We start from the raw sequence: 144,179 nt of genomic DNA on the forward strand, positions 1-144,179 counted from the left end.
GATTGAGATGGGTACAGTAAGTTAGATTGACTATATAGAAAATTAAGAATGCAGAGTTATTGTTTAATTTTAGGGGGTTAGCATTGATTTAAAAGGGACTGAAGAAATGATATCATCAATTTAGTATGTATGGTTTGTTGGTCATGCCTAGCAGGCAGATTGTGGAGTATTTGTTTACAGACTTTCTTATACTTTTTCCAATTATTATAGTCTAGGAAAAGATATTTTTCCTAACTGCAGTGTAGTCAGTCAACCAAGAGATATTTTTTATTGTGGAGTTATGTCGTCTTTAGTTAATCACAAGTTTCACACAAGGGGTTAATTTTATACTCTTTAGTGTCCATTTATGTCATTATTTGAAGCCAACTTTAATGTACTGAGTTCTTTGATTTAATCTCTTGATATCTTATTACCTTCCTTTCATTCCTATTTGTTTATGGAGAAGTTTGTAAGTGCATATTTAATAATGAATTTGTGATACTTTCTATGGATTGAGGAGACTGAGTCTCAAATCCTAATATTTACCCTACTCCCTTTCAAATGAGAAAGTGGTACATGAGGAATAACAGCCAAATGCATAATAAGGCACTACTTTATTAATAGTTTGGCAAGCTCCTTACAAATCCTTAAAGAAGTTCTTCCCCAAATAACTGAGTTGAAGCTATAGTATAAGCAAAAGTTAGCTTAATTCTTCTGCTTGCTCCACTTCACCTCTTTGAGATTGCTGGGCCATCTCTTTCCACCTAACTGCATGGCAGTTAGAGGCAAGCATAGAGGGCTTTACTTGAAAAAGTTGTTTCATCCAGTGGACTTTCAGTATGAAATAAATAACATGAAAGACCCAAATCCAGACTGTTCAGAGGGTCCAGAACCTCTTATCACATCAATCATGTGGTCACCAGACAGCAGAAGCAGTGATATTGATTCAGGAAGCAAAAACAGAGAAGAACAAAACTTGGTACAGGGAATGTCCTGAGCTCAGGCTAAATGATTGCAATACATTGTGATAAATGTTAAAATAGACAAGTTACCTGATGGACTGGTGACACAAAGGTAGAAGTGGTTCTTTGTGTGAATCAAGAAAGGTTTCACAGAGAAAGATACATTAGGGACAAGTAGATGTTTGTCGGGTGGTAAAAAGGAGAAAATTCCGGAAATAGCGAATTTGGTAAACTATTGTAAGTTTTGGGAAAAATAAACAGTTTGGTATGACTGAAGAAATTTGAGAAGTCAATAGTGGAAACCAGGACGGTAAGCTGATATGAGAGGGACTGAAATTTTATGCTAAAGAACTCAGGTTTTATTTTCTGACAGCTTACCTGTTCTGCTTCCCTCTTTTACCTATAAGGAATTCTGTGATTATATTGGACCAACCAGATAATTCATGATAATCCTCCCATATCAAGGTCAGCTGATTAGCTATCTTTACTTCTCCTCTCAATGCAATGTAAAATAGTCATAGGTTGTAAAGACTGGTGTGGGCATTTTGGAGGGCCATCATTCTGCCTACCATGTCTAATTTTGTATACATCGATTGAACAGATTACTTTCTCATATGACATTCCTATCACACTGTCCTATAATGACAATGACAATAACAGGTCATAGGTTTACCTTGTAAGAGATCAAAAATATAATAAAAAGTTATTAAGAGTAAAAATGCATATGCCATATTGGCAGATAGCTCATCTTTCTTGAGAAAGCGACTCAGCAAAGCAATAGCAGGATTCATTTAGATAACATTTTATTTGCTAGGGACAGATTTGACAGACTGTGTTTCAATAGCTGGAGAAATTAAAATCATAACATTTAGTGCATTGAAATAGTTTTACAGGTAGGTGCAGAACAATGACATATTTTTGAAATCTAGTCACTGATTCTTCATTTTAATGAGAAGATCTGAAAATAGATAGAAGCCATACATTTAAGCAGTTATGCTTTAATAGATAGCAGGAACCTGTCAGAAAATAGATCCACTGTAAAAACTTCTATAGTTCTTAGTGATTTCTTTGTTATAAATAACATTTTAAGTGTGTACTTTTCTGAACAGAAAAAAATTGCAATTCACTTTATGAATACTTTCATATTTACAATGCCCTTTTAAAAATAGTATGTTAAAAGGGAATATTACAATGTGAACTACAATATTTCTAAAGTTAAAAAAATAAAGACCTCATAATGAGATATGATATTTTGCACTACACTGAAAGGTTATAGAATAGAATACTTTAGCTTTATTTACAGGCATGAACAACATTTACAGGCATGAACAATATTATATTTTGACACATTTATGTATTACTGATTAAGCATTTGCAGTCACAATCTGTGAAAGAAGTATAGCAATAGCATATATCTTATTCTAATGTTAACCTAAAAACAGAGCAGAAATGTGTTTTTTTTTTTCTTTTGTGAAGTTGTGTGATTTTTAGATTATCAGAAAAGAAAATGGATAAAACCAATATAGGTCCAGGTTATTTTAGCAGAATTTTACGTTCAGAACAATTCACAAAATAGTAAGATGTATTCATTCAATTCTTTATTTTATCTCTGTAGTTTTTCATCTAGTTTACAAAAAAATACAAGTTTACTCAAAATACAATCTATTGTTATAACAGCCATTCCCATTCTACTGTTTTATATTCTGCTCCTTCATTCTCTTATGTTCCATTTTCTGTAACGGAGCTCATTACCAAGGTGATAGGGGACTAGTTTCAAAGGCAACATGAGTCACAAAATATCAAGCCAGTGGTTTCCTTCAGGACATTCATATATTTTTGTGTGAGAAAGAAAATCTTTCCTTGAGTATAGTGATATCACATCTGAAAAACCAATTACTTTCCAAATGTCTGCAATACTATTCTTGACATAACTAAGTCATATAGGGAAGCATACTACAGCTATACAGTACATAATTTCACCTCTTAGTATATAAAGTTCTTACACTGTAAACAGAAAACTGATTTAAACTATGATTACCTAGTAATAATAATTGAATAATTTGAGTAAGTTTTACACATTGGCCATCCACAGCTTGGCTTTTTTATTTTTGTGCAGCAGTAATTATCCGTGGTTCCCTTTGTTTATCTTAAACATCCAAAACAGCAAGGCACATTTTTGAACAACCTATAATATTCTTCTTGGATCTGAAAAATAAATAAAAGAAAAGGGAAGAGAGAGATATTAAACATACTTGCAACAATCACATCAAATTATTTTCAAATAACATTAAATTGTTATATTTGTTTTTTAAAATTATTCATGCCTTCTGATTGTGAGAAAAAACTCAAGTGAATATAAGCTATATTTATATTCCTAATAACAAGTTTTTAAAAGCATATTTTCCTAAGAACAGCTAGGTGTTCTGATTTTTTTGATATTAAAATGTACTGCATTTTGGCAATAAAGGTTCAAGTCATCAATATGAGAATTTTTATCAATTTGGTAAATGATGTTAAATGAAGATACTATAGAATTGACCAAAATCATGAATTGCTTACCTTTCTAGATAAAACACATAGGAATAAGAAAATGAACATCCCTTGGAAGGCATTGCTGATGGTGAAGAGGTAAGCTGTCACCACTGATGCGTGTACGACATGGAGAACCCCAAAGATCCAGGTGGTACCAAGAAGGAACAGAAGAGCAAGGGCGCCTCTCGCACAAGACCTACAGCATATATAAAATATTCCAGGCAAGAAAGTTATGGATACTCAACACATCCCCAAATTTCTCAAATTATGTGGGAAATGAGCTTTTTGGTGTAAACAAGAAATCTTTTGCAAAGAACAATAACAATATTGAAACTGACAAACTCTGCACAGTTCCATGGGACCACCTTTAGGGATTGCTACTGCACTGTGGCAGGGATGAGCTGCCAAAATCAAGGTTGCATTATTAAAATATGATATTTTCAAGGAATTTTCTTAATATTAACATATTTTTATCTGCAGTATGTATGCTTTGATTTCAAGTGTAATGTTGCAAGAATTCCCAGAGGTAAGACACATATCTGTTAGGAAATATTTTCTTTAAGAAACCTTGAAAAGTATACCAAGCAAACTGGTCAGTGCATATGACTGACATCAAAGGAAGCTTCTGTTTTTTCCTTTTCAGGTTTAGTAGAGGAGAAAGTGTAAGATATAAAACTAGATTTTTTTTTTTTGCTTTTGCAATGCAGCCAGAATGCTGATTTAAAAAACAAACAAACAAAAAAAAAACATGCACACACTCACTCTTACCTATTTTCAGCTTATTTGCTGTGATTTTTGGTAAAACTATTCAATCCTGCTCACTGAGGACACCGCCTTATGAATGAGGCAACTACTAATTATTTTCTCATTCATTTTCAGCCTTCTTTAATGCAGAAGATGTTTTAGCAGTATACTTTAGAAAATGAGTCACTTTTCACTTTATTAAACCAGTACACTACATGAAACTACAAAAGGTGGGGGGTAAAAGAAAGTAATTGATCAAACATTTGCTAAATCTTAACTATAAATCTCGTGGAAGTTATTGAAACTACAGGCATGTTCACAAGCAACTCAACATCAGTTTTGTCTAAGGTCCCCTACTGAACACTTCAGATTTTCCTAAACAAATTATTTACAAGAACTCAATAAATCAGTTTTTAAAAACAGAGCATCAAAGGAAAAATCATGGCAATAAGCAAACTAGGAATCACAAGAAAACATAGTAATGAAGCTTTGAGAAATGTTTGCAAAAGAAAATCACGAAGGCTCACCTTTGCTTAAAATGGTTATCAGCTTTTATTTCAAAGAGGGGTATGCTTAAAAAGATTGTTCTAGGAGAGATCAAAGATGGCAGAGGAGTGAGTGGAAGCTACACTAACCTCCTCCCAGGACCAGTCTGGATTTACAACTTAATTTTGGAGAAATCATCTGGAATAACCAACTGAACACTAGCTGGAGAAAAGTCTTATAACCACGGAGAGACAGAAAAGGCCGCTACATCACAATGTGACCGGTAGGGAGTGCGGAGATGTGAAAGGGCTGGCTGGGCTCACACAGGTGGCAGCTGAAGGGACTGAGAAACAGCTCAGCAGCCGGGGGTTCTCCCTGAGAAGGGCAGGGTCTAAACCCACAGCTGGGCTTCCCAGCCTACAGCAACAGAGTGGAAAGTAAAATAGTATCCAGCTGCGAAAAGCAAAAAGCCACAGGGTTTCTTGCCAGCCAGAGAGAAACAGCTGGAGAAAAAGAGCTCTTAAGCGGATCACATACGAAAATGTTTTGGCCCCCATTTACCCTGGGCACAAGCAGAGGGAAGACAGAGAGGACTGGAGACACTTGGGGAGAGTTTGGCGCGGTGGCATTGAGGGGAGAACTGGGGGAGCAGCGGACCTGGTCCCAGTGCTGACTCATCCCCACACTGCAGGCAGGCCACTCCCTTCCAAGTGGCGTCAGCCTGAGGGGAAGCAAAAGCCCTGCCTACAGGAATTAAGCTGCCACACCCACGGTCCTTAAGCCTGATGGCTAATCACAGATTGAATAGATTAACAACTAAAGAAGTCAGACAAAGGCAGTAGATCCCTGGAAGTCTCCAACAGGCTGGCTGGGCCCAGACTGGTACAGGATCTGACGCCACCAGGGGCAGATCCAGGAAGTGCAGATCATTCTAAGAAGCACCAACAAACAACAGGAGTCACAAAAATGGGGAGACAGGGAAACAACCCCCCATCGAAAGGAAAGGCAGAATCCCCAGAAAGAGTGATAAATGAAATAGAGGGGAGCCAACTATCAGATATGGAATTTAAAACATGGATTATGGAGAAGCTCAATGACCTCAGCAGAAACTACAAAGAACTCCAGGGAAACTACAAGGAACTTTCTGAGAATTACACTAGCATGAAGAAGGACATAGAAGTTATCAATAAGAGCCAGGAGGAAATGAAGAATATGATCTCTGAATTGAAGAACACAGTAGAAGGAATTAGAAGCAGGCTAGAGGAAGCAGAAGATAGGATCAGCGAGCTGGAAGACAACTTAGACAAAAACTCCCAGACATTGCAACAAAATGAAAAAAGACTAAACAAGACTGAAGAGGTTCTAAGACAGCTGCAGGACAACATGAAACCTAATAATATCCGTATCATAGGAATTCCAGAAGGAAAAGAAGAGGAGCAAGGGATAGAAAACCTCTTTGAAAAACTAATGACAGAAAACTTCCCTAACATGAGGAGAAAAAGAGTCACACAAGTCCAGGAGGCATAGAGGGTCCCAATGAAGATGAACCTCAACAGGCCCACTTCAAGACACATCATAATTAAAATGACAACACTGAAAGACAAAGGGGGTAAGAAGGGGAAGGGTCTAGTCAAAGAACATGTATAAATGACCCACGGACATGGACAACTGAGTGGGTACTGAATGTGGGAGAAGGGGGGGATAGGGTGCAGGGAAGCAAGAAGGGGAAGAAAGTGGGACAACTGTAATGGAAAAAAAAATTTTTGTGGGGGAAAAATGAAAATATAAAGAATGGAAATGCCAGTTCAGTGAATATTTGAAGGACAAGGATTTTCCTTCACACTGTATATTTCCCCCCATATCTGATCACTCTGAGTTTGGCATTCTAAAGAAGTAATTAATGACATAAGTTTCTTTGCATAAAACTAATAAGACCAGTTGTTAATAGAGGTTTTTTTTGACCAAGATGTTGACTGGAATGTCGTGCCTAAAGGAGACATGCTTGGGCTCTGGTTGTTACCAAAAAGCTCTGAGGAACTGGGAATGACTTTCGAAGGTAATAAAAGCCCACGAGATAAAAGGCCTGGTACCGTGGTTGGATGTGCGGTCCACAGCAATCTTTCTAGGGAAAGAATGAAGGTCGTTTTCCTGAAAGATGGCTAGAAGGAACCTTAAGGCACAATGGAAAACCAGAAGGACTTGGAAAAGACAGGTGTGTACAGGCAAGGTTGAATGGCAGGTATGTGGTTCAGCTTCTGTGCGCTGAAGGGCAGACTGAAGGTCACCCTAAATGTTCCTTGCGTAAGTTCCAGCAAAGCAGAACTAAAGATCATAAGTGATCATTTTCCGCTCTTGTTGTGGTTATTTAAACGAACAGAATAAATTAAAAATGGACTTAATGCAGTCCCTTTAATGACAAGGAGGGTAATCTTAGGGAGAAAAATCGTTATTCAAAGAAAATCACAATGGTCAGCGGTAGACTATAAAGTAGTGCAGCTTACCATCTTTAAAGTGTATTTTCATTTAATAGATTGTTCTACTTACTTATTGAGCAGTGGTGATTGTAGGCTTATTAAACATATTAAATGCTATTTAACAATAACTATTTTAAACGTGGAGGAAGAAGGTATAAAAATCATTTAAAATTGTCCTTCCAAAACTTACTTGTACTTTGTTACTAAAGCTTTTAATTTCTAAAGAGAATAGATTTAAGGAACATTTACCTTATGTTTTCATAGCAACTAACTTCTGGTTTCAACCCTGCAGTGTGACGAAAAACTTTGTATATGATAAATCCAAAAGCCAAGAGATTAACCTGAGAAAAATAAATTCATTTCAAACAAGAGATAATTCTTACAGTAAATTATATACATGTAAAGGAAATAAACAAATAGTAAAGATTTCAAATTAACAGAAACCAGAAAATTATGGCATTTTTATGTGTATTACAAAGTACAAACACTCTGGTACATTTAGGAAAACAAATCTGTTGTTTATCTTTATAATACTGCTCAAAGTTGTAAGTACACACGGTAATTAGTACAATTTGGCAGATTGTATGAAGCAATCTGGTTCAAGAAAATTCTTTAGTGTTAATGATGACATCTATAGATTGATGAGTATTATCTGCTGCCAATACTATGATCAGTATATATATGAAAATAAATTTTGGTTTTAAAACTTTATGAACACTTGAGAAATCAAATTTGTGTTCATTAAATGTGTTTTGTTTCTTTAAGGAAAAGTGTTAGTGATAATTCTGTCAATCCTTTAAAAGTTTAAGTTGAAAAAGAGAAGTTAAAAGGAAATTAGGAAAACCTCAATAAACACCCTCAATTTCTATTGCTAGAAAATTTTTGAATGTACTTTCTTTTATACAGTTCATCTAAATCTCTCTCCTAATATTTATGCTGAGATTTCCTTTTCCTAGATTTAACTACAGAAACTTTAAAATATTAATCAATTTAATAAATGTTTGTTTGAAGGTATATGTACATTTTATTGATAAACATTTATCATCATAATATCTATATTTTCTAATAATGGCTAGAAAGAATACACAGAATTTGCACCTTTTTTTTAGTTCTCACCTGACGACATGCTTATTGGTTTTAGAGGAGAAGGGAATGAGAGAGAGAGAGAGAAACCTTGGAGTGAGAGAAAAACATCTTACAATCCCTGACAGAACCTGCAACCTAGGTATGTGTCCTCACTGGGAACCAAATCGTGACCTTTTGGTTTATGGGATTACACTCCAACCAACTGAGCAACACTGGTCAGGGCAGAATTTACACCTATTTTAAGGTGATTGTACTATGAAAATAATTTGTATATTAATACTTTATTGAATATATTTTATTAATCCAAACAGATATTCAAAAGCCATTTTGTAATAATAGCAAAGTGCAATATTTTTATTTTCTGCTAATTCTTACAGTAGTATTTCAAAAGCTCATATGGTAAATTCTGTTCTTTCATCTATGTTTTAAGGAGTTTTATATAGCTTCTCAAAATAAAATTTAATAATTATTACTATTATAAAAGTCAGCATAAAATAATGATTCATATAGTTTTTTGCTGTTACTTTTCCATGGAGAGGCTCCTGAGAGAAAAATCTTAGAAAAATAAGGGTTTAGTCCCTTATTCTTGCTTCTAAATGTTTATTACTTCTAATTGTGATTAATTTATTCTAATTATATTAATGTTTCCATACAAAGAAAACCTTTAGCAATTACAGAGAGGAGATAAAGTATACTGAAATTGATGAAGTTAACAGTTTCACCTTATTATATGCTCAAATAACTAACTGAAATGACAATTTAGTATTTAGTTTTATAAATAGTCTTTACTACTTATGGAAAAGGATGCATAGTATTTTATAAGTTTCTATAGCTATTGCTTCTTTAAATAGACAACAGTTAATTTAGTTTTATAAACATGTCCATTATTTAAATAATACAAATGTTAAAAATTGGTTACTATAAATAATATACTCAAAACATTATTGATTTGAAAAATCTTCAAATAATTTTTTAAAGATTTTATTATTTTTACATTTAGAGAGAGGTAAAGGGAGGGAAAAAGAGAGGGAGAGAGTCATTGATGTGGCACTCCCCCAGCCCTGGACCTGGCCCGCAACCCAGGCGTGTGCCCTGACCGGGAATTGAACCAATGACCTTCAAAGTTCATAAGCTGGTGCTCAATCCACTGAGCCATACCAGTGAGAGCTCAAGTAAGTTTTATAAGATGTTTATATTAAACTTGTTATCTGAACAAAGGAAGAGTTACAAGATAAAACAACATGAAATGATAAATTGTTCTCTAATGTATCATTTATTTACATGAGTACTATATAATACTTACTAAATAAAGTTTCTCAAAATTCTGTTTTTGACAAAATATATTTGAAAAGTAGTTTCTCACACTGCTTTTGTTTCTCAGAAATGCATATACATTGTGGACATGCTCTTCTACATCATATGATAAAACAGTGAAGGGTAGAAATGGGACATACCCTATGGGTTATCTTGTTCTGAAAAGCACTTTTTTTTTTTTTGTACAAAAAGAAAACTGTTTGCATACTTATAAAAACCAGGTGCTGCTGGACAGCTAGGAAACTGATTCCTATTCTGTAAACTCATTTTTCCAATTGTAAGAGAAAATAGATTAAACATTTTTATCAATAAATATTATGGTTTTATGTAATAAAAATAATCACACATTGATTGTGCTATCTGCAATCATTGATAATAATACAAATATATGGAACTTTTTATTTGCATTTATAAAAGGTCTATTAAGTGTCTTGTACAGTGGTGAAGCTGGCACATATTAATGAATATAACAGACATTGTCCTTTGTTCTCATAAACTTATTAAGAAAACGAATAGTAAAAAGTAATCATATAAATACTTATATAGCTACAAACTATGATAAATGGTAGTAAGTCACAAATTTAGAGTGTCAGGAGAGACAAGATTGTGGTTTATTAGAACGAAGTTTTGGAAGTACTTCTTTTAAGATTTATCATTTAAACCAATACCTGATAAATTATAATGCATTAGCAGATCAACAATGAAGGGAGAAAGGCAATCTATCAAGGAAAATGGTATAGAAAAAGTCATGAGGGTATAGTAAACACAGGGAAGAGTAGCATGATATGAGGTAGGTGAGGTAGACAGAGATAGTTAGTTTTATCTTAAATGCAAAATTTTAAATTTATTCTTTTACTCAGCAATCAAAGGAAAAGTACTATAGGTCTTCCCTCAAGGAACTTACAGTACAATGGAGAAGATGCCCAGCCCACAGGAAAGTAAAATACTATTCAATAAGGGCCATGCAGTTAATTGCATAATAAAGTAAAATAACAGAGGTGAAAACAGCCTAATGTATGATTTCTAAGCCAATCTTAAATGACCAGAATCGAAGAATGGCAACCCAGGGAAATAAACGACTACTCTGGATCTTGGTCATTGGACCTACCTATGTACACGGATTTCTCAGGTGATCAGATCCTGGAACTCAAAATGCTATTTTTGGTGGTATATGACCTTTCCACTTGGAAATCTAATAGGCATCCTGAATTAAAAAATGTCAAAATCCAAATTACTATTCTTCCCTCAAAGAACCTATTTTTGCTGCAATCTTGCCCACCTGAAAAAAAAAGTTTTTTCATCCTTCTTACCTATCAGGCATATTTAACAGCAAACATTTCACCTCTCCCTTCAAAATATATTCAGAATATCTCTATCACTCATGGCCTTCACAGCTCCTTTTCTGGAAGCCATCATGCCTCCCCGGGCTATTAGAAGAGCCTCTTAGTCAGTCTCCCTTTTTCCAGCTTGCCTTCCTGCAATCCATTCTCATTACAGAAGTCAGATGGATATCTTGCAAATGTAAGTCAGACCCTTTCCCTGTTCAGAACCCTCCAGTGGCTTCCTATCTCAGAGTTAGACCTGAAGGTCTCACAATGGCCTCTATGGTCTGCAATGATAGTCTTCCCTCACATCCGACTCCTCTGGTCACTTCACTGTGCTCACCTTGGACACCCTGCCCTCCCTCCAGCACACCGAGCGTGCCTTGAGGGTGGCTGTACTCACCGGCCCTCAGATATACCCGTAGCTCATTCCCTTACCACCTCTGCTTAAGTGCTGCTTGTCCACATAGTGCCTCCCCACCCCAAAACACAGCCTCCTCCTTGGCTATAATCTCCAGAAGTCCCTATTGTATTCATAGTTGAACCGAATCTGTCTCTCCTATTGTAACAGTCTTGACACCCATCACAGTAGTCCTGAATAATGTCTTCCTTATGATTTTAACAAATGTCAAAGTAATTTTTTCTTTAACAAAACCCAGAGCCAGATTTAACATCAGGTTATACTATTCAGTAAACTCGGGGTAACTGAATAAATCTACACTTATTCTTTTTACACTGCCTGCAATCTCTCCTTATTCATAAATATGTAAGGTAGTTTAAATCCCTTTTCTAATAGAGTAAAAAAAACTGTAAGTAAAGAATTAATATCACCTAAATGTACATGATCTTATTTACTTAGAGGTGAAATTAAGTTGAAACTGCATTTTACATGATATGGAAAAGTATCTTTTGGAAGTGAGTGTTTTATGAAATAAGTATGAATGGTCTGAGATGAAATAAAAACAAAAACTGAAAACAAAATTATATAGAATTGAAAGTATTTCTGGTAATAAGAAACAGTTCATAATTATTTTAGAAGTAATGTCTGAAGCTAGAGAAATATCTGCATTTTAGGTTATGTAGTTGGAAATATACAATTAGCACTCTGCTTACAAGCAATGGTTACATCATTGATAGATCAATGATAACTGACTTGAATGTGTAATTTTTTTAAATATTAGAAAATCATTAACATTAACCTTAAGAAAACGGTGCCTTTAAAATTACTCATACTTTTACTCATTAGTGTTTACCTACATGTGTTGATTTTGTTAGTTATGATTCCTTTGTTATTTATCTCTAGCTTTTAGTGCCACAACAGCACAGGAGCTAATTAATGACTTGTAAATGAACAAAGTCATTCATAATCATTTTTGTGTCAATTTTTAAGAAACAGTTTTAACTTGTTAACTAGGAGTCTATAATACTTTTCTAGGAATAAACAAGACAAGGACATTAGATGACAAGAAGTCTGAATTCGTTGCTGCACTTCAGAATACAAAAGAGAATAAAAATAACTGGAGAAAAAAGTAATTCAATGTCATGAAAACTTAACCCTTGAGAAAAGGTAATATTTTAAATTTAAAATCATTCCCCTTGCTTCATCTTAAGGGATATTTATCTATACAGAGATCTGTTCCTTAACTTCATTGACTTATGCAGTTACTTTAAAGTTTGGCACACATGTTCTGATGTTTGACAGAGTGCAATAAAATGTTTTAATGCCTTTTTTTAAAAAAACAAAAAATTAAATAGATGAGCTGGTGAGAAAGTGGGAGCTATTCTGAAAGATTTAGACTTACAGGTACATTCAAGCCAAGGGCTTCACATTCAGACTTCAAAATGAAGCACCCCAATCAGTCATTTTTCTTTTCTTAGTCTTTTCCTCAATAATTGATGAAATCATCTATATGCTGATGTCAGATCATGCCAGAAAAAATGAGAAAATTTCTCTTACAGCACTTTTAGACTTAGTCTTTAATTTTTTATATATAGCAAACTGAATCTGGTTCATTTAAGAATGTGTCATGATCACAACTACTGTGTCCTTTCAACTAGTTTTATTGCCTTTAAATTAACTGGCCTAGGACAAATCTACTTCTGCAAAGGACAAAAAGTGAGTTTTTTCTGGACTACTGAGAGGCCATAAAAACCATCACCTCATTCTCAACCTCTTGACCTCTGCAGAGATAACTGAGTAGTTTTCAACTTAAGCTTTAAAATAAAATAAAATAATTTTTAATTAAAAAAATTGTCCACTAGCTAGATTGGAATCAAGTTGTTGGAATTTTGTCTTCTAATTATCTTTTTTTATTACTTTCCAATTAAAGTCATCCTAGTAAATGCTTAGTTACAATGCTAATCACAGAGTATTGAAGTATGTGCGAAGCAGAATAATGTCTCCTCTACAAAATTTGTTCATATTCTAATGTCTGGAACTCATGAATATGGCAAAAGGTATTTTGCAGATAAAATTAAGGTTGTGGACTTAAACGTAAAGAAGTTATTCTGATTATCCTGTTGGGCACAATGTAAAGCTGTGAGACCTTAAACAGAGGAAAGGAGAAGAGATTTAGTGAGACGTAGCATAAGAAAATGCAGGAGAGATGAGACAGAAGTGGAGGTCAGAGAAAATTGAAGACAAAATGGACCATGAGTCAGGAAATGTGGGAGACCTCTGCAAATTGAGACTGACCCCTCTTCCAATAGCCAGCAAGGAAATCAATTGCATAAAACTGAACTTGGCCAATGACCAGAATAAGCATGAAAATAAATTTTCCCTCAGATCTTCCAGAATGGCTGATGCCTTGATTTTGTTCAAATGAGACTGTAAGCAGAGGAACCAGCCCACACTTTATCCGGAATTTTGACTATAGAATTGTGGGCTAATAGATTTGTGTTGTTTAAGCCACCAAGTTTGTAGTAATTAGTGACAGTAATAGAAAACTAACACATAGTTAAAATATATGTGAAATACCTTACAATTATAGTGTTTCCTATTTTTAAATAAACATTTAATATCCAGTTTAAAATATCAATTTGTCAATAACTTATTAATGTTCTAGATATTTGGTGAGCAGTCAATTTTATAAAAACTTCTTTATTATTTGTAGATTATCCTTCTATGTTCTAGTAAATGATTTCCTTCCCAGGAAGTCGTAAATGCAGTTTGTACTATCAAGCGTCTGTCAATTTTCTTGTCTACAATACCTGCCTTTTTAGGCCCTTATCATAGGGTTGCCAGGTTAGTAAATAAAAATAAAGGATGCCCAGTCAGATTGAATTTCAGGTAAACAATAAATTATCTGAGGATGCTAGCTTCTTAGTGGAAAACCCCAAAGACATCACCCTCAGCCAGGTAGGCAGATCCATAACTATTTGAAAAGAGCTGTCAAAGGCAGAGGGGGTAAGTTTTCAGCTATGACAACTGTTGTGAAACATGTGTGTATGTGCTGAGCCTGATCGAATTAAAGTGTGTGTGTGTGTTGTATATATAAGAGAGAGAGAGAGAGAGAGAGAGAGAGAGAGAGAGAGAGAGAGAGAGAGAGAGATGAAATTGTATCTAAAAGGTTTGAGTAAAGAATACACCCAGGCTTGATAGAACTCCTTCACCTCAGTGTACACGGTGAAGCTGTGCCAGGAAGCAATGGTTGTGTGGGCACTTGCTAAAAGCTTTTGTTAATTAAGTAATAATTACAAATACATTTTTCCAAGCTTTGATGTGAAATTTTATTAGTATAAATTCAGTGAAAACTAATAGGAGTTATAATGTCAGTGTGTTTGTTGACCTCTTGTCAGAGTTGCAGAGTGGAATAAATTTTTTCCCTGCAGACTCTACATGAAAATGCTAAGAAATATTTCTCTCTTAACATCACAAACCCCATCTTCTTAACATTCCCTACACTCAGGATTTCAGAGCCTTGGAAATATCTACAGAGCTAAGAGATACTCCTCTGCTCAGGTTATTAACACCGGGCTCAGGAGAGAGTAGACCACAAAAAAAATGGGAGTGAAGTCTACAATTGTCTATAATTACATGAAAAAAATATAGTAAGAGTAATTTGAAACATTGAAACATCTGAAATTATCTGAAAATACAAATCTATCTAAGTAGCCTCTAAATATCGTAAGAGAATAGCATCCTTCATAGATTACTCTGGGATACTAACAGCGTTTATGATGCTTCATTAATATCTCAAGGTACACACTTTAGAAGACAATAGTGTTCTTCCACCAAGCATTGACTGGCTGGTGTACAACTGGATGGATGGTTGTTCTGGAATAAAGTAGTATTTTCTATGTGCCAGATTCTATTCTAAGTCTTCTGTATTTTAGTAATTCATTTAATCCTCACACCAACATTATGAAGTAATTCTTCTTCTTCTTAATATTATCATTATCATTATATTGATTTAACAGTTATAACAACAGAGGCATAGAGGGGTAAAATAACTTGCCCAAGGTGACATGGTTCGGGAGTAGCCAAGCCACGATTCATACTGAGTAGACAGGTTTTAGAGTTTATGTTCCTAAGAACTTTACAAAGCTACCAAACTAAAAATGAAGGACTAGTAAAGAGAAGTTAAATCGGCATCTAAAATTTGAATAATTTAATTGTTCATACATTTATTTATATTAACTGCTAACAGTTCCTTCATTTTAGAACTTGTTAAAAGTAAAAGAATAAAACATTAATGAGTAGTGGTATGGTTAGTTAATTGGTGTTAGTGTCCATTGAACTTTGGTACTAGTGATGAAGGCCTTGTTAATGCTGAAGAGGATTTAGTATGTTATGCCTGCGACCTCGATGGAAATACCTGCCCTCACTGATGTCTGTGTCAAAGGATTTAGGAAGGTGGTAATTCTTCCTGTGCTAGTAAACAACATTCTACCCCTTAGATTTTGAATATGGTTACTGGGTTCACATTAGTGATCTCCAAAGTGCACTGCCAAAATAATCTATCAGGGCACAGGAAGAACACACTAGAATTCCCACTGATATTTTTCTAAGGAAAACATTAAAGTTTACTACTTTAAATAAAGATGACAATGTACTTCTACTTTTAACATGTCAGAGTCACATATAAGTTACAAGCCCAGAAGACGACCCAAGATGCCTCCAAGTGCACTGTGGCTTAAATTAATACTGATAAAGAATATTCAAATGCAAAAATGACAGGACTGACTTTTTCCCTAGTCCTACAGTAAGTTATTTGCCAGCCAAGTTACAAGTACATGTAAGTCAGCCAGATTAAAACCCATGAAGATCTACCAGATTTAATAACATGTTATTTAAAAATTCAAATTATTGAGAGAACTATTTGAAGTATGCATTTAGATCCACACTTTTCAATCATACTTAAAGTCATGCATATCAAGTAAATGCATAATTTTTCTAAAGTCAATAAATAACACATGTTTCAAAGTCTTTTAACGTTTTCTACTTAATGGTAAGACTTTTAAAAAGTTATGTACTGTTGGAGGAAAGTTATGTTCTTCATAGTGAAGTAACTGAAATAATACATGGAAAATATTAGGGAACAAACTTAAATGCATTCTTTATAAATTTAAAGATAAAATTTATATTTAATACAACTTTATATTTATGGATTTAAATTTATAAAATTAAAATTAAATTTATATTTAAAATTACATTAAATTTATATTTACATAAATTTAAATATAAAATTTGTATGGCCAGCGAGAAGGTGGCTGGACGAGAAAGGCAAAGGGAGTGAAATGGGGACATCTATCATAATGTCAACAATGAAAATAAAGAAAAAAACTTTTTTCACTAATACTATTAGAAAGTGCAATTAGGAAACCTTATTAAAAATTTGAAGAAATGAGTGGCTCAGAGAAGTCAGTGTGGTATCTGCTACACAGTTATGCTAAAGTACAGATTTAATGTAATTTTGTGAAGTTTCAGCTCTGATAAAAATTAAGTATTAAAATAAATTGAACTTAGGGCTATTCTTGGTGTCGTTGTATTAAAAGAATAATCAATATTTGGTTAAAAAATAAAATACTAATACTTTAGTGAGGGCTATATGAAACATATATAAATATTGTCATTACATCTTTCCTTTTAGGTTATATTTTTGAGTGTTATAACACACATTATATACAGGGTAGGGCAAAAGTAAGTTTATAGTTATTCATATGGAAAATAATACAGTAATTAATAAATAATGCAAGAATAAAATCTGTGTTTCACATAAAACTGTAAACCTACTTTTGCCCCACCCTGTATAATGTATAATGTAATGTGTATACAATATTAGTAAACAAGTAAATGCATATTATTTTTCAGGATGAAATCATACATTTATTGAGGTACATAATTTTCACTGATGGGCTCTTTAGTCACAAAAATTTGGAGACCATTGTCTTCTATTTGAAAGTTTCAAAAAAACAACAAGTGCCTCTTCAAAATAAAGATAAAAATAGACTTTAGAAACATACTTCCTGGACTCAAATTCCAGCTCTGACACTTACTATTTGGGTGATTTATTTAATTCCTATATTTCACTCCCCTTATCAGTAAAATATGTATAATATAGTGCTTATCTTATAGGGCTATTGTGTATATTAAATTACATAATTGATGTAAACTACTTAAAATAGTGCTCAATATGGAAGTTCTCAACAAGCATTACTAATGATTATTATATGCATAGGAAAAATGTTCTTCCAAATTGTCTTGAATATTTGAAATGCAGAAATACACACACACACACACATATATATATATATATATATATATATAACATATTCAACAATTGGATAAACATTACTTTGTGTTATAATCTCATTGGACTTGTAAACAGTACTTTAAAATATCAGAACTTATATCTGTTAGTCTAGATTTTAGACAATATGTTCACAATAGAAAATAGATCTTTTTCCACTTTTCCACTTTCAGGACTTTCCTCTAAAATAATGTCAGCATAATAAATACTTAAATAGATGTAAATCAACAATAGGTGAAGCATTTATCATTCATGTAAACCATTTTTCATTGCTGTTGAAACCACTCTAGAGTAGAATTGAAATTTCCAGGTGAAAAAATATGGCTAACTTCAAATAATTTTATAGCAAAGAAGTAACTGTATATCAAAGGGAAATCCATAGAAAAAATTACCAGATACCAAATTATAAGAAACATTTTTAATGAATTCAATATATTACACTGGGATAGTTTATGGGAGAGGATAGCTATCTTTTCTTATATTACTTTCATATAGAATGGGGATCAGTAAACTTCTTCTCAAAAGGGCCAGACAGTAACGAGTTTAGGTTTTGAGAACCATATGGTCTCTATACTACACTCAACTCTGACATACCATTAAAGCAGCCTTAGACAATATGCAAACAAATAATGTGAGTGTATCGCAATAAAAATTTATTTACAAAAACAGGTTGTGGCCACTGCTAACTCCTGGTCTAAAACCCAAGATCCATAATAGTAAGGACTTTTTCTATTTTATTTACTGATGCATTCCCAAGACCTTGAAAGTATCTGTCATATAAAAAATGTTCAGTAAACATTTGTTGAATAAATAAAAGAATGAAAGATAGTATACCCAAATCCCAGGTATACTTAATGGCTTATGTAAAAGATCATTTAAACATTAATTTGATAAACATTAAAAAAACTTAAATATATATAATTTATTTTAGACAATATGTTCTCAATAAAAAGTAGATTTTTTCCACTTTCAGGACTTTCCTCTAAAATAATGTCAGCAAAATAAACACTTAAAATAGGAATATGCAGAGACAATTCTAACTTTCACATGTTTTTAAGTATGAAAGATAGTAATATTCCACCTCTCTTTCCAGACCCTATCCTATCCATGTATGGTGTAAGAATCACCTTACATTCAAATAATTTCATATTTTATATATATGTATGTGTATATATATGTATATATGTATATATACGTACGTGTGTGTGTGTGTGTGTGTGTGTGTATATATATATATATATATATATATATATATATGTATATATATCCTCACACCTTCTCACATCTTCTGAGGTAATAGCTAAATAATTACCCTATTTTATTATGGCTAAAATCCCAATCCAATATTTAACATAGGCATTTAAGATATTTACACTTCATGTTTTTAACACATTTCCATTAGGAATATTTTCATAGCTGATTTTTTTCAGTACTTAAAAGAATAATTTAAAGAATAAAATCAGTATCAAAAGGTGGAGAGAACTAGAAATATATAAAAATGAAGGATAAAATGACCTCTGTGGGTGTGAGTGAATGTCATGGGCTTATTTTTATCACTGCTTTTAACTCTAGATGATTGCAAGCCATACAAAGATAATAGAAAAGGAACAAAGGTGAAGGAGAAAAACTGTATGTGAAGAGTATTTAGAGCAATTGTTCAATTTAATATAATGAACACTGAGACATAAAATCTCTTTTGTTAACATATCAAGCCATGAAAAATGTTCCTTGTATATACATGCTGTATAAAATGAGGACAGAGGTTAGTAAGAATAAGCTAATTTTTAAGCAAACATATAAAAAACTTATTACTTGGTAACTAAAATATAAGTTGCATAAATAAATTTAAATTGTATCTAAGGTTATTACTGATTTAAAAGGTGAAAATACAAGAAGAGACATGACTGTTCCCTAAATTATTAAAAATTTTCTGGGTTTAACCTTAGAAAGATGCTTTTATTCTTTAATTTTCATTTCTTTAAAGAAAATAGCTGTGTATATAGAGTTGGCACCATTATCTTCACAAACATATTAGAAATCCAGTGCATAGAAAGAACCTGCGGTGGGTTTTTTTCCAATAGCACTGCTTTGAAAACCTCTGCCATTATTTGACCAGGACCTCATTTTATTCAGTTAAGTGTAAAATGCCAATTAGATTCCTAGTGAAAGCTTGCTATATATATATATATATATATATATATATAGAGAGAGAGAGAGAGAGAGAGAGAGAGAGAGAGAGAGAGAGAAAGAGAGAAAGAGAGATAAAACAATCATTTCTAAGGAGAAAAGAGAGAAAGTGGAAGTGATAGGCTATAATGAATGCTTGGCGTGTCACCTCTCCTGTGAAGTCTTCTGGTCTTCTGGAAATAATTTCATTTCCATATGAAAATTTCTTTCTTTAAATTTCCTTTTGGGGGAAGAAATTGACACTTTTGACTAACTGCTATGCTTGTCTCATTTATTTATTCATCCAACAATATTACTTTAGTGATTACTACCTGATAAACCTTAAGGATAATAGAGTGTGATAAATTTCATAAGGTTTTGCTCTCATAGCACTTACAGTCTCCTGGATAAGACAGATATGAATTGATTATTAATTAGTTATTCACACTGACACATGTCATTTTACGTTGGGGAAAGTATTTCAAAAGTAAATAATGGGCTTCTATGAAGGCACTTAACATAAAGATACAGAGCCCTGAGCCAAGCCAGGGAGGACTTCACTTAGGAAGTGCTGTTTGAATTGATATCTGAACCTCAAACAGGAGTTAACTGAATAAAGGGATGGCTAGAGGGAGGATACTGGGAGGGCTGCAGTGCAGAGGTGCGGAGGCGGGAAGGCACACAGAACCTCTCAGAAGCTGTGAAGCAGCCAATATGAATAAAATGCAAAAGTCCATGGGAGGGTCTCATGAGATGAGGCTGAGCAGCATGGAGGGGCCAGAACATGAGGGGCCTCCACAGTAGAGTGTCCACTTTATCCCTGTTGACCAGACTCAGAGTTTTTAAAATTTATTTACATCTTAAGATAAGCTCAGATAGGTTTGGTAAGCTCCATTTCCAGATTCTGCCACATCTCCTCGGTTACTGTGTGAGAGTCACATATGTAGCAACCATTCTAACTTTTACTTGTGTTGAAATATGAAGAACAATCAGCAATATCTCACCTCTCTTACCACAAGGAGGGACAACTTCCTCCTCATGTATCAAGGAGCGGTGTAAGGAAGAGTCCAAATAGTGGTCATGATCGGAAACATGATGCTCTTACTCCAAAGAATTTTTACTTTGTAGAAAAATTACTTTGAAAATAGATTTTCAAATAAAGATGTTTTATAAGTCCACCAATATAATGAAATCAATTTGATGTACTTTTATCACCTACTTGAACTCTCAAAAATTCCAAATTTTGATAACAAATAAACTAATATCACTCTTATCATAGGCTTTGTTAATGGTTTTAGACTTGACACACAGAGCAATGTAAGGTCAAGAAAGATGTAAACGGGTGAAGAAATGTTCAAATTTGCTTTTCTAAACTATTAACTCAAACTTACTAATATATTTCTTAGAGTTGCTTCAACATGGCACCTTGGTATACTTTTTGAGATCAAAGTTTCCCCATTTATCTCCCCATACTTACTGGCACAGCCTCATTTGGAACTTTAATACTTGATAAAGTTTTGACATATTCTGAAATATTAAAAATGTTGCACCTTTTTTTTCCATGTTTTTTTCCTTTTTATACCTGTACTTTTATTTTGATTTAATAGTACCTATATGAATATGTTAACATGAATTAAAGAAAATAATAAAGATTTTTCAAGGAATCCAAAAGAACACTTTTTTTTTTTTTCCTAAAGAAAATAAATCTGTTAATTAGAAGTATACGATTAAGGACAATTTAAATGGATAAAGCTTTTAACTCACCTTTTAGCTCTTTTTTCAATGATAAAAAATGAAAAAGGAACTTGAGCAATTATATGTCATATAGGACAAATGAAATTATTTAATGATAAATATCAATTAGAAGACAGTAAACATCCAATATAGGTATTATATATATATTGACCTATAGAGTTTGATGTAGTCAAGATTTTAATAGGGTGTTTTGGTTAGTTGTGGATATTTATGGCAAGTATTTAGATAAAGCATTACAAAATGGGGGAAGAAAATTTACAGTAAACACAATTTCCTTCATTTTCCACAAATGGAAAGTAATTTATTCTGATATATTCATCAAGTAAAATGAAGAATTAAAAATTTATAAGTAATTTTTAGAAGGTCTGAAGTTGCCAGGCCTCTTAAAATAACTCAGCCTGAACCCACTGTGGAATTCAGGAGATAGGAACGAGTTTTTCATGGATGTAACAAAAACCTACCCACTTCAATCTCTCGTGCATTGGAAGACAAAATGCTATGTGGTGGTGAAACAACACAGAACGTAAATTTGAAAAGCACTTAGTTTGCCTCCACCTGTTAATAGCTGGGTAATCCTGAGTAAGTTGCTTAAGCATGTTAAGTCTTAGTTTCTACTTACTTAAAATATAGACAAAATGGTGGCTTCTATTGAAACAAGTGTGAACTAAGCTTTAATGACTAAAGGTTGTGCCCTAATGTAAAACTACTTGAGCTTTCTTTGTGATCCGGTACTATCAAGAGGCATATACTTTTCATCAGAAGGAATTTTAAATGTTCCTTTCTTGTGAAGCCCTGAAACTAGACACAACAGCATTTTCATATGAGAAACAGAAATCAAGGCAGAACCACACAGACAGTCCATTCTCTCAAAATTAGTAACTTGTATTTTGCAGAGAATACAGAAGGAGATGGAGGGGTATAATAAATACTTACAGGAAAGATTAAATATTTTCACAGATGTAGAACAAGAGATTTGCAAATGTTAATAAATACCGACTCAAAGAAGGACTTACTCTTGCAGATAACCTTGGGCAAGGACACTTATGTTCAGAGGCTGATCAGAAGAATAAGAATGATCAGAACAGGTACTATGCTCTTGACCAAGTTTAATGATTTTAATAAATTTTCAATGAGTAGAAGCTTGAAGGTTTTATCTGTTAGCTAAAAAAGAGCACACATATTTGCTTAAGTGTAACCAGTCCTTTTCAAGGAATTGGTACAGTTCTCTAAAAAGCTCTAGATAGTAGAATCCCCCATGGTATAAATAAATATATGTCAAGATTATAGTCACTAGGTCTAGTGAAAATCTTGTAAAACATTATCTCTTACTAAATGCTATTACTACTGAAGTTTGTAAAGATTAACTGAGATGTTAAAGGGTTTTGTGAAGATTAGAAGACTACACGAAAGTACAGCGAAGAACAATTTTAATGACTATCTTTCTCTACCAACACCCATAGTTTCTCTTCCATCATGTAACATCCCTCACTCTAAAGCTACCTTTAAGAGAAAATACCAATGATAAACTTCACCGTGGCTGGTTATTTTTAATTAGGTTTGAGAAACCCAATGAATTTTTTCAGTTTTTTTAATCTCTAATTTCTTTGCAGTTATTTTATTTTTATGATTTTCTTTTAGTATGATTCCCAAGGAGATTATCTGTGTAAGTATTACCAGTAAGAATATAATTCCCATGTGTAGGAATACACTGAAAACTATAAATGCATTATTTATATAAAGTTGTTTTTAAAGTCCACTTTGTGTTTTGAAAGTTCCAGTTACCTATTCTTTCAAGAAGGTCAGAATAATATGGGGAAAGTAGCTAAATGTTAAAGGTACTGAAATGTTTATTAGTACATAATATGGGGAAAAAGTTAGAATATTAAAGTACCTTGAACCACAGAGGTTGATCTAACAAATATGATAACATTAAATTAAAAATGTAATTAAAATGTTGATGTTGTTATCTATAACATTTAAAATTTACAATGGGTCTGTTTCTAATAGAGCTTCAATAAGGTCATCTAAAAGATGCTGCCAAAACCATAATTTTAATTCTTTTAAAAATATTTATAACATGTAAAGCAAGCTGCAAAATGAACTTTTATATGAGACGTAATATCGAAGTCTAAACTAGTGGTTCCCAATGAGTAGAGAGGGGGATATTGTTCCCTGTAGAATATTTGCTTCTCTCTGGAGGCATTTTCGATTGTCATGCATAGGTGATCGTGGTGCTACCAGCCTCTGGTGAATAGAAGCCAGAGATGCTGCTGAACACTCTCTAATGCACAGAACAGCTACCACACAAAAATCTGGTTCATAGATGATTCATTGGTGAATGGTGCCACTGTTGCAGAACTCTGGTCTATCATAATTTTTCCTTTTGGTTTATATATTATAATTTAGCCATTTAGACACCCCAGTAGATAATAATATTTAGTGTTGGGAAAAATGTCAGATAAAGGACATTCTGATATATTGTTGGTGGAAGTATCAATAGAAGTAAATGTTTTGTAGGCAATTTGTAAACTTAAAAATCTGTCTCTACTTACATTTCTAATTTTAAGAAGCATTTCCTAACAGTTTCACATTATGGATATATGTAACTGTATTAGAACAAGAATTCTCTATTCAGTATTAGTTGCAATAAGATAATATTGAAAACAATTTAGATTTCATCAATAAGGAAGTGGTTAAATAAATTAGAGTATAGTCATAATTAACAATGATAAAAGCAATAGAATTGTGTATTCTAACAAGGAAGAATGAATATGAGATATTGCAGGTTATAAGTAATTCAGGTTGTTTGAATTTATAAACAAAATTCTTTCTTAAGTATGTGAATATGTGTGTGTGAAAGGATTAGAGCAACCACTATGGAGAAGAGTAGTTAGTCATGGAGAAGAATATGATTATGGGTGAACTGTTCACTTTTAAACTTTACATAACGTATAATATTTTCCTTTCTTTCAAGCTTAGAGAATTTGTGAAATTAAAACATGTAATAAGAATATATAACATAATACATATATAGAGATATGGCCCACCTTTTAAAAATTATGTGAGGAAATAACTTTGAGTAGGTTTTACCAGGTATTTCCTGGTGAAAGGGAACTAAGAGATTGGAGTCATGGAAAGAACAACTGGAGGAGGAAAGTACAAATGACTGAATGGAATTCTGGGCAAACCTCAAAAGAAGTGGGTAAGAGTAGCAATATAGAAATACTCACTTATAAGAGTTGTAACTTAAATTTAAATGAAAGCTCACTTTTTTTAAACAAAAATGTTTTATTTGGATATAGTTTATTAGTATTTGCTTCAATCAAGGAACCTCTATCCTTCCATACTGAATGTGTCTTTTGAAAACTTCAATTTCTACTTAAAAGTTAAATTATTTTCACAAGATCTTTTTTATATTTCTGTACTTGAACCTAATCGCTTGCACAGTTTTAGTTGAAAGAATTCAGATTAAAAATACTGAAGAAAGAAATACATTTTGGAAATTATCTTTAGTTTGCAGCTTGCTTTACAAAGATTTAGAAGCCTTTTTCTTATACAGTTCAATCTTTCAAAAGCATGGCTAGGCCTTTTCATGTATAGTTACAATCTGGACATTCTCAGTGTACTGATTCCTAGATGGGATCAGTGGGGTCACTGGTTCACACTTCAGAATTTTGAGATCCTTATTTTTAATGAGTCAACACCTGAGGAAGTACTTTCATTTGATCAACACAGGAAATGCCAGTACCCAAATTCCTAATCATTCACACTTATCAGAGTTAATTAAAAGCTTGACTATTCCTTTGAAACAACATAACCAAGGGTAGAAAAACTATCAATGCTGAGTGAATTCAGTTTTTACTCATATACATATTTGTAAAAGGCATTTTACATTATAATCCCAAATCAGACATGCCCAGGGCTCCATTCATAAAAATAAGCAAATGCCATTTACAGAACAAGTCCTTACTCTGTAGAAATTTAGTTACAAACCTGGAAAGGGTTTTAGTGAATTGTGTATTAATAAATAATGATTTTAGGCAGAAGAATTTTGCACAAGGTTGTAAGATTATCATTTGCAAAGGCCCAAGAAAATGTCCAAGGAACACCAAGTATTCTTATGAAAATAAAGTTCTTGGAGGAGTGATTTTGTGGAGATGAGCAGTGTGAAAAGAGGCTGGAAATAGTCAAGGCTCAGCTGGATTACTGAGAATTTTATATACCAGCCTATGGCATTTGGTGAATAAGCAAAGAAACTATCACCACTGGAATTAAGAAAACAGGGCATAGATTCAACTTCATGAATGTGAGTCCAGCTCAAGTATTTACTTAGCTGTTGGGTAAGATGCGTAATAACTCTATGCCTTGATTTCTCCAAATTCAAAATAAAATAAATTGCACATTACCACACACACACACACCTATTCTGAGTTGTCTGATTAGATGTGCCAACACATGGAGAATGTATAGATTAATGCCAGAAATATATTGATTTAAGATTAACATTCTTATTATTCTTATTAATAGTTCCCATCATCTGAGTTGAGTTTATTATGGATAGATTAAAATGAAGTGGGAGAGAATGGCAGCAAAAAGATAGATTAGAAGGTAATTGCAAAAGAGCAAGTTAAAATGTAAAGGTGGATTTTAGTTTAAGGCAGAGAATTTTAAGTTCAAACATAAACATTATCTGCAGACTTAGAACCTTGGGACAATGACTTAACATTTTGAATCAAATCCTATTTTTTGTTAACTATAAAATGGGGTAATAATGCTAGTGATTTAGGGAGATTCAATATTAAAGTACTAGCTGTGTGTTTCAAAAGCAGTTGCTGCTCAAGAAATCATAAATTAAAAAAAATACTATTATTAATACTATAATCTTAGTAAAGGATAACAATGGTTAGACTATGCAAGTAGAGAAAAAATGGGTACATTTATGGAGGCAAAAATTTGATAAATAATGACATCTAGATTAGGGAGTTTTGAATCTATAAAAAATTATTTTGAATACTTTTAATAACAGATGATAATAATTTTTAAATTTTTGGTACTGCCTTATTTACAAAGGCTACTGTTTTGTTTTGCCCCTTGTTTTCCTTTAAGAGGAAATCTAACAAGCCTAGAGGGAGCTTGGTAGACACTTAAAGTCCCATCTAGAATCCGCTGCATGTGACACAGAATCTGCTTCTTGCCTCGTCCACAAACAAGTTCCTCCATCTCAGTGAAGATTTGTTGAATGATTACCATTTCCCATATTGATCTCTCCTATATCTCATCAGTATCATTTATATTTTATTACATATTGTTCTTTATCTCGCTTTCTCCTCAATGTTATAGTGTATATAAGATAATTTATATACATTTTTGTTTATTTTTTGTTTTGTTTTGCCATCATATCTACACCTCCTAATTTACATGGCAAACTTAATGATAAAGCTTGGCATTCTTACCTACTAAAATGTCCCCAATCACAGAATGATGATTTCCAATTCAGTAAAACTGTGTGGATGATGTCGGGGCAGCATGGTTGGTTGTAGGATACTATTTCTCTATTGATAAAGCTCAACTTCTCTGCTTTTATTAATTTATTTTTGAGCCAGGGGAACCAGTGTTATTTATGATGGCAACATACAAGACTCCAAGCTTAGGTTCGTGGGTGAGATAAAGCCTAGGTCCAGGCCTTATGCTTCTGCTCAGGACTCCTGGAGGTGAACTTCTCCTGCAGTTTCTTCCACATGCTTTTATTCATTTCCTTGAACTCTCTCAGGGTATTTGGGTGTTCTCTCCCTCCCAAAAGGCCTGTACTACCTGCTGCTGAAGGTAAGCGCCCAAGTCTTAGTCCTGTTTGGTGTCGTCCATGGGCCATTCCTCACAGAGCTTAAGAAAACGTCGATAGCGGCTGGTGGCCATGTTGAGCCCCGCTTGTCCCCCTCAACTTCTCTGCTTTTGAGAGCTAGAAAGGTCTGATCTCCTCTTGGTGATGGAGGAAGCTTCATGGCATCGCTTTGGTTTAGTTTGGTTCTTCTTACTGCTGGTAATCTTGGCTTATGTGATGACTTACACTTAGTATAAGTGATTGTCTAGATGTTTGTAATATTTCTTTCCCATTTTGGCCCCTTCTAATCTTCAGAGAAGGGCAGCCATGTCAAGAGTTATCATCACCTCTATTCAACTGATTCTCTTAGTTGTACATAATTTCACTTGATCTGGCAACCTTCCCTCCACTTCTCTAAATTTTCTGTGCATACAGAATAGCTAATAGCTTTGTGTGTTCCCCCATCATTTTATTTCTAGGCAAGCTATGTAATAATCCTATCCTTCCTTGCTGTGAAGGGAAACTCCAGTAAGCAAGCAACTTGCAAGAAACTCCAAACAAATGTAGGTCTAATCTTTATATTCACATTTGGCTCAATGTCAAGCTCTCAAAAAAAACAGGCTCATCATGAAAATTCCACAGTCACACTAACATTCAATATGGGATCTGACTGATACTTTTACTGTTACTGTTTCTGATTCTATTTTCTACAAACATCTGGAGTGCTTCTCCACAATTTGTCTTTAGGAGAAAGGGGAGCACCTAACTCTTTTCTTACAAGCAGTGAAGAGTTTTGAATGGAGAGCGCTGTACTCCCCCAAAGGCCAAGAACTCCTAAGTCTGAGCCACTAGCTCCTGGGCTCCCCTTCCAGTTTCCTTACTGGGCTATAGGTGGTCCTACTGTTTCTTTGTAAGACTCATGTGAAGTGTTAGGCCCAACCTGTTGGTGGCTCTATTCCAAATATTTGGTACTCAATATTTCTTTTATCTAATCTTTGAACTAGATACTATTCTGGGACAATAAGAAATGTCTCACCTAACTTTGTGCTATAAAGCAGTATAATAAAAGTACTACTAGTAATAATAATAACAGTATGAAAAAGAAAAAAATGGAAATAAAAGAAACAAACATTAGCAAAGAAATCCAGGAATAGCTAAAGTAAATAAATTAACTTAAATTCAGTAATTATTTAAGGAATTTCTGCTGTTTTTAATGACTAAAAAATGATAAACAATTTTAGAATAAAACTGGGGTGCCTCATACATTTCTTAAGTAGCCCAACCTTATCTGATTAAAATGAATAATTATCACATTGAGACTGTATAAAAGATAAATGGGTTCATTAATTCCAGACTAGAACACTGTGACACTGTTCATTTAGGCTTCTAGGAAAGTTTGCAAGACTCATTTTTAGATATGCCCATCTAAAGCTTGTGGACCTCACTATAAAACAATGAAAAGTTACTTTTTCTCTTACATAAGCAAAATTAAAAAAAAATTTCCAAGAACACTTTCTCTTTTTTTACTTTACATAAATACACTCCTATTTTTCTGTTTTCACTATAATTTCTAGCCATCTACTTTTCATCTCAACTATAAGAATCACTGATCCACTGAACTTTCAGTTGTATGAAACGGTATCTGGGACAGTCCATTCTGTAGAAGGTGACTCAGTAAAATCAGAATATGTACAAAGTGTTTTCACACAAAACACTCATATCAGGTCAACATATGAAAATATGTGAACAGGATACTATTCAGTCTGTATTCTCATGTAGGTTGAAATTTTGGAACTATAACTAACTTTGAAATCATTTTAGCTCAAAGCTAGCCAGTGGTTTTTTTATGTTACTAGATTTGTTGTGCAAATTATAAATAACTTTATGTGGCAATGAAAAAATATAGTCTATGAGTGTAGTTTATTTCACCCACATCACTGAAAGTTAAACTTGATGAAAATTCTCTGCTTTGTATTTCAAGTCTTTCGCTATTAAGCAGCTTCCTCATAATCATAAAAAATAATTGGAAAGGAGCGAGAGAAAAAAAATAATTAAAAAGAAGATACCTAGGTTATGGTCAAAACATATGACAAAGTTGTCCAAAAATATTGTCATATCTCCTCACTGACAAGTCATTCCATTCTAGAGCCTTCTCAGACCTCCCAGATTCAATGACAGACTATAGTATTCAGAATGGCTTTGAAAACTTACAGCCCTTAAAATGCTCCTATGACATATAAAAGTCTTTATTTAGAATAGAACATATAACACCTGCCATATTTGTAGGTTTGAAACACTTCGAATAAGAATTAAAAGGTCCTCTTCCTAGCTGAAAAATGACTATCAGTATATGACTTGTCTGCTCATGAGATATGGTGAGTTCTTGTCTCAGATGCTGCAATATAGTGTAAAAGCACTTTCATGATAACAGGGCACACAAGATGGTGAAACTACAAAGATGACAGTCTAATCTTCAAAGATCACTGATCATCGATAAAATATTCAGTAACAAAAACATCTGAAAATGCCAGATTATCTAAGTTTGGAACACTCTAGGTATGGCAGTATGCTGAGATACTACTGATAAATAGAAATTTTTTTTTCTGCATGTTATGCAGAAATACATCCTCTCACAGGAGGGGTAAGAGAATTAAAATAGTGTTGAGTTTAAGATGTTTATATATTTTTTGCCCTTGCCAGTGTGGCTCAGTTGGTTGGGTGTCATCCCTCAAACTGAAAGGTCTTTAGTTCGATTCCCGGTCAGGACACGTGCCTGAGTTGTGGGTTTGCTCCCTAGTCAGGGTGGGTACAAGAGGCAACAGGTAGATGTTTTTCCCTCACATCAATGATTCTCTCCCCCTCTTTCTTCTTCCCTTTCCCTCTCTCTAGAATCAATAAAAGTTAAAAGATGTATAAATACTTTTCTCAATAGTGATAAGTATTTACATGTTAATAAATAATATACTGTAAAGTGCTCAAAATCATTTCTTCCCTCAGAATAATGCCTGATGGCTGAGAATGTTAAGCATCTTTTATCACTTTTTTTATTTCTAGCAACAATTTTAAATATACGTACAAGAATGATTAAACATGCTGGTCCTATAAAACTCCAAATAAAGTTGTTTTCTGTGCTAAGCCAACATCTGAAAAGTAAATAATAGATAAAAATCTATAAATGTGCTTGTATGTACTTTAATAAAACAAAACTTTTAGAGATATACAAAGCATATTCAAAATTACATTTCAAATAATTTAAGATCATCTTAACTTACACTTTGGTGGTGCCATAATATCTATATCCCAATGATGCAGAAAATCCAACCACCACAGCTGGGCTGAGATAGCCAAAGATATAAAAATTCTTGTGCAAAAACCCCTTGTTGTAGATGACTCCCACAACAATGAGATAGAGGTGGATGCCTTCAATGCACATCCATGCAAAGGCAGCTAAAAAGAAGTAATGCAGCAGACCGGCAATGATTGAACAGAAGAGCTAGAAATCACAGAAAGAAAGACACGTAAAAAATGTTTGCTTTAACATTACCATAACATAAAAATCTTGATTTTCCTATACATTATGCCACTTCATAAAATGCTTGATTACATTAAAATATTCCTGTCAAGTTTCAATTTTTTAAGATATACCATGTTCAGGTGATTTGAAAGAACTGTGCTTCATCAGTGTAAAACATTTACCAATCCTGTGACAGAACTAAGTTACTGTTCTTGTCCAGAGAGTTTTGTTTTAAACATTTATATTATAAGTAAAATGATGTTATGGATTTACAGATAAATCATAATATCTTAGTGAATATATTATGATTTAAGTTAATTTCTGTTTGGGAGATGCCTTACTCTGTTTTATTCATACCCAAGGAATAAAAATTATTGCTAATACTATGCTAAACAAAACCATAATGTCTTGATTAAGTGTCAAACATAAAACAGACATATGATGATATATTTTTAAAATATCTATTGAAGAATCACTTTATGTTATAAGATTACCAGGTAAATTTGAAATTATTTTACTTAAATATTATTTATTAGTATTTACTTTACACCTATAATTGGAGTTAGGTTTATAAGGAAAAACAGAAAAATAGTAGTTATACACTTCTGTATTGATAGAACTAACATGTTCTGTTACTGGAAAAATAACATAATGCATACTTACATACCTATTGCATTTATTAAACAGTATAATTCAAGCATAATAAGATTATAATAGATAAAATGTAGTGGCAAATACTGTATTATACTATATTAAGGTTGGGAACAAAGATCATTGGTGATTACAATTTGGGAACCAATTTAATGAGAACATGTGATTTGAAATATGGCCTGAAAATGGGAAAAATTTGCTAGATAAAATAGAATTTAAAATAAACACTTTATAAGGAATAGTTTTGTGGTGAGAATAATGACAGAATAAAACCAAAGGAGGAAATAGGCATTAAGGATACTGGGAGATATATAAAATTGAGAGGTGTTTTGAAAACCACTACAAACAAACAAACAAACAAAAAAGATATGTCTAATGTATACTATTTAAAATGAAGCTTTGTGACATCTATTTCAGAAGTAAACCTTGATAACTGATGGCTAATTTTAACACTTGAAAGAGTTATAATAACAATATAGCAGTGGAGGCAATTGAATATTTTGTGGCCATGACCATTCACTTCTGCAGTCTCCAATGCTAGAAGGGCAATTAGCCTTGGGTTCCAGCTGCTGCACTAGGAAAGCCATTGCTGTGTTTGTTCTCCCAGCTGTGCCAGCCAATGACCAATACAGCAGGCCAGCCTCCCACCCTCCCTCCTTCTCTCTCTCCCTCCCTCCCTCCCTCTTTCTTTCTTTCTCTTTCTTTCTCTCTTTCTTTCTTTCTTTCTTTCTTTCTTTCTTTCTTTCTTTCTTTCTTTCTTTCTTTCTTTCTTTCTTTCTTTCATTCTTTTAAATTTTATTTTTATTGTATTTTCCACATTAGCATTTATTCCCTTTATATTCCTTTCCACCACCACTCACCCCCCTCCTATTACCCTACGATCACCAAACTGCTGTCCATGTCCATGAGTCCTTTTTCTGTTTTGATCTATCCCTCCACCCCCAAACCTCTCCCCAATGCCACTGACCTGGAGAACATTGTGCTAAGTGAAATAAGCCAGTCAGAGAAAGACAAGTACCATATGATTTCACTCATATGTGGAATCTAATGAACAAACTGAACTAGCAAGCAAAATAGAGACAGACTCAGATAGAGAGTGGCTGACAGGCTTTCCAAGATGTTCCTGTTCTCTGAGACAGAGGATTCCTCTGTCATGTGACTGTGGCTTAAGATCTCACAGAACTCCTTGACCACTATGCTGAACTTTCTTTAGAATTGACCTGATAGGTAAAATGCTTCCACCCACCTGTCCTTTCTTTCTTCTCTCCTTCACTCGGGGTCAGACCTGCATCATGGTCTGATCACTCTACAAGTCTCTCTTCTCATTTTCTCTCATGTTTAAATCCCTTTAGTGTCTGCTTCTAGGAGAACCCAGGCTAAACACAATATGGAGAACTAGGTCCCTTGATCAATAATGCTAAAAAATTGGTAGTTAATAAAGTGTAGTTACTAGGTAGAGCCAATTTATCATGTTTTAACCTATGAACCCTAGTTGCTTTCATGTTCATTCTTTGCATTAAGAGAAGCTTTATTTCCACTTCTCTCCCCCCATCTTTTGTTTAATGCATATCGAAATAAAAACAAAACAGAAAGTTATTATTTGTTGTAAAGTTTTCATTTGTCCCAAAAGTTCATCATAATGGGGAACATTCTGATTAATGGAATTGATAAAGCACATTGCTTAGATATGTTATCACTATCAAAATAAGAAAAGGCATAGTATTTGCTCCATAAAACCCTTAATTATAATTCATGTTTCTATGGTATTTGTACTCATTAAAGTACAAATTTAGAAAATAAAAATAGAGAGTAAGGGAGGTCTACATACCTTGTTAGAATTTGTATTGATCCCAACAAGAAAAACAAGTTCGGCAAGGAATAGGTTACAGCAGAGGTTTTTGTGGATTGTTGTCCTGGTGCTTTGAATTTCACTGAAGAACCAGAAGGTAAAAATGCATATGGCCAGGCAAATCAGTGAAATGATTATTCCTAGTTGAGTGATTCTTGTAAGAATATTGTAATCTTTAATACCCTGTGGGAAAATAATAATAAAGCTGTTAAGAGAATAACTCAGTAACTTGTCAAAGGAACTACAACAGATAATGATCTTTCATTTTTGGTGAAACATTAATCACAATATTCATATAATGTAAAAATACAAATGTGCATTTAGATGATTTTTGAAAATGTTCAATATTCAGAGAAATGTGATATAAATCATGTAGCACTTTAATAGTTCTGGAATTAGTGATTTTTTCTAGGCATAGTATATATATTAGTATATAGTTTAACACTGTTATCATCATCAGTTTCATGATATTAGAATAGCAATTCATTATTGCAATGTGAAAATGGTTAATTAAAACAGATTTATCAGTGGTAAGATGAACTCTTCTTTCTATGCAGCAATTCATCTAAAATATATGAACAAATGTATTAGAAATGTTAAACATGTAGTATAGGTGAGAGATTTTTGAAATGAGAAAGGTAGGTTTTATTCATATGGTACTTGTCTTTATGATTGATATTATGGTTAGCCTGATTTATTTGTATATGTGAAAATAAACCTGTAATCTAATTAAGATTGTTATACAGAGATATAAAATAAGGTATTAAGTAATTAAAAGCAAGATATTACCGATGTACAACACATATTCTAAAGCTATTTACCTTAGAGTAAATAGCTTGTGAGGTTCTACATTATTAAAATATGATATTAGTTATGAATGTGCTAATGCTTATAGGCCAGGTATCAGATATTTTAACTAAGTTTTTATTGGTAAAAAACAAAACAAAAAAATTTGTATACATAGCCAGAAACCCTTCAAGTCCATTATGCATTAAAATATATAAGTAGTCTTTAAAAGCACCATTAAAAACACAAAGTCAATGGATTGATATTTAATACAATCTACCAAATATGACAGTCTAGATAAAGTCCTAGATTAAAAATAACCTAAAATCCAGCCTAGATTTTTCACAGAAGGCAGGTAAGAAAAACAAAGACTAAAAAAGATAGTGTTAAGAGTTTCATCAATTAATGAAATATGCTATTTATGTTAGGTAGCATCTAGAAATGAGCAGCCAGAGGGAAAGTAAAGGCAAGGCCTTCACCATAAGTTCATATATTAAGTTATAGCAAAGAATTTAATATGGGAAGCTAGAAGCAAAGGAAAACATGTCTCACCAATTCACCCAGTAGTTCTGAGCTCAGTTTGAAAAGATTGGCAGGTGTCCCAAGCATTATAAGCAAAAATAGTGCAGGAGAAAAGGGAGTCCTTGAGATTGTGCTGAGAAAGGGGAGGCTTCTATAACAATCTCACTGAGATTGCCAGGTGTCCTGAACATTAAAAGCAGGAATAGTATAGAAAAGGTTAGTCCTTGAGATTCTATGCTGGGACTGGGAGCTTCTGTAATAATTTCACTAAGACAAAGAATCTTTAATAACTGAGAAAGAAAGCCTTTGTAGCTGTACATTATTTACAAGGAGGAGAAGGAGGGGTACCTGGAAGCTAGCTAAGGTGTAAAAGCCCTAAACCCCAATAATCGGCATACTTAGATTAGCCTCGGCTCAAGTGTATAGAATAAATTTACTAACAAACTTACTAATAACTTTCTTTCCTCTATATGTGGGGCATTTAGACTTGCCAGGGGCCTGCTTGCAGCTTAAATAAACTTGTTTCATAAATAAACTTGCTATCACATTTCCACTATATGTGCTTGTCTCTTGCTTGAATTCTCTTGCAGCAAGACTAGAAACAAGGCGGGGGAGGAGGCCTCCTGACTCGGGTCTCTCTCTCCCCATCTGTAACACTTATACTCATAGAAAACATAAAAATTAATTGTTCTCTTGAATGACATAGAAAGAACACATGCAGATTTAGAAAGATGAAGTAGAATATTGCCTTACAATGGAAGTTCCAGAAGACATCAAAATGGCAAAGTGTGTTAGGTGGTTGCAGCTGCACGAGGTGTGGGTGTCGTTGGAGTCCATTAGCTCACAGCCCTCTGATGACCAGCTGCCGTTCATGGTGTCAGGGGAGTAGTGCCAAAATGCACATTGACTCCTGTACTTCTCTGTGGTCTGAAAAAGAGACATTTTACTGATGGAAAAGAGAGAAAGAGTTACACATATGGTATTACTCTGTCACATTTAGAATACCATTTTCCATATCAATATAATTAAAACCATGCCTAAAAAGTAAAGCATAAAATCAATGCTAACAAATGAACGCTGCTGTTATATGAAAGAGTAGAAAACATTGCAACAATGCTATATTTTACCAATGCCGTGCCACAAAGTTGTGAAAATTATTTGTCAAATAAGGTTCTGTATGTGTCAGCACAGTGATAACACTCATAATTACATGATATTTATTCAAGAAGTGTTTATACTGAGTATATACTAAATATTAGTTGTTGATCTGGGTACTAAAAAGACAGTACTAAACAAAAGAAACCAAGTGTTCATCCTGGCTGGTGTGGCTCAGTGGTTGAGCGTTGGCCTGCGAACCAAGTGGCGCTGGTTCGATTCCCAGTCAGGGCACATAACGAGGGTGCACGTCAGGTCCCCAGTTGGGGGCGCAAGTGAGAGGCAGCCACACAGTGATGTTTTTCTCCCTCTCTTTCTCCTTTCCACTCTCTCTAAAAATAAATAAATAAACAAATAAATAAAAGAAAAGAAACCAAGTGTTTGTATCTTTGACCTTACATTCTCATGTGGAGATGAGAAATTATTAAACAGGAAAAATAAAGCAGAGAAAGAAGACAGAAAGTAGTATGGAGTTTCATCTGAGGTGGCCTTTCCCAGGAGATTATATCTAAGTGAATATCTCAGTGAGGTGAGAACCTGAGCTCTGGAGACCTAGGCACGGACGGTCCCAGAGAGTTGGAATGGAGAATGGTGAAACTGAACAAGGATCTTCCAGAAACATGTAGAAACCCGTGCAGTTACAGCACAATGAATGAAGCAAAGAGGGGTGAAGACAAGAACAGACATAGACAGGTGCTGAGCACATAGACTACAAGATGGTTGTTCAAGAAATAGTAGTTCTCTTTATTATATATTTGTATTCAATAATCATAACATAATTCCTCATGCACTGTAAGTTTTAATAATAATTTATTCACAGAATGATGAATACCCTAATATTGTATCTTGTAGGAATGGAAACTGTTTATAATTATATATCATTTACAATTTACATGCTTTCTCATCTGCTTTGTTTAATTTTACTCTCAAAAGAGCCTTGTGAGGTAGGTATGTTAAGAGGCCCAAAGACGTCAAGATATATACAAGACTAAGCATTAGTAAGTGGAATAGCACAGACTCAAACACAAGACTTCAGACAACTATTTATTAACAAAAATATTACTTGAGTATCAAATATGCGATAGGCTTCTTGTGAGAAGCCAGAAAAATCTCAGTTAAAATGTTAAAGCATCTGCCCTCAGGGTGACAGAAACCCAGAGGAATTTCAACAAAACCTCACTATTGCTTTAATGAGTTATATGCTAAATCCAGCCCGTGGGTCAACCACAGTTGGAGCACTGCAGGAAACAGACTGAATTTGAGTGGAGCGAGTCTGGGAAGACAGTGATTGAGCTAGAATTGGGGAGATGACAAGAAGTGTTTTTCCAAAGAGATCAAGCTATGTAAAGAAAGTTGCCTCCATATCCAGTTCCATCCAAACATATAGGAAATTGATCGGTATCACGCGGTGGGAAAACAGATAAGCCAGAAAAAACAGAGGGACTCAAGAATTGGGGAAACCAGAGTCAGCCACAAGAGAGAATGCTATTCAAAAAAACGGGTTAATTGAGAGTTTGTCTGTACCCTGAGCTCCCCACTGTGCTCGTCACATTCTCTTCATTCTCCTACTCCTTGCAAAAAGCATCTGTCTTTAGGCAGGAGACTAACCAGATTCCGTCTGTGAAACTCAAAAGCCCAAGAGAATGACTAGTAGGCAGTGACGCTCAGGAAAGGGTAGAAACCTGCCTGATGATAATTCTCTAGTGAAGCACACCAACCTGAGCATGCAGTCCTCTCTCAAATGCTTCATTCTCAGATATGAATGGAGAGTCATGAATCAGCAGACCTCTGAGGACAAGCTCTAACATGAAAGACAGAGAACAAAGGAAACACACCAAACAAGGGAAATCAGGAGCATTACAATATAGGGAGCAGAAAAAGTTATTTTAAAAATAGAAATAATATCTGAGACAGAAAAGAGACACTGTATTCGTTAAATAAAAGCAGAGCAAAAACCATCAGATTTTCAGTGATAAGTACAGAAGTTGAAATAAAAATGTTAGCAGAAAAAAAAATGAAAAAATTTTTTTAAAGAAACAAACACCCAGTGGCTTGCCTGGGAAGTCTAAGACTCAAATAATAAGAGTAACAAAAGAAGAGAATGGAGACACTGGAGAAAAATAAATTACCAAAGATGTAATATTAGAAAATTCCCTGGAACTAACTCACATGTGCTCAATGCAATTCATGAAGAAAGACCCACACCCAGATTCATCTTAGATCAGAACTCTGATCTAAGTAAAATACTAATTCTGTTAAACTTCTCTAGGTTAACCTTAATAGCGAGAAGACAATGGAGCAAGGTCTAGAAAAATCTGAAGATTTTTTTAAAACAATTTATAATTATATATCATGAAATTTATCTAAGTGTAAGGATAATATACCTCAAAAAGTTGACCTTCTGTGCACCTTTTCTTAAGACCCACTGAAGAATATGCTTTAAATGTGGAAATAAACCAAGGAAGAGGAAACACTGGCTCAAGGAAACGTTGAATCTTTCACAGGAGACAGGCTAGTAGCATGTCCACACTGACGGTGAAAGGCATATCCAGGCCAAAGAGTAAACCATCCAGATAGGATCAAGTTTACAGAGGCCTGAAAAGGATGTCCCCAGGACATCAAGTTAGCTGATAGTTTATCTTATGTGTTTGAATGTTTTGTGAAGAGATACATAGCACTGTCAGAAAGTTGGGGTACAAATTAGTAATGGATAAACATAAATCTAAGCCAGCTTAATTAGAGGAATGTACTAACACCTAAAAAATGGTTCAGTCTCATAATTCGGTTGTTCATAATACAAACTAAATTTAATAATATGCATGTTGACAAGTGAGTTAACCTAAAATCTGATGTAAGCATGGGAATATGGATAGTTGTGGGAGTGTGTGTATGACTGGAAAAGATGTGTGCAGAAAAACTACATCCAAATTTCCCACAGATAGAAGTCAAGCTTAATATAAGAGATGATTTTGAGTTTGGGTGAAGGAGGTATGGAGTTAATGGGAGTATGGTCTTTTTTTTGTATATGAAGCCAGAAAATTGAGCCTGTTTGTTGGTGAAGACACTGGCACTGATGTGGAGACATCCAGGAAAGATTAGATAATAGATTAAGCATAATTTCTTGAGGGGTGGGTTTCAGAGGACAGCATTGGGCAGGAGAGTTCTATAGTTGCTGAAAGCATGGATTCTGGAGGAAAACTTTTTGATAATAAAACATTGTTCTACCAGTTGATTACCGAGTGACCATGGGCATGTTAATTAATCTCTGAGTCTCAATTTCCTTATCTGTAAAATGGGGATAGTAGTATATACCTCCTAGGGCTCTTGTGAACATTAAATAATTTATTTAAAAAGTAAATAACTTAGAATAAGGCCTGGTCCCATATAAACATTACCAAAGTACCGATTGTCATTATTCTTATTATTAACAATATTATTATGAGAACTATTAATATTCCTCTGAGGTAATGAGGAAATCTACACTAATTGGTGAAGTTGCAAATAAATTATCAGAGAATGAGAAAACTGAAGGTGTTATGTATGAGATAACTTCCATTACCTTAGAAAAAAAATAAGATCCAAGTTTTATTCTCAGAGAGAGGGTACCATGGACTAGGCAGATGTGTTGTCAGAGGAAAGTGATGAAATTTCATCATAATCATTACTTCAAATGGGAAAAAGATTTGACCAGAGAGCCAGATTAGGACAATAAAATTTTTCTACTGTTTATAATGAATAATTTTGGTTTAACTGTGTGACTTGTCTTTTTGCTGTGTCAAACAGATTAAAGTAAGTTGTCCTTGGCATCTCTTTACCTGACAAACATTTCACCAACAAAAATTGTAGGAACACCATCAGACTATGTAAAATAACAGTGTTTGGTTTCTAGTGTCAAATAAGTCAATTGCATTTAGCATCTGAAAATATCTAAGATTAGTTCCCATTCATACATTTCACACCTATTTCTATCAACATAATGCCTACTAATGTTTAGATCTGAGCTATTTTCTTGTACTTCCCTACATTCAGTTTCTCTCTACATTTATAGTGATACATCTGTATAGCGGGCAAGCATATATTTTATTTTAGTCTTCTCCATCCCCCATAAACATGTCAATGAAATTGTCCTTCAAGGCTCTCCAAATAGAGCATCATGTACCAGGGCTGAAATTCTACTTAAAGTCCAAGAAAACATACACTGTAAAAGAGCAGCAAACAATCTATGACTTTGAGTTTCCCCATTCATTTTTAGGTATATAAAAATTAAAATATTTGGTTATTTCTAATCACTATTTTATTATATTGTTTTAATTATATATGAGCTTGAAAAAAAAGATTTAGAATAACAATAAAAGAGTAAAATGGTCTCAGCTAATTTCTTTATGAAATACTATAACTTCTCCATGACTCTGTTTTAATCTGCACCAAATATGTACAAATATTATTTTAAATGACAATTACTAAACAAACACTGCCTTAATTACACAAGTAACATTTATCTCTTTGACACTGATACATTTTTATAACTCCATAAAAGTATAGACTTCCAAAATATACAATGTATATATTTTAAAATAAAAATAAAATATAGATTAATTTTAGAGAACCAATATATTAAATTCTTTAATATTTATTAGTTTAAACAACACTGAACATATAAAATATTTTATAGAAAATTACCTGTAGCCACTTTATTCTTTTCATTTGGAATGTTTTTTTTTTAAACTCAAGAACTCACATATAGTTAAATTGACACAACAAAGATGTCCATTTTTCTTAGTGTTTCACAAGCATAACCAATAGTCACCAAAAAAGCAACTTACCTTTATGTGACTTAATGTAAATGTTATTTTTTCAAGTTCATACAATGTGGGTGGATTGGAGCTAATTGAGACTGAAATTATTGAAGAGATGACTCTTTGCTCCTCTTCAGAATTATCATAACTTTGAGGTTCCAATAAAAAGTTGTCAGATGATGAAAACAAGGGACCAATACTCTTATAATATAAAAATGCAACTGCAACATTGCCTATAAATCAAATAAGTGTATTTGGTGAAATTATAAAACAAAAAAATATATTTAAGCTCTTAAAATAACCATAATTGAACAGACAAAATTTTTTACTCTAAGGGAGTCATACAAATACCTAGATGCTGAAATGTGAGTCATAATAAGCTCATGCCTGAAACATCAGACCATATTAAGACATATTCCCTTACCTCCATATCTCTGAAACTGATCATAGACTGTAACATCTCCTTTTCACAAACTATATTTAAGAGAAAAATAGTCTGAAGTAAATTTACATCTCAGTCCTGACTGAGAATGAAGGTGTAAAGTGTAGTCACTTGAAAGATAATTTTTGAGTTATTAATTTGTTGTGCATATATATTAGTTAAGAAGTTATTGGAAGAAAACTATCAAAGACTTATAGTATTAAAAAAGTTTAGAATTGAACAAGTTGTGAGATCCCATTGAGTTCAAACTCTCGTCCACTGAAATGTTTTCTATTTAATATTGATGACATATAGCTATGCAATCTTGAGGGAGGAAATGTATTGTTTTTAGAGGCAGATATTTATATGCACCCCTTGATGATTCCCAAATGCAGTGTATTCACATATAACCCAATACTAGGAATGTACCCTGATCAGTACAGACTATCATGTGACTATTTTTTCCCTTCACCTGGACACTACATTTATATTAATGGATCTCAAACTGCCTTGGTGTTTGTAGCAGCTCATTTTCACTGATAGTATGTGTATGAACAACTCAACATCTAGATCTGGTATCTTTCAAAATTCTTCTTCCAATTAGGTTGTATTCCTCCTCTATTTATTGTACAGAACTATGAAACACTAAATTAGGGCTTTACAGTTAGACCTTATTCTGGGAAGCAGAAATTCTGCTTTCAGTCATTGCTCTTACTTATGAGGCCAATGATAAAGTAACTAACTGCTTTGAACTTTAGCTTTCTCACTCAAAAAGGTGGTTAAATACACTAGCTATTTACTACTATAAGGTGGAGACCAAATGAATACATGAGTCTTTTGTAAACTTTAAGATACTATATTATTATGATTATTGTTATACTTATTAACTAGAGATATATGGTTGTGTTAGATCCTTGGACAACTTAGGAAGAACTTTATCATATTCATTTGCTCCCTCAAATTTGACACCAGCAAATAAACTGAAAAGCATAAATTAATCAAATTCATAAATATAAATGTTGATAATATCATAAAATCAAAAGACTGTGATATAGTGTTGGAACTCTTCACTTCACTATGTCACAGTAATAAATAATGCTTAGTGCATATGGTTATGTGAGCTATAAGTTGCTGAAGTGTATTGCTCTTCATATTTTTCTATCTTGAGTTGCAAAAGACATTGTTTAAGAACCTTGCTGAAATCCAGATACATTACACAGAGTACTTTCTTAAACTGCCAGCCTAAAAAACTTGTATCAAAAAAGGAAATAATGTCAGTAACACATGATTTGGCTAGTGAAATTATGATAACTCAAAGGAATGGTAACTAGCCCAGCCTTTTCTATGGACAGACCGGGGCCAGAAGCAAGACCTGGAAAGCTTTATGTCCAAGTGACTAGGACCAGTTGGTGAGGCAGTCCATATAACAGTGACTTCTCAGAGGCTGTAGTAGGAGATGATGCAAAATCCATTGAAGCACCAAAAATGTAAGATGGATTTTTATAATATATTAATCATCCCTACCATTTCTAAGAAAAAATATTTAACATCAATTTTTGATTTTGGCTAAAGGTGATCTATGCCATAGAGAATGGTCTAAAATCCATTTTTTAACCTCCTTTCTGAGCATTGTTTCAGTATTTGTCCATTCTCATAATTTTGAACCTCTTAATTCCCATAATTTCTTCTAATTCTAGGTCTGATCTAGATTTTAACTCTTATGAGATTTGTATCTTTATTTTATAAAAAGATAAAAATATCCTCCTCTGCCTCCTTATTTGTTTACTAATGATACTATGTAGCTTTTAACTAATGCATGTTTTTTTTTAAATAATAGACTTTGTCAATAAATGAATAATAACTTGTAAATATCATTGAATGGGTTTCATCAGATTATTAGGCTTGCCTTTATTTTTAAGATCCAACTTTGAGGAAAACAAATTTTCTCCCTTTGTTTTCTTGAGATCAGACATTATTACTATCCCTTGCAAAAGTCGGAGTTTAGATGCATGATCATTAAATGTAACAAAACTATCATACATTCAGATAGGATCGCATCAAGAAATTGCATGACAATTTCACCACCCGTCACTATTATAAGTACTCTTACTTAATTTCTAAACACTACTCAAATCTTTGAAAATATGACAGTTTAACAAATTTTTTGAATTTGCTCCTATATATGTGTGTTCTTAGTTAATTAGAATATGATGTAATAGGGTAAGAGCCATGAGTTTGATGATAGGAAGACTTAGTTATTTTTGCTTTGTTTTATGGCTATTTCTTACCTTTGAATAAAAATTAATGAGAAAAAAATGGAGAGGATGCTATTGACAGATTAGAAAAAACATTCCACATTAGTGCTGTGAAATTTATTTAAAAAAAGACATTCTTCTGAGAATGCATGCACACCATGCTTTTTAATTTTAAAGACAACATATCTTCTTATTAAATAATGATTATGAGAACATGTGTGTAATTATATATATTCTTTTGTATTTATGACCACCAATATATTTTTTTCTTTTTTTTAGAATCCAAATATTTAATTTAATTAATTTTTTAAGTGTTTTTTTTTTCCTATTATTGTGAACAGTGACCATATGGGAAGGAGGAGGAAAGCAAGGAGGGAAAGAAGGGGAAGGATCTAGTCAAGGAAAATGTATAAATGACCCATGGACATGGATGGACAACAGGGTGGGGACGGACTGTGGGAGCAGGGTGGGGGGTGGGCTCAGCAAGGCAGGGGAAGGCAATGGAGGAAAAATTAGGACAACTGTATATTCTTGAGAAATATTATAATCCTGTTTTTCCTAAGTAATATATTTTGAACTATATGAGGAAAACAACTACAATTATTCTACTATCAGCAGAGATTTGCACTAAGAGATCAGATAAATGGTTAAATTAAAATAGTTGCTAGCTTGCCTGTGTTTAGGTGACAAGGAAAAGCTGGCCAGAGCTGTTTTCTTTGTCAACACCTTCCCTTCTAGGAAGGGTTCTGTACTATCTGTTGATATGCATAGAGACAACCTTTTAAATTCTTTGTGCCTTTACTAGTGATATTATGCAGCTGTTAACTAATGAATGTATTTATTAATGCATTTTGTCAATAAATGAATAATAAATGAAGAAATTAAGTTGGATAATCATTAAGTTACCTGCTAGTCTAGCATTCTGAAGAAATGTTTCCATTTCCTAAGAAATCCTACTTTTAGCTGAAGACTATGAAATGACAAGTGGAAAAAAATGTCCAAGCCTAAATAATAACTTTCTGTCTTTTTGAACATTATCTCTGTCTTCCTTACAGAATCATAAAATCCAGTCTCATAACGAAAAATGTGAAGGATTACAGAATAACAAATATTAGAATCTGTATGCAAATTATAGCATCTATTGGCTGACTGCAAAGCAAGTAGTAAAACTACATTTTTTGGTATGTTTTCATTAGAATCTGAACCATATCAGAAATTTACAAAGGTTAGAGTTAAAGAGAGAAGGGTGTAGAGATTATCAACTAAAACACCCCAGGTATTTATAGCTTAGTAAAATCTCCAATACAGATATAGAAAATCTGTATATAAACATCAAATAATTTTCTATAAGAAATGACACATATTATATGTAAATATGATACAATCAAGTGCACAATAAATATTTATTGCAAATCATTGTCATTGTATATAAGATGGTCAAAGTCCTACCATCTGAATCATCTGCAGCATTTCTCTTTGGAAATATCTTTATATAATCTCCGTCCACATTCATATGGGGATGAATATGATTCATTTGATGTGAATCAAAAAAGAATGCTCTGAGAGCTGAAACAAAACCGTAAAAATCATAAATTCCCTGAAATTAGTTTAATCAATGTATTTATTCAGTTAGATACTATTTCATCCATCATTATTTTATTTCAACTTTTTATTTATGACAGGTAGAATGAACCCATTCTGAACATGTTTAGACATTATAATTTATATAATAAAGCCTGATTCATGTTGAATTATTTTTATTTTACTATAACACTTATTGTTTATATTTATCTTTATTAAAGATACAACATGTATGAACACAAGGAGGATATATATCATAATTAACAAAGCAAAGAGTAAGAACTATAACATCTTAGAGGATGGTATTTGTAATATGTTATATGGAGATGGACTGAATAAAATTCTTGTAGAATAATTTCCTTACCTGGTTTATTTTCACTTTTTTCATGCAGGAACATCATAGAATGTATGGTCCTATATATTAGTCACAATGCTTGCTATTTTAATTTTGAGTAAGTGGTGAACCCTGATGAGATAATGCTTTTTGTATATCTACTGTTTCCTAGCAGGATGTCACCCAGAAAATATAGTAGAGATGTATGCAATGATTATTCCAGAAAATGTACTTTTGTTTCTTCTGAACAACTTTATCAGCATTTTCAGTTTGATCCAGGATTCCTAATGTTTTAAGTATAAGATTGCATGAAGCAGGAAACATTCTAATCTACTATATTGATTGCTATATATTATCTAAAGGCAAAGGATTCCTAAAGAGAAATTGAAATATACTACATTCAGAAAATCTGTTGGTCGTTATTAGTCAAGGTAGAGCCTAACAAATCATGAAATGACTCAGAATGGAAAGGGAGTAATGTACTCTGAGCACTTAAATGCTCTACAATTCAGGAATAGGAAAAGGTGGAGACTCTAGAAACATGGCGATGCTTACGTATTCATCCTTTATTTATGTCACTCTTGTAATATGCATCATCATTCATTTCTACATTAATAAAACAACGGCCTTCTTAATCTAAAGTATTTTAAATACTCTTTCTCTTTTGAGAGTGGAGTATTAAGAAAATGTTATTGTTTTGAAATTGACCTCAGGTTCTTACCTACAGCACTTGAATTAGTATCAAACTGAGTGGTCTTTCGGAAGTTCTTAGAAATCCTTAAGGTAGTTTGTTCAGCAGCATGCATCAATTTTGTAAGATGAATTCTTCTATGAGTTAAAGGTAACTTGTTCCAGACTATAAATGTATCCTTTTGAACAAAATTATTCACAGTTTTTACAAATTTCTGTTGAAAAAAAGTGTATCATTTAAAAGTGTTGGAATCTTTCATTAATCACAGATGTATGGGAAATATTGAAGCTCAACAATATTGAGTTAAAGTTCAGCATACTTACAGTAAGAGTTGAATTAGAAAAGGTGTCCTTGTCTGAGTTAGTGCTATTCATGTAACCCAGTAATGGTGATGATTCTGCTAATATTTCTATATATGTAATTATAGCCATCGGGGAAAGATCTTTCACAGAATTCTTATAGACTTCTTGTAGTAAAGCCACAGGTTGGTCTATGTGTCTAATCTGAACAAAAATGAGTTCAGAAAAATAAAAGCAGTTTAGAGTACTATTGGATCTTTTCAAGAATAAAAGTTGTATTTCAAATTTATTCTGAGATTGGATTTTCTTGTCCTAAACATTAATAAGACTAAACCAAAACCATAACATGCATCACTAAAACCAAAAATTATTTACCAAAGCTTAGCAAATAATTTAAAAAGCATCTAAACTACTTCATAAAAGGAAAAGCACGTTTGAGTTGATCATTTTAAAAATTAGTTTTAAAATAATTATAACAAGTTGAATTAGCTTTTAATCAACTAGAGAAACTTCTTATAATGTGATAAAATGGCAATTGCTTTAGCTGATTGTTAGTCATGTTGAGATTCACACTTGCAATCACATGACAATAGTTTTATAAGTGTCCTACTTTTTATTTTCTTTTTAAAATATTTACTATAGAGAACAAAATCTAGATTTATTCAACTGTGGCTTCTTAAAATGTGGGATGGGCCTCAAAGTGTTTTTTTTGCTATTTTATTTATCTACTTTCTTTACATATTGGAAAGAATTTTCCAGTATGTTGAACAGTGATAAAAAGCATAAATTAAATACTTAAAAGTCTTCCTCAAAACTTTGGGGATTTTCAAATTGATCCTATTTGTGTCTCAGATAAAATACTTAGATCTTTAGATGTATATATGTAAATAGTTTCAACTCTTCATGATAATCAACTGCTTGTTACATTTTTTGAAATGTGACATTGAAAAAAATTTTAACTAAATCAAAATGTCAAAGTAAAATAAAATTTTAATTTAACTAGTCTACTTACTTTTGTTAAAGTTTTATCAATATTTGCAGCAATGCAGACATTATCTAAGTGGCAGTCTGCATTCACGTTTTCTGTAGAAGAAAATAGATCATATAGTAAGTTTTAAAAATATTTTTCCAAAGGTGATTATATTGATTCCAATGATTTTGCTTACATATTTAAACATCAAAGACACATTCCTAACATGAGTTTTATTTTTATTTGATATTTAAGTAAATGAATTTAACTTTTCATTGTTCATTATTTCAATGATTTTATTATGATAAAATTTATTAATTTTATATTAATTAAATAAACAATATTTTATAGAAGATAGAAGAAATATGGGTGTTAATGAGGTCTTCTATTAAGAAAATGATTTTTTTCTAATTTCATTTTATAGACAATAAAGGAATAATACTGGCACATTTCTTGGAGGTATAGCTCTTTGACACCTCAACACTGTGTAGTACATACTTTACATAGTTGTTGGATAACTTACCTTGGCAATAAGTGCCATCATTAGGTGTGAACTCTGCTTTTCCTGTGGATGTGTGATAACCTTCCCTGCAGGAGCAGTTATACCCACCATCCACGTTTAAACATACTGCATGATCACCACAGGCAATTGGTTCACTACACTCATCTATATCTGGAGATATTAGAAAAGGTAACTTTTTAATTTAGTACTCATATAGATGTTACATTGCTTATAATACTATTATGTACAGTTAATGATTTCATAACAAATTTTATAAGAATGCAAGAAAATCCCATCATTTGGAAAAATTACAGAGCTAATTTAGCTGCATATATTTGTTTGACCCTGATTTATCCAATCCATTTTGACAGTGGATTAAAAATGTTATCCATGAGAAAAACCCTTCAATTGTTTTCTGAATAGCATGATTCATCAGCTAAGTCATTAAAGTAATTTTTGTCATTGACTATGTAACATTTAGTCTTAATTTAATAAAAACCCAATTTATAACATGATTTGTTTTTGAGTATTAATCATAATTATACTAACTTGGTTTAGATAAATCTGGAGACTAAAAAAGAATAGCCCTCTTTCTTTCCAAAGCTTCATTTTTGCATATGTTAACCTAAAAATTAAGATGTAGCAGACTGTTTGATTCAACCCTCTTAAGATTTTACAACTTATTACTTTTGTTCAGATTATATTATATAATGATTCTTAAAACACACCCAGCATCGATAAATTAAAAAACTGTACAGAATTAAATTTTAGATTTTTCAGTAGCCATATATCAAAGCCACAATACAAATAATAGGTTTTAAGCTCACATAATTTATGTTCTTAATTCAAAATTTTACATACTACAGTGAAATATACCTTAAAGTAATAAATACAGTATAAATACTTTGCCATTAGGCAGAGTTCCAATAGGGAATGATTCCAAGTGCAGTTTGTTACCTTAAACTAATGCAAAGATTTTTTGTTTCCAGTTTAGCTCTGACAGCGTAGAGTTGCTCTATTCTAGATTATGAATAAATTTGTACTCTTAAGTATACAATTTCATTTTTAAAAACTAATAGAGTTGTACAATGTTGTTGGTCATAAAAAAGGAAAAAAATCAAAGTTTAATTAATATATCTAGTTATTTATCTTAAATGTATTGATACTATTTTTTCATTTAAAAATGCAATAAAGGTACATAAAAACATTAAAACTCACACCACACAAAACTGAAACTGACAATAAATGTCTTTCCAGATTCTTGAAGAAATTTCTATTAGCTGGAAAAGTGATGGTACTAGATTTAAGAAGACAACAGGGCTGAAAAAAGGGAGAAAATCCCTTATTCTTCTGCCAAGTTACCTATATATTCATGATCTCTGCTGCCCAGAAATCTGAGTATGTTATTTTTGAAGAAACAGAATTGTTGCTCTAGCATCTTCACCCACTTTCTCTCATTTCTGTACATGGGTTCAGATACTGCCACTCAAAAAAAAAAAAAAAAAAAGACAACTTAAAGCAAGTGATGAGTAATAATAGCAGATTAAATCTTAGAATATGGAGAACCACCAGGAAAGCATTCCAGGTTAAGCTGAAAAGAACCCAGGTAGGAATGCAGACTAGGGTTATTATTTTTCATGAAGTCAATGAAGTGAGAAAAAAAGTATGAGAAAGCAAAAGACCAGTCCTTTTTGGAGTAATGCTGAAGAAGTAACAAGACTAAGCAATGAGAAAACAGCCCAAAGAAAGTGCAAACACATCCATGAAGTATTATGAACACACCAATTTCTTTCTTGGATAAGAAAGCTATGGTTCTGAATACCAGTGTTTCATATTTTTAGATGGCTTTTATGGCTTAGCATGAAACATGGTGTTTCTGTCAATTTCAAAATCACTTAAAGGTGAAACATTTCTTGGGAACTTCACCCCACACCCAATCTCTAGGTGACATACAAATCTTGCTCTACAAACTCAATTTCATCTTCCCTCTTGCAGTATGGACATGAGTGTACACCATCTCGGTGCTCATGGCTGACCGTTTCAGCTTTCCCCTGTGCGTCCTCCTCACCCTGTGGTGATTATGCTGACGTCTCTGTTCTAGTTCAAGCTCTCTCACCGCCACTCACTAAGCTAGTTAATATCCCAGAATGTCATCTTTGGACCAGGTAGAGTATTCTAACTGCCGAATTCACCTACTGACAAGATGGTAATCTGTAAAAATTATGAGGTAGTATCCTGAGAGACTAGTATTAAAGATTAAAATATGCAAGTTTTTATATTCTGACTCCAAATGTTTTAAAAGAATATTAAATATCTGACCAAAGTAATGTTTTTTTTTCAAATCTTAATCATTTCATTGAAGTAATGCTTTCCAAACTATTCTTTTCTTGTTTACATTTTTTCCCATTACTTTTTGTAAAATGTGGATGTGAGGTTTGCTGAATTTGATATCCTTTCCATTTAGGGCCTCAGTTGTGAAGCTGATTGAGCTTAAATGGGAATGGAGTGTGTGACTAGCACAACTGGCAGTGTGCCAGGGTAGCCAAAGAATGTCCACTATCCTCAGCTTATCATTCTATGCCCCTTTACTACCCAGTAATATAGAGAAAATCATAAAATATTGACAAAATATCCCATGCCCAAATGGGAGGAAACTCGATTCTCCAAAATGAATGTGACTGCCACTTTACAACAAGGTCCACACTGACTTCTCTCGCAATTTCTTGCAAGGCTTAACTGGCTTAGAGCTAATAAAATAACTATGGATCATCCCTAACTTTTATTATTCATTAATTTGGGGACTTTGGATAATGCTATGAAAATACTCTTTAACTACTAAGAATTCTTTTTCATAACAAATCAGGAAATGAACATGAGGTGTTTGTAGTAGTGCCTAAGATGTAATAGTATCTGATATTGTAATTAGAAATCAGATCCAGTAATTTTGTTTATGTTTTTTCTTAATAACAGGAGCCCTGTGAATATGTGGGTCTGAAGAAAACAGACTGATAATCAGTGTCTCAGGTTTCTATATCTTGGAACTTGAAAGAGAGCAAAAGAACCCCCACTCCTTCTTAATGAAAGCAAAATAACTAATATGTAATAATTTCAGTCACGCTAGAATTGACATACCATATTTAAGAATTAATCCACTTTTTCCAGTACCAACCTAACTCTTGACTTAATAATGCTAACTTGGTTTCTCTAAATGTAGGTACCTCATAAAAATCATTTGCTTGCTTTGCACATCAAGAATTTCATTTGCTACTTTTTCATCAATAAGTTTATACTTTTTTATGCCTTCAATGAGCCAACCCAGAAGAATATTATCAGTATTTTATTTCAAAATATGATCATAGGATTGTTCTGATTCTTACAGTTTTCATCAATAGCTGAATTTTCTAAAATTTTTTAACTCACAAACTTCAAAGAAAATATAAAACGTTCAATTGGAAGTAATTTGCAGAGACAAAATTGGATGTTGTTATTATTCAAAGCCAGGGAAAAAATCTGAAACTATAAGAGTACTCAAAGAAATAAGACATAAAAGATTATAAGCAATAAACACAACTCCTAAGCACAACGGTAAACATGAAGGCCTTCTTGGGTTCTACTCATTTAGTGATGGAGGAGTCACTTTGCTATTGAATACCATTTGTGAAATGCGAGTCTGGAATAAGGTCTCTGGGAAGCTAGGCACCTGAAGTTTTCTTTCCCTGTGATTCCAAGATGAAGAAAATTGCTCATGGTGCTAAATCTTACTCAAAGCCTTCTGCAACAAAATTACATTATCTGTGTTAAATTGTGTTTGAGTATAAATTAAAGGTAAAGAATTTCACTTGAGTCATTTCCTGACCTGAACTGGAGTTTTCCATTATCTATTTATAAAGATTCTTAATGACTATGATTACCAGACCTGTCAAATTTAAGTATCTGCTAAACTTCCAAGAGGCAATACACCACAAGGTGATACACTAATGTATAAAGAGAATAGAATTATGGTTTTCTGTTCAAATTCCCTGAGGATTATCAAAATGCACAAGAAAAATTAATCCAAGTTTGGAAAAAATAAATAGCTGCTCTGCTTCTCAGAAAAAGCTTAATCCTTAAGGACAACAAAGTTTTGAGAAATAACAATTTTCTGGAGAATGAGTTTTTCACTGAATAATCCATCAAACAAAACAGGTAGAAACTGAACAACTCAGTATTGGATACTGAATTTTAATATAATTATTGTACTTACTGATTACTTAAAATAGTTAAAAAGGAAATTAGCAAGAAATTAGGGCCCTTCTCAGTAATAAATTAACTTTGGGAGAAAGTTCTAAATTACAAATGTATTACACCCTCAAGAAATGTTGGTATTAAATAATCTTTTTGTGTATGTTTCTCTGTGTCTGTGATTCAGTTCTTTTCTAATATAGGAATTCTATACTTGTAAGGAACACAGAGAAATATAGTCCTTTGTGAACTGAAGCATATTAAGAATAAACATGGTCAGATAAAAATGCAAGGTGTCTTCTGGACACAAGAAGGAATGAAAAGTACTATTAAAACTGCATTACATTCCAGGGGTTAAGATGTCACAGTTAGATATTTTCACTTACTGGAACATTTCTAGTAAATATTGTAGTGCTACATAAGTAGAACTTAACTATGAAAGGTAAAGTACTCAAGTTAAATAACATCCCAGGAAGACTAGCAATAAAAGTATGTGTAGAATTAAGAAGAACAAAGAGTGAGGTACTCTTGGCAGAACTTCATGTTTATCCTGTTTCTTAAATAATTGTAAATCTATATCCCAGTAAAAAAATTTTGCTGAAAGCACTAAAGATAAAATTATTATTCAACAAAATGATATTATTTTCTCTTATTTTAAATCTTTTATGGCCCTGCAAAGCTTGATCCATGGCATTTGCATGATTCAGATCAATGTGTGAGGTTTTCATGCCCGCTCACTTCAGTCTCCTGTGGAAATAACAATGGCTTTTTAGATTCAAGACTGTGATCTAATCCTCCCTTTATCCTGAGCAAACTGGGAGCAACCCTTCCCTTCCCTTGGCTATAAAATGAGTAGAATAAAATCTTTCCTGTTTACATAGCAGAGTAAATGTTATGAACCACAGGTACATGATAATTTCTTTGATACAGACATTTCACTGATACATTTTCTTTGAAAGTTATCTGCTAGCTCATCATGTTGTTAATAATAACACTGCCAGACTTCTGCTCAGTTTACTGATGAGAATCTCACCAGGGACCTAATTAAAGGCCTTCGTGTGATCAAGATGAACTTGGACCTCTCTCTTTTATCTAACTATGTAAAGTAGAAGCAGCACATTATTCCTGTCCATGTTCCATAGGAAGTCCTGAGCTCTATTCCCATATCTACCCCTGGTTATGTGGTTTAACTCTTGGGGCCTAGTTCATCTATCAAACTTGTAGATAATTAGCAACCATAATTAATTATGCTAGTTATTGGTAAACTGAGCATTTTTTTTTTTTAGAAACAACAATAAGTTGATTTATAATTTATTTTCAGATGTAAAGTCTTTCGCTTCAAAGAATCTGCTTCTGGAAATTGTTCAGCTTTCGAAATTTCTAATCTTTTCCTCTCAGAATATCATACAAACTCTATAGGATCTGATAAACCAAATGGATAACCACAATACAATAGAAGAACATTTAAAAACATCTAGATATTCTCTGCAGACTCAGTGTATTTCACTTAGGGTTTGAATTTAAATTATTACCAAGCCCAGAGGATATTTTAGTGAAACTGAAATGACTTTCTAAATAGGACTCTAGTGTTCAGAAAACCTTGATGCAGAACTTAAGTGTGACTAACTTTTTGAAGGAAGTAGTAAAGCAGTAGGACAGTTCTTGTATGAGTAATGCCTACCTGAACATGTTCAAAGAAAATGAAGAGCCCATTTCAGCATGCGCACTTATAAAAGCACCAATATCTTGTGATGCAAGCCCTAATTTTCTTGTATTTTAAAGTATAAATATTTATGCTGTTGTTTGTCATCATGGTTCATGGATTTTGTTTTGTAAACTATTTTATTTTTCTCAAAAAAAAACCTTTTTCTTATATCCTTGGATAAATGTTCCATAGAAACTGATTAAAGAACATTGGAGAAATAAAAGAATTAATGAAGTTTCTGAAAATATTTAACAAACAGGGTATAATCAAGGACTGACAGAATTTGGTTTAAATATTATTTAATCTATGGAGGTAATAAACATTAAGAGATAAATACAAATTTCAAGTGAGATAGTTGACTTACCTATGCAGATGGTCCCATCATTAGTAATAAATCTGTCTTGGTTACTGCTGGATCTAAAACCAGGTTCACACATACAATAGTAACTTCCCTCTGTGTTAGTGCAGTTAGCATTTTCTCCACAGGACTGGGTTAAGTTTCCACATTCATTATCATCTGTGGAAATATAAATTTAAAACATTATTTTTATATAATTGAAATAAATTCTTAGTGTTTTCCATTAGTATTCCTTAGTATTTCCATTGGCAATATTGACTGTTAAATAGTTTAAGGTAATTCAATGTTTTATTTTTTCCTTGAAGAAAAGTTAATACTAAAGAATTCACATTCTATACTTGTTTCTTTCTTGTTTATAATGTAAACATTTCTTTGTAGTTGCAAAACAAAATAGAATCTCTAACTTCAAAAGCAGTGAATATAGTTGTTGAATCTATAATGAAATATTTTTCATATTTTATATGTAAGTTAATTACAATGTCAATTTGTGAATTTATAATATTCATTATAATCAGTCAAAAGTATTCTATAAGTTAAAAATGAAAAACCAGAGATTACAAATTAACATGCTCCACTTTTTCACTACAAGAATTTTGAATTGGCTCTGCATCCCTTCATTTATCCATTAATGCATTAATTCATTATTATATGCCTTATATTGTCCTAGAGAAGAGTACACAAACACACAAAATTTATGTCATGGCCCATGGTCCTAACTCTTGAGGTTTTTTTTTGATTAATGTTTTTCTTTTTAAAAATTTTTAAATTAAATTTATGAAGGTGATAATGATCAATAAAATTATATAGGTCTTAACTTACAATTCAATAATATATCATCTGTATATTGCATTGTGTGCTTACCACTCAGAATCAAATCTCCTTCTGTCACCATGTATTTGGGCCTCTTCCCTCTTTACTGTCCCCACACCTCTTCCCTCTGGTAACCACCATACTTTGTGTCTATAAGTTTTTGTTTGGTTGTTTGTGTGCCTTGTTTGTTCATTTGTTGCTTTCGTCTTTATATCCCACATTTGAGTGAAATTATCCTTCACGGTGGCCAAGACATGGGAAAAACCAGTGTCCTCCATAGATGGATGGATAAAGATGATACAGTACATACATAAAATGGAATACTACTCAGCCATAAGAAAAGATGAAATACTGTCATTTGTGACAACCTTTAGATTCTTATAATAAAATTTGTCAGAAAATATATAGGTTCATGAACCCTTTGTAAAATCAGAGAGCAGACTTATATCACCTGTCAAATAAATAGAAAGCAAGTGCTTCTTAGAAGTGTTCATGATGAGCTGCAGGAGAAAGATAATGTTTTCAGGTGACATTAAATCCTGTTGTGGGTTGAATTGTATCTTCCCAAAGGAATGTTTAAGTCCAGATCCCATGTCGGTGAATGTACCTTTATTTCAAAATTGGACCTTTGCAGAATAATAAAGTTAAGACAAAGTCATAGTGGATTAGCTGGGCCCTAATCCAATAACTGGTGACCATTTAGTATGTGGAAAATTTGGACATGGAGACACAGAGGAGAAGGCTACAGGCAGACAGGGGCAGAGTTTTAAGTGATGCAGCTGCCAGGCAGGGAATGTCACACATAGTTGGCAACTGGTAGAAGACAGTAAGAGACAAGGTACGAAGCATGGGCTGTTCCAATACTTTGATTTCAGGCTTCCAGACTCCAGAACTGTGAGAGAATACATTTGTGTTGTTTTGAGCCATCAACTTTGTGCTAGTTTGCTAGGGCAGCCATGGAAAACTAATTGATCCAAACTGGTCAAGCTAGGATAGGTAAGTATTGGTCAGATGGAGAGAAGGAAGGTCACTAAAGTAAGTAAAAAAACGTTGGGCAAAGATGCAAACGTAAGGGTGATTGAGTCATTTCTGAAGGCAGAGGGAAGCCTAATTGAGGAGCAGAGAGAGAAATTGTAGGGAAATAGGTGTAAAAGCAAGTCAAGCTTGAAAAATGTCTTGGATTTCTATTCTCCATTTTAATCAAGCCAAATTTAAATTCTTTTTAAAGAATGAATTGTATAACATTTAATTCATACACAGGATATTGCACACATATAGTGATAACTAGCATTTGGAAATTTTTTTTCACACTTTGTAAATATCAATTCACTTAATCCGCACATAAGCTCTAGGTAGTAGGTACCATTATTATCCTCTTGGAGCGATGAGGAAGATAAGGCATAGAGAGGAAAAATTACTTGCCAACATCACATAGCCATTTAATTGCAGAACCAGGTGTTTTGATTTCAAAGCCTATTCTCTTAACTATTGCATCCTGCTCTCTTTCTGAATATCATTTAAAAAAGTCAAAATATATACTAATGTGTATTTAAAGAATTATAGATCTATTTTGAGAGAAGGAAAATGAAAACTCTATTTGCATTATATTTTAACTTAAATGTTATTTCTGCTTATTCATTTTCAAACTTTAAGGATGTAAGTATAGAAGCTAAAGTTAACATTGGACAGCTAACTAGAGGTAAATTCTCTTTTTTCATAAATGACTACTATAAACTGATCATGTAAAATCTGCAAATCCTAGCATATCAAGATATTCAACCTATATTATTTTATTCTATTGTTTTATTTACTATTTATGTTTTATTACTTTTATTATATTAATTATAATAGGCCAACTTCTATAAGTCTATAAAAACATGTAATGACTCAGGACAATAAAAGATTATTTAATGCAGTAGTCAGAAGCCAGGGTTACTGTTCAGGTTGATGGTGTGGTTTCTTCCGCAATGTTTCAGGGTCCCAGGCATGTTTCACCTAATGGCTCCACCACCCCATAGGACCTCCAAGCTGTCTGTCTTCATCCAGGTGGGGAATTAGGATTAAATAGAGCATAATAGAATATGGGCTTTGCCTATAAATGGCACCCAACACTTTCATCCACATTATATTCATCAGAATTTATTCAAATGGCTGTACCTAACTACAGGGGAGGCTGATGGCTGTAGTCAGTTGTGTGCCCAAGAAAAAGAAAGAAGGGATTTTGAACAGCCATAAATCTCTGACATACTTGTTTTTTCACAAGTATAATGATACCTGTATAATGAAACCAGGTCCATATAAGAATACCAAAAATATTACCAAATATAAGAAAAGTTATTTGATTAATAGCAAACTCACATAAATTAATTAATTGGAACACAAAAGGGAAGATAACATTATAAAGTTATAGCAATTTCCTTAATCAATAGATATGATTTAAATTAGGCATATCCATTGCATTAATAAATTTCACTCTTCCCCTGGCCAACTATTATGCATTTTTTAATATATCTATTTATATGGATATATATATATATATAATTAATTTATTTACTTTAGAGAGAGGGGAAGGGAGAGAGAAAGAGAAGGAGAGAAACATCAATGTGTGGTTGCCTCTCATGTACTCTCAACTGGGGACCTGGCCTGCAAGCCAGGCATGTGCCCTAACTGGGAATCAAACCTATGACTCTTTTGTTCACAGGTCGTCACTATACATTTTAATTTGATATTTGGTATTGTGCCTTTAATGGGTAATAAAAGAACTATGGTACTGTCTCTTGCTTGCTAGAGCCTGGGCATCTTGACGGGCAGTTGAATGTAAGCCAAGAAGAGCAGGAAGTGTGGGTATGGTGAAAGAAGACTGAAAGGCTAAATAATAGACTCATTCATCTTACTTGAGTGGGGAAAGAGGCCAGAAAAGATTTCACTGTGTCTTGAAAGACGAGGTTTTTCTTGCATTACATTTTTTATATTATTTTGTTTTGATATAATTTGACATATTATGAAACAGTTAAAAGATATCATGAACAGAAAAAGAAATAATGTAATTGATGTATTTTCACTTTCTACCTGACTATAGGATGGTTTCCTAACTTATAGCTGCTATGGAAACCCCTTTAAACCACGTCTGCTATGGTTACTATCATGGACCAGGCACCATGCTAAGAACTTCATATACATAATCTGACTTGCATTTTTAATCCTCATATAAACCCTATGAGACATACTTTATCCTCATTTTACAAATAAGAAAATCAAAATATAAAAAGTTGGATTACTTTGCTTCAAGGAACACAGCTAATAAGTGGCAAAGTTGGATTCAAGCCTAGGGTATTGTGAATACCAAAATGATCTTATTTTTCTTATATACTGCATCATTAAAAGGGTTCATAATAGTAACCACTACCATCTATTGATTGTTTACTATATGCTAGTCATTGTGATCAGAAGATTACTGTAAAATGGAACATACATTGTGCTTACCTCAAAAGGCTGTCAAGAGGATTAAAGGAGTTTATGTGCAGATGATGCTTAGATGGGTACCTAGCATGTAGTAAGTGCCATATAAAGGAATGCCAATCTCATTTAAAATCAGTATTGTTGCTATGTCATTAAAATAAACCATAAACCCTATTTAAAATTCTTAACAGCTATCTGATTTTTAGCATGTAATTAAAGTCCTTCATAAGAAAAGGAGACTTATCCTTTCTTTATGTAGAAGTGAGCTTCCAAAGTCTGGGAATCAGTTTAATCACTTATCCTTATATATATAAAAGATATATGTAAAAATTTTATAATGTAAGATGTCAAAATGCTCAGGGATTCCATTAGTATGGGTAGGATATTTCAATATGAAGTACAAAAAAAAAATCAAGTGAATTTCCCCATAATTTGGTTTAAAAGTTCCAATTTAATGCTCCTCATCTACTTAATGTAATTTTTGGAAGAATGCTGAAAGGAGACAAAGAAAATAAAAATAATTTATAATGCTATTATATTAATCTTTTGAGTCACCTCCATTTTACAGTTAATTCAGGTGAGACAGAATATCCACTTTTGTGTATGGCTTAAATAGTACCGTAATAACATTTTTGTAAGAATTAGTCTATGTTATTAAAAGTTTTACAAAACATCAATGAAATGATGGTATTTCATTTTAGTTTGTCCAAAAAAAGATACAATTTATTTTACAGAAATTCCCTGGAAACAGAATGTCAAATGTTTAAGACTTGTCCTTGACTCTTTAGTATTCCATGAGATCCCAAAACTCAACCAATGTAAAATCTTCATTACTATGAGATTCTTTTTCAACCCAGATCTATCTTATGGTAAGACTTGGAAGACCCTATGTTAGACTCCCTTCCTGGCCTGAGGCAGGCCTGTCTCTGAAACAGAGGAACCAAGCATCACCTAGAATATCTTTTGCTCTGAGCACACCCCTAAAGCTCTACTTTTGGCATACTACTATTTCAATTGCTTAGAAAAACCAGTTGAAATGAAAAACTAGTCAGCGCATGAGAAGCGAGACCATTATGTCCAATGTTTACAGGGATGGCAGACCTAGCCTCACACCTAAGATTTAGTTTTTCACGTTATGGCAACAGGACTTTTTTACCTCACCATAGGCACCACTCTGACACTGTGAGCTCTAATCTCACATACCCTTGAAAATTTTAAACTCCAGCATGTGGCCTGATTTATTCTTGGGTGAAAAAAAAGAACAGAGCAATAGAAGAGTTTTGAGCTCCCCTAAGAGACTAGCTACTTGGACACATATGAACAAAGGTTGACTTCTCAAAAACTTGTGTAGGCTAAGCAGGTACTAATTAACATTTTGACTCCACCAGGTGCCAGAAAATAGAAGGCTGGTGTGGCTAGTGATACTGGGGAGTTCATACCTCATCTAAAGAATTTAAATTTTTTAAAATTTAAAACATATATTTTAAACACTCTGCTAAGATTTAACATTTGGCCAGACATTTGTCACTCCTAAGATAAAGCACATAGAGGTTGGAGGAATTGAGTAAAATTGCTGAAAATATCATAATAAAGTAAGGTAAATTGTGAATGATCTTATATAAAATGCGGAAGTGGTAATACTTTACTAACATAGGTATATTTAATTATTAATTTACCTATTCTGTATACAGGGTTATATTATGCCATTGGCCCCCAACCTTTTTCTCATCAGGGACTGGTCCCCCCCCCCTGGGGTGGGGGGACAGGGGGAGTAAGAGGAGGAGGAGCTCAGCAGGAAAGCTTCACTTGTTTGCCACCCAGTTCACAACTTGCTGAGCACCGGGTGCAGGGGGAGAGGGCAGAGACAGGGCTGGTATCTGTCTGTAGTCTTGAGTTTGGGGATCCTTGTTAATTATGCAACCCTATATGACCATATATGCATATATACTCAGAAAGCAAACATATATGTCTATGAATGCATATAAAATGAGACTGCTTTATTTAACTGAGAATGGCTCACAAATTGAACACGAGCATTTAAATCAAGTTAAATAAAAATATTTCATATACATTAGTTTTGATTCAATTATTCAGTTACTCAAATATTTATGGAGTTTTTCAGTTCCCAGATGTGAATATGTCTATAATGGGAAATAAGTAAAAATTAATCAAAAGTCAGAATCAGTGCCCTGCTGTCAGAGTTCACATTTTAAAGCAAGTTAACACAGGAGCATATAATTGAGGTCTTATTAAAATAAAAAGTTTCAATTTTTATCTTGAAATTTGCCTGCCTTCACAGCATACTGGGAAAAGTTCATATTAACTTTAAAAGGATTGTGCTCTCAGATGAGTTATTGGTAATATAGAGAATGATGAAGATTGTATCCCCTGTGGTCTATAAAAACGATATGCAAAAGTGCAGTGGAAAAGGACTCAGTAGGTCTGCGGTATTGGTCAGGGTCCAAGAAAATGAGCCACTTTATATTACTTGATTGTATTTCTAAAAATACTTGAACAAGCCAGTATGTTATTTGAACTCTAACACATTTTTAAGTCTTGAGTAACATATTAATAGGAAAAAAATAAAAGAGATTGACAATGATTTTTGTGTGTTTCTCTACTGTGTGGTTTTGAGCACTTGACCTCTTAACTTCCTTATCAAGAATTTGAAAATACAAATATTTTGTTATTTAGCTTCGAATCTCCTGCAGTGAATATACAATATGGATGTATTCCCTAATGGTCTGGCTCAAATCTTGTTCCATAAAATCCCACTTACTTGGAAGTAACCCAAAGTAATATATAAATTGAATTATTTAAATTGCCATATACCTCCCAGTGTCCAGCTTCATAATAATTAATTTTCAAGGAGATAAGTTTCTTTGGTTGCAGATAATATAGGAAAATAGAAAACCAATTCCTTTGTGCTATTATGTTCATTGTTAAAATCAATTTAATGACAGTGCTACCAAATCTCATATTTCTACATTTAATCCTTCTTATGGGGTTATAAAATAAATATTTAGATTAGAATGTCACTTGAAAAATTCACTGATACATTTAAAATGGAGATAAATTTTTAAAATGTATCAAAAACAGTTAATAATAACTATTTGACATTCTTTCAGCAAAAATTCTTACTGGGTTATGTCTAATACACTGAGCTGAGGATGGCAAAAACAAAGGCATGCACACAGTAACAGGATCCATGGTTACTGGAGGAGATGGACAAAGATCCAAATTATTAGAATGCAGTATGTGTAACAAAGAAAAAAGGCATCTAGTAGAACAGAGGTAACTGCAAAAAGAGAATGGTTTCCTCCACAAGTTTTCAGGATAAAGGGTGAAGGTAATTTACAGGACAGGTTTGGAAGAGGAAGAAATACTTGAGCCAGGCATTGAAGTATAATATAAGAAGAATTTAGACCAAAAATGGGGGGGCAGTTCCTATAATCCATTCAAACAAAGGAAAGGGTTCACCAAAATGCTGGAAGCCTGCAGGAGTAGCTACTTTAGAGATCTCTGTTGTTGAACACTGGGAATGAGGGTAAAGATGGTAAAAATCTGAGCAGGAGGCATGGCCTAAACTGGGAAAACACTTGCCAAGAATTTAGGACTATAGACATTGGATAAAAGATGGCCATCATCAGATTGTATGCAGTGAGCAAGTCAGATGTGATCGGAATCTCAAAACAGTTTTTGAAATATAAGGGAAACTAGCTAAGAACCAGGTAGACCTGATAGAACATTGCAAGCCATAAAGAACTAGAAAGGGGGTGGGCTATATTTCAGAGAGACTCAGTTATTAAATCAGTGATCTGGGGAGAGAAAGGAGAGTGGGTAGGATTAGACTAGATTAGGCATGAATTGAAAATTATGTCATCTAACTAATGGCTACATGTGAATCTTAATAATGTTATTTTTATTTTTGTGTGTTTGAAATATTTCATAGTAAAATAATTTTAAAAATATCAGTGGGGATTTGAGACTAATTAGATTAGGAGTTACTTGGAGAGGGAAGAAGCAAGCTGACTCCCAGGTTCTGACCTCGAGGCATTTGGTAGGTAAATTGATACACTGAAGGCAATAAGAAAAGGCAAAGGAGGAGTCTTCTGGGTTGAGAGAGTGCGTTCACTTTTGGGCTTGGAAAAATGGAGGAGACTATAGGACATCTAGATAGAACTATCAACTCTTACATAGTCAACCTTATGCCATAAATTGTTTAATCACAAGGTGGAGCTCAAGACTCCCTTCTTTTCTTCCAGAGAAAGCATCAGAATCAAGACCCTGGCATTTACTCAGCTCCAGGGCAAGGAACAAGCCTGTTGCCTTCCTTTGCACTAATCTTTAGATGGATCCTCTCTCCAGACTCCACCTGCTTTGATCTCAGTAGTATGAATAAACTTTGCCATAGATATTACTGCATCCTTGCTTGTTTTTTCTTTTTCTGGTTACTTGGGTTTGCCTCTTCCTACCAACTGAGTGATGACATCCAGAGTTTAGAATGTAAGAATAGAGAAACTGGAGCAAGAAAGGCCCTTAATACGTTTTTTTGTTTTCAGTGTTGGCCAGAAAAATTATTGGAGTTCCACATGTCCCGACTAGCTTACCAAAAAACAACACAGGGGATTAAAGTAATAAAATATGTATATGCCAAAAATAAACATTTTCAATACAGGGGTTCCAAAAATGTGCTTGAGTATAGCAAATAGACTGCAAGAATGTGTAAGTAACAGAAGTCAGAAATTTGAGCACTTACAAGATCGTAAGTACTTTAGTTAATATAGCTATTGTAATAATCATAATCCGCATGTCCTTTTCCCTAGGAACAACTGTAAACCTACTTTTGCCAACCCCTATACAGTATTTTTGGCAGCATGAATGTACTGTTGGAGGTTGGCTACTCAGTTAGTTGTTCTGGGCTTATATTAAAAACTAGATCAGCATGAATTATGCATACCTCATAATCGTAAAAAGAAAGAAAACATTATTTCAAGGATACCGCTAGAGGACTCATTTTATTTTCTACGAAAACAAAATGATTGACGTTGTCTCATTTTACTTAAGAGGTAACTAATGCTCAGTTGGGTTAAATCATGCCAGTTTAGAGAGAACACGATTGGACACAGTTTTTACAGTTAAGACTGTCTGGCTCCAAAGACCCAGTTAGGTCTTTGCATTGTAGAGTGAGGTAACTTTGTCATAAAGAGTGCTTCTGAAGAAGGAACAAGGTGTGCGCATCTAGTTCTCAAATTCAAGAGTGGTATCCTAGTAATGAAATATTTTCGGTAACAACTATTTAGTTATATTACTTCTTATATCCCCTGGCTGGTTTGGCTCAGTGGATTGAGCGTCGGCCTGCGAGCTAAGTGTCGCTGGTTCGATCTTCCAGTCAGGGCACATCAGAGAAGGAAAACTCTGACTCCAAAAAACCTCCGCTGCCTTGCGGCATACCTCTTCAGGGGAAAGGCTAAGGGAGTAAACCCCGACAGAAAATCCGGAGCCGGAGTCCCTAAGGCGGTTTGACATTGTAGTCAACACCGGCAACTCCTGCGGCGCACCTGAAGCCAAGCTGTATTGACTCCGTCTTTCCCTTGGACCCTTCAGCTGCGAAGAGAGGGAGGGTCTGCTGCATGGGCAACAGCAGACCCTCCATATCACCCTGCCCAGGCTCTGTAGCTTCAGCATCATCGCAAGATGTCGATTCAACACGGGAGGAGACAGATACCGTGTCACTCCCGAGTTGGACTGCACAGCCATTCTCGGCGGTGCAGATAGACTCTTAAGAAGCTACACCATCGTCTCTCGAGACGGATGGCTGCCGACGACGACTTCTTATATAATAAATTAGAAGCTTATTGATTTTATAAGACACTAATGTTTCAGAATCTGAATAAAATCTTAGTTTGTATTCAACTTTTCAACATACTGACCACAGAAAGGGAAATTCAAGTAAAAACGAAAAATTATCCTCTCTTTTCTCAGCACTTGAGATAGTGTTGATGGGGCTCAAATTAACTATAATAACTTGAAAGCCAAGGAACTTTAACTGCAGCATCACTCTTGTGCACATTTTCCCTCTGGGCGTGATTCCAGTATTGCTCTGTAAATTTGAACACTAAAATGACTATAACTATTATGTGATTCCTTGTGAAATGGACCCTCTCTGTCAAAGGTGGAGCCAGGCAGAAGCTCCCCCCCCCCCCACTATTTCTCCCCAAGGAAGCCTGCTGGGTCCATTTGTTTTTAGTAGCAGTTGTAATTATCTTCCCATACCTATCATTCTAATAAACTTAAAAAAATCATTATGAGCCTCCTCAATTTTGGACTTTCTATGGTTTATAATTTTGGGGGGAATATTAAGGAAAACGTATAGGGCAGAGGGTGGAAAAGGTCAGATGAAGGAAAGAAAAAAAAAAAAAAAGAGAACTCCCATGAAACTAGAATGGGTTCCGTCAGTCAAGAAAAGTAATGGAGTTATTGTTTCCTCACTGGACTGTCATTACTATCCTCTACAGAAGACAAAGAAAGAGACCAAAGGAAGGACAGAGCCTTATATCTCTCTTCCCCTCTGGGAATTTCTTCTGCACCAGAATCTTGAAGTGCAGCCCAGAATATGAGCATGATACACCCATAAGCCACCCCTCCACATCCACATACTCACATATGCAAAGTTACTGATTAAGAGGACAGATAAAAAATCCAATACTGAGAAATATTTTCCACTTTTTAATTGTTGACTATAAAACAAACAGTATAAATTCATGTTTCTCATTCTCATAGAATTAATAAGTTCAATTCAGTAAAGGAAGAGTCAGACACATCAAGTGCAAAATGTTAGAATTATCACAGTAAAGAAAGCAGAATTACACAAGAATAAAGTGTTTTTCTGGGTATTCATCATTTTTAAAAGTTTGTTTAGTGGAAATGTGTTTTCTTAAACTGTCTGGAGCAATAACTATTATTTCAAGGTGTTTTTTGAGATGAGAAATTTGTCTTTGACTATGGATCAGATATTGCAAAGGCTGCATCACAGCCGGGGAGGGTGAAGAGAAAGCAAGTATAGAAATGTCTCTGCTGCTATTTTTGCACTTACTTATTTTCTGAGGGAAATGCAGCAATTACAAAATATATGATCCCATCTTATATTAATACATATTTTTGGTTCTTTTTTTGTCAGAACTAATAAAACACACATTTTAGAGCAAAGAAGTAAAACCGAACATAAGTGGAGTAGGCAAATAGAAGGGAAAGAAACCATTTCATATGTCTAAACACTGGAAACCACTTTTCTTGTTCACTGGATGCAGAGGGTAGGTGAAAATTTCTCACACATTTGATGAAAATTATAAGTCAATGATTCTGAAATATTTTTATTCTATTTTATCTATCAACTGTGATAGTACGGATGAATAATATTTATAGTCTTTCTGATACTTAAGTGATGGTTATGAACTAGTTTTTGAAAAACTAGTTTTATTGATTTTGGTTTCTATAATTAAAGTAACACATATTCAAGGGGAGAATCAAATCAACGATTGAGAGAAAAACCATACGAGCACTCAGTTGCAAAAATAGTTGCCAGTTTATAAAGGGAAAAATTATTAGAACAGCATCAGATTCTCACTGACGTGACTGAGAGATAGCATTAGCGTGTCAAAGTCATGAGATAAAATGCCTGTGATCCTATAATTTCCTAACCAGATAAAAAAATGTTACTCTCATCAGGGGTAGAAATATGTAGATTCAGAGACTAGATCACCCATGCACTCTCTGTAAAGATCATATTCAAGACAATGTTCTAATCAAATGATAATAAATTTATGAAACCGACCTCAACATGAGAAAATTAGATAAAAATATAACAGTGGTGGTCAATAAACCCTGTAATATGTAAATTTAAATAGATTATGACTGTATCATTATGAATTTTAATATAAGAGGTAACTAAGATTCTTATATCTGTTGAAACAAAACTAGTAAATAGTATGGACATAGTAGGGTTCATGAAGTTCATATTACTTTGGTCAGGGTGAGAACAGAGCAATGTAGGCAAGTAAAAGACACTGCAAAAATGACGTGTAACTACCTGATTTTAATAAAGTACAAAAATGTGGATTAGATGATGAATATCAGGAACAAGAAATGGACTGAAAATTCACAACTGAATTTTCAAAAATACAAGGGGAAAAAGGTATAACTTTATACCTTAGTCAAAACTAAGAGGAAAAACAAAATTATAAAAATAAAATATCTCACATGAAATAATTTTGGTGGAATAAAAGTATCAATCAAATATATCAGTTGTTACACCAAAAGGAAAAGACGCCTATTTCCCCACTATAAGACACCACCTAATTAGATTAGATTACAGATGGAATTCAGCCGTACTTTCCTAGCAATAAATCTAAAAGATTAAATTAAAGCAAACTTGAAAATAAATCAATGGACCAAATAAATAAATAAATAAATAAATAAAATAAAAAAACAGGGTGAGGCAAAAGTAGGTTTACAGTTGTGAGTACACAAAACACAGAGGTTATTCTTGTATTGTTATTTATAAATGTTTGTTATTTTCTATATGAACAACTCTAAACCTGTGTTTATCTCACTCTGTATACATCTGATTAAAGTATTAATGAGACCTTATATCTCTTATTTTTAGGGGGCATACATTTGGACACATCATCAATTAATATAATATTTTGAAAAAAACTATATCCAATTTACACTCTGAAAGTTTAAATATGTACCAATATAATTACACAGTACTTTCTTTAGTGTATAGTAAAATTGTCTTTAATCCTTTTCACATTATATTCTAATATTTGGAATTACCTTTGGCATCTAACAGTACATAGTACCACAATATGTTGCTTTTGATACTTGTGATTATAACCTTGACATTTGTACTTACTGCATTTGGGTGTGAAAATGTTACTGAAACACACAAACTATCAGTTTGTCAGCATTTTCTCTTTACCTTAACTGGGATATTGCTTCTTTCCTTTTTGTTGCACTGTATAACACTAAAAATTCACATAACTTTTCCAGCACTCGTTTTAATCTCTGACATATATGTAGCCTATTCCTGAGTGATAGTCTTTCCTGATGCTTACATTGGTTATGCCAACTTCACATAGCACTGCAAATTTTATTATCTATTTTCCAGAGGTAAAACTGAGTTAATATCTGAGCAAGAAATAGCAACATAATCACAAGTTATTTCTCTATCATCCAACAATTTCCTCTTGAAATCAGACAGATTAATACTGAAAAATATCATTTGTCTAATGTTCAAATTGGTTACATTTAAAAATTTTTGTAAGGCAAGAGTCTACCACCCATTTTTCTAATCCCTCAATCTAATTTAGCTTCCCCCTATTTTGTTTGCAATTCCATTATGCTAAATTAGGTAACCCCACTATTTTCCATAATACATAATTTAGAACATTATTCCTCAAAACAATGAATTAAATTAGGTATCGACAACAACAAGAAAGTTAACATGAGTTTTAGATTACAATTATTCAATATTCTAGAAAAATGAAAAACTGCTAAATATGCATAGAACACAGAGGAACTCAGATATCATAATGGAAATTTTAGAGCCTTTGGAGAATAGAAATGAGTATATCCCCAAAAGAAAAGAGAACTATCTAATTGCTCTGTAAATAAATTTTCACCCTTACTAAAAAACAAAAAACTGAAAATTGCAAGTGCAAGGTCAATTGTCATCTATAAAATTGGTAAAGCATTTAAAAATTACAATTTTTTAAAGATAGAGATTTGCTGTTATTTTGTAATTAGGAAGTAGTCAGATTGGTTATGACACTATCCCACACTGTATTCCATTATTTCTCAGTGCAAACAGTCTTTAAACCAGACTGACACATAAGGCAGAAAGAGCAAAGTCACGTGAATATCTTCCTTAACATCTTACTCCAGTCCTGCTTCTTCACTGACCCTTGGATATATACTTCTCCCATGGAAAGTGTCAGAACAGTGTCTAGACCGGTGGGCAAGCTGGTATCATGACCTCTTTTAAAAATAGCAATTAACAGAAGTAATCAAATCTAACTTGCATTTCCTTTTTATCTTATTTGTTTGGACTCATGTTATGTTACTCTAACATTTTAATTTCCTGTAACTATTTAATATGCTCATATCCTTTTTCTCAGGATCTCCCTTTTACATAACAATTTGAAGGTTCAGAGATCTGGGAAAAGTTATGTACAAGAACATTCACTGAAGTAATATAATGGTAGGAATAAGCAAGAGCCTCAAGAACAATTCTTTAAATTATCTGATAATTTACAGCATTCAAAATAACATTTGAAGAATATTGGCTAACTTTAGGCTATTTCCATAGTATAATAAGTGAAACATCCAGAAAACAGAAAGATGTATTTCACCTCTCAGTGCTTACTAATTGATTGAAACATCTCTGGCATCTTTTAGGAAAGATGCTTACTTAGAGGCATATCATTTTTTTCATATAAAAGTCTTTTATTAAAAATATTGGATAAAAATAACTATGTATGATTGAAAAGAACTGTATTTACAACAAAACTGCACCAAAAGATTGAAAATGATATATGAATCAAATGCTAAGAAAACAAAAACAATTTCGACAATATTACAATCAAGAACAAACAGAATTCACAGTGGAAAAGATTGCACTTTTGATATTGATAAAATATACACTTTGCCTCTTTTCAACTCTTGCTGATAATCTCCCTCTTCAACAAAGAGCCGGCCTCAGCTTAAAGCTTCTGCAGCATCGGTATCGTTTAAGCACATCTTCATATGAACTATTTTTGTGAAATAAAAATGTAGCTTTCTAAACTGCATCTATTTACAGCATGATTTTTCTAAAAACTATGAAATTTTGTAAGCTATTCAGATGTTTTTGAACTGTATCTGTATCCATGGAAGTTTATAATTTTATATATTATAAGTGGTAAATAATATCCAGTGTTTTAAATTATCACTCAAATATCATAATAAATATTTAAAGCAAAATTCTGGTAAACGAAGGCCTTTGGAAAACACTGTAACTCTGACAATAAGCATGATTACTTGCTCTTGATACCATAATTACAGCCCCGGCATTCTTACTGAGTGACCTAACACAATTATCCTTATATCCTAAACCATGTAGATTTCATAGCCAACTGTGATTGTAATGAGGAGTTAGAAAATTTGAGGTGTTACCCAAACACTTCCATTTTATTGTGTATTTCCTAAGGTAAGTTTTTGCAAGCTTTTTTTAAAGTCAAGTATAGTAAAAAGGGCATTTTACACACCCACATAGGAATATATTAATAAATTGAAACAACTTAAAAAATACCTTCTATAATGTATTGTGCTCTGATATTTTGGATTCTATCTTATTGCAGTATGTTTTAAAATGCTATCTATGATCTACCCCATTAACTGCATAACCTCCTAATGGGTCATGAACTGCAGTTCGAACAAGCACAGATGGCTCAAATCACTTGATTTTGTTTAGTCTATGTTCCACACTCTAAGAGACCAGTTGTTGATGATCTACTGTGTACCAGAAGCCAAATCATGATTTTTTTTTTTTTACCTGGAGTTACAATCTTGAAGCACAGACATTAGGGTTACATGTATAGCCCTGATGTCCTTGATATGGGACCATTGTATGTATTAGATAAATGTGCCCTCTCTGGGTGGACACAGGTTTGTAGATACAGGAGTAGGTGAGCATTCCTGCATCACGGGACAAGCCCTGGAGAGCACAGCATGGGCAGGATTTCAGGCTGCACTGTCACTGACATTTACTGCATTCATAACATGCCTCAGTTAGCAGCTCTTTGTCTTCCTTAGAGACAACATTCACGCTGTGTTCACCTGGGGACAGTTGTACATTATTTTTCCTTGATCTTGCTTTGAATTTTAATTCAACATCTACTCGATATTCCCAGTTACCTTTTCAAGAATTTCCTTGTATTAAATATGTTAAGTTGCAATGTTTTACCATCTGTCTCAATGATGATGGCCATTTTTCTTCCCTCAAGCTCTTTTTATCCACATCATTATGTTTCACAAATCCTTCTGCAGATCCATTGGAAGACATTTTTGATTTCTTTCTCTCCCGTCTTCTCCATCCAAGCATAAACTTTACCTTGATTATGTCAGAATGACATCTTTTTCTTTAGATATTTTTCATAAAACATATCAGCCTTCAAAAATCAGTGAAATTTCATAAGTATTCTGAATTTTATGCATGTATGTATATGTATATATGTGTGTATATATAATACATGCTTTCTATTGAAAGAAAAGAATAAAGAAATTAAATTTCGCGATTTTATCCCATTATCCCGGTAACATATGCTTTCAAAACTGACACATACCTCACTGTGTACAAAAATTAAATACAATAACTGAGAGGCCACATTTAAATCTATGGCTATGTAAAACTAATCAAGTAACACATTTAAATTAATACAAAAAAGGGTGCCAATGTCCTTGAGAAAAATGGCCATGGAAGCTTACCTTTTCCTAAGAAAACTTGATATGCAAAACTAGGGTGTGCATAAAAGCTTGTTTTCTTTCATGTTTTATTATTTTTAGAGTATTATTACCATATTTTAAGTTAATGAACCCTACAAATCTGTCCTTTTAAAATTTTGAGATTCTCAAGAAAGAAGACCATGAACTACAGATATTTGTATTTTTAAACATGTGTTCATCATACCTGGCACATAGTAGATGTACAATAAGGGCTTGTTCATTGAGGAGTCCACAATATTGAGTCTTGTTGCTTGCCCCAAGATCTGAGTATGTCATACACCTTTTATGGACTAACTGTTTAAAACCTGGTACAGGATTTGAAAGAGGTATAAATTATATTAGTCCTTCTGCAATACAGAGGCTATGATGTTCAACAGGAAATGTATACTCCATATTTCCTTTACCCCAACCCCACTTTGCTCCTTTGTATCTGTCTGATTTTCCTACCTGATCCCAAACTCCTCTGAGCCCAGAAAGGAGCTAAGGAGATGTGTTTCTAAGGCACTTTCTTACTCCCACACTGCTGCCAAGATAATCTTTCTCTTCCTCTTGAGGTCTTTTTAGTGAGGTAGAAACCTCTAATTGGATTTAGATATTTGAGGTCTACACTGGGACTGTGGAAAATGAATCTTGTATTCCTAGTTTTTACATTAGCAGGACTATATATGAAATTTGTTTATATTTTAAGACAAATTTACCTTTATCCCAAAGCAGACCACAAAACTATTATCCTACCACTTATGTATGGCTAGTCTCAAATCATCAGACACTTGAGTGTTGTATGTGATTTTGTGGTAAAAATACGTTTGCATATAATAAAATCAAGGCTCAAAGAAATATTTAAAGCACATAAAGGAACACTGTTTTATGGGGCATATATAATAAACATATGGACATTTCTTTGATTTGTAGAAGAGTTCATTGATTTAAAGTGTTGCTATTCAAAAAAGGTGTGCTGATTTATAGCTATTTGAATAAAGAAGATACTATGTGTATTTAAATGTCACATTTCCAGCCCTAAAGTAATTGCCTCAAGGGTCAGGAAGAAATGGCTTTCCCCCATCAGTTTCGTAGTCCTTTTCCACTGGCTGGGTACACTGAGCTGTGTGAAGATGATTTAGCTAATAGTACAGATCCTGGGAAAAGACATGATGCCTTATTTTCTGGACCAGTGATCTGACCCAATATGAGACAGTTAAACTGATTATATAACTTGAGATGTGAATACTTAAGAGCAAAGGAAACCGATTCAAAATCTTTATCACACTTAAAAAAAGGTTCAGGAGCAGAGTGATCCTGCTATTACTGAGTAATGTTCATTTCTTTAGCACTCTACTGCTTTTCCAGCTCAGCGTATGCAGTTAGTGCATTTTTTATGTTTAATAATACCCTTTTATGACAAACCACTTACATCTTAGAGGTATCTCATTTTTATTTCAGACACTATTTCTGATCAAAGTGCAAAGCAGAAAAGGTTGCGACAACAATAAACTTAGAATTAAGTTGTTTACGTCCCAGATACAATGCAAAAGTAAGTGAAAATGGCAAGGACATTCCAGGCAGTTTGGATTAGGTCGCAGTCCTACTATCTACTTAAAATGTTTTCATGTTTATTTTTCCCCTAGCACTATTATTAGCAAGGTCATTTAAAAATAAAATTTTCCAGTTAAGTTTTTTTTTCCCTAAAATGTTTTATCAATTATAGTAAAATTGTGCTGTGTCATGGGTTAACTGCAAACTGGGATGCCAAAAAGTACATCTAATATCCTCATTCCCCTTATCTCCACACAGGGCAAGGATGACAGCCAATTTATTAGTTGAGATATTTTTAAACTCATCAAATAAAATGCCATTTTCAGCTTCTGTGATGTTTTCTGTTCCAGCACCAAAGCTGTTTCTTTCAAAGCCCATTTAAAGATGGCCGCAAACAGTTAGTTATGGCTACTGCCTTTGTTGTGCATGCTTATTGAAAATGGCAACTTCTTGGTTTTGCCTAAATGACTCATACTTCATATTTTGGAACAGGAAAGATGTGTAATCAGAATATAACTCTGCTTATTGGAGTGTTGAAAAGTATGAAGACTTTAAGTAGGGAAGAGAAATCCCATTCTGGAATTATTTATAACCAGTTTCTTTTTCTTTTTTTTTTTTTTACTTCAGGGAAGTCACTCAGTTTTATTTTGCATCTGTTTTCTCACCTACAAAGTGGGGACATTAATACTGCACCTTTCTAAATTTCTGTAGAATTGTCTTCAGTAATAAATGAGATAGTGATTCTAAATGAACTTGAATAAAACTGTGGAACTATTTTATTCTTAGTATATTAATATTTAATGAAATGAAAAATATGAACATCCAAACTTATTTATGCAAGTAATAAATGCATATTGTCCGAAAGAGGAAAGGAGATCACTCAAGCATACATATAAAAATAAATATCTCCAATCTATCTTTTCCATACTACCCCATTGATTCCATCTTCAGAGAAGGCCACTGCAATTGCTTTATTTTGTATTATTCTAGGCTTGTTTCTGTTTTCTCTATATTCTTTTCCCAATGGTTTTACAACACATTTATATGCCACTGACTTCCAAGTTTTTCCTGTCATGACTCCTAAAAATTGCCTTATACAAGGTGGATGCTCAACTAATATTTATTGAATGGGTTTTATACATACTGCAATAAGTAATGTGTATATAGTTTTCCATCAAATTTATTTTCTATTTAGCAACATATTCTGAAAATCTTTCTGTTAATATATATTGATCTTATCCTACTTGTTATTCTTAACTATACATAGTATTTCCCCCTGGCTGGTTTAGCTCAGTGGATTGAGCGTCGGCCTGCGAGCTAGGTGTCGCTGGTTCGATCTTCCAGTCAGGGCACACCAGAGAAGGAAAACTCTGACTCCAAAAAACCTCCGCTGCCTTGCGGCATACCTCTTCAGGGGAAAGGCTAAGGGAGTAAACCCCGACAGAAAATCCGGAGCCGGAGTCCCTAAGGCGGTTTGACGTTGTAGTCAACACCGGCAACTCCTGCGGCGCACCTGAAGCCAAGCTGTATTGACTCTGTCTTTCCCCTTGGATCCTTCAGCTGCGAAGAGAGGGGGGGTCTGCTGCATGGGCAACAGCTGGCCCTCCATATCACCCTGCCCAGGCTTTGTAGCTTCACTGGAGAGGACACTCCAGCGTCATCGCAAGATGTCGACTCAACACGGGAGGAGACAGTTACCGGTTATAAGCTCATCCGATTGGCGAAGGAAACGAGCGCCAGGGGTCTCCTCTGACGGTGGGAGAGGTCATCGCACCTCACTGGACAGCTACCGCCCGCCTCAAGCTGGGCAGCCCCCAGCCAATTAGGTGCCGTCTCGCCATGGCTCGCCTGCCCCACTGGGTGCGTGGGGATCAGAGAGGCGTCTCTTGAAAAGTGGGCCACAAAACACTCGCACCAGGCAATTCCAAGCAAACAACAAGAAAGAAGCCTCCAGCTCTTCGCCTCGCTAGCTGGAACATCAGGACCATGTGCCCCGGACTTACTGCAGACCTTCCATGGATCAATGGTGCCAGGAAAACCGCCGTCATCGACAGGGAACTGGCACGACTAAACATCGACATTGCGGCTCTACAGGAGACCCGGTTGGCCGACAACGGAACTATCAGAGAAACCAACTACACCTTCTACTGGCAAGGGAAGTCTCTGGACCAACCAAGACAGCACGGTGTTGGGTTCACTGTGAAGAACACGCTTGTTAACTCCATAGAGCCACCCACAGGAGGCACAGAGAGATTACTTACCCTCCGATTGTCAACAACTTTCGGCCCAGTCAGCATTCTTAGCGCGTATGCCCCAACCCTCTGCGCCACCACTGAAGAGAAAGAACAGTTCTACCATGCACTGGACGAAGCATTATCCAAGATCCCCAGAAGTAACGCTCTTTATCTCCTTGGAGACTTCAACGCAAGAGTAGGAGCCGACCACATGGCCTGGCCCACCTGCCTCGGAAACTTTGGGAGAGGAAAGATCAATGAGAATGGTCAGCGACTGCTTGAGCTTTTGTGTCACCACGGCCTGTGCGTGACAAACACATTCTTCAAGTGCAAAGAGATCCACCAGGTGTCATGGAGGCACCCCCGCTCCCGCCACTGGCACCAGCTTGACCTCGTCATCACCAGAAGAACGGATATTGGCAGCACCCTCCTCACCCGCAGCTACCACAGTGCAGACTGCGACACGGACCATGCCCTCGTGGTAAGCAAGGTGCGCATAATGCCGAAGAGGTTGCACCACTCCAAGATGAAGGGTCGCCCACGCATCAACACCAGTTGTGCCAGCAACCCAGTTAAGACCCAGCAATTCATCAACAGGATGGAAGATGCACTCAGCGAGGGAATGGCGGCAGATGACATTATCGAATCCAATTGGCCACGTCTCCGCGACGCCATATACAACTCCGCCATTATTGCTTATGGGAAGAAAGAGCGGAAGAACGCTGACTGGTACGAGGCTCACTGGGAAGAAATGGAACCCGTGATCGAGGCTAAGAGGAAGGCCCTACTGGCTTACAAGGCCACGCCCACTCCCAGTACACTTCAAGCTCTACGGGCTGCCAGGAACAAAGTCCAGAAGACCGCCCGCCACTGTGCCAACACCTATTGGCTAAACCTGTGCAGAAGCATCCAGGAAGCCGCTGATATAGGCAACGCACGAGGAATGTATGAGGGTATCAAGAAGGCAACAGGCCCAATCCCCTCCAAGATCGCCCCCCTTAAGTCCAAGACAGGTGAGGTCATCACTGACCAGGAACAGCAAATGCGGCGGTGGACCGAGCACTACCTCGAGCTGTACGCGACGAGGAACACCGTAACAGACACTGCTCTTAACGCCATCCCAGACCTACCAGTCATGGAGGAGCTAGACACCCCACCTACTGCGGCAGAGCTTGGCAAAGCCATCGACTGCCTCGCTTGCGGGAAAGCACCAGGAAGCGATGGAATCCCTCCAGAAATCCTAAAGAGCGGGAAATCAGTCCTGCTACAGCCGCTCCACCATCTACTCTGTCTCTGCTGGAAGGAGGGTTACATCCCCCAGGATATGAGAGACGCCAACATTATCACCATGTACAAGAACAAAGGAGACCGCAGCGACTGCAACAACTACCGGGGCATCTCTCTCCTCAGCGTCGTCGGCAAAGTATTCGCCCGGGTCGCTCTTGCCCACCTGCAGACCCTTGCTTCCCGCGTCTACCCAGAGTCCCAGTGTGGCTTCAGAGCTGGCCGATCAACAGTGGACATGATCTTCTCCCTACGCCAGCTGCAGGAGAAGTGTCATGAGCAGCATAAACCACTCTACCTCGCCTTTATCGACCTCACGAAGGCGTTTGATCTGGTCAGTCGAAGCGGACTCTTCAGCTTGCTACGGGAGATTGGCTGTCCACCACATCTGCTTGCTGTGGTCATGTCCTTTCACCACAACATGCACAGCACGGTGTCCTACAACGGCGCAACCTCTGAGGCCTTCCCAGTCAGCAGCGGAGTAAAGCAGGGCTGCGTCCTCGCGCCTACGCTGTTCGGAATCTTCTTCTTCATGCTCCTCCAATACGCCTTTAAGGACTGCAGCGAGGGTGTCTTCATTCACACCAGATCCGATGGCAAGCTCTACAACCTGGCCCGTCTACGGGCCAAGACCAAAGTCAAAGAGGTGCTCATCCGTGAGATGCTCTTCGCCGATGACGCAGCCTTGACATCACACTCCGAAGAGGGACTCCAGCAGCTAGTCACTTGCCTTTCCCACGCATGCAAGGAGTTCGGACTAGCCATCAGCCTGACGAAGACGAACGTTATGGCTCAAGGCACGGGGACTCCCCCATGCATCACCATCGACGGATACACCCTGGAGGTTGTCAACGACTTCACTTACCTCGGGTCCCCCATCTCGAGCTCTCTGTCAGTCGACTTGGAGGTCAACCGGAGAATCGCCAGGGCAGCCACAGTTATGGCCAAACTGAACTGGTGAGTGTGGAACAATTCCAGCCTCACTGAGAAAACCAGACTGCGCATCTACCAAGCCTGTGTACTCAGCACTCTCCTCTATGGCAGCGAGACGTGGACCACCTACACAAGGCACGAAAGGAAACTCAACAGCTTCCACATGAGGTGCCTGCGACGCGTCCTGCATGTCGCCTGGCAGGATAAGGTCCCCAACACCGAGGTGCTGAAGCGAGCCAATATGAGCAGTTTGCATGCAGTTCTTAGCGAGAGACGCCTCAGGTGGCTCGGCCATGTCAAAAGAATGGATGCAGGCCGTATTCCCAAAGACCTCCTCTACGGCGAGCTAGCAGAAGGCCAGAGGATGACAGGGCGCCCAAAACTGCAGTTCAAAGACATCTGTAAAAAGGATATGACACAATGCTCCATCAATCTCAACACATGGGAAGTTCAAGCAGACGACCGCCTAGCCTGGAGGCTCGCGGTCAGGCAAGGGACGTCACGTGCAGAGGCTGCGCGCAACGAGGAGGCGGTCCAGAAAAGATCGAGGCGGAAGCAGCGTCAACAGCAGCAACAACAGCCATCTGCCTTCACCTGTAACAAGTGCGGCAGGGATTGTCACTCCCGAGTCGGACTGCACAGCCATTCTCGGCGGTGCAGATAGACTCTCAAGAAGCTACGCCATCGTCTCTCGAGACGGACGGCTGCCGATGACGATGATGAATATTTAAAAATAGGAATTTGCTTACCTCATAATACAGAAATCTAGTTAGTGCTTATAATTATGTAGCCCAGAGTTCTGATAAAATGCAAATATACATTTTAGGAGATCCTGTTTAATGTAAAATCTAAAATTGTTTAATTTTAAAAAATAATCATACTTGAAAATGAAAAAACTATAATCTATAAAATACTCATTATAAGAATAAAACTTAAGTAAAAAAATTAACATGATTTAATTTAACTGCTCTAAAAAAAGAGATATTTGGAGCACTAACTCTTTTTATTTGCTTCTTCATAGCAGGCAACCTTGAAGACTAGCATAAAAATAATAAATACTATGGAACCACATGCCAACATTTCAGTTTTTATAGTATTTCTGAAGACACCCAAACAATAAAGTGTTGATTTAAGAAAAAAAATAGAATATCTCCTTATTTTATAACCCAAAAATTTTTTAGCAAACAATAAAATGATATATCAAGAACAAGTATAAGTAGAACTTCTTTTAAATAAGCTATTACAGTGCTGTCATTTTCTGTATTTTGTTTTTTGCTTTAAATTTTAATTTTTCCTAGTCTTAACCTGGTTTTCATTCCTCATTCTTAGTAATCCTTCTCCTGCTATCCTCTCAAAATCATTTTCTTTCTCCTAGACATCTCATAAGCTTTTCTTTTGTTCCCTTCTCATTCCCATTTCACCTATATTAATCTTGGTTCACTGGTTGTTGATATTGCTGTGGTGGATCTTTTTCTCCAATTTGGTCCACATTTCTTTCACTATATATTTTTTAAGTTTTGTTTTAACCTAATACTATACTCCTCCCTTTTCTTACTCCATTCTACTTTCTTCCTTCCCTTTTTTATCTACAATGTAAATTTTACTTTCTTTGCCTTGTTTCTATTCTCTACTCTTATTATCTCTACTCCCTTGACTTGCTCAAAATCGTTTTTCTTTCAGTTAGTCATCTCATGTTTGTTTTTTCTTTCTTATAGTAGTCTCAATCTCTTTACACTTTTACTAGTATTTGCTCATTTGTTGTTGATAGTGTGATTGTGGGTGGGGGTTATTTTTTGTGGGTGTGAGTGTATTTCCTGGGTTGTTTGGTTTTGTTCTGGCAGCTCCTGTACAATAGCACACAAGATGTGGTGGGCAGTGTGACTCTCAGACAGTCAGCTGGAGGGAAGGACGTACGAAAGAATGACCCAACAACAACCAAAACCCAACTACAACCAGAGATCTCACACAAATAACATGAAGGGCATCCCAAGAGCATCCAGTTCAGGAGATCAAGGAAACTGCACCACTGAGTCCCACAGGTTTTCTACCACAAAAGTTCACACCACGAAGCAAGAGAGTCAAAGCAGATAAATCTACTATGCAGAAACACACAATAAAAGTCACTTAAAATGGGGAGACAAAGAAACAACCCCCAACTGAAAAAAAGGGAGGAATCCCCAGAAAGAGTGCTAAATAAAGTTGAGGCAAGCAAACTATCAGACAGTGAGTTCAAAATACTGGTAATAAGGAGCTCAACAAGAACTACAAGGAACTTCAGGGAAGCTACGAGGAATTTAATGGGAATTACACCAGCATGAAAAAGGACATAGAGCCTATCAATAAATGCCAGGATGAAATGAAGAATATGATATCTTCAATGAAGTATATGTTGGAAGGAATTAAAAGCAGGGTAGATGAAGCAGAGGGATAGACTCAGCGAGCTGAAGAACAAAGTAGAAAAAAATCCCCATATAGTGCAACAAAATGAAAAAAGACTTAAAAAGAATGAAGAGGGTTTAAGAGAGCTGCAGGACAACATGAGATGTAATAATATCAGTATCATAGGGATACCAGAAGGAGAAGAGGAGGCAAAGAATAGAAAACCTGTTTGAAAAAGTAATGACAAGAAATTTTTCTAACTTGTGGGATTTTGGGGATTTTCTTGCCCTCTGAAAGGATGAACACAGATCATATATTGACATAACTGATTCTATACCCACACAACTATTTTTGTGTTAAAACGTATCATTTACTCTACTGCTGGCACTGTAAGAATGAAAGGCCCTACCTTTGCTACAAGAATATAGAAGATAAAAAGCTACAATTTTCAAGTAGAAAATTGCCTGCAACAATCAATGTTTCAATTCCTCTCCTGTGTAATTTCTCAGGCCATTGTTGCAAGATATTTCTGTTTTTATTATCAACTTTTTCTCATAATTTTACTCTTCAACATATATGATCTATATTTCCCTTTCTGAAGAATTCTCTAAGAAATCTTACCATATTTTAAAAATATGCACAGGAACAGACTAACATTTATCAAGGGCTTTTCAGGTGCTGAAATGTGTAAGTGTTTTACATGTGTTGTTTCAATTGATCCTTACAAAAATTCCCCTGGGTTATATTTTATTAGTTGTATTCCACCAGTTAAAAAATTAGATTAACAGCAGTTGACTTTTTTAAAATAAAACTGGAAATCTTGGAGTTAGGATTAAAATTAAGAATTAGTCTATTGTCAAAGATTTATCCTTTTTTCCTTCTCTATCCTAATATCTCTAGTATAGTATAGTATAATATAGTTAGATATTAAATTGATAAATAACTTTGATATTTTATATTCTAGTATTTTGGACTGTCAATACTTATCATTGATTACTAGTAGCAGTAATTTTTAAGAGTCAGTTATTGTTGAATTTAATAAAAACACATCTCTAAATGTGCCTAAGTTAAACTTAGAAAACACTGCAGTCTTCTCTAGAGACTGCATAATTATCTTATGCAGGGTATAGCCTTCCTAAGAAAGTATTATAAAAACAAACTTTTATGGTAATTTGTAAATGGTTAACCTAACTCTCAAATATAAGCACTATTGATATAGTTTTGAGAGTTAAAGACCCCAAACATAAATGTCATCATATACTTTCACTTTTTAAAAAGTGTTTATGTTCAAAATTAACTTAAAATTCCATGTATTTCAGTCCATTTCCCATAGCTTGATACTGAAATTCCTTCACAATCCAACATCTCTCTCCTCACCCTTCATCTGAAGCCAATATTTCAGATCTATGAAGTACATAAAGACTTTCAGACAACTCAGTTTTTCATTTTTGGAACCGTACTGATCCTAACATTATTTTTAACCTCATTTTAATTTAAAAAATACTCATGTTTTCTGACACAGTTCAAATTTCATCTTTTTCCAGCAGCCTTCCCAATTTCTCATTTGCTTGTACACATGAGCACACATGAACCAGTTGGAAGGCATACCCTTGTCCTTTGTGCTATCTCTTCTCAGTGTGGTTATTCACACTGAGTTCTAGTACTTTTTATTTACTATAAGACATTTTCACTGGGTCTTTCTTCTGGAGATGAAGGACACTGTCTTTAATTATTTCTAGGGCTTAATACCTTTTCATTTAAGAATAGACACAATAAATATTCAGTTAAAGAAACACAGCTTCTTACAATATAACATTGTCTCCAATAGAAAGCTATAAATCAAGTCAACTTGAATATGTCACTGAAAATGTGCTGATTTCTATAATTAGAAGTTTAACTTAATATTCTTAAAACAGAAAATTTTACAGCCACGGAGGAGTTAAAGTTTTATTTATAAAGTCATAAAATTTAGAAGAAATCTTTAGCAATTTGTTTACCATTGAGAGTACTCAACTGTAGCCTAATGGAATTTATGATTAGTTCTGAAATATTTTAGAATTGCAAGACTGGAAATAAAGGAGAAAGGTCATTTAATTCATTGTTCAAATTTAAATCATGTCAGAGAAATGAGAAGCTATACTGTTTGTAAAAAACCTTCAGGAAAGGAGATATGTGGCAACCTCTTTTTGTACTCATTCCAGTACTTAACGCTTTTCACCCTAAAAATTTCCCTAAATGTAACCTAAATTTCTATTGTTAGAGGTTAAACCCATTTTCTTTTGTACAATCACTATTTAAGCCTGAGAACAGCATATTAATCTTCTCTGTGTGAGCAGCTTATGCAGTTTATTACTGGAGCCCTGAATACTTCTCTTGTCTTAAATTTAACAGTCATTTTCCAACTTTCTATTACTGTTTGTGACACCTCTTGGAATTCTTGCCAAAGGCATCAGCTTCTCTCTACAACAGCCTTCTAATTTTCACTCCTGTCTCTCAGTAAGCTCTTCCTCCAAAAACAGTCATATTACCATCAAACTAAAAATAGTACAAAACTTAAAAATGTATTGAAAAAATAGATTAATTAATATGAAATGACAAATACAGCAAGGATTGGTTGAAGAATGAAGCCAAGGTTCTATCGTGTCCATTCCCTGCATGATGTAACAGATTGTTTTGTGTTGATTTATTGCACTACTGATTTAGGTATAAACATTAAATTGTAACTATTTATTTTCACCCCTAAAATGGTTAGAACAAAAACACCTACCTCATAGGATTGATAAGAATAATATGATTGAATAAAAAGATTTATTTCATTGAGTAGTGTTTAGTAAATGTTAGTTATTATTAGTGGCATTTGTAGTAGTATCCGTGATCTTTTACTCTCCTTAAACATAGTCACCATATTGTATAACTTCAATTCTCAAAAAAAAAAAAATCTTTAAAATGACTAGGAATACAGTTTTACAGAACCCAAAGTCTATTTGATATCCTGGTTTTCCTCAGTTTTATAAAAGTGGTGGCTATGAATCATTTTTACTTTATGTTCCATATGCATTATAACTCATTTTTAACTTTCATTTTTTACCTCTATTTTTAATCTTTGCCGTTTGCCCCACCTGTCTATTTCATTTCCTTTTAGTTCAACTTTTAGGATCTTCTAAGAAATATGATGCTATAATATTTTTCTTTGAGCTTTATGTAATTTTTGTGTTCATATTTTTATATTAAAGATTATTTTTGATATTCTGAACTTCAGTTTCAGAGCTTTTTATCTTGAAAATCTCACATTTGCAAGTACCATTACAAGATATGTGTCGCATTTTTGTTAGAGCCAGACAACCCTTGCTTTAATATTAATTATCCAAACTAAAAATTAAGGATACTATGAAAGGAAAAGAAACAGAAAAGAAAAATGTCTGGTAGGACAAAGCTGGAGTAAAATTTGAATGTAGCCATCTAGGCAGAAAAGCATGGTCTATATAAGAGGTAAGAGACAGGCTAGCCTGAATCCTTGGCATGACAATCAGCGCCAGAACTCACAACATGCGGTATACAATGTTCTAATGAAAAGATAGTTTGACTTAAAAATAGTATGTCCAGAAAATGTATCAAATATAAAAGAGGTTGCCAGACATTTTCAAATAGTGGAACACAGAGAACACAGTGGTCAGAAATCCCTTTTGAAAAAACAGATTCATTGATGAAATTCAGCCAGTTAGAGAAGATATTTTTTAATCCCTAAAAATGAAGAATCAATAGTGAAAATTACTCAATAAAAGCACTAAAATTTTTAGAAACATAAAATCAAGACTAAACCTCTATGGGAATTGAGAAAGAAGAAAATATCAATAGTATAAGCCTTGACAAAGTGAAAAAGTATAATCAACAAAACCAGGTAAAAAGGGGAAAGAAGGGAAAAGAAAGTGCTACTATGCAGTTGATTCATATTTTGTAGCAGCAGGCAAAACCAGTACTGTCTGAAATTAAAACAAGTGGTAAAAAATTATCTCAGCACTCTGATGGTGATGATGATGATGATGATGATGTGTGTGTGTATTTATATATATTCATATTCTTGGTGGTGGGAAAAATATATATATACACACAGTTCTTTTAAAATTAATTTCTCTGGTGATTAAAAATAGAAATCTAGAATCACCAATTCTTTCAGGTTCACTTCAGTTTCTTTTTTCATCTCTTAACTTCTAGTAAAATGAGAGTGAGCATCTTTCAGTATATAGTATATTATATACTTTGTTATAATAGTATTTTCTTTTTCTTCTGTTAACTTCTAGTATAATGAGAATGGGCACTTTTCATTAAAATAATAATTCAACTGCTATAATTATTTTTCTAACATCTATCTATCTATCTCTCTATCATCTATTTATCATTTCCCTTTTCTATAATATACTTTAATAGGTGACCATGGAAAGATCTGGAAATTGTTCATTAATTACACAAGAACAGGCTTGGCAGGTGGTGGTGGTAGAGATTTGAACGGTGTTTTGCTCTTTTCTTTCTATCACTTAAATGACTTGACTTAAAAATTTTATAATGCCTATATATCACTTTTATTAAAATAAAAATGTAATTCTAAAATACTAATATACAAAAGAATAGAGTTAATTTCTTATTTGATTAATTAGCTTAGTGACAGAACCTAAATTTTGACTTTAGATGTTTCCTCCAATGGTAACTTCAGGTTGGTTGATAGCTGTTATATAATTTCCCATTTCCCATCTAAAAAAGATAAAGGACAAAAATTGCATATAAAAGAATCCTCTTAGATGGTGGAGGATGGGTGTGAAAATGTAAGCAATATATAAAATATAATTAATATTTAAGCTTTCTATAGCAGAACTACAACTAATTGTCTTTCTGGCAATAACATCTGCAATAAAATGTCAATTTTCCTTTAAAAAAGCAGTATGTATTATTTTTCCTTATCTTATTCAAACCTCAAAAAGGGGATATGAGATAATATTTTGCAACTAATAAAACTGAAATGCAAGTGCAAACTATGTTTGTACTCAAAGTCAAATATTTTCAAAATTGTTGACTCATCATAACTAAAAGCAGCTGATGTCCTATTTGAAATGACGGTAAACAATCTAAGTTAATGTCTCAGATTATCAAAAATAGAAAAATGTATCTTGAAAAAGTAGTTGGATAAAGAATCTAAAAATGAGTATGAGCAGAAGGGAGGTGTTCTGTAGCAATACGATGCTATAAAATCACTTTAATTTCAATACATGTGTCATGGAACAAAAATAGATAAATCATGGCATGTTGGTATCATTTAAAAAGGATAGTTTGGAAAGAGCTGTCAGTGCTATTTTTAACAGTAAATTTTCAATCTCAGATGATTTTTCCCTCACCACTAAGAACATTAGTTAAAAGTAGCTGCAAATCTCAATGTCTAAATCAATTACTAACAGAAAGCACAATAATTACAATTTTCATGCATGATTTAAGACAGTCACACAGTATATATAAGACAGGCTACCATGGTATATTTGTCAAAGAGAACCTCATCAGTTCCAGTTGTTTCCAAATTACAGTGGAAAAAATACACCCCAAAGTACATGCAAAATTAGTCACAGATATATAGGGAAAAATGTTAACATTTCTTTGTTTTCTTATATCTTTTTTCTTTACATTTCCATTTTGGGATGTTTCATAATATAGACTTGTATAAATATAAGTAAATATATATATGATGTTTCCTCTACAAAATCTAATCTACAGCATGAATGCAGGATCAAAAAATTTACCATCACTAATTAGAACAGGATTAATACTATGCCAATTCTAAATATTTGGTAGTTACTGCTCAGTACACTATTCTGAGAAAATTCTAAGGCAATGTCCATCTCATGTTGGTAAGGGATACTGCTATGAATTAAGTATTTGTACCGCCTAACTCAAGTTTCCTATGTTGAAACCCTAATTCCCAATGTGATGGTATTTGGAGGTAGGGACTTTGAGAGATAATCAGGTCACGAGGGTAGAAACCTCATGAATGAGATTAGTGCTCTTTTAAGGAAATGAAAGGACCGGAGTGTTTCCTCTTTTTCCTGCAAGGGCCATATTTGAGCCAGGAAGAGTGTTCTCACCAGACCCCTAGTCTGCCAGCACTTTGATCGTGGATTTTCTAGCCTCCACAACTGTATGACATAAATGTTTGTTTAAACTACCCAGTCTGTGGTATTTGCTACAGCAGCCCAAGCTCAGTAACTAAGAAATCATCTTGGTTACCTGGGAAAAGATAGGAAGTTTGGCATCATTGGAACCATCATCCAGCATCCTGCTCTAAGCACTGGCAAATACCACCTGGTTATTTGATTTGAATAATTTCTTTGTTGTTATCCTTCCCTTTTAAATATTGCAGACTCCTGCAATTTTCCTAGGAAGGCCACATTTATTTCCTCTTTTTTTTTTGAAACATGTGGAAATGTTCTAGATGTCAAACCTGAACCGGTGCCTATAAGTAAGCCTGAATCTTCTGTTCTCAACCCCCACTGGCAGTCCTTTACTGGTGTTCGAGAGCCCACCACTTTTGTCCTCATTGAACCTACACTTTCTTCTAGTCTTTTCTGCCATCTTCTGCTCTTTCTCTACTCAATTATTCTCAACAGCCTTTACATTTGGTCCATTTCCTCATGGGCTTTTCTTTTTACCTTCATAACCATACTACTTACAAGAATTTCTTACTTCTGGCCAAGATGGAGGCCTAGACAGACATGCTGTGTCTCCCTTCACAATTAAGAATGGAAATACCTCAAAATTAGAGGCAACCAGAAGTTCCAGAAAATTGAGCTGCACGGAAGTCCGACAAACAAATACATAAAGAAGAAATACTCATCCAGACAGGTAGGAGGGGTGAAGCCTGGGTGGAGAGGATGCGGTGTGGTGGTGGCAGTGGCAGGCCAGTGGATAGTTAGTCACACATTTTAAAAAGTAGGGAGGGACACCTGGGAAGTGTTCCAAGCACCAGACCAGACCTCACAGCTCATGATTCCAGCACTGGTAAAAATAAAGCCTCATTGCTTCTGACTGTGCAAACCAGTGGGGGTTGGGGTGGAGGAAGAAACTGATGGTCTCCCAGTAGGGTCTGCTTGTTTAAAGGGCCCACATGGTCCTAGACTGTCCACAGACCCACCTACTCTGAGAACAATGGCCAGGGTAACAGCTAGAGAAGCACCGGTCCAATACGGAAGTGCGAGAAGTGCCTGGAAAAGGGGTGAGTGCTGAGCAAGCGGCACTGTTCCCTCTCAGACCCCTCCCCCCTACATAGCGCCACAATGTGGTGAAACAGGTCGCCCTGTACTGACAAATACCTAAAGGTCTGCCCCTTACAATGTGACCAGTGCAACAGCTCTACCTAAGACACAGAGGCATACAAACACAGGAGCCTGTCAAGATGAGGAGACTGAGAAGTATGGCCCAGAAGAGGGAATGGATCAAGGTTCCAGTGGGAGAACTAAACGATGAGGAGATAGCCAACCTAACAGACATAGAGTTCAAAACACTGGTGATAAAGATGCTCGTAGGCTTGACAGATATGCTTAAGTATGGCAAATACCTAAGGGAAGAAGGGAAGGATATGCTAAATGAAATGAAGAAATATCCACACAAAACCAATGGTGAAAGGAAGGAAACCGGGGTTGAAATCAATGATTTGGAACATAAGGAAGAAAAAAACAGTCATTTAGTGCAGAATGAGGAAACAAGAATTGAAAAAATAAGGAGAGGCTTAGGAACCTCTGGGACTTTAAACATACCAACATCTGATCACAGGGGTGCCAGAAGGAGAAGGGGAAGAGCAAGAAACTGAAAGCTTATGTGAATAAATAATAAAGGAAAATTTCCCAAATTTGGTGAAGGAAACAAACATACAAGTCCAGGAAGCACAGAGTCCAAAACAAGCTAGCCTCAAAGAGGACCACACCAAGACATATCATAATTAAAATGTCAAAGGTGAAAGATAAAGAAAGAATCTTAAAAGCAGCAAGAAAAAAGCAGAGAGTTACCTACAAAGGGGTCCCTATAAGACAGCTAATTTCTCAAAAGAAACTTTGCAGCCAAGAAGGGACTGGCGAGAAGTATTCAAAGTGATGGAAAGCGAAGACTGACAACCAAAATTACTCTACCCAGCAAAACTATCATTAGAATGGAAGGGCAGATAAAGTGCTTCCCAGACAAGGTAAAGCTAAAGGGGTTCTCATCACCAAGTCATTATTAAATGAAATGTCAAAGGGACTAATTTACGAAAAAGATCAAAGCTATGAACATTAAAATGACAACAAACTCACAACTATCAGCAATTGAATCTAAAAAATAAAAACAAAATCCAACTAAGCAAACCAAGATAGGAACAGAATCATAGGTATGAGGATTATTTGGAGGGTTATCAGCTCGGAGGGGAAAGAGGAAGAAATGGGGAAATGGTGCAGGGATTAAGAAGCATAATTGGTTGGCACAAAATAGACAGGGGGAAGTTAAGAATAATATTGGAAAGAGTGAAGCCAAAGAATTTATATGCACAACCCATGAACATGAACTAAAGGGTGTGGGATTGCTGGAGGGAAGAGGGGTACCAGGCAGAGGGGAGCAAAGGGGAAAAAATTGGGACACTGCTCAGCCCACTCTAAGTCAGATTCACTCACCAAAACTTCACCAAAGTACTTCTTGCTAATGTCACCATTAATCTCTATATTAAAAAATTTTTTGGGTCTTTGGTGATTTTCACTGGACCTTTGTAGCATTTGAAACTGGGAATGCTCCCTTTCTCTTGATATGCCCATTCCTTTAGTTTTAATGATAACATACAAGGTCTCCCTACTTTTAAATCCACATTTCTAAAACCCATAGACCTATTTTCTTTTCTTTACTGGTTAAACATTAGCATCTTTTAGGACTTGAACTCAGTTCCTCTTTATTTTCATTCTATGATCTCTTATGTGGTTCCTATGGGTAATTGTATTTGCTTACATGGTTTCCATTAACACCAACATCCTGTGATTCCAAAATTTTCTGCCTGCGTGATCTTTTCTAAGTTTCAGAATAATGTGTACAATTGTCTCTTATATGTATAATTAGCAAATCAGGAATATCATGTCCAAGACAGAAATAATCCTTTTTCTTCATAATGTATTTTCTCATCAAATGCATAAACATCCGCCCAATTGTTCATATTACAAACCTAAGAGATATCCTTCTCATCTTTATGCTTCTCAGCTGGAATCCCCAATTCATTACCAGGATCTCTACATTTTATATATCATTCTTATCTGTTTTCTTTCATACTTTTGGTCACTAATTTTGACTAAGCCAATACTCTCTCTTTCTGATCGATGCAACAACTCAGCCTTCACTTGATGAGCCTGAATCCACCTTTACTGGCCTCTAATTCATTTCCTTTGTAGAAGAAAATTTGACATTCAAAATGCAAATATCTGAAAATAGAATCCAGTTTTTCTATGGAAAACATCAGGGTCCTACCTAATGTGGCCACTGACCAACTTTTTAGACACCTTCTACAATTGCATTACTTAACTAACTAGACTTCAGCAACTTACTTTTGGTTTTGGAATTTGCATTTCTTTATCATTCATGAGAGCTTTTATAAGTGTATGTTATGATCATTTTACCTCCCATTTCTATTCTCAAGCACATGCTGTATCAAGCTAATTCCCAGCTCAACCCTCAGCTTAACCATTGCTTCTTTATGAACCTTCCCTGACCACTCAGACCACTCAAATAATTAAGTAATCACTTATTTTCAATGTTTTTCTATTCATGAGGGCCACATATGTTCATTCATAGTTTCATACTTATTTCTACAAAGTGCCTAATATAGCATAGGTGCTCAACAAATATTTTTGAGTGAATTTATGAATTAATGAACAGTTAGACAAAAGAGTTTCCAATTGATTCAAGTTTACTGCTCTATTGTTAAAAAAGTAACCTACAGTTATTATAAAATTAAATGATAAAGTATTATTTGTCATAATGCTTAAAATATATTTTTAAGTGGCAACTACTTTTTCATGTGTCATTTAGGAATATTGACAAATTAGAATGAAAGTTGCAAAATGTATTAGAATTTAAAAAAAAGTGAAGACATTTATTCATAACCTAATATTTTCTTGCCAAATTACAAAAAAAAAAAAAAAAAAAAGAAAAACAAATGTTGTTATATTGAGGGTATAAAAACTTTATTTGAGGACCTTTCCAAAAAGTTAACTTGATCATCATCGCTTTAATAATAGTGTTGAAATGAGAGGTTCAAAAAAGCTAACGTGGTGTAAATTTAAATCTAGGAGAGCCTGATGGGAATTTCCACCACTGGTCAAGTACTAAGAAGTCTGTTTTGACTTTTTAAAAATAATAATTTGAGATTTATTTTCAAATGAATTCCTTTTCATTTTAATTAACTGAATTTTCATTTAGTTTTTCTAATTCTCATTTATCGGAAAGGTTTCCAAGAAATTAGAGTTCAAATGCAACGAGTAAATATTTGATCATCTTGAGTTGACATAAGTTAAGCCATAACTCAGAAATATTGTTAAACTAAATAAAGGTGTCTTGACATATTTCATTCAAATCTATCATAATTCAGGATAAGATATTACTGATAAATACTTGAACAGCCACAGAAGAGCAGAATCATGATTAATTCCAAATATTCCTCTCAACTGGTTCCCATCGATGAACACACAACATTTCTCCCAGGCACTGAAAATCCTGGTAAGTACTCTTCATGAGGTTATTCTATGGATCCATGATTTCTCTCAGAGTTCGAGGTAAGACACTAAATTTCCATCTTTGAAACAAAGTTGTACCAAATATTCACTCCTTTCACTTCGCAAACTTATTTTACCTTATACTTTTCTCAGAATAATATTATGAAATAAAAAAGTAAGTCATTATATATAATGGTATTATATATTGTGATGTTATTACATATGATATGTACACATAAACATACATCTGTAAATATATATTTCTCTATTAAAATAAGCTTATGCAAAAGTATTATGTAAATCCTTTTTTTGAAATTGCATAATAATAATTAAAAGAGACTTCACATATAGAAATATCTATTATCTATCCATTTTTCTCTGTGTCTATCTTTGAATACTGTTAAATAGCAAATTTCAGTGGTGGATTTGTTTAGCCACTGAAATTTGTAGTAGAATTTTATTTTATTTTTTAATTATTTTTTTTCTATTGCAGTTGCCCCACTTTTCCCCCCATTACTCCCCTCCCACCACACTCACCTCTTCTCCCACAGTTCATCTCCACCCTGTTACCCCATTGTCTATGTCCATGGGTCATTTATACTAGTTCCTTGACTAAACACTTCCTCTTTTTTTTCCCCTTCTCCTCTTGCCCATCGCCCCTGGTCACTTTCAGTCTGCTCCTTGTTTACTTGCCTCTGGTTCTATTTTGCTTTTCTTTTTTTTTGTTGTTCATTAGTTTCCTGTGCTAGGTGATATCATATGGTATTTGTCTTTCATCGCCTGGCTTATTTCACTAAGCATAACTCTCCCTTGTTCCATCCGTGTTGTCGTCAATGGCAGGAGTTCTTTCTTTCTGCTGCATAGTACTCCATTGTGTAAATGTACCACAGTTTTTTGATCCACTCATCTACAGGTGGGCACTTAGGCTGTTTCCAGCACTTGGCTATTGTAAGTAGTGCTGCTATGAACTTGGAGTGCATAGGTTCTTTTGAATTGGTGTTTCAGGTTTCTTCGGGTATAATCCCAGCAATAGAATTGCTGATCAAAAGGCAGCTCCATTTGTAGTTTTTTGAGGAAATTTCATACTGTTTCCCACAGTAACTGCACCAGTCTGCGTTCCCACCAACAGTGCATTAGGGTTCCCTTTTCTCCACATCCTCACCAACACTTGTTGTTTGTTGATTTGTTGATGATGGCCATTCTGACCGGTGTGAAGTGGTATCTCATCGTGCCTTTAATCTTCATTTCTTTGATGGCTAGTGATGTTGAGCATTCTTTCATATTCCTTTGGACCCTCTGTATGTCCTCCTTGGAGAGGTGTTTGTTCAAGTCCTTTGCCCATGTTTTAATTGAATTGTCTGTCTTCTTGGTGTTGAGTTTTATAAGTTCTTTATATATTTTGGAAATCAAACCCTTGTCTGAGGTATCATTGGCAAATATGTTTTACCATATAGTTGATTCCCTTTTCATCTTGCTGATGTTTTCTTTTGCTGAGCAGAAACTCTTTAGTTTGATGTAGTCCCATTTGTTTCTTTCCTTTATTTTTTTTGCTCTAGGATATATATCATCAAAATATTGTTACGTAGAATATATGAGATTTTCCTGCCTATGTTTTCCTCTAGAACTTTTATGGTGCCACGGCTTACATTTACGTCTTTTATACATCTTGAGTGTATTCTGGTGTATGGTGTAAGTTGGTGGTCTAGTTTCTTTTTTTTTTGTATGTCCCTGTCCAGTTCTCCCAGCACCATTTGTTGAAGAGGTTATTTTCACTCCATTTTACGTTTCTTCCCCCTTTGTCAAATATTATTTGTCCATGTAAATCTGGATTGATTTCTGGGCACTCTATTCTGTCCCATTGATCTATATGTCTGTTCTTATGCCAGTAACAGACTGTTTTGATTACAATAACCTTATAGTATAGTTTGATATCAGGTATTGTGATTCCTCCTACTGTGGTCTTCTTCCTCAAGATTGCTGCGGCTACTTGGGATCTTTTTGGTTCCATATAAAATTTTGAAGTATTTGTTCATGGTCTGTGAACTATGCCATTGGTATTTTAATAGAGGTTGTGTTAAATCGATGAATTACTTTGGGTAGTATGAACATTTTAATGATGTGGATTCTTCCCATCCATGCTTCCATTTATTTGTATCTTCCCTAATTTCTTTCTTCAGTGTTCTGTAGTTTTCCAAGTACAGGTCTTTTACCTCCTTGGTTAAGTTTATTCCTAAGTACTTTATTTTCTTGTTACTATAGTAAATGGGATTTTTTTCTATCTCTGATATTTTATTGTTGGTGTAAGAAATGCATTCAATTTCTGAATATTAACTTGTACCCTGCTATTTTGCCAAATTCACTTATTAGGTCAAGTAGATTTTTGGTGGAGTCTATAGGGTTTTCTATGTATACTATCATGTCATCTGCAAATAATGATAGCTTTATTTCCTCTTTTCTAACTTGGATTCCTTTTATTTCTTTTTCTTCTCTGATTGCTGTGGCTAGAACTTCCAAAATTATGTTGAATAGGAGTGGAGAGAGAGGACATCCCTACTTGTTCCTGATTTTAGGGGGAAAGCTTTCAGTTTTTGCCCATTGAGTATGATGTTGGCTTAGGTTTCTTGTATATGCCTTTATTATGTTGAGGTATGCTTCCTCTATTTCCATTTTGTTGAGTGTTTTTATCATAAATGGGTGTTTGAGGCTGACCTGCCCCACGTTTGGGCACCAGATGAGGCTGAGCTTCCTCCAATGCCCTTGCTCGATTTGAAGCTACTCTGTCCAGCAGAGCTTTCATGACCACGGTGGAACCAATTTATCCAGGACACTGTATTTTGTCTGGGGTAAAAGGAGGTGGCTGTTCCCTCTAGTGGAGAAAGCGCAAGACCTCTGTTCCTTATGCTTTTTATTGAGAAAGGGATGCATAGGAGATACAAGGTCAAAATTCATAAATTATCAATAGCTTTTAGACACCTGGATTACAGTTGACAGATACAGATTACAAGTATCAATATAGAGGACATGGTGACCAGTCTGTTTCAAGGTCTATTAAACATCTTGATACCACACTGGCATTAGGTGCAAGGTTTCATACATTCCTTGCTAGAGATTGTTTATAGTTAACTAAGAGATAAGAAATGCAGAGCAAGCTCCAAAGCATAATAAGGATTCTTTAAATCCAATTCCCCTGGAAACCCTCTGAGTGGCCTTTGGTCCTATCTGCCCTACCTTCCACTGTTCTGTTGAGACTTAGAGGCTTCCCAGGGCAGAGGCAGCCTGGCTTACAGCTGGGGCTACAATTCCAGAAATCACAAGGAGTGGTTCCCCACAGGTTTTGAACTTTATCAAATGTTTCTTCAGCATTATTGGTATGATCATGTGATTTTAGTCTTTCATTTTGTTTATGTGGTATTATGTTTATTGATTTGTGAATATTAAACCATCTTTGCATCCCTGGGATGAATCCCACTTGATCGTGGTTTATGATCTTTTTAATGTGTTGCTGAATCTAGTTTGCCAATATTTTTTGTGGATTTTAGCATCTATGTTCATCAGCAATATTGGCCTGTAGTTTTCTTTCTTTGTAGTGTCTTGACCTGATTTTGGAATTAGGGTAATACTGGCTTCATAGAAAGAGTTTGGGAGTCTTCCCTCCTCTTGAATTTTTTGGAGTAGTTTGATGAGTATAGGAATTAGTTCCTTCCAAAATGTTTTGTAAAATTCACCTGTGAAGCCATCAGTCGAGGGCTTTTGTGTGCCAGGAGTGTTTTATTACTCCTTCAATTTCACTAGTTGTTATCAGTCTATTCAGGCTTTCTGCTTCTTCTTGATTCAGTTTTGAAAAATTATGTGCTTCCAGAAATTTGTCCATGTCACCGAGGTTGTCAAATCTCTTGTCATATAGTTGTTTGTAGTAATTTCATACAATTCTTTGTATTTCTGTGGTATCAGTTGTTATTTCTCCTCTTTCATTTCTGATTTTGTTTATTTGGGTCCTCTCTCCTTTTTTCTTGATGAGCCTGGTTAAAGGCTTACCGATTTTGTTTATCTTTTCAAAGAACCAGCTCCTGGTTTTATTGATCTTTTGAATGGTTTGTTTAGTCTCTATGTCATTTAATTCTGTTCTGATCTTGATTATTTCCTTCCTTCTACTCACTCTGGGCTTTGTTTGTTATTGTTGTTTTAGTTCTTGTAGCTTTAGGGTTAGATTTATTATTTCAGATTCTTCTATCCTTTTTAGATAGGCCTGTATTGCTATGAACTTCCTCTCAGGACTGCTTTCGCTGTATCCCATAGGTTTTGGGCTGTTGTGTGTTCATATCATTTTTTTCCAGAAACTTATTTATTTCTTCCTTGATGTCACTGTTAACCCATTCATTATTTAATAGCATGTTATTCATTCTCCATGAGTTTGAATGCTTTTGAGTTTTTTCCTTGAGGTTGGTTTCCAGTTTCATGCTATTGTGATCTGAGAAGATGCATGATATAATTTAACTTTTCTTGAATTTGTTTAGGTTTGCTTTGTGTCTTACCATGTGGTCTAACTTTGAAACTGTTCCATGTTCCCTTGAAAAGAATGTATATTTTGCTTCTCTGGGGTGAAAGGGTCTATATATGTCAATTCAATGTCTCAATATCCTTGGTGCTTCTTTGCTTCAAAGATCTGTCCATTGCTGTCAATGGGGTGTTAAAATCCCCTACTATGAGTGTGTTGTTGTTAATATCCTTGTAGTCTTCCAAGATTTTCCTTATATATTTGGATGCTCCTATGTTGGGTGCATATATGTTTACCAGGGTTATATCTTCTTGGTGGATTTTTCCCTTAAGTATTATGAAATGTCCTTTGTCTCTTTTTATGGCCTTTGTTGTAAAATCTATTTTGTCTGATATTAGTATTACTACTCCTGCTTTTTTTCATGTTATTTGCTTAAAATACTTTTTTCTATTCCTTCACTTTCTGTCTGTGTACATCTTTTGTTTTGAGGCGGATCTCTTGTAGACAGCATATATGTGTGTCATGTTTTCTTATCCACTCATCTACCCTATGCCTTTTTATTGGAGCATTTAATTCTCTTACCTTTCAGGTTATTATTGACAGGTACTTATTCATTGTGATTTTTTTCCCCTTTGTACCTGTATTCTTCTTTCTCTCTATCTCTTTCTTCATCTTTTTAAAGCAGTCCCTTTAGAATCTCTTGCAATGCTGGTTTGGTGGAAATATATTCTTTTAGCTTTCTTTTGTCTGAGAAACTCCTTATTTCACCTTCCATTTTGAAGGAGAGCCTTGCTGGGTAGAGTAGTCTTGGTTGTAGGCCTTTGTTTTTCATTACTTGGAATATTTTTTGCCATTCCCTTCTGGCTTGTTGTGTTTCTGTTGAGAAACTACTGATAATCTTACTGGAACTCCCTTGTATGTTATTTGCTTTTTCTCTCTTGCTGCCTTTAGGATTTTCTCTTTGTCTTTGAATTTTGCCATTTTAATAATGATATATCTTGGAGTGTGTCTCTTTAGGTTTATCTTCATTGGGACCCTCTGTGCTTCTTGGACTTTTTCTCTCCTCAAGTCAGGGAAGTTTTCTGTCATTACCTTATCAAACAGGTTTTCTATCCCTTGCTCCCCTTCTTCTCCCTCTGGTATCTCTATGATGTGGATATTGGTATGCTTCATATTGTCCTGCAGCTCGCTTAGACACTCTTCATTTTTTTTCAGTGTTTTTTTTATTTTGTGGCAGTGTATGAAAAATTTTTTTTATGTTGTCCTCTAGCTCACTGATCTGGTCTTCTGCTTCATTTAGCCTGCTTTTCATTGTTGCTACTATGTTCTTCAGTTAAGAAATAGTATTCTTCATTTTCTCCTGGTCCTTATTGATAGCTTCTATGTCCTTTTTTATGCTGGTGTAGTTCTAAGTAGTTCCTTGTAGCTTCCCTGGAGTTCTTCATAGTTTACCTGGAGTTCTCTGTAATTCCCCTGGAGTTTGTTGTAGTTTTCTCTGAGTTTGTTGAGTTCATTGAGTTTCCTTATAACCATTCTTTTGAATTCCATGTCTGATAGTTTGCTTGCCTCTGTTTCATCTATCACTCTTTCTGGGGATTCCTCTTTCCTTTCATTGGGGAGTTATTTCTTTGTTTCCCCATTTTAGGTTACTCTTCTTGTTTGTTTTTGTTTCTTAGATTTGTCTGCTTTGATTTCCTGCCATTGTGGTATGACCTTCTGTAATAGGAGACCTGGGGGGTTCAGTGGTGCAATCTCTTTTATCTTTTGAGCTTGATGCTCTTGGAATGCCCTTTATGCCATCTGTTTAGGCTGTCTGGTTGTATTTCAATTTTGGTTGTTGTTGTGTTGTTCTTTGGTGGAACCTTCCCTCTGGCTAGTTGATTGAGAGTAGGTCTGCCACCATGTCTTCAATTCTTTTGTGGAGATGCTGTTAAAGTATAAACACACAACCCAGGCAAGAAACTCACATCCTCAAAATCATCTCCCACCCACAATCACACTATCAGCAGCAAATGAGCCAGTATTAATATAAATATAAAGAGATTAAGACCATTATATTAGCGCGTATGCCCCAACCCTCTGCGCAACCACCGAAGAGAAAGAACAGTTCTACCATGCACTGGACGAAGCGTTATCCAAGATTCCCAGAAGTAACGCTCTCTATCTCCTTGGAGACTTCAACGCAAGAGTAGGAGCCGACCACACGGCCTGGCCCACCTGCCTCGGAAACTTTGGGAGAGGAAAGATCAATGAGAATGGTCAGCGACTGCTTGAGCTTTTGTGTCACCACGGCCTGTGCGTGACAAACACATTCTTCAAGTGCAAAGAGATCCACCAGGTGTCATGGAGGCACCCCCGCTCCCGTCATTGGCACCAGCTTGACCTCGTCATCACCAGAAGAATGGATATTGGCAGCACCCTCCTCACCCGCAGCTACCACAGTGCAGACTGCGACACGGACCATGCCCTCGTGGTAAGCAAGGTGCGCATAATGCCGAAGAGGTTGCACCACTCCAAGATGAAGGGTCGCCCACGCATCAACACCAGTTGTGCCAGCAACCCAGTTAAGACCCAGCAATTCATCAACAGGATGGAAGATGCACTCGGCGAGGGAGTGGCAGCAGATGACATTATCGAATCCAATTGGCCACGTCTCCGCGACGCCATATACAACTCCGCCATTATTGCTTACGGGAAGAAAGAGCGGAAGAACGCTGACTGGTACGAGGCTCACTGGGAAGAAATGGAACCCGTGATCGAGGCTAAGAGGAAGGCCCTACTGGCTTACAAGGTCACGCCCACTCCCAGTACACTTCAAGCTCTACGGGCTGCCAGGAACAAAGTCCAGAAGACCGCCCGCCACTGTGCCAACACCTATTGGCTAAACCTGTGCAGAAGCATTCAGGAAGCCGCCGATATAGGCAACGCACGAGGAATGTATGAGGGTATCAAGAAGGCAACAGGCCCAATCCCCTCCAAGATCGCCCCCCTTAAGTCCAAGACAGGTGAGGTCATCACTGACCAGGAACAGCAAATGCGGCGGTGGACCGAGCACTACCTCGAGCTGTACGCAACGAAGAACACCGTAACAGACACTGCTCTTAACGCCATCCCAGACCTACCAGTCATGGAGGAGCTAGACACCCCACCTACTGCGGCAGAGCTCGGCAAAGCCATCGACCGCCTCGCTTGCGGGAAAGCACCAGGAAGCGACGGAATCCCTCCAGAAATCCTAAAGAGCGGGAAACCAGTCCTGCTACAGCCGCTCCACCATCTACTCTGTCTCTGCTGGAAGGCGGGTTACATCCCCCAGGATATGAGAGACGCCAACATTATCACCATGTACAAGAACAAAGGAGACCGCAGCGACTGCAACAACTACCGGGGCATCTCTCTCCTCAGCGTCGTCGGCAAAGTATTCGCCCGGGTCGCCCTTGCCCGCCTGCAGACCCTTGCTTCCCGCGTCTACCCAGAGTCCCAGTGCGGCTTCAGAGCTGGCCGATCAACAGTGGACATGATCTTCTCCCTACGCCAGCTGCAGGAGAAGTGTCACGAGCAGCAGAAACCACTCTACCTCGCCTTTATCGACCTCACGAAGGCGTTTGATCTGGTCAGTCGAAGCGGACTCTTCAGCTTGCTACGGAAGATTGGCTGTCCACCACATCTGCTTGCTGTGGTCATGTCCTTTCACGACAACATGCACAGCACGGTGTCCTACAACGGCGCAACCTCTGAGGCCTTCCCAGTCAGCAGCGGAGTAAAGCAGGGCTGCGTCCTCGCGCCTACGCTGTTCGGAATCTTCTTCTCCATGCTCCTCCAATACGCCTTTAAGGACTGCAGCGAAGGTGTCTTCATTCACACCAGATCCGATGGCAAGCTCTACAACCTGGCCCGTCTACGAGCCAAGACCAAAGTCAAAGAGGTGCTCATCCGTGAGATGCTCTTCGCCGACGACGCAGCTTTGACATCACACTCCGAAGAGGGACTCCAGCAGCTAGTCACTTGCCTTTCCCACGCATGCAAGGAGTTCGGACTAGCCATCAGCCTGACGAAGACGAATGTTATGGCTCAAGGCACGGGGACTCCCCCATGCATCACCATCGACGGATACACCCTGGAGGTTGTCAACGACTTCACTTACCTCGGGTCCACCATCTCGAGCTCTCTGTCAGTCGAACTGGAGGTCAACCGGAGAATCGCCAGGGCAGCCACAGTTATGGCCAGACTGAACCGGCGAGCGTGGAACAATTCCAGCCTCACTGAGAAAACCAGACTGCGCATCTACCAAGCCTGCGTACTCAGCACTCTCCTCTATGGCAGCGAGACGTGGACCACCTACGCAAGGCACGAAAGGAAACTCAACAGCTTCCACATGAGGTGCCTACGACGCGTCCTGCATGTCACCTGGCAGGATAAGGTCCCCAACACCGAGGTGCTGAAGCGAGCCAACATGAGCAGTTTGCATGCAGTTCTTAGCGAGAGACGCCTCAGGTGGCTTGGCCATGTCAAAAGAATGGATGCAGGCCGTATCCCCAAAGACCTCCTCTACGGCGAGCTAGCAGAAGGCCAGAGGATGACAGGGCGCCCAAAACTGCGGTTCAAAGACATCTGCAAAAAGGACATGACACAATGCTCCATCAATCTCAACACATGGGAAGTTCAAGCAGACGACCGCCTAGCCTGGAGGCTCGCGGTCAGGCAAGGTATGTCACGCGCGGAGGCTGCGCGCAACGAGGAGGCGGTCCAGAAAAGATCGAGGCGGAAGCAGCGTCAACAGCAGCAACAACAGCCATCTGCCTTCACCTGTACCAAGTGCGGCAGGGATTGTCACTCCCGAATCGGACTGCACAGCCATTCTCGGCGGTGCAGATAGACTCTCAAGAAGCTGCGCCATCGTCTCTCGAGACGGACGGCTGCCGACGACGACGACGACGACGAAGACCATTATACTAAAGGAAAAACAGATAAGTGTTGGCTAATTGAAAGAAAGATGACTTCTGAGAGGGAAGGTGAAATAGTAATAAAAGTAGTGAGTAGGGACAAGGCAATGTGAGACACTAATATTTACACTGTAGTAGAATTTTATAATACAGAGATTTGTTCAAGGTTTCATGTAAACCTTATTGTTTACAAGCAATAAAACTTGTGATAAATATTAATGTATCATTAATCCATTATGATAAATAGTAACTATAAAAACATGTTTTCTTCTATTTATTTGTACGAAGTGCCTAATATATCATAGGTGCCCAACATGTGTTTTTTTAGATTTTTGGTGCAAAATCTGCTTCTAGTTTAATTTCAGTCTCGTATTAGGAAAGGTGATAGGTACAAAGGAATTTTAAAGAACTCTCTCTTTAAGTAAAGCTTACTAATAAATAAGGAATTTGTTTTCCTTTCAGATACATTAAGCTTAAAATGTGAGTTAAAATTAATCAACTATTAAGACATAGGGAATGATATGCCCTTATTCCAGGTATATGCTGAAGTGCATGTAAGTAATATGCTGAAGTACATCTAAGTATTGTTGTTTGTGGACTTCAGAAAAAGGAGAAGTGCACCTAGTTATTTTATGTGTAATGTTAGCCTCAGAACCTACATGCCTAGATAATCTGGTTTCTGGATGGTTTGGGAAAGTAGAAAGAGAATGAACTTACTGAAACCTATTTGACAGAAAGTGAAAGATGGATTTAATTATAACAGTTATCATTTATTGAAACCTTTCTAGATGGCCAGTATCATAACTAAGTGCTTTATTTGTATTATCTTCTTTAAACCTCAAAAATATTTTGATGTTGATAAAACTATTTATATCCAAGTATACAGAAAATGGTAAAAATATGAATCTAGTAAATGACATAACCAGGATTTGATTCCATAGATGGCTTCATTTAAGGCTCTGCTTCTATTACGGCCTTACCTCCTACAACAAACTGTAATTCTGCTTTTGATAAATCTTTGTTGAAATCATCAATAGTGTCTGAATCTAAAAAGCTGAGGCTCAGATTTTCATAGTGGGTCCCAATCATGATGCTTCATCCTCTGAAACCAACTTTGAAATAAACAAAAACACTTTGTTTTGGCCTCTATTTTATATCAGTGTTTGATGTCCTAGTTTTGACTACTTATTATACTTCAAAATTTTATTTTAAATTCTGCTAAGTGTATCATATGTCTATTACATTTATCAATGTTATAAGGACAATTACTTTTGAATTAAATAATAAATTGATTTGCAAATATTAAGGCATTAGCAATTTATGAATCATGGAATCTTTTATTAAAAATATCACCAATAATTCATAAGACTTGGGATTTCTTTCCTCAATATAATAATGAAATCTGACTATGAGTTATAATCTAAAGTCTTGCTTAAATTCAGATGAACTCTTCACATATTTATTCTTAAAGAAAGCATCTGAATTTTTTCAAAGGACAAGTATAAAGAGATTATTGGCTATAAAACAACAATTAATGCTCATACTAAAATTTTTATGGCATATTTGTCCACTAGTAAACTGAAATTTCAAGTCCAAAACACATTAATAAAAACATTCTTCCCCACATGTTATTCCATTATGAAACTGCTGCAGTGAAAGTAACATTAGTTGAACAAACATAACACTCTAATCAAGCATCTGCTTGCCTTCCTGCTTTGCATATACAACAGAAATCTGTTCTACCTCCCTTAGTATTCTCAATAGATTTTTGTGTTTATAAAGGTCCAGAAATTATCCTCAGAACTTATCCTCCATATGGCACCAGGAAACCTGGCATAACAACTTTTCCAACACAAAGGATTATACAGCACTCTTATTTTAAAATGTAATAAATTTGTCACAAATGCAAAACTATCAATCAAGTGTTAGAACGATGTAATATTCTGTGCACTCTCATAAAAATTGATTGGTCTATACATGTTCATTTTAATTACAAAAAATTCACAAAAAACCCAGCACATTCCTTCCCAATTTAAGCTGTAAATGTTAAACAGAATTTCAATTATATTTTTCATACTAAATACTTTAAGACTTGGGATGTACTTATTCAACAGAGGCCAAACTGCATGAAGTCACTAAATAAACATGACCTGAATTTTCGTTCTGATGCCATATATATAAGAGAGAAATACAGTGGAGATATCCACTTGGCAGGATAATTACTATACATGTAGATAATGAATCTGGTTAGTCAAGACCAAAGAAGCTTAAAAACTTATGCATATTTTCTTTCTTTGGGAAAATATTACTAATTTACCATTTGTTTTAACTCTCCTCTGTAATCCATTTTTTCCTGTGTAAACACAGTCTGAGCCAATACAGTTGAGCTAACATTTAAGACATATGGGGAACACAGACAACTTAACTTCCTTTATTCTACTGTAACTTAAAAAATGCATTCTAAAATGTATAAAATAATTTAAATAACAAATAAAATTTATGTTTAAATGAGCTCATGTGCACACATTCTTATTTTTAATTTACAAATATAACCTTTAAATATTAGAAAATACAAAATATTTTATCAACCCATAAGTAAATCACTTAAATAAGTTAAAGGGCTCCATTGTCAATATAGTGAACCAACTAAATATAATAATATGATGTAAATTATATTAAATAAAACACATTTGTTATGCAATAGAGAGAGATATTCAGACCACACAGTGGTAAAAAGCAGTTTCATTCCTTACAATGGTAACAAAGTGATTGACCTACGAGTCTCATGTGAAGGAATGATAGGGTTCCCAACATGTTTGGTTCCTTAAATCTAGCCAACAAATATTACCAGATATTTCAATTAATGTGTAGCAAGGTCACAAAATCAATTTCTTATCAGCTAAAAACATACAGTAAATTTTATTTTCAAAACATAAGCTTTAAATTAAATCTGTGAGCCTAAAAAATACAGCACAGGAATTCAGTCATTGGGTTTTCTTCCTGATAGCATTTTCTCAAATGGCACAAGGCTTTGTATGCTATATATAGCCTACAGTGTTTGGTTAGATTCTAATCTTCCAAGAAAACATCATTATCTTTTTCCATAGTAAATAAAAAGACCAAAGTATTAATTTCCTCCTTAAAATAAGTACAAGGTTTGAACAATTCTATGTTCCTGAAATTTATTTGGGGAGTTTTAAACAATTATAAAAAGAATTAATGACCTATATATAATCTAGATTTCTTAGTAATGTAAATATATGAACATAAAATTGTGGGAAAATTATGTTAATATGAAAAATAGCATTACTTTGCAGTAAATTCATGTAAAGGAACTTTGCAGGAATTGAGCTTGTCTTACCAATGACACGCAAGATAATCACATTTTTAATGAAAACTCTTTGACTCAAATATTAAATATAATCATCTATTACATTCATATCCTGAAGTTCTCTTTCTGTATTCCACTTTAGTTAAAAAGATTTTTTTCCTCCTGATATCCTTATTTTCACCCTACTCACAACTACACAAGAGACTACAGTAACTTAAGGGCTGGTACCTTTCCTTTTAATGGCAATGGACCAAAATAGTTAGAAGGGCTGAACTATTTCAATAATCTTGCCTTAATGTCCTAATACTCAGAAAATCAGAATTTTCATGCCAGACAAATATGCTTTCTTACATGTTTTTCAACATTCTAAACGTTTGATGCATTTATATAAATGCTGTATAACACAGATTATACAGTGGTATTTTCTCATACAGCTGACTAGCAAATGATAAAAATGTATTGTAAATTCAGCTCTTTGGGAACAGTTTGAGGACTGGTAAAATACAACATGTAAAATCATATCTCAAGAAGACAGGAAGAAGAAATGATCTGAGATAGTACATTAGAGGTTTTCAAACTATTTTTCCTACATCCTCCTGAACATGTTATCTTTTAGTTGATTTCAACACACCTAAATGGAGTGAAAAGAATTTTTACTAGAGCTAGGGAGTGAGTAATTTTTGGGAAGCGTTAAAACACATTTTTAAGAAAATTAAACAAAACACCCATAAAAAGCCTCAGCATAATATGTTTTAAATCCCTTCCAAGGACGTGTTTATTTTAGAGATAGAGATGAGAGAGACAGAGAGAGAGACATCACATCAACATGAAAGAGAAACATCAATCGGTTGCCTCCCATACATGCCCTGACTGAGGAATGAACTTGCAATCTAGGTATGTGCCCTGGCCACGGATCAACTCCACAACCTTTTGGTGTACCAGATGACACTGATGCTCCAACCAACTGAGCCACTGGGCCAGAGCAAGGTTTTGAATTTTTTTAAGTCATTCAGCATTTCCCCTATTTGTTTTATGACAGAATCTTTTCTTTTCCTCCAACGTAAGTATTTCTCAACATTTCATGGAATCTTTCTTAAAATTACACAGTTTTAGAAATGTTATTGTTTTCCCCTATGCATGTTAAATCAGTGATGTTAGCAAGCATAGTTTTCCAAATTTATTTGATGATGAAACCCTTTTCCATCGGTGTGGTAATAGGAGTGCTCAGTGAAACGCACTTTGGGAACCACTCTGCTACAGAATTTTGGGAGATCACACAGCTTAACCTAAAACGCCAACAACCTGCAGAGGCATTCAGGCATGGAGACAACAGAAAGACTTCCTGAATGTCAGAATTTAGGACACATGCCATACATAACTCCACTTTTCATGAGAAAAAAAATGCTGAGAAATGTGCTCTTAGCAAGCAGGAAAGAATCAAAATAAGCAAAATCACAGTAAACAAAAAACCAGTCTGGGAAATTTGTTGTAATTGAAGACCAAGAAGTGAATGCTCAAAACCTGTTAGACACGACACCAGGAATGACGTCCTTCCCTGCCTACCCCCTGCCCCAAGAGGCTGACCTACACAGGCCAGACTCACCCCTCAGGCTCCCTGGTAGAGTTCTGGGAAGGAGACTGAAGGCTGGAAGGAGAGAAAAGTTGGTGTATCTTTTCTGCTCCCTCCATGCATTAATGCCTTTTTTCTGGCCGTGGCAGGGTTCCCAATCTCGGCTCTCATATGGACCTATTCTCCAAGGTCCAGCTCTCTCTGGCTTCGGTCCCATTGATTTCGCCCTTGTCCCTGCAGCCATGGACATGGTGAGGGCTCCTGGTTATGCCTCACCATCATCCTTCAAATTATCCACACTTCTATAAGTAGACCTTTATTAAAGTCTCTTCATTTAAAAAATGAACAGAACACTTTTGTGGTTAAAGACAACATCTTCTTCATAATCTTTATATTTGGAAGTATCAAAATTCTAATGAATAATTTAAAGTTATAGGGAGTAAATATATTTTATTTCTTCCCAATTCATTCATTTGATCATTTATTCTATTTTAATCAAATTTAGAGAATTATAAAAAACAAATTTTCTTTCAGTAACAGTCCTTCAGTTTGAGCATATTAATTTAAAAATGATGAAACTCCATCTTAAATAGGTAACTGAGCATTATATACAACTTAATGTAAATTGCACTTAAAAAGGTCAGTTCATTGGAAGGATTGTTAGATATTTTCAAAAACACATAGACTAAGTTTTTTTGTAATAAGACAAAGAACCGTCAAAGTAATTATTTAGAAGTAAAAATTCATTTTTCTAAGTGCTAATAATTTTACACTTCCTAGGATTTTTGTGAAAAGACATATTTGATACATTAGATGCAGAAGCAAACAGCATAGTCAGCATGACTCCTGAGACTTTGAATATTAGGGCTAGAATGTGTCAAAAACAGAAGGTCATCATCATCAAAAGCATAGTGGCAATATTGCAACTGATCCTGCCTTAGGACATGCTACTTCTTAATTCCTGAAAATGTTCCAAAGAGCAATAGTTAGGATAATGAAAATTCAGTCCTGCATAATAAATCACTGGAAATATTGTAAGAAAACAGAGATAGTTTAGAGAAAATCAATGTGATGCTAACTGGTCATCCATGCAAATGTATAAGGGATACATTTTATTTACAGCAAACTATTTGGGACGGGATCATACCTAAGGTAAACTTGCTGCATTAGCCTTTAACAATGTATGAAATTGAATTAAATCAGTGCTGATACACCCAAAGCAGGGATATCATCCACAGTGTCTTAAAAAATTCAGAATACACAGGGTACAATACGAATGGGGCACCAATCAATCAGAATGACCACTCAGAAACAATCCATGGTATTTAAACAATTGGACCAAAGAAATTTTAGTAGGTTCCAAGGATACAGTACAATGAGAATTAGTCACTGTCCTCAAACAGTAATCATTGACAGAATTCCCCAGGCACTACTAAAAAGCAGGCAGATCCCATCAAAACTTACTCCAACATTACATATTGAAACAAATATTAAAGGAAATTATGAAAAACAAACATTTTTCTTAACAGATATAAATCAGAAGGGCCTTAGAAAATAACATGTATTGGATCTGAGACAATGAGTCTTGGCTTATATTTCTAACACTGGAAGAGCTCAATTTCTCTTCCTGTTTCATTTATTTTGCCTGACAAAGTAGTTTGCTCTCTGGAAACATATGTAACCTTCAGAAAGGAGAAATTTGGCTATAAGTTTTTAAGAGGGCTGTTCCTCTGATTAATTCCACTCTCACCATCATTGGCTCATCATGCACTCATCAACAAATAATCATCAAAGTCCTTTTGGAATTGCAGTGTAAAGAGACGTTCTATTTTGTAGCATTTTGTTCCAGATGTTAGTTAAATGGTAATTATAAAATCACACAAATTGCAATCTTCCTCCCCCCCAGATGGATATGCATAACTTCCTATTTAAAGGGGTACTAGCAATTACATATAAGTGACTAAACCTCTCTGATAGGAGAACATATATGAAAACATCAAGGTTTTATAGCCTTCTGGTTTGTTTTTAATGGTTCAAGTGACTGACATGGTACTTTTCTTGCTGATCATATTCTATTTAATACCTTACTTTTCAGCATTGTAATTCAGGAGGGTTCACTGAAGACTGGTTCAGAAATTCCTTCCAAAGGAGGAAGCCACCAGTGAAAACAAGGAAAATAAGTTTCATTGATGTGTCAGTTTCTACTGATTTGTAGCATCTGTCCGGAGAATAACGTTGAGGTCACATCCTGGCTCAGCAGGAAAGAATATCATGATGGATCCTGGTCTTAAGGAGGAGGAGGGAAGCAGAAGGACTAAAAGAAAACCTTGCCTGCATTGGTCATGTCAGCTCCAGAGATCAGAGTTAAAAAGAACAGTGTGTACATTGGAAAGTGCACTGAGTTAGAGGCAAGAGACTGAAATCCATATGTTTAATGTTCATGTTTCAAATTGAGCACCATATCCATGCTAGTTACCCAAAAAAGCAGATCAACTAGAAATTGACTATTATTTCACAATAATAGAATGAAAGCTTTTAAAGCTAAGAGAGACATTACTACTGATCCTAGTCCAAGCAGCTCATTTTACTGAGAAACAGGCTCAAATGTTCTTTGGGACTTACCATGAGAATCCCAGTTGAACAGGACCAGAATATAGATAATAAGCTTGCAGACCCGGGCACAGTAAAATTAGAATTTGTTATCAGAAAATCTAGTTCCTGGGGCATGACATGCTAGGATGGTTTTCTTTTTTTTTTTTTCCTTTTTTTTTTTTTTTTTTTTCATCACTGTGTGGTTGCCTTTCGCTCACGCCCCCAACTGGGGATCTGATGTGCAACCTAGTAATGTGCCCTGACTGGGAATCGAACCAGTGACACTTGGCTCACAGGTCGATGCTCAATCCACTGAGCCACAGCAGCCAGGGCTAAGGATGGTTTTCAGTTAGAGGTCTGGGTCTCAGTTACTGAAATATAAGGATGTAAAAGAGGGATCCAGTAATGGGAACCTGGATGGTAACACTTTGGTCTAGAAATTACCTATTTTTAAGATGATGAGGTTATATCACAGGATTTCTAAAATGTAACCCCCTTCCTTAAGCTAAAACGAGTCTCAAGAAAGGGGTTAAATGAAGTAGGGATTAAATAAAAGTAGTTGAATATCGAAATGAAAGCTCAGAGGATTGATATAAACTTTTTGTAGTGATCATCTGTTTCTCAGCTGTTCGGTATCTATTCACCCTCCTGACCGTAACAGTCACCCAAATGTCCTCTTGAAAAGCACTCTCTCTCACTCTGTCCATGGTTTGAGCCTAGGTTTTTACTTAGGCTCCAGGAATGGAGCAACCTGTATACTCCATTATTATTTAAGAACATAAAGCTAGTAAAAACACTGTAATGTATAAATAAAAATGGCAGGCTATTAAGTAAATTATATTCCTTTCTTACAGCATGATATCAATAGGTATTCTTTAAACATGAGCTAAGAATTAAGGCGCCAGCATTGTGTAGAAAACAGGTGGGCATTAAAGCGCTCTTTTAATTGAAGACTCATATTATTCTTTAGCTCTGAGAAATTGTCTTATGCCTTTTATTTGCTCACTACAGCTTATCTGATCACTTCTTCAACAAGGCTTCTCTTCGATGGATATTAGATTCTCTATGTTTGGTCCTCTGTTTTTCAGTTTTGTTCTCTTATTTTTCATCTTTGCTTTTTATTTCTGCAAATCTGTGGAGAAATCTGGCCATAGATTTCTAAGAAGACTATTCTTCTGATCAATTCCACTCTCACCATCATTGGCTCATCATGTACTCATTATGCACATTATCACCTCCATTTGGGAGTAATACTTATCAGATGATAAATACATTTTATTGGAGGAGAAAAATATATTCGGTTTGTTTAACAGGAATGATCAAAACTATTAGTAAGTGGGTGGCTCTCTCTATGGAGACACCTGCGCCTCTCCCCACTCCCCCTCCCGCTGGTTGTATTTTCCTTGCCTCTCTCTTTCTCCTAAGCTCCAAGGGTCCTTCTTTTGCCTCTGTAACTTGTTTCCTGGGCACATTTCTTTTATGGCTCCATTCTTCTACCTCTGTGACTTTCTAAATAAACTTTCTCTTATAGTTTAAGGGAAAAAAAACTATTAGCAAATGAATTCATAAAATCAGTTGGGTAAAAAAAAAAACAAACAACAATGTAAGGAGGAGACTGCAGATAATTACAATATTACAACTACAAAAGTTATAAGTGAGTCCAAAAACAAAACAAAGCTCTGGTTCAATCAAATGGGGCAGAATTTCTTTAAAAACAATGTGCTATTCCTGGTTACCACATATGGGCTCCATCTCATTTAATGACATTATAGTGTGAAAAACTATAAGTAAATAGTGCAATTAAGGTCAGAAAACAGACTGGCTACCTTATTTCGACTCTGAGATAAAACAAAAGAGGAATTTGGACACAGGTTAAAAAAATTCACAGAGTGAAATTAGATTATTATAAAAAAGAAGTATTGAATCCCCTTGCTTATTAGCTCAAGAATATTTGGACTAATGTGTCCTAGTGTACCTTCCACTAATATGTAAAAAAAAAAAAATTATACTTTGTAGCTTCCCTGTTTATGTGTGACTGTCCCTGTAGGAGAAGAAACCCAGAAATGGAGACTTTAGCCTCAATCTTCTGTTGGTTTTTAAGCACTGTTTATTTACTGACAATTTTATCAGCTTGTTTTCTTCATGTCTCTTGCTATAAAAGGAGAGGAGAAAAAGAGGACATAGGAGGGCCCAGGAATTGAGGGACACAGAGGTTTTAGGATTTATCAAAGAAGTATTTTTGTGGTGTGATAGCTAGTTTGTACATAGAAACCTATTCTAATTTTTGTTTATTTGGATGCAAAATTTTCCAGAATCTCTGTAAGGGTATAAATTGGACTTTTTTTTCTCAACCTCTTTTCTCCTCCTAGAGTATCATTTCCCAGGCCATTGTGTTATTTATTCATCTTTGTGTGTGTATTATTGGCTTTTCTCCAATGACTAGTTATCCTTAAATGACCCACTTTTATAATTAAATAACAATGTTGATTATTACAGTTATTTGACCAAGGTTTTGCCTGCCAGGCATTATAACCTCTTTAGTGCAAGGGAATTCAGGTTTTCCTGTATGCATGTGTGGCACACAGCAATTTCCAGACATAATTCCAATAGCATGCATAGGTGGGGAGTAGGAAGGTGGCCTTAATTTTCATACTCAAGAATTCCCTCCAGGCAGATGACATTTCCTTTAGGGGTATTTTCTTGGCTTTAACTGAGAGCAAACACCAATGAGAAATGGGGAGACTGATCTGTGTGGCCTTTAGAAAAGTGTCTCAACCCATCTCCCAGATTTCCATGCCTTTTCTGGGAAGGGGAGAGGATACAGTCACCACAAGGAAAAGCCACCCTTCTCTGGACACCCTGAAGTGTCCCCTTTTGTGGCAGTGGATTCTGCCTTGAGAAGTTCACTCAATTTGTAGCCAACTCATGGCCCTACTCTGAGTTCACTGATTTTATTGTCAGCACCTGATTAAGATACTGAAACTTACAAATAGTTTTAACTTTTCTGTATGTATCTCTACAGTATCATAGGTATGCACAAAATATGTATTTTTTCAATTTTATCAATTGTTTTGAGAACATAGTAGAAAAAAAGAGATTTGAGATGGGAGGGGTAGAAGCAAAGTAAGTCATTTTTGTCAGCATGAGATTCAGTTTTCTTATTTGCAGACATTCTTCATATTGTAGGTTGAAGATTACATGAGGCAATTGTTTGAATGTGATTTCTCTGGGAAAATTATTTAATCTATAAATTGAGAATAATATTAGCCCTTATTGCAGAGAGTTGTTATAAGTATTAAATTCATAACTTCATGTAAAGTGCTTAGAATACAGTCTAGCTCACAGAAAGCACTAAAATTAACTTTAATATACTTTAATGTTATGACTCTTTGTGAATAAGCTATAAATCTGAAAGTTACTTATTTCAGCATAGATTAAATAAGGAGGAAGAGCAATAATGAGAAAATGGATAATCAAAAGACTGGTTCATTTGCTTCTGAAACCACCAGTAATTAGCTATAAAGTATGCTGATGCCCTACAAATGTGGGACTATAGCAAACTGACATTCCAGAAAAAATTTTGCCAAATAAACTTGGTAATATTAAAATATTGACAATAAGTAAGGCCATAATAAACAAAGCAGAAAAACAGACTTAGTGAGCTGCTTGATGATATTGAAGTTATATAATCTCTATTATTTCTTTACTCTTTCAACCAGGATTTTTCTTGAGTATTAAAATGTATCAAAATTCCACATATAGAGCAAAATTTTCACTTAGTTGAAATTTCCTAGCAACTCCTAAAGGTATTGCTGAACAGAAAATATAAGGTTGTACATTGCCAGGTTAATTACACATGCAAAATGAAAACAAATTCCAAAACCATGATCTCCAGTTTTTATTATAATTGATACTTTATCATCTGAAGTTCATATGAGTTAATGTTTTAGCCTGAAGTAAAAAAAAAAAAAAAAAAAAAAAAAAAGGTATACTTCATGTGAAAAAAAGTCAGTACTCCGACATTATCAAATCTGATAGTAAGTCTTATTTAGGATTGACCTGACACAGAATTTTGAGTAACTCTTTTTGATTGTTGAAATAAAGACTCAGAAGCTATGTGTTTAATTCTCTGTGCTTTTAGTTATCTGATGTTACTTCTCTGATTCTAACTATGCAATGAATCCATTTAGATAATACTGATTTAAAATGATTAAAAGTAAGTGAAACTTCTACATTAAAAAATATATTTTCATGGTGTTTCATTATCAATTATTTGCCAAAATGCAGTATTATATGCTCATGGTAACCTTTCTTCAAAAACTCAAGATATTTCTTAATTTGTATCTCATTAATTCTCATAATTGAGATAAACGTGAAACAGAAATAACTTAAGAGAATTAATTCCTGAAATTTAGTCTGCAAAAACAACATTGTCAAGTCAGATGAGAGAAATTTTTAGTTTTCAAACTGTGAAGCTGCCCTGGCTGGTGTGGCTCAGTGGACTGAGTGCTGGCCTGTGAACCAAAAGGTCCTGGTTCAATTCCTGGTCAGGGCACATGCCTGGGTTATGGACCAGGTCCCCGGATGAGGGCGCGTGAGGGGCAACCACACACTGATGTTCTTTTCCCTTTTTTTCTCCCTCCTTTCCCCTCACTCTGGAAATGAATAAAGTTGTAAAAAACAAAAACAAAAAACAAAAAAATGTGAAGCTGGTCAGCAAACCTCAAATGACATGTCTTTTTTTCTTCTCTTTTAAAAAATAAAATATTAGCTTAAAGGAAGTTTTCATTATCATTTATTGTTTTATTTTTCTCTTTCTATATGTTGAAGGAATTTATAATTTTATAGAGTGGCCATTTTTGAGGAAGTTCCTACTTAATTATTCCAGTAGATTTTGTTCTTCTGTTATCAACAGATGAAAGAGGTAATATTTCTAGTACAAGGGAAGGGATTTCTGAAATTGGCAAAGGTGTTTTATTTATTTGGATGCAGTTCACAGAAATCATGCATCCTGAAACATAAGGTAAATTTAGGCAATGATTTTTTAGTAAGTTATGTTTTCCATTCAGTACAAGAAATCTGAGGAAATATGCACCTCTCTTTAAATAAATCAGACTCAGAACTATGTAGAAGCACATCAAAGTAAGTATTTTTTCAATTTGTCATAGTATTTCTCTACCTAAGAAGTTCCTCTGGAGTATGTGAACATACATTTGTTCTACAAAAAACATTTGCTTCCTCAAAATTTTGAAAAACTATTACATATGAAGGAAGATGTATGTGTAATGATATTGAGATATGTATTTCCAATTCTTAAAATATTCTTTAAATATTACTTAAAAATCAGGACCTATGTCATTTTGAGGATTGTCATAAACAGCAAATAAGAGAAGAGAGGAAGAAAGGAAGGAAGAAGAGAGGAATGGAGGGAAGGGCCCACTGCAAAAGAAAATGCTAGCCCAGACTGCTACTCAACCCTCTACTCCCAAATCCTAAGGCCACAAAAATACAGTAAAGGTAAAAGGAAAAAAAAAGTTACACGTGAACTACCAGGAAAGCTGACAATGACTGATGAGAAATGAAAACAAATATTCAAAAGATACACATTTCAAGTTTTCTGACAAGATTTAGATGATATGAAAAATAACTTCTCAGAGGGACCTGATCAAGGCACTTTTGACCTACTTTACATTCTGGGTAGGTAACTTCGAAGAGTTATATATGAATACAATTTAAGATAATTTGTGAACCTCACCTTCTCCTGTTTTTGTTCCAAACTGTCTCACTCACTAAATAGGCTAATTTGGGTAATCAGATTATTTAATTTGCCAGGATATGACAAAACTAAGTGTTTTTTTTGCTAAGTAATTAGGGTACCATTTTCTAAATTTTCAAAACTATAATACATTTCCACTATGAAAGGGACAGAATTAATATTCCAATTGTTATGATTTTCCCTCTTTTTCAGTCATTTTTTAAGAAGGTAATTGTGATGTTTTCTCATATAATAAAATGTTTGCTCTGTTTCCCAAAATGCACTTACATGTTTCTATGACATTTTTCCTAAACTGTAATGGTTACTTCATAAAATAATTGCCTTTGTAACTGTGTAATACATTTCTGAATAATCGGGTATTTACTTAGAATCTAATTCAACAATGAACTAGGTTTATGTTTGTTACTTTTAAGAGCTAAAGATAGTAAAAATGTTTTTGGGATGTGGATTCATGAAGAAAATATTGTATTTATAGGATGAATGCATGAAAATAATGCACTTATCTTTAAACAAATAAAAGAATCTATGCATCCAAATGAGAAGTAACAATTTGAAAGTCAGTATGTTTATTCTGGTTATCTTAATATTATAAACAAGATACAAGAAATATCAAGACATTTCAAAAGTGTTAACAGTGTCTTTGTTGTATGTTATCTATGCAAAATATTTCACCTCAGATTACTTTATAACCACACACCATTTCCTGAAAATCACTTTGACAATTAACTGTCCATCAGATTTGGCTAAAAGTTCCTCTTAACTGTTTCTGAAAATAAGTCTACTTTAAAAAATCTCACTGCTATTGAAGATAAAAAAGAATTACATATATATATGACATAAATTTGGGTTTGAATAAAATTTTGAGTATTGCTAATACTTTTTTAAGAAGTGGGAACTACCCATCAGCACATATGATTCTGGCATGCTTGTTTTTAAAAGTCATTCACATATGTGAAGTGACTACACTTCATAAAAAGTCAAAGGTATATATATATATATTTATATCCATCATATAGGTGTAATATATTATAGTTAAATGCATATCATGGAAACATGATGCAAAGAATTAGAGTTATTTTTCTGTTCACATTTCTGTTTTGGGAATTATCGCGTATTGCTTTGTTAAATATTTAAAGTTATAGTTATTATTTGTAGAACATAGTTTACATAGTACATCTAATTATTATAACTGATGTGTATACACACAACATAGCACATCCATCTTGTAGGCTTTGCATCCATTCTGATGACGGTTGGTTTGCCCACCTTGATGACCAATCTGGTTATTACTAAAGAACCAACTGCTATGGAAGCAATCACATGTCCTCATCACTTCTGTTTTAACCCAGGCAGAATCATGCTAGTGGATTATTTTAATTGATGTTTCTCCTACATTCTGAACCCACAGGTGATTTGTTCTTTTCTACACTTAGAAAGCTACTGTGCCATTATTTTCTCTATCTTTGCCAGTGTCATGCTGCTCTCTAGTTTATTATAATGTTCTTGCAGTTGAATTTTACAAGTATATATATGGTTATTTGATAATAATGACAAATGCTTTTTAAATGTAGAGTATGTTTCCCTAAGTGTGGGCACCAAGACTTCATTATTTTCTGTAAAATACTTGCAATGTTGTTTATAATACGTACGTCCCAAGCTAAGAAAATATTTTTATACATGCATAAAAACTGGCAAATATATCTTTCTTGACCCTTTCTGTCCTTACCTGGAACAATTGTTTTTTCCTTCTCACCTGATTCCATGAAACTTCCAAGAATGTGGCCTCACTTAATCAGCTTATATGAGAATAGGGAGACTGTCTTTCATTCGTCCTTACTCCCAAAGACTCACTGTATTGAATCCTTCCCTTACTCCATTTTCTCACTTCTCCCAGCTCAGTTTACTCCAATTCAAGCAATTTCATGTTTTAGATTTACACAGACATCCTTTTAACCTTTCCAACTTTCCCTTCCATTTCCAACACTGTCTTATTTACCTGGGATAAAAGGAATCAATTTCAAAAGTCTTTAAACATACCCCAAAATTTCTACACAAACTTCTTTATCTTGTGTCTTAACCTCACATATCAGCATAAAGATAAGTGTGTAAACTCCCATCAATACCTCAATGATGTTTTTAAAATAATATATAAACGCCTATTAAAATGATACTGTTTTACCAATTTTGTTTAAAAACCTGTACTACAAAATTCTGTCAGGGGACTGGTAATATTTTGACATTTTTGGTAATCTGGAAAAGGTTGAGACCCCTGTGTCTGAGGCTTAGCTTTACCACTGTAGCCTGGGCCACTGCAAAGCTCCCTCACTTTCAGAGTCCTGCTTCTCTTGTATGCAAAAGACCACAGCAGCACACTGCAACAGAGCAAGTTATAATTGGTGTTGTTAAATAAAAAACAGCATCAGTACTTTTTATTTCAAAAGGCTGACATAAAAATTAAAGACATATTGGGTACAAGTGACATAAATTATAAAGAACTATACAAATATAAAGTACTATTGTTTTTATAGGTCGAGTATAATAGCCTTTTGTGGATGGACTGACCTTTACTAATCTGTTCTTACTCTCCTTAACAGGGTCATCTTCTTAATGCACACAATTTATCACGTGACTCAGCTATTTACTACCTACCAATGACTCTTCTTTGTTAACAGAATAAAGTTCATACCCTTGATAGTCTCATAATTCCCACTGACCCTTCAATTAATACATCTTGTGATACATATCCAGCATGAAATACTTAGAACTCCTTAAAACATACTATACATGTTCAACTTTAGGTCTTTGCTAAGTCTGATCCCTTTCACTTGATTCTTTTTTGACACTTTGTCAATCTTGATAAATCCTCTCAGCTTAAATGTTATCACTATTTAGAAAGCTTTCCTGAAGCTGGTTTACACATCTCAAATTTACCTATATTTATTGTTGTTATAACATTGCATCAAGTCATACAGTTCTGTAACTGTCCCCAGATATACTAGAAATTGAAGCCAATTTCTTATTGATTATTTTAATCCAAAGGCGTAACAGTGTGTGTTAAGTAGAGCCTTATGGTCAAACATATTCAGTAAGAGTACAGGCTCTGGAATCAGACAGACTTGGGTTCAAATTTCATCTTCACTTGTTTTTTGTACTACTTGAGATGTTCACTTAACCTTTCTAAGACTATTTCCTTACAGAGAAAGTGGGACTAATTCTAAATAAAGGTGCCATAATAATATGTTGGACTAGGTGCACAGACATGTTAGCTCACCTAATGATGATGGTGAAAATCATAATAATTATGATGAAAGTAGTCAATAAATATTTGTTCAATAAAAAGATAATTAAATGAAATAAATTCACTACTAATAAAAATTGTTTCTATGGAAGCATGTAATCCAAATTCTGAATGATTTGTTTTAAACCAGCTCTTGGAATAAGTACATTTAGTGAGAAATGGTTATTACCATAATATTTATTTGGCAGGTTTCTGAGGGAGCCAAAATTTATAAAGATAATGAAGGTGATGGTAATAATGCAAAAACAAAAAACAAACAAACAAAAAACCCCAAACAACTTTTATTCCTCTAGTAGTATGCATCCCGTGTAATGAAAATCCTGGTTAGTCATTTCTTATTGATTTAACACTAATCTTAAAAATATATAGGAAAAGTAGGGATTCTCTCTAGGGAACAAAAAAGCCACCAAGAGTTAATAATACAATATTTTAAGTTTAATTCTATTTTAAAAAAAGCATATTTAATATACTTACTAAAATGACAAAAATCTGACAGTTAATAAAAGGTGAAAATGATAAAAATCAATCTCTGAACAGCTCTAAGGGGACATCATTTACCTCAGTTAGTGAATATTAGAACAAGTAAATATATAACTTTCTATAAATAAAAATGGATTTAAGTTAAAGAGGATTTAAGTTAAAAAGGGAAAAGGGGGTGATTTAGGTTATAAAGAACTTAAAAAGAAAAAAACATTCCAGTTACAAATTGTGTTTTGTATGAAAAGAAATTACAGGCTAAAGGCCTTGAAGTATTTTTTTCCAATGGAAAATATTTTCTGCCCTTCAGCAAGCTATTGACTTAGGAAGCAAGGAAAAAGACGTATTTTTAACAGAAATCATTAAGTACATGATAAAAACTGTTTGACTGCTGAAGGTATAATTGTGAAAAATTATTGATGTTAATGATGGTAATCACAACAGTTGAAAAATACCTAACAAAAAACCCCACAATACTTATGAAGTGCCATGGTACAATTTGTAATGATCAGCAGAAAAGCACATTAATACGTTTAATGCAATATTTTGAAGGTCATTCAACTATCAACTTGCCATAATGCCATTCAATTAAATATACAATAAAAATCCAAGATTATTTATGGAAAGAATTTTGTAGTGTTTGCAGAACAGTATATTACAAACTCCAGCTGTATGTACAAGCAGAAAGGCCTGATTTAATGCAACATTAAGCAACTGTAGCTTTGTTCTACATTTTTAAAAACATTACGCTAATTATAATGAGGTTTGGTCTTACAATATATTGCATATTTAATCTTTCTAAAGAGCTTATCAAATTGATTCATGAGATACAACTTGTTTATACTATTAGCAAAAACACATGCAATATATATATATATATAACAGTGTACAATATCCTGGCTTAATTAGAAAAAGTTCATGTTATCTTAAATACATTTAGGAATATAAAACCATATAAGTTCAAATGGCATTTAAACTTGCCATTTAGTTATATTTTAAAGCTAATTTATATGATTTGAATCTTTTTCATTTGCTCTATTCTACACAGAATGTTGCTCTATTGACCCAGGTAAAACTAGATTCTACTAAAAAATGAAAAGTGGATAAAGATTGAGTGATGCTTGAAGAAAGGGGAGAAACAGTGGTGTTAGTGGTGAAGACCACAGGCAGGAAATTACTTAAATTTGGTGATTATATGGTGTTATGTTTATCAAGTCGATGGTTAAATTGCACCCTAGAAAGACCCTTTCTAGCATTCTTGCTCTGGGCTCTAGCCTAAAGTTCTATGAAGGAGATTTACTTTTCCACACAAAAAACGCATTTTCAAAATTCTCCTCTCTCCTGTCTCTCTCTCTCTCCTTTCCCTAACCCCCAAGGGTATACAACAGAAAACCTAAAATAGCTTAATATTATTCTCAAATTTAGGTGATCATGTACTAAAGAAAGTATCTGAGCATGTTTATCAGTATAGTCTGGATCACAACATTTATCAGTATAGTCTGGATGCCATGAACTTTCTGTTCTTTGTGACTCTGCTCGTGCAACTTAGTTTTTCAGCCTAAGTTCAAGGGCAGTCTTTTATAGTCATTAAAAAAAACATGGAATCATCAAAAGTATATACAGTTAACAAGGCCCTGGCTGGGTAGAACTGTTGGTTAGAATGTTGTCCTCATACGCAAAGGTTGCGGGTTTGATCCCCATTCAGGGCACATAGAAGAAGCAAACAATGAATGAGGAACAAGAAATAGATCTCTGTCTCTCTCTCTTCCTTCTTCTCTCTCTCTCAAATCAATTATATATATATATATATGTATATATATATAATTGGAAATGCAAACTTAATATTTAGTTAATTAAGCTTTTTTATCAATAGCATGGAATCAAATAGTTTCATATAAAACAACTATACTTCCGGACAAGGGAAAAACAATCACATTAAAATTTAATCTTACAATACAATCCAAAGAAATAGTAAAGGTTGCTTACCTTCACAAATTGTGACACCATTTCCTGAAAATCCCATGTTGCAATAGCAGGCTTCAATTCCATTCCGTATTTCACATTTTGCATTTGGAAGACAAAGTGTCTTGGTGCAATTTTGAGTGTAAGAACAAGTCAACAAAGTGGAAAAACCCACTAAAGAAAAATAGAAAAATACATCTTTACAAAAATAAAAACAAAGGAAGAAAAGTTCCCCCCACTGTTTAAACCACAATAAATACAAATAGACTTCTTTCTATTTAGATTGTAGCTCCCAAAGGAGCCTTTAGCTAAAAAAACAAAACAAAACAAAAAAAAAAACAGCAGAAGAGCAAGTCACAAAAAGATTGATACTTTTCAATCTCAATGTTTATCAAGTAAATTTCAACAAAGCTAAAATGTAATAATCCAGCTTTATAAAGAAAAGAGCATTCCTAGATCATTGGGCCATAGTATCACCCTTCACCCTGAGGTGAGATACTGTTAAGGTAACTGATGACTGTAAAACAATTTCCCACTCTGGAAATGATTCTGTGGTGAAATCAGAGTAAATTGAGTTTTTCAAAATTCAAATCTGTGTTAAGATGAAGAGTAACATATCATAGTAATTGGAAGGACAAATGCAATTACTATATATTTTTTGTTTATAAATTCTGCCTTTTCTATTAAAAAATTTATATTTTCTCCCATTAGGGGAAATTAAAACAAAACTCAATATACTGGTTAAAGACAGATCTTACAGAAATGCAACGCCACACAAACATGGCCAACAAACGGCAGCAACAAGACCTATTTCAGAGTTATTAAAAACAAAGTTGGAAATGGTGGGCTTTTAGGAAGAAAATAAGGAAAAGTATAGGACATTCTTTTTTTATTGTCGTCTAAGGTCTCAAGACAAGCCCTCTTAGGGATGGACAGTTACGAATCATGCAAGGTTTCTTATATTTTCAGTCATCTCAGATAAATTGTCCTTACTAGTAACAAGAGATTTGGCTTAAACATTCCCTTCTAAATCCCAGCCGAACACAGGGTTGTATATACTCTCTAAACCATAATTAATTCGCCTTCAAGGATGTGATTTATTTTCTTCCTGCACAGCATCATCAAACGGTATTTTAAATGAACGCAAAGCCTGGGCTGGCAGTCCTTAAAATGCCAGGAAACCTCCCACAAGTGTTAATGGTTTGGATTTTCTCAGATTTCTTGAGCAGGGGAGGGCTCAGAAGAAAGGTCAAAGTCTGAAACTTTGGGGATTTGGGGCATTTTGTCAGCAGGAAAAAAAAAAAGTTGCCAGTCCCTAGGCCCTGAATATCGAACTCTAGAGAGTTGAAAGGGCAAGGAGAAAAACATCCTGAGAGGCTGCGTCAATGCTCCTTGGAGACTTGGCCCTATGCACTTGGCAAGCGAGCTCCACCTTGGAAAAATCCCATTCCCTACAAGTAATGGGCTCTCCAGCAACTTCGGTGACCAGGGGCGCTGGGCACTCACCTAGGAGCGGGAGGAATTTCATTGGCGGCGGCCGCGGTGCTGGCGGTGGCGGGAGCACGACTAGGTGTTCGACGGTGTCCCCGGGACGCGAAGCGGCTGGGCGGGTGCGGCAGGGTCTCGGCTCCGTCCCCAGTGACGCGCACGCTTCCTCCGGACACTTTCCGGTCTCTTTTGTGTGAGTGTGTGTTTCAAGCCCTGAGTCTGCGGGCCACGTCCGGCCCCCGGACCGCTTCCCCCACGCCATCCTGACTTCATTGCCTGTCTTTTTGCTGCCGGTGTCAGCACTCTCGCAGACCCTTTGCGGATCATTTTGCCCCCAGGTACAGTGACCAGAGCGCTCCCACCTCAACCCGAGGCCTGCGCTCAACAACCAAAGCAGTTCAGAAACCCATGCAGTGGTTGACCTGCCAGAGAGAGCATCTAGAAATGAATAGGTTTTAGGGGTCCTTCCTATAGCCTAATTTCAGGATATTGCATTCTTTTATTCACTAATGAATTTCCGTAAAAACTAGTGGCGAAGAAGCAGTCAGAAGCTCTGACTCCCAGCAATGAGGCCTTCATTGCCAGTATTCAGTCCTCACCTTGTTGGGGATCAGGGTTCCAGAATGCGAAATAACTATATTCTCTGTGTTGCCTAGAGATTAGGATTGTGGCTAAAACGACTGGGTAAGAATAATTTAAAAAGCTAAGTTTCAAGAATTAAAATGGTATAGCATTACGAAATGTTGTTTTTCATATTGGATACTATCATCTCACACCCACAGAACAAGTCTTCCTTTTGCATGTCACTACATATCATATAGAAACTGATGATTCAGGTTGAAACATAGAAACAATTCTAGCTTAAAAATTCAAAATAACTGGCAGATAAAGCTAATCTGTAACGACAGAAAGCAGATCAGTGGTTGCCTCAGATTGGGATGGGAAGTGGGTATTGACTAAGAGAGGCAAGAAGGAAAACTTGGGGTCAGTGGAAATATTCTGCATCCCTTTAAAAAATTTGTTTATTTATTTAATTTAAGAAAGCGGGGAATGGGGGGAGAAAGAGAGGGACAGAAACATTAACCAGTTGCTTCTTGCATACCCTCAACCTGGGACCTGGCTCTCAACCCAGGCATGTGCCCTGACTGGCATCAAACCTGTGACCCCCTGTGCTGTGGTACCAATACCCATCCCATGGAGCCACACCAGTAAGGCTGAAATATTCAACATCTTGATTGGAATGGAGGTAGCATGAATGTGTGAATTTATCAGATTTCACTGAACTCTACTCTTAAAATTGGCACATTTATTTTAAGTAGATTATAACTCAATAAAGTTTATTTAAAGAAAAGAGATGACTGGTATTTGTGTCATCAAAGAAAGTCATTTTACCTTTAAATTACTTGGCACCGATTTGTCCTATTTCATATGTATTCTATTTAATTTAACCAATATCTACTGAGAATCTACTTTGTATAGTAAGTACCCTCACAAAGATGAACAAGACATGACCCTTGGATTGCAAAAAGGTTATAAACTAGCAAGGCAACAACTAAAACTAGTCACAATGGCACAAGTTATAATGAGATAAGTACGTACGTATAGACTTGTTTTCTTGGCTCTTTATTGTATTTTTCTAGACCCTTTCTAGCTTAACTTAATTCCTTCCAAAAGCTTTTCTCAGTGGATAACGGAAATGAGGAACAGAGGTGTGTTGTGACTCGCTCAGAGTCACCCAGTTAGCCTAAGAGACTGACTTTAATTCAGATCCAGGTTATGTTGCTCCTGAGTTGGTGCTCTCAGTCACCTGCTATGTTCCTTCTATAGAGCATCCTCAATGAGAAAGTCACTAGTTATTGCTATTCAGAGCGTCTGAAAGGTGATTTAAGTGCCCTAAATACCACCCCCCCAACATACAAAAGATTAGGATTTTATACTTTCAATAACTGGTTTTCTTTCAGTAATTTTCCATTAAAAATAACTGGACAGTGATTCAGTGAAAAAAGTCTGGCAGTATTCTGAATGAGGGATGTTAAGCAGACATCAAAGGCAAGGAAGCCAGAAAGTATGGGAAGTAGACTAAAAATGCCTAAACAAGGGTGGGAATATTTGGATTAGGGGAGATAGGGACAGATTATAGAAAGGAATAGATAAAGGCAAATTGATGTCAGGTGGCCTTACTAAGGTTGAGGGTGTGGAGGCTTTCCAGTTGTGTGAGCAGGAGAAGAGTTCAAACCATTCTCAAAAAGAGAAAAGATAGAATCAGGAGTAGCTTTGAAGGAAAACAAAAGGTACATGTAATGAACCCAGCTTTAAATTATGAAGTTCCAGATGTTCTAATGACCTGATTCCATTTATATGAAGCTAGTTTTTTCAAAGTCAACGAATATACTTATTATTCAAAAGGCACAAACATAGAAATCTATTGTTTTCTGAGACTTTTATAAACTGAAACATAATATCTATAGTTAAAACCATTACCGTAAAATAGTTTATAAATCAGTCACAAATTCTTATTTTGTATTTTTATACTAAAGATAACAGAAGTAGCCAATTAAAAATTATTATTTTCTATAATTGCCTACAAATTAGCAAAGTTAAAATTCAATTTTTTGAGAAAATATTTTCAAACTTCTTTTTTGTATGTGGTAATTAAAAAGTAAAAGTTTATTCATATATTTTTATCAAGAAAACACAAGATAGCACACAGGCAAGTATGAAGTGTTTAGTGGTGCTCATAGTTTTAAGATTGTTCTTTGTAAAAATTAAAATTAATTAAAAACATATTAGTTAAAGACGACTACTTTTTAAGGAATACATATTAAGATAGTAACTGTATGATTCTGGGTCCATTGTCTTTGTATAAAAGATACATTAAAAATTTTCAATCTACATAAATATTTCAATTTAAGTGAAAGAAAATCATATTTAAAAAATATTCTCAAAGAACATATAATTGTAAATTTAAACTTTATTAATAATCTTCACTTGGGTACCATTGAGACATGTCTAACTTTTGAATTTTTACTTAGAATAGCACATGGAAATGAAGTCATTTTAAGCTACCCACCCAGTTGTGGTTTTAATACAGTATTATGAACACTCATCCTGCAAGGTGAGATCTTATCAAATCCGTGATTAGTTCTATATTGGGTCTGTCTATAAGATGCCAAATCAGACAGGATTTCCGTGAAAGGTTCTTGGTCAGGTGAAGTTTGTTATGGAAAGTATTCACTGTGAAGACCTAGGTTTAGCTGCAGCTTTAATTTTGAAAATAATCTTTAACCTCTTTGGGGACCATTTGCCTGCTGTAACACGAAAATAACAATGTCTGCCCTGCTCTATCACAGTGGGCTGCTAAGTTTAGTAACACAAAGGTCAGATCTTTTGGGTATTCCATCTCTTTCATATTCAACACATCTAAGTATAAAAAATTAGCGGACGACTGATATTAAGACTTTCTCCAAAGGTATATTTATGGTTCCCACAGAGACCAAACACGCTGTTCCTGAAGGAGGTTTCTTTGACAGTGTCTAATTCCTCACCTAAGTGTTAATAATAGGATTGGATTCTAAGTGTTTGAACAGTTCTGTGACCTCTAGATATTGTTATTACTCACAAGTCTTTTGACTTTTCTCAACTTATGGAAACTTGGTCACCAGTTTTTTACTTTAAGTAGTTCTTCATACTTTCATATTATCTCTATTCCTATAGTACCATCAATAGTATTAGAATTTTTCCACCAAAGGTCAATTTTAGTTAAACCCAGCATTAACAATATACATTTGGCAAAATAGCTGTAAGAAGGTAAAAAAGGGAAACAGTTCTATGTAAGGTTGGGAAGAGTAATATGACTGCAACATGCTCAATGTTGAAATCAAAGAAGGCTTTACCAAAGTGGAACCCCTGTGCCTCAGTGTAAGGGAATTGCCACAAACAGTTAAAGATTGAGGTTCCATAAAGGAATTGTCTGTTAATGGTTCCTAATCTGCTTTCTTAGAACTTGAAGGTAAAAAAACAAACAAACACAGCTTTTATTTTTCCTCCATGACACCTCACAGTGTCTTAAGAATGATTGCTACGTAATAAAAGATATGCTGATTAATTGAATACATAATAAATATCCATAACAATGCGTAGTAAAATTTATAAAAAATGGAAATTTTTATTTTTGGAGCTTAACTGGAAGTTGTCTGCCTCAGAGATCTTTTAAGTTTCCAGATACATTTTATATTATTAGGATATAGCAGATATCAATCTTTTACATTTAATTTTTTTAAAAGCCAGGTGAAAACTTAGTTATTCATAAAGTAATTCTTGGTTCCCAAACAGTGGAGAGCTATGTATTTTTTTTTTTCACAGCGTTAATCTTATGATTTTAAATAGTCAGTATAAAGATGCTACGATTTTTAAACCAGCTATCTGGAAATTTGTGTCTCTCTAATCTATATGGAGCCTATTTAATGTCTATCAACATTTGCATCAAATATAAATTATAAAGCTATTTTTTTATTGTTGACACTATTACAGATGTCCTCCATTTTCCCTCCCCTTGCCCCCATCCACCCAGTCCCCACCTGCCCTTGGCCTTCACCACATTGTTGTCTGTGCCCATGGCCTATGCATTTAGGCATATATGTTCTTTGGCTAATGTTTTCCAGTCCCTCCCCACCCCCTTCCACTCTGAGATCTGCTAGTCTGTTCCTTGTATCCAAGCCTCTGGCCCTATTTTGTTCCTCAGTTTATTTTGTTCATTAGGTTCCACATATAAGTGAGATCATATGGTATTTGTCTTTCTCTGACTGGCTTATTATGCTTAGCATATCCACTTAGGCATTTTTAACAACTTCATACTCTGGTTAAAAAAAAAACAAAAACAAAAAAACACAGTATTTAAAAATCATTTAAAATTGAGTTTCCAGAACTATGAAAAGAAATGCTTGACTAGCTTTTATGTTAATTTTTTTTTAGTGAAAGAGGGTGCAAAAAACATCTGGTAATTTTCAAAGTTGACTGGAAGGGAGGAGATCTGAGTTCCTTCCCAGTCTGGGCCTTCAATTGTTTTGTGACCTTAGGAAAACTCACTGAATCTTTCCATTATTCTGCTTAACATTTGCAAATGTTTCTGTTTTGTATGATTTTTGCCTTTCTTATGGTTTTTGTTCATAAAGATTTATAAATTAGCATCCACACAGAAAACAATATTTTTGAGCTAGGTGTTGATTAAAAAAAAAAAAAAAGCATGTGCATTATGTTAATGTTTGCATTGTAACTGACTTCTAAATTATTTTATTAATAAGTTTTCATTTGTTTGGACATTTTCCATGTTACAAAAATATTAAACTGACCTCATTTTTTAAAAGGGCAGCACTTTAAAAATATAAACCATGCTAAAATCATCTTTTACTTAATATTATTAAACTTTTTAGCTATGATTTTAACATGTTGGAGTATTTATTTATTCTTAGTTAATGGCTATTCTTCATTGAGTTGTCCAAAATAGTACCCTGAGAGGTTATAGAATTTATCAGTATGTACAAGTAATTTAAATTATTTCTTTAGATATGTGATACATTGTGGTTTACATTTCATCTACCTTTGTGTTCTGCAATCCCTAGTTTATTATACCTTCTTACAATATTCACTATAGCTGGATTTCTTCTTAGAAAAATTAAATATTGTAAATATGTACTGTCAGCATATTTTAGTTGCTTGTTATTCACAATCACCATCATTATTAGCATGCATATTGAAGATAGAAGTCTCTGGTTCGGCTCTCCGGGGCACATTGTTATTAACTTTTTATCATTTAGAGAATTATCCTTCTATTTTTACTTTTTAATCTTTATTTTGTCACAAATCTTTAATCTCTGGCAAGATTTAATTTTTTCATCATAATCCATTTTATTAATATCCTTCAATGAAAAGTGATTGGCTTAAAAAATAGAAAGTTATTTGGAAGTCTAAGTAATATACATGAGCCTATAATCATTTGTGATTTATCTCATTCTAAAAAATTATGAAAGGTGGACATCAGGCCATGACTTTTCCCCATATCTCCACCTGTAACTACAAATGGCATGAACAGTACTGTTTCCGAACAATTGCAAATGTAATTTTGCCAACACAGGAATAATTAAACAGCATTAAAGGTAACCATGTTTTCCTCTAAAAAGTCATGGTGACATAAAGACATCATTGTCACATAATGTATAAATTAACATTTTAAATCAATGGCTAAAATATAGAATTAAGTTTTCATGTGTTATTAAAAGTATTTAAAAACCAGTTGCACTAGTGTGTCATCCAAAATTCTTAAATATTGATTTTGCAAATTTTAATTATACCAAATACTATTTTTATTAACATAGTATAAAGTCATTTAAAAAATCTGTTAATAAAAACAGGTTTTTCTGTCATATAAAATAGATAAAACACATTTGTTTTATTTAATGACTTATAAGACAGTGATGGAAATTTGGAATAATTACCAACTTTGGTGATAATTCCAAGAACATTTATTTCTAAGAATGGAATTCTAGAGAGAGAAAATGTATTTTAAATGATGTGTTTTGTAAGTGAATCTTATTTGTGAAATGTAAACAAAATTATTTAAGGTATAAGGAATAATGGTATAGAGAAATGCTCACATTATATTATTTTTGTTACAAATGAGTTGCTGATCCCAGAGTATTGGAAGAATGAAGAGTTGTTTGTTGTTGTTTTTTCATTAGTAGATATTCACATATCTACTAAAATATACTTACTTCCTCAGTATATTTTCTAATAAAATACATGTTTAAAATGAAAAGGATTCTAAATTATAATTTTAGCAAAGTTGGGTATATGTGAAATTGTTTACTTGTGAAAGATAGAAGCTGTGATTAAATTATTATTGACATAATAGACATTTAATCCTGATGTTGAGATATTGTCTTAAAGTTTAAAAAAAAGTCTAATTAAATTATTAGATAAAAATAAAATTAGAATGTAAGCAGTTAATATTTATGGTAATCTAGGCACTTGGTCTTTTTTTTTTAAATTGGGCTACTGATTAAACACTTTCATAAGTAGTTTTTATTTGATTTCTATTAGAATATTGTATATTATTGGCCAGAATTTTAAATAATTTTTCTTCATTTATTTTTAATAATTTCGGTATTCTATTATTAGCAATGAATATTCTAAATGTGTCTTTCACTGTTCCTATATTTGTGAAAATATAATATATTTTTATTTATACTTGTATAAAAGTTCTTTTGAAAACTTTATAGCAATGCATATTACTTCAAAACCTTAATTCTCTGTTGACTTTCTTCATTTTGTTTTTGGAGGCTGAAATAAATAATATGCATTGTTATACTTTCACTACTATGTTAGGGCTATGTGTGTAAGTAATTTTAAATTTATGTCTATTTACAATGTTCTGCGTTCCATTGGCATAAGATTTTATTGGAACCATATGATTATGGCCTTAGAACTTGTCCTGTAAATATACTAATTTTATTCCATTTCCTACTATCTTTGTCAATAAAATGGCTAAATCTCATCTTCTTTTTCTTTTATTCCCCTAAAGAACTTATAAGGCTGTCAACAAAATGGATTACTTTTATACTTCTGTCATCATACAATTTTTGATCCTAAAAAAAGCTATCCTTCTATTAAAAGTGTACCTAATAATTTCACTGTGCAAAAAAGCTACTGAGAGATAACATGCCAAAAGAATTCATCTATTTTATTACCAGTCAGGGTACATCAGAGAAGGAAAACTCTGACTCCAAAAAACCTCCGCTGCCTTGCGGCATACCTCTTCAGGGGAAAGGCTAAGGGAGTAAACCCCGACAGAAAATCCGGAGCCGGAGTCCCTAAGGCGGTTTGACGTTGTAGTCAACACCGGCAACTCCTGCGGCGCACCTGAAGCCAAGCTGTATCGACTCCGTCTTTCCCTTGGACCCTTCAGCTGCGAAGAGAGGGGGGGTCTGCTGCATGGGCAACAGCAGACCCTCCATATTACCCTGCCCAGGCTCTGTAGCTTCAGCGTCATCACAAGATGTCGATTCAACACGGGAGGAGACAGATACCATGTCACTCCCGAGTCGGACTGCACAGCCATTCTCGGCGGTGCAGATAGACTCTTAAGAAGCTACACCATCATCTCTCGAGATGGACGGCTGCCGACGAGGAGAAAAGATAACTTCCTGTTTCATGTTGAAGGGTACACAGCAGTAAAGAAGTATATACACAATAAAATAACTTGCCCAGATATTTTTAATGTATATTATCTAACTCTCAACCTAATAATCTGTTAGTAGAGTGGCAAATTTACTTTAGCACTGAGTTATCTCCACATAGTATTATCCAGAAAACAGTAACCTGTATAACTTGACTAATATTTACCTAAGACACTAGAACAATAGAATAGAAAATGTTTCTAAGTACCCTGCTTTATCTGGAGAACTTTGATTCATCTCATATTTATCACTGCTACAGTCACTTCCTCACTGGCTTCTAGTGACTGCATATGCCCAAGGGATGTCAGACTTCTTCATCTCCCCAAGCCAAAGGCCTTGCTTTATCTACCTGTCCTGATATCTAGATCAGAAAACATAGCACTGTTTATGCTTGGCCTTCCTGCTCTTCTACATGCTTCAAACCAGTTAAAATGGCCTGTGTTATATAATGAATTTTTTTAAAGTGATGATTAATGGATATTATTCCAATTAGGTGATTAAAATCAGATTGCAGGAAATAAAATAAATTTTAAAAACAGCATAGAACAAGCTTCCATCTGATGAGTAATTCCTGAAGATGAACGCTTATAGCATTGCTCCAGTAAAGCCCACTCGCCATTGCCCTTGGTGGTCTAAAGGTTTGATCTTTCATGAGAAAACAGACACTGACAGGTGAGCAAATCTATATAAAGGTGACTTTCTTTTCATTTAAAGAAAGAAGCAAATGATTTTAGTTTTAATATATTTCTCAGTGATGCTTTCAGAAGTAGCATCAGATCTCTACTCATTCCTTAATTCTTCAGCCAACATTACTGAGTGTCTACTTCAAGGCATACTCTGCATGACAGTCTAAAGATTCAAAGCTATAGTGTAATAAAGTGGTCTTAGGGTCTGACGCTGTGTTTCTTGAACAATGAGCCAGTTGGGATTTGGAGATACCCCTCCACTTTCTTCAATGGAAGTGGCTGTTATCAAACCTGACTTCCCCTGGAGCCCTAAGGTACCTGGGTACTTTCCCAGACAACTTTTGTCAATAGCTGGCTTCAAAATTCAGACTTTCTGGAACTCAAATTAACTTAAAATTCCTTTATTTGCAACTTACAGGATTTCCTACTCACTCTATGAATGGAGAAAGCAAGGCCCTCTGCACTGGAAGGCACATCTGTACTTCATGGGCAACAAAGAGGCCCCAGCAGGCCTCCACTGGGGATTATGGGAAGAATGAAGGGCCTCTGCATTCTCCTCTGTTGCTGACCTTGGGCTTGTAAATTTATCTGGATAGATGCTTTGCTAGACATACTTTGTGAATTTAGAGTCCAGTGAAGGGGTCTCAGCCCTCTGTTCTCCCTTCTTAAAACACAAGCCTTAAAAATGGCTTTTTCTGAAGGTAGCAGGTTCTTGGGAGTCAACGCATTTGGCTTTATGTTCTAGCTGCTTTAAATTGGTTTTGACTCTAAGGCCCTTGTGAGGTTATAAGTCTTCCTGTGGGTGTTTAGGGTAGGAAAGCTAACTTCTTCCCAATGGAAAGAGAATTCTTAATCCAAGCTATCTTTGGAAACCCAGAATGAATCCTCAGGTAAGTTTAGGTAGTCTTATTCCTTGCATAGTAAAATGAACATAGCATTTTTTTGACTTCAGTAATTCAAGAGTTAAGCAAAAATAAACAAAAACTTCAATAGAAAGAAATAATCGTCAGTAATGCTACAAAGAACGTAGCCTGTCATGAGGCAGGAATTGCTGGATGCTTCCCTAACAAACACATTTTTCCATTGTTCCTAATATTGGTACCCTGTGCTTGAAGCTAGGAACTTGGCCTACTAAAATGAAAATTGCATTTTTTAGTCTGCCTTGTAGCTGGGATTGCTGAGACCAAGTTTTTGCCTTGGAGGTACAAGCAGAAGCTTTGGATTTCACTTTTAGATACCTTTAGACACACTAATTCTTTCTCCTTGCTTTTTCCATTCTGCTACTTATGACACAGTGGTAAAAACCAGATCTCTAACAGTTACCTTGCTCTAGGAGGAAGAGCCACAGCCTCCGTTGGTGAGGAGATAAACTAGGGTCGCTCCCAGAATGGGCAGAATGAGCTACCTTTAGCTTTCTTCAATGTAAAAAAACAAATAAACAAACAAACAAAAAACCCTCTGATCTTGTTCAAGCCATTTTTCACTCAGGGATTTACTCTTAATCATAGGTAAACCTAATCCTAATTGATGATGTTTTCCAAACAATCAATGATATAGCTTTGAGAGAGCTGGAGCCAAGGACAAAGTTGTGGTACACAGGACAAAGGCATGGCACTCTGCAAATGGATCTTAGTACCAGCATAATGCCTTGACCTAATCTGTTCTTGACTCCCAGTAGGTGATGATCAGAGACTGTCAGCAAAGGAAAACAGAAGCTCAGGAAGGAAGTAAAGACAGTAGGGTAAGACAAGGCTGCCACATGGCTCTAGACTGCAGTTTAAGGGATTAAATATACATGTACACACATACACATATGAATATATACAGATGAGGGGGGCCTTAGTAATGGAATTTATTTATAAAACATTGTGTGTTTATTCTTACATGTTTAAACTTTAGTCATCTTCAAAGTACTCTTCATTTGATGCAATATACATATCGAGACTTTTTTTTCCACCGCTCGAGAGAATTTTTGAACTTGTTGATTTTGGTGTCTTTTAAAGCTTCTGCTGGTTTTTGTTTGTTTGTTTCACCTCTTCCACATTGGCAAAACATTTCCCTTTGAAGAGATTTTTCATCTGAGGAAACAAAAAGAAGTTTCTGAGGGCAAGATCTGGTGAACAGGGAGGGTTGGCACAAGGATCATGATCTTTTTAGTCAAAAACTGCTGAAAACTCAGCATGGTGTAAACAGGTACACTCGTAAATCACCCATCATGAAATGGGCAAATGCACTGAAAGAGTCTTCAAAAAATTTTCACTGCAGCCAAACACAGACCCTCACAACAACACCAGCTGGTACACGGATATAGATGGGTTCCTGGAGCACTCACTTTATGGGAGAAGCCTGTACTACAAGGGGCCCACCCTCCAGAAGATAATTCTCTTTTTGGGGGGTTTCCCCTCACACGTGTATGTGTATATACTTGTGTGCAGCAGGTCCTTGAATATCATCATTTTGTTCAATGTCCTTTTGTTATAACATTCATGAGGAAAAAAAAAATCTAGCCAGAGCTACTGTGTGTATATACTGTGTATGTGTTCTTTCCATGTCTGTGTGGGTTCTCTCCAGGACTCTGCTTCCCTCCCATATCCTAGTGATGTGCACCTGAGGTGACCTGGCATGTTCTCATTGTCCCAGTCTGAGTGAATGTGGGTATGTGTGAGTGTGCCCTGCAATGAAGGGATTCCCGTTCAGTGTGGGTCCCACCTTGCACCCTGAACTACCTGGACAGGCCCTGCCCACCTGCAACACTGAACTGGAATAAGGGGTTAGAAAAGAATTATCTTTTTTGTTTTTTATTTATCTTTTTTAAAGGTATGTATAGTTCACATTAGCCTATGATAAAATTGGTTTTGTTACATATTGTATTGCTTAAAGACAGTTTCCAAGAACGTATCAATTAATAGATATAAACAAGAGTTAAATTCCTATGGCATATTTCTGGTTACAAAAACATCACCAGATTTCTACATTTCTAATATATACACACACACATATATATTTTGAGATAGATAGATGCAAGTATGGTAAATTTTTGAAACTTAACCTTCCTTCAAACATAAGTAAAACAAAAATATCAAAATTAGAATTTTTATTTTTTTCCACTTATTTATTGATTCCAGGAGTTAAAAAAAATTAGAGCAACTTAGTGTGTTCTGAAAATTTATTTTGAGATAATAGCTTTAATGTTGAATGTCTATCCGAAGTCTTCAAGCATATTTAACTTATTATAATAGATTCTCAAGTTGTAAATTAAAGAGATCAACCTGATTAAAATATGAAGCTACATAAAAGGATCTCTGTGTAGCAAGCCCAAATCCAAGTGATTTAACTGCTCATGACTCCATCCTCTGAGTTCTTTGCTTAGTGTATTAAAAATGATGACAAGCCTTCAAGATTTCAAAGAAATCCACAAGGACTTTATTCAATCAAAGGGTTACTGAAACATTTCCAAATAGCTGACATGGTGACTTTTATATATTATGAAGATGCTCATTGAAAAATAGGATAGTATTTATCATCATAACATAGAAAAATTCTAGCATGCTTTAAGTTATAGTGGAAATTTTAATTAATTTATAACTATCACACAGTACTTCTGTAAAACAATCCTAGGCTTTGAGTTAAGCAAATGTGACTTATTGTTAAAGTCTTTTGGTTTCTGAGTAGTTGACATTTTAAGTGAAATACTTAGAACTAATAGCTTTATTAATAAAATTGTCAGTTCTGGTTTTACTTTCAAATGCAATTATTAGATAACATTAGCTTACTGACATTGGTGGATTTTCATACAAGCATAAAAAGAAGATAATATTTCAGATTTATAAAAAGTCTGTAGTTTTATCTAGCACATGAATTTTTTTTGCTACATATCAGAAAATGTTTTGTATAATCATGGATAAACCTTTTAAAAACAATTTATTTTAGAAATGTGATGATATTGATAAGATTGATCAAAATAAATTTGGGAAGAAATGAAGAAAAATTTATTGTACATTTTTAAGTTATAAATAAAATAGAGATTCAATATAATGGTCTGTTAATGAACAAAATGGAATAGTCAAAAAGTCTTTTTATATTTTGAGTAGACATTAATGATGAGTAATACCATTTGCTCTGTGATTTATAATTGTTTATGGAATTTAATTTCTTTATTCTCTGTGTTCCTTTGACTTTATTTATCTGTTTTGTCTCTTATGTTGTTTTCTTCAGTGATGTATTGATATAGAATGCCCCACATTAGACAGTAACTTTTCTCAAGGACAAACCCTGTCTTGTGCAGTTATTGTTATATAATTTTGTGTCATATCATATGTTTACTCCCAACCACTGTGATAATCTATCATGTGGATATTTTTAGAGCAACAGTGTCAAAAATGCCTTGAGACTTCCAGTTAAGATGGAGGTTTGGGTAAATATGACTTGCTTCCTCTCACAACCACATCAAAATTACAGCTAAACTATAGAACAGCCATCACTCAGATGCATCAGAAATTGAGTTGAATGGAAGTCTGACAGTTACAGGATTAAAGAAACCACATCCATCCAGACTGGTAGAAGGGGTGGAACTCAGAATGGGCTGGTCACATATCCACACACGGTGGATCAACTTTGGGAATGAGGAGTCTCAGCCTCCCCAGCTCATGGGTCCAGTGCCAGCAAAATAAATCCCCATATCTTCTGACTGCAAAGACCAGCAGGGATTGAGTAGATGAAAGAAAAATGCTGGAGTCCCAAGTTGTTCCTCTTAAAGAACACATACACAGACTTACTCAGACCCACTCCCTCTGAGATCAGCACCAGGGTAGCAGCTTGAAAGGCACCAGTGACATACAGGGAGGAACTGAAGTGTCTGGCATTGGGGCAAGAGCTGGGGGAAAGATTTCTTCTATACAGTAAGGCGGTCAGAGGCCATTGTCCCTTTCTTCCACAAAATTACAAAGTTTGAAGGCAGGTGCCATCTCTTAGTCTCCATCAACTTGGCTAACACTGTTTGCCCTGCCCTGGATAATGATCCCCTGAGACTCCAGCTCACTGAACTTATGGGTCACCAAGCTGTTAAAAGTGACTTTTCTATATGGATGCCTGGGTTTTGCTCATGTTTCACAATTTCTTTAATCCTCTCAAACAAACAACAGACAGCCTCAGTGAGCCCCATGCCCCTTGCCCCCATACCTCTGGCTAAGTGGCCCCAGGCCCAAAACTAGCAGCAGCCAGCCTAGATTCACAGCTTGACTTCGCCTAGGAATCTCCAAGCCCAAAACTAGTAGTAGCCATTTTAGTTTGTATTGTTGCTCATATAAGGTGGCCCTGGCCAGAACACAGGTGGGGGTGACCTTGGTCTGCATCCCCAAGGAAACCACAGAGCCTGCACACCCAGTGGAAAGCTACAGACCATGTTGGAGCACACCATTCTGCCCTTTCACAGCTGATCCACCACGGAGGGCAGAGGTTGGTGGTCAGTGGTCATAGCCAGTCCTTGCAGATGATTGGCCTGAGTAAATACTTCCCATTGACCTGCCAACAGCAATCAAGGCTCAACTACAAGAGGAGTGTGTACTCAGCCCACATTAAAGGTGTATCTCAAGTACCCAGCTTAGATGATAGGGGAGGCTGTGCCACTGGACCCTACAAGACACTGACTACCTTAAGCTATACTACCAAGACACAGAGTCAAAGCAGCTCTATCCAATACATAGAAATAAACATGGGGAAGCTGAAAAAATGAGGAGACAAGAAAACATGGCCCAACTAAAAGAACAGATCAAAACTCTAGAAGAACGAAACAACATGAAGATAAGCAATCTATCAGATGTAGAGTTCAAAACACTGGTTACGAAGATGCTCAAGGATTTTGGTGAAAACCTCAACAGCATAAAAAAGATCAGTTAGAATTGAAGGACACACTAATAGAAACAAAGAACAATTTATGGAAAAGTAACAGTAGAGTAGATGAAGCCAAGTATCAAATTAATTATTTGGAACATAAGGAAGCAAAAAGCAACCAACTGGAACAAGAAGAAAAAAGAATTAAAAAAAAAAAAAAGGACAGTGTAAGCAGTCTCTGGGACAACTTTAATCATTCCAACATTTTTATCATAGGGGTGTCAGAAGGAGAAAAGGAAGAGTAAGAAATTGGAGATCTATTTGAAAAAATAACAAAAGAAAACTTCCTCATATTGGTGAAGGAAATAGACATGCAAGTCAAGGAAGCACAAAGAGTTCCAAAGAATATGGATGCAAAGACACCCAATCCAAGACACATCATAATTAAAATGAGAAAAGTTAAAGAAAAAGAGAGAATTTTAAATGCAGCAAGAGAAAAGCAGTTAGTTACCTATAAGTGAGTTCCCATAAAACTGTCAGCTGATTTCTCAAAAGAAACCTTGCAGGTTAGAAGGACCTGGAAAGGAATATTCAGTTATGAAAAGTAGGGGTCTATAGCCAAGATTGCTCTACCCAGCAAAGATATCATTTAGAATGGAAGGGCAGATAAAGAGCTTCCCAAACAAGAAAAAGACTAAATGAGTTCATCACCACCAAATTATTATGTGAAAAGTTAAAGGCACCTAGTTAAGAGAAAGAAGATCAAAACTATGAACAATAAAATGGCAATACATACATGTTTATCATCAATTACATCTAAAACACAAAGTGGACAAACAAGAAGAACTGAGAATCATAGATATGGAGAATGTTTTGATGTTTTCCAGATGGGAGGGAGTTGTGGGGGAATGGGTGAAAAGGTGAGGGGATTAAGAAGTACAAATAATTAGCTACAGAATAGCCATGGGGATATAGAGTAGAGCATAGAAAATGGATTAGCTAGAGAACTTACATTAATGACCTATGGAAATAAACAGTGGTGTGGCGATGCCTGACAGAGTGGGGTACTGTGTGGAGGGAGAAAACGGGGAAAAATTGGGACAACTATAATAACATAATCAATAAAATATAATTTAAAAAAAGAATGGCTTGACACAAGTGGTCTTATACTGTAAATTATCCTCAGTTTTTGGGTGATTAATTAGCTAAACAAAACAAAATCAAACACTTAAACTGATTTGGTGTATAACTTCTCAGCATTTATTGTATTAATAGCTTTAAAAATATTCACATTTTTTGACTCAGTAATTCTCATTCTTTTCATAAAGTCTAGAAAAAGCAAAAACATCCCTAATTTGGCAAGCTTTATGTACCAGATTAATTACAGCCACATTAGTTATGCATTCAAATATTTAAACCAATGTAAGAACTCAACAAACAGGAAATAATTAAGGAAACTATGCCACAGCTAGTCAATATCAACTGATCATATAAAATTAGAGATAGAACGTGCTTCAATCATGGCTCAAACCTGCAACCTAGGTATGTGACCTGACTAGGGTTTGAATCTGTGACCTTTGGGATATGGGACAATACTCCAACCACATGAGCCACCTTGCCATGGCTCAGCAACACTTTTAAATGCTATGTATAGATACTTCTTAATGATGTGGAAAATTAGTATAGCATAATTTTAAATAATGAACGTAAAAATACCAAATTGCATACGCGACATTATTAACACCAATAACTACTAGTACATAAATGTTTGTCATTTACCAGCCACTTTAAAGGATTTAGTAGATATAAATTCATGTACAATTTGAGGTAGCTCTATGAGCTAAATGTGTATTACCATTTAAAAAATGAAGATCTGAGGCTTAGCAAAAATAAAATGTATCCAATATCATCTATTGATGAATGGCAGTGTCTGGATCCCATCTCATAGCCCATGGTTTTACCTGTCACATCAGTGTTTTAATATTGGTTTGCCCACAACTCATAATAACAGGTTTGTTTAGCACTGCAAACTCAGTGTGTGAACAAACACACATAGACACACACACAATGTCTATATAGATGCATAACTTTAAAGAGCAGCATATACTAACTTACTCATCCTTTTTAGCTTGTGTCTTAACAATTTGGTTCTGCATTCTGACAGAGTAGATCCACCTTTTCCTGTCAGAGCAACAGGAAAACAAACTTCCTCTTTCCAGGAGCAGTCTCAAGAGGTAGCCAAATATCTTGGCCAATTTGTCAGAAAAACATCTGAATGTAAGTTGTTGAAAAATCAGAGTTATTGTTTTACACCAAATGACCTGGTATTCTAATCGATAAAACTAAACTACTTTACTTAACTAGGGGTCTATTTTCTGACTAACAACCTAGCTGACTCCCATGGATATCACTGTTCAAATCAAACAAGTCACAGGAAGCAAGTTGCTTAATGGATAGGGGTCAAAAACGAAGAGATTTGGCTTTGCAAATTAAGGAAATTCCTGGCCCTAACTTCTAGTCCTCTTACTGTACAGCTAGCTCCCATAGAGGAGAATCCTGGCTGAGGTTTAAATGTTCATAAGTAAACATTCGTTCCTTCATGTCTCTAATATTTATTGAGCACCTAAGAGCAATGTACTATGCAAGGTAATAGGGATGTAACCGTGAACAAGATGAAGCCTTATGAAGCTTGTGGTCTGTGTTATCTCTGCTTGCTGTATTTAATCTACACCCCTAACATCTAGAACTACTTACTTTGATATCCCATTTGAATATCTACAACATTTTCCAAAATTAAACTTCCCCTCTTCTTCTCTACCTCCCCACACAAAACATCTGAAAGTGTGTCTACTTCCACATTTAAGTTCAGGATAATTCCATTATGACTACTACTTGAGCCATATTCCTTGGAATTCCTTTTGACTCTTCTCTCATACCCAACATCCAAACCCATCAGCATTTTCTGTGAGCTCTACGTTTATAATTGATTTAGAATCATTTTCAGTTTCACTGACATGACTACTTTGACCCTGCTCCAAGCCACCATTAGTTCTCTCTTGAATTTGTCCATAAGTCTCTAAACTGGACTTTCTAATCTTACCCCAGACTCTCATACAATCTGTACTCAATAGAGAACTCAGAAGGATCTTTTAAAAATGTAATTTGCATGGTGATTTCCTCTGCTCAAAACCATCTGATGACAGTTTATATTTTTTTCAGAATTAAACCCAAAGTTCTTCCACTGACCCACAGTGCAATCTATAATCTGTGCCCATGTTTACCTCTCTACCTTCACCTCCAATAATTCCTCTCTCCCTTCCTCCATTTGACTCCATTAATTCTAGCCTCATTGTGGTATTTATTCTTAAAACTACCTCATTTAGCAACGTTTTTCTCTTAGTATCCATATGGCTTTGTCTATCTCAGCCATCTGCCCAGCATTGACATATTACTTTTGCACTTCAGGTATATGCTAAAACCTTATATATGAAACCCCTTCTGACTATTTTTACCACCATAACCCTAAATGTATTACTCCTTCCTCCCTTCTTTTCTTTATTTTTCTCCACAATATTTACCACTATCTGAGAAACTATGTATTTTAAGTTTTTATCTATGTATCTTTCTTGTAGATTGTAAGATCCATAGAAGTATAGATGTTGGTTTCATTTAAACTCTTTGATGTTAGCACAGCCTGTTGGTCAGTGTCTGTCATATAAAAAACAATATTCACTGAAGGATTAAATTGATTAACTAATAAATCCAATATGAATGGTAAATGTTTTGTCTATGAAGAAAATACATAAAATTATAATTTTTCTGGAGTTCACAGTCTAGAAGCAGATATCATTAAATAAACAAAAAAATACATATATAATACATATATTTATACAGCAGGGTTTGTCCAGAAAGTATCTACCCACATAATAGGAAAAACAGAGACATTTATTGAAGAAGATACAAAATACAAGAAACATTGTACATAGGACAATCACACCTCTGTCCCCTTTAAAGTAGGCACCTTGAGACCTCACACAGTTCTTCCAGTCACTGTCAGCTGCCCCATCGTATTTTCCTAAATCTCATTGATGGTCTGAAATCTCTTCCCTTTCAAAGGTGATTTCAGTTTGGGGAAGAGTCAAAAGTCACAAGGAGCCACATTTGGACTGCAAGGGGGCTAAGTCACCTGGGTGATTTGATGTTTAGCAAAAATATTTGCATGAGTTGTGATGCATGAGTGGGATGTTCAAGCTTAATGCAAAATTTGATGCAGACTCATTGTTCTACTCTCAGTCATTTTTAATGTGTGATGGCCACACAGTACACATGCTTCCTCAATGGCATCTACTGCCCCCACTGACTCATACAGTGGAGTCATCATTCTTCACACATGCTCATTCTAGTCCACTCTCCTTGGCTGCCAGGTTACATAGATGTTGCACAAACTATTCTTGTTACATTAATAATGGCCGGACTTTTTCTGGACAGACCTCATGTATAACATATACAGATATACCTATACAGAAATATAAATTGGATACACTGTAGGAAATCAAGCATCTTAGTTGCCTTGTTAGAGCTGCTGGTCATAAATTTCTTTGTATTAAGGACCAAGGTACTCTCTGAACAAGTACCTCTCCTACAAGAACAAAGCATGAGGCAGACAAATTTGTGCAATCACCAAAGTTATGGAACAGTACACAGGACCACTCTCACTTCTGGTATCACCTGCAGATTTCAGGGGTTCCCTAGACCATACTCTTAGGCATAAGACCTGAGTTTTGGGAATCCAGGTCTGGTTTTAGCAAAGCCCCCACAGTAACTGCTGGTGTCAGGGTCTACCCAACCCCTAATAAATCTGCTGCCCCTCAGTAACTGCTGACACAGTGAAGGCCTGTGTCCTTCAAAGATATCTTAGCCTGCTGGCAAGTCCTATGTCTTTAAAAGACATCGGAGGCTGCCAGCAACTTAGTAACTTTTATGTTTTAGTAAGCCTCTCTATTACCAAGGCCAACTTCCCCAAAGCCATCAACAGAGAGTCCCTGCAATTCCATTCCTCCTCCCCCCCCTGAAAAATCCCTGCCTTTCTTTGTTCACTGCTGACACCTCTGCGTCTCAGCCCGCTTGTGCAGCTGGCCAAATAAATCTAGACCCATGGCCTGTCTCCTGTCGCTTCTCCTCTCACTCTCACCGGACCTAACACATGCTGTCAACAAGAAACAAAAGATACCTTGGAATATATAATACAGTTTGGAAAACCTGTATGTAAAATATGAAATTTTAATGGAAGTTTTTAATAGGAAGTTTAAATAAATCAAGAATTATAAGCTTGTCATTTCTATACAAACTAATCCATAGGGTCAATTAAATTGGAAGCTAAACCTGAATAGTTCTGTAAAACAAAATATAATTGTCTCAGCTTTATTGGGACAAGTATAGGTAGGCAACAAGTAAAAAGCCTGACAATATCAGGTGTTGGTTTGGATATAGGTCAAGTGAAATTTTACATTTTGGTATATCCACTTAGGGAAAAAAACCTAATATCTACCTCTCAGCAATTCTATACCTAGGTATATAATCAGAAAAAAAGGTTGTACATGAGCCCTGAGAGATAGATACAAATATGTTCATAGTAGACCTGGCCAGTGTGACTCAGTTGGTTGGAGCATTGTCCAGTAAACCAGTAAACCGGAAGTTTGTGGGTTCCATTCCTGGTCATGACACATGCCTCGGTTGTGGATTCAGTTCTTAGTCAGCATGTGTACAAGAGGAAATCAATTGAAACTGATGTTTCTCTCTTCCCTCTCACATCGATGTTTTTCTCCATCCCCTCCCCTCTCTCTAAAATCAGTGAGCTTGTCCTCTGGTGGGGTAAAAACAAAAATGCTCACCACTGTTTTGTTTGTAATGCCAAACACAAAAAGCCCACAAAGAACTAGAAACAACCTTCCTGAATACAGAAAAGAGAACTGATGAATGACTAAAGAACAGTCACATAATGAAATACTTTTCAGTAATGAAAATCAATGAAGCAAAATTAAAACAAGTGTATAAATCTTAAAAACATAATGAGGAGCGAAAAACCAGGTCACAGAAGCTGACATAAGGTATGATGCCATCTGTTATTCAGGGATAGATACATATGTGCTAAAACCATAAAAATCAAGAGAATCATATTTTAAAAATTCAGGGTAGTGTCCCCTTCTGGGTGAGAGACAAAAATAAAAGACACAGGAGTTGTAGACAGTACATAGTGGTGTTTAGTTTAATATTGTAATTAAAATAATGAGTGAATTATAAACAGAAGAATACAGTTGCTTGTTATAAGGGAAAGAGGAATGTATTTAGAGCTACTAAAATTAAATCGTGTAACTTTTTTCCTGTTTACTCATGATGCTCACCCTGTCTTTAAAACCCTTAAAGCATTTGTCATAGCTCTATCAGTTCATCAGGCAGCCAGCAAATCAAGTGATGGCAATTATGACACTTACGCTTATATGACTTCTGTTGTTCCCTTGGGCTGATGTTACTTAGACAATTTGTGCTTCATTTAACTACCTTAGTGAGGTTTAATTGAAATGAGCCTCACTGTTTTTCAGCCAGTGTCAATAAAATCCCATAATTAATTACACATAAAAAAAAGTTTCTTTTAGGTCAATAGATTTCACAACTGACCCTTTACATTAGAGTCCATATGGTCTTTAAATTAGGCACCTTTAAACTAAGAATTATGATGTGCTATATGAATATTAACTAATTGCTTCCTGTAAAATTTCAAGAGAAAATATTAATACCACTATCTTAATATAACTTTTAAATTATTCACTTTTATAAGTAACTATGATTGAAAAGGAATTAATGGTCAGCTGTTACAGGATTGTCTAGATATTTTAAAAAATAATTTATTAATCTTTACAAATTTTTAGTTTGTACCATTCAGAAATAAAGCAGTTTTAACATATCATGGAAAGAAAATTTGATATGATTCTATGATGAGAAAAATTAGCAACACTACCATAGATTACTTCAACACTCACAACACTGAAATAATTATCTCTACATCAAAGAGGTGCAACTCTGTGGCTTATTGTTGACATGTTTCTCTCTAGGAGCCATACATAACACCTAGTAGTTAAGAACACATGCATTCAGAAAGCCTGAGTATGAATTTTGCTTTTACTTCTTACAAGTTCTGTCATTTTGATCACTTCAATCTTGGTTTTTATCAAGGAGTATGAAGACTACATCAGCTTCATAATTTTGTTCTGAGCATTAAATTAGATAATACATATCAGTAACAATTCTTGCTCTTATTAATTTTTAATAATTACAAAAAATTTCAATGTGTAATTATTTCATAATAAACCTGAAAATCTTATTGTGGAATGCTTCCAGCTGTCACCTGTTAACAGTAGATTTGTTTGATAAGGAACAAAATAGATTTTAGCTCAAAAATTGTGTTCATGGCTAGTGTTAGACAAAATGATAAAGTGAGCAAATTGATTTCATTCTAAGTTCACTTTTACTTTTGTCATTCCTTTGATTGGTACCCTTGACTAGATACCCTCTTTCTAGCTCTCTCCCAAATATCAACCACTTTTCTCTACATCTGATTCACTACATTATTATATCATGTAATATGTGCATAATATGCATTCTTACATTAGCTAATAATAACTGAGCCTATGCAAGAATATTTAAGATTTTATATTAAGACACAAGGGAGTGAGTCACTTAAGTGAAATTTTAGAACTAAATAGATCAGTAGAGGATAAGCTCTCATTTTGAGTTGCATGTCTCTTTCTCCCATTGGCTGACTTAAATTGTGTTGATGGTGAAGTGATAGTCTCTCTGTCCCTCCCCCTATATATATATATATTGGCAGCCGTCCGTCTCGAGAGACGATGGTGTAGCTTCTTAAGTGTCTATCTGCACTGCCAAGAATGGTTGTGCAGTCCGACTCGGGAGTGACACAGTATCTGTCTCCTCCCGTGTTGAATCGACATCTTGCGATGACGCTGGAGTGTCCTCTCCAGTGAAGCTGAAGCTACAGAGGCTGGGCAGGGTGATATGGAGGGTCTGCTGTTGCCCATGCAGCAGACCCCCCCTCTCTTCGCAGCTGAAGGGTCCAAGGGAAAGACGGAGTCAATACAGCTTGGCTTCAGGTGCGCCGCAGGAGTTGCCGGTGTTGACTACAACGTCAAACCGCCTTAGGGACTCCGGCTCCGGATTTTCTGTCGGGGTTTACTCCCTTAGCCTTTCCCCTGAAGAGGTATGCCGCAAGGCAGCGGAGGTTTTTTGGAGTCAGAGTTTTCCTTCTCTGATGTGCCCTGACTGGAAGATCGAACCAGCGACACTTAGCTCGCAGGCCGACGCTCAATCCACTGAGCCAAACCAGCCAGAGAACCCTATATATATATACATACATAATATCAAGATCTATCAGGAAAAAGTCCAGCCATTGTTAGTATAACAATAATGGTTTGCAGGACATCGATGTAACCTGGCAGCCAACGAGAGTGGATTTCAATGTGAATGTGTGAACAAAGAGTGAGCATGTGTACTGTGTGGCCATCATATTCAAAATGACTGAGCAAGTAGAGCAATGAATCTGCATCAAATTTTGCTTTAAGCTTGAACATTCCTCCATGGAAACTATTTGGATGATTCAGAAGGCTTTCAAGGATGAAGCAGCACCAATAAAAGTGTGACAGAAACGCTTTGCCCTCTCCAAGGCCTATTTTTATTATGGAATTTTGTAATTTATCAGTATTTATTGTGCATATTTATATCTAGAGCTCTTTTTGGACACCATGACCTTAAAATAAGTCTTCCTGAATGCCAACAGCTATTAATAAGGATAACAACATAAAACCAAATAGAATTAATACAGATTCTTTGCTGTTTAAGCATTTGGATTTTGAACATGTATTTCTTTTTAAAATGTTTGAGCAAGAACAATGGAAATTGTAAACAGTGACTCAGGCAGTGGGAAAAAATGAGAACTTCCTTCAAAATCAGCCTAGTGATACCATCAAAATGCAGGTGTACAAATGCAGAGTGAAAAATGGAAGCAACTACGGACTAAAATCAGGGTTAAAATCTCCTTTTAACTTACCTGAAATATTCTGACAACTGTGGTTTTGTTTTTTTTTTTTTTTTACTTCTTTACTTTTTAAGCGATGCAGTTTAACTTCAAAATATTAAAATCAATAATGAAAATGCTTACCACTTTTATAGTCATAATTTCAAATTTGCTAACTTCCTTTGTAATATATTCTGTAGTTCAAATGTTTCTTCTTAAATCATGATCTTGTTCATGATAAATTGCGATGATAGAAGTGCTTCATCTGGTGGAAAGAAGTGACTGTTTATTTCCCTAATGCATGCTGTATCTGTCATTTTCACTCCCAAAATAGTTAGTTACAGCACAGAATATAAACCTTACAGAGTAAGTCTATGAAATATGTTTTTATTTAAGAGTCACTATCTATGATGTAATTTGAAATACTGGAATGATTAGATCAATCTTTTTTTTTTTTTTCTTTTCTGTTTCTGTTACCACTAAAGAA

At 35.0% G+C, this 144,179-nt stretch overlaps 1 protein-coding gene and 1 pseudogene across 1 annotated transcript; both read right to left on the reverse strand.

Moving 5' to 3' along the window:
• Positions 1 to 2,401: 2,401 nt before the first annotated feature.
• Positions 2,402 to 119,992, reverse strand: ADGRL4 (adhesion G protein-coupled receptor L4). Its single transcript, XM_090271689.1, has 16 exons — positions 119,880 to 119,992; positions 118,398 to 118,547; positions 54,007 to 54,159; positions 47,738 to 47,887; positions 47,257 to 47,327; positions 46,269 to 46,448; positions 45,976 to 46,159; positions 44,789 to 44,905; positions 40,691 to 40,896; positions 35,466 to 35,639; positions 33,384 to 33,587; positions 30,663 to 30,883; positions 30,467 to 30,533; positions 7,427 to 7,518; positions 3,501 to 3,669; positions 2,402 to 3,146 (listed from the first exon to the last, which is right to left on the reverse strand). Exons 1-16 carry the CDS (start codon positions 119,899 to 119,901, stop codon positions 3,084 to 3,086), a joined length of 2,223 nt encoding a protein of 740 aa, XP_090127815.1. The 5' UTR covers positions 119,902 to 119,992; the 3' UTR covers positions 2,402 to 3,083.
• Positions 27,056 to 28,382, reverse strand: LOC150015149 (ubiquinol-cytochrome c reductase complex assembly factor 2 pseudogene; annotated as a pseudogene).
• Positions 119,993 to 144,179: the final 24,187 nt, after the last annotated feature.

This window comes from Furipterus horrens, unplaced genomic scaffold (genome assembly GCF_987537825.1).
Source record: "Furipterus horrens unplaced genomic scaffold, mFurHor1.1.pri manual_scaffold_3, whole genome shotgun sequence".
Taxonomy (NCBI): Eukaryota; Metazoa; Chordata; class Mammalia; order Chiroptera; family Furipteridae; genus Furipterus; species Furipterus horrens.

Coding starts and splice junctions, on each gene's coding strand:
- ADGRL4 (XM_090271689.1), bottom strand. CDS start 119,901: ATGAAATTCCTCCCGCTCCTAG. Junction 46,160..46,268: donor TTTCTAATTCAACTCTTACT/GTAAGTATGCTG, acceptor TTTTTTCAACAG/AAATTTGTAAAAACTGTGAA. Junction 3,670..7,426: donor AGTTGCTATGAAAACATAAG/GTAAATGTTCCT, acceptor TATATGCTGTAG/GTCTTGTGCGAGAGGCGCCC.